Source organism: Anguilla rostrata, chromosome 5 (genome assembly GCF_018555375.3).
Source record: "Anguilla rostrata isolate EN2019 chromosome 5, ASM1855537v3, whole genome shotgun sequence".
In the NCBI taxonomy this organism is placed as follows: Eukaryota; Metazoa; Chordata; class Actinopteri; order Anguilliformes; family Anguillidae; genus Anguilla; species Anguilla rostrata.
Genome location: NC_057937.1, coordinates 32276432 through 32420610, shown reverse-complemented (window position 1 = coordinate 32420610; position 144179 = coordinate 32276432). Strand labels below are relative to the sequence as shown.

General features: G+C 38.5%; 1 protein-coding gene and 1 long non-coding RNA gene across 5 annotated transcripts; both read left to right on the top strand.

Annotated features, from left to right (window-relative positions):
- Positions 1 to 23808: 23808 nt before the first annotated feature.
- Positions 23809 to 31852, top strand: LOC135256117 (uncharacterized). The gene is made up of 3 exons (XR_010330386.1): positions 23809 to 24205; positions 30607 to 30712; positions 31410 to 31852. It is a non-coding gene; the product is annotated as an uncharacterized LOC135256117 (long non-coding RNA).
- Positions 31853 to 67681: 35829 nt separating this feature from the next.
- On the top strand, positions 67682 to 132146 carry LOC135255075 (TOX high mobility group box family member 3-like). Of its 4 annotated transcripts, none has more exons than XM_064335811.1 (7): positions 67682 to 68528; positions 111489 to 111554; positions 117965 to 118216; positions 128889 to 129152; positions 129426 to 129653; positions 129843 to 129923; positions 130069 to 132146. In XM_064335811.1, the coding sequence occupies exons 1-7, from the start codon at positions 68427 to 68429 to the stop codon at positions 130858 to 130860; spliced, it is 1785 nt and encodes a 594-aa protein (XP_064191881.1). In that variant the 5' UTR covers positions 67682 to 68426; the 3' UTR covers positions 130861 to 132146. The 4 variants fall into 4 exon arrangements, with proteins under 4 accessions (XP_064191881.1, XP_064191879.1, XP_064191880.1 ...); XM_064335809.1 differs by having other exon boundaries at positions 117965 to 118228; XM_064335810.1 differs by having other exon boundaries at positions 117962 to 118216.
- Positions 132147 to 144179: the final 12033 nt, after the last annotated feature.

Sequence of the window (144179 nt, the reverse complement as noted above, 5' to 3'; positions counted from 1 at the left end):
TACACTACCCTTATTTAATCAATTAAACAGGCTCTTATTTAACAGCTGTACATTTAAAAAATAAGTTCATAATCAATAATCAATCAAGCCATATGCGGGACCTCAACATCTTTTTTTCCATCCGCAAGACAAAACATTGTAATAACCTGTCTGTAGTTGACAACTGTTAACAAAACATTCTGCCAATCTTGCATTCTGAAAAACAAGCAGTACAGACTGTTTATAGAAAGAGACTGGTTTTGTGTGTCAAAATACAAAATGAAAAATAATGATGAAGAAAAGAGCTAGACAGATGGATACATGGACCAGACGGTGAGTTGAAGGAGAGTGAGGGATTATTTTAACCATTTTATAAAATACAAGGCATCGGTGAGGGACCATTAAAGAAGAGACAGTGATTTTCTGACGAGTAGGCAGCTTCTGACTGCCCAGCTCAATTTCAGCTTCTTCTAGCTCTGTACATTAATAAAAGCATTTTCAATGTGTAGAGTAATGCACTGAAACATGTTTTATTGTACACAAGACGTTGTTTTTTTTAATGTTGTTGTTTTTGTTTCAGTACTTGGTCGTACCTAGGCATATGCAGTATACTGGTACTAAAAAATTGGTGGTAGTGCAAAAAAAAAATTATGGTACTATACCAGCATTTTGCAAAATTCAATACTTTATGGAAACAGGCCTGATACTGCTTTCTATCGCAGGAAATTATTGCTGTCCATTGGAGAACAAATACTGTGCCTTCAATTTACTAGGGGTGCAATGGTACACATGCGTGTACATACATCTCTCATATGTGTACACAAACACACCTGCCCACGCACTCATACTCAGGGATAATTTTTCATTCTCCCCAGACTCCCCCACCTCATTCGTCATAAACAGAAGCATGTGTACAGAAAGTGATGCCAATAAGGTGAGTCACCTAGCTGACATAGAATTTAGAAAGAAAATTGCCAACAGGAAACTTTTAGTCCCAAATGCTGAGGGAAAAGAGTGATTTTGAAGAGGTTTTGATCTGATCACAAATACAGATAACGAGCCAACTGGACATGAGGGTAGCTGCACACTTTTTGAATTAAAATGTAGTGCTTTTTAAGACCTCGACAGAGAAAATGTAATACCTTTTCCACAGCAAAACAAATGCACATTAGGGCTGAGCTTCATGTTTGTAATCAATTTGACAATATTAGTTGGGATATTTTTCTGGATAATTTTGTATCTCCATATAACAATCATATGTAAAATCACAAAGTAATCAAATTAATGGCAAATGCAATGAACTGTGTCCCACTGTTATGCTTTACATTAGATAAAACTCTGTTAAAAAAAAGCATTTTAATTTAAAATTTTAATTTTAATTACAATTTGCTCGGAATTGTTCATTTTGACAACACTGTAAATCAATATGGCTGTTCTGGTTGTTCTCGCACCTAGTCAGCTATAGTTAATTCTCCACATTAAGACACAAAGACGTTACCGTATATCTACTTTTCATCCACTTTAACAGTCCATTAAATATGTAAACTCTAGCTAAGCCGTCACCAAATTAAAAGTCCGCTCCTCTCCCTCATGTCGCATGTTGGCCGTTGCGGCTCCTCACTACAAACATTATTATCCAGATTCTAGCAACTATCAGAAATAACAGAGGGCTTTGTGTCTCCTCTGAACCCCCCTGGCCTACTGTCTTTAGCTGAGCATCATCTGTACTGTTTTATGTACTTCTTTAATACTGTTACCTTCGTGAAAGCAGGTGGCGGCCTGTGGAGAACCAATCGAAAAATTTCCAGAAAAAGAAAAGAGCTGGGCTGAGTCGCGACCGAAGACCAAACCATATTTAAATTAGTGAATCCTGTGGGGAGATATTTCTCACGCAACTAGGCATCAACTCAAAATTTAAGACCTACCATAATTAAAAATAAGACTTTTAAAGACATTTTATGATCTTAAATTCTGAAAATCTTATTTAAGACTTTTTAAGGATCTGCGGGAACCCTATAAGGAGTAAAGAACTGTCTGTCTGGATCCACCGAAGCTAGAATATATTATAAATGCTGTGATACATTGCATTGCATATTGTTTGACAATAATCTATGTTTAAATGTATCTGTCCCTATGAAATAAACATGAAATACATAAATATAACTGGGGCAGTGACTAGGACAGTGTGGAGGCAGCAGAAGGCTTGGTGGCAGGTGGGCGGGCCACTGGAATTCTTTTGACTTTTCATAAATAGCATACAGGTGAGCAGTGGTGCTAGCAAAGTCTTTAATGAAGTCTCTATAATACAAGGCCCAGGAAGCTGTGGACCTCTTTTTGTGACCAAGGGGTGGGCCATTTTCTTACTGACCCTCCCCACGACATGGCCCAGGAAGCTTGTCTCTCTCTGGAGCAAGGGCCACTTAATTGAATAAATCTGAGGTCGGCTTTGCTAATGCACCGAAACACCACACATAAGTTAACTAATGTTGAGTCAAAACATATACCAGTGTGCCATTTAAGTCGACTAAATATACTGTAACTGGAACACCTTGCAGAACCCACTTGATTAGCTGCTCAAAAAAAAAATCACCTCATAAGATGCCCACTGCTGACAGCGACCTGCACCAGAGAAGACCTGGCCATGTACGCTCTACCGGCCCAGCTTTGTGTAAAGAAGTGGGCAAGCACAGTCTGACGTAGGACACGAAAGGAAAAGAAGAAGCTGCTCGAAAGTGGTTGGGCTGTAAGTAAGCCTGAATGGTATAAAGTTGAATTTCCACAGACCCCTCCCCACAATAAAGGCCATCTTGGGGTATTCAGTGGCAGTGAGGGGGACTTGCTAATTGTTGTTGCATAGGTCAAGTAAACAGAATCATGTAGAGCCCCCTATGCTATCCAATGCATCATTATTACATTGGAGCGAGTCTTTTTCAGTTACTGCAATTAGCCACCTGTAGTCTATGCAGAAATTGAGAGAGCCATCTTTTTTTCTTCTCAACTCTGCTGGAGAGACCTCTGGAGAGAGGCTTTCAGAGGGGCGAATAATGCCAGCTGCTACCATTTCAAATGCTGCCTCTATTTCCACTTTCTCGCAAGGGAAAGGTGCCATGGCCACTGAAAGATAGGCTGTACCTGTATCGATGTCATGTTTGGTGGCATTAGTCTGTGTGCATTTGCTGTCTTTGGCTGCGAACAAATACAAAAATTTGGCTAGGACAGCGTGTAGCTGGCCGGGGTCCCCCCTTACCAAGCCTCACAATACTGCGCTGCACTGGCTTCATCTTCAACTGCTGTCTGTAAGACAGTTAAGTTGCTCACTGCACATTCTGTGCTGCCGTGGTTACTGGAAGAGGGTTTGGGCATGCACCAGCCTTAAAGGAGGGTGAATTGCTTAGTTGTGTCAATAGTCACCCCAGCACTGGCTAGGGCATCCAGGTCCAAAATACATTAACTGGTACATGAATGTCAGCTTGAAAGACCTCTTGCTCAATAGTGGCTGGGCCTAAGCGCAAATATTAGCTGCAGGTAACTCTGAGGAAGACGTCAGGTGACGTTGAAACATCAGTTCCCTGTCCTCCATAAAACAAATTTGTTCTCTTGTTGTTTGTGTGCTCCAACTTCACCTTTTCTTAGAATGTTGCAACCTTTATGTAAACCTATACCTGGTCGTAGCTTATCATAAATTGCTTGTACATGCTATTTTTAAACCCTAAAAATTAACCAGGCGACTAGTCAGTTGTGGTATGACTATTAAAATAGGGCCTCTAGTGTTAATGTGCCTGATTTTGTTCAGTAAGAAATTATGGCCAGTTAACCACTGTTCACATTTTCATAATAAATGAAAAGCAATTTTATATTTTGTGTTTCCTTATTTCTTCTGTGTGTGGATTTGTGAGTGAGAGAAAGCTGGGTGTGTGGCTCTGTATCCTTGAGGAAGAAGGGAAGTTAGCTAAATATAGTAGTAGCAGTAGCTCACACCGACCATCCCCAAGTTCTTGAGTAGCAGGGCAGTTTAAGTGAAATATGGCAGTATAATTTTGAAGGTTTAAATACTATGCTATTTTTCACAAAGTGCTCAAAATCTTGAGTAACATTATTTCAGATTTTATGTGTCAGATATTTGTTCATATAAATATTTTTTAAAAGATATGTTGAGTTTACATTTAATATTTTTTGAGAAATTCTCAGTTATCAGTGATTTACCATGGTAACCTTATTGAGGTACCACCAAGGGGTCCGAATGATGAACGTTTGAATGTCACGCTGTAGATGAAATAATAAAACGTTAATTTGTCAATTGGTCCTAATGAAATTCAGCTTTGCATTTATGTTTTGTGTATATTGCACATGGTGGTTATGGCACTTTACACTCTCTGTTTAACAATGTGTTTATTGATACATCAGTCACACAAACTATACAGAGATACATCTGCTAGCATTTCATATGCATTCAATTTCACTTATTCCTGTTTTAAAATGATGACAGTAAAAACTTAACTCTGAAAAGTTTTCAAATACTGAGGATTTATGCACAACAGATATTAACCTAAACCCCAGTTATTGCACTTAGAAATGATCAGTATCATGACTACTGAATTGTTAATTGACTGAAAAGTCTTTATTATCTTTAATTAACTTTACACAGAGTTGAAAAAAAATCCAGTAATAACAGTTTTCTCAAAGTTTAAATATTTGTCAAAGTTCATGCTCATAATTAAATTACATATAGAAGCCATATTTCTATTTTTATTCCGGGGACATAATTCACATACAAAATTATGAAATTTTGATGAAGTACAGGGTATGTTTTCGTACAGACTTTTATTGGCCAAGAAGTGAAATTTAATTCATCATAATATCCCAGAGGCCATATTACAGGGAGCTGTGTGTTGTACCCTCTAGCACCATTAGTTATGAGAGAATGGAGAGCATATGGGAAGTGAATGGAGTTTATGCATTTTGTTGCAGTACATTAGCAAGACAAGAGAGATAAAATTGTTGCTCTTCAATTTCTGATTGAGACTGGCTCAAGATCATTTCAATTTGATTTTTATTCAGTCGTGTTGATTGATCCATGTGCCACATGAGTTGGGACCATTTGATAGCCAGCTGGAAATCTAAAATGAGGGCATAAATATGCGGGTGTAAATAAAAGCTGGATGGTACATGAATGACATCACAAGGCAATTACATTTTTCACCTGCACTTTCAAAAGCACCCGTGGTTTAAGCACTCACGGATATTTCTTGGTTGGCCCTACTCATATATTACTCATTTGCTTGGTCTGTGCAAGGAACTGTATGTTCAATTAGCCTCTTTCCCAGGATTAATTTTGTAACATTTATGCATTTAAACTCCACATAAATCCACAGATTTTGAAAATGATTCTAAAATTAAAAAAGAGCAAAACCATATCTTCCTTATAGCACTGAGTTTAATCACATTCCAATGTGGCTAAAGCCTCTGTAATTTGTGTCTATTTTCTACCATATATTCCATCAGGTATATAGGGGTCCACATACAGTATTCCATCTGTCAATAGTCACATCTCTTCTTTGCAGCACCATGAGTCATCTCGGAGGGTGTTTAGATGACTTGTGCTCCATATGAGGTTATGAAGGAAGAAACATAGTAGCACTTGGTTAACAGACCTCTAGTTCGGCAAGTGAATTCCATTGTCTGAAGTCTGCTTGGAGAACACCTTCCCTTCAGAAAGCAGAGGATTTGTTGAAAGAAGGCTATAATTTCAGCATACAATAGACGCAAATCATTTTAACGGCCACATTCAATACAGCATGTCAGCCAAAGGCTGATTAAATTACTCATGCATAGAAAGATAGCATATAGCTACCTGAAAATGGGGAAAAAACAGTGTGTTGTCAATCTGAACTGACCTGCCAACTTGATTAGCTAATGAGTAGTTTTGCTTATTGAAATGCATTCTTTGAGAGGAGTTGGGGGATATGCTGTATTTGAATAGATGGAGATGTTGTTCTATAGTATGTATGAGTCTGTTATTTGCCATTGTTGATTACTGAACCCAAACAATGCTGTATAATAAAAGGAATCCATAATCACTTTCTTAAACTTACAGTTCTTGTATAAGCTAGTCTAAACTCATACTAGTATATGAAAGTACCATTATAGATTCCTTTTTTGTCATAACAGAACTACTACATTGCTACTTTTTAGTGTAATTTATACAAACATCACACAAACAATTTGATTAAATGTTTTGATTATGATTCAAATGCCAAAATGATGCTATCATTATCAGTAATATATTAATAATCATACTAATAATATATAGAAAATGTAGCATATACATTTTTTCATAGTACAATCCAGTACAAACAAAATATATAAAGCACAACACCAGAGCATATCTGGTGAAAATAACATTCCTGCTTGTGCTTCTATACATACAACTATACACAAAAAATAAAACTCTGCTGTACAATAAAATGCACAAAAAATGTATTTTTAACCCTCTAATAAATCCACTGAAGCAGTCATTCTGTGCAGTAAATTGTTGCCTGCTGAACACATTCTAATATTAGACACAATTCCAGAAGTTACTATCAGCGGTTAAGTGGTTATGTGAGGTGAACCACCACAAAGAAAACTGTATATAATGTGGTATGAAATCTTTCTCCTTGCAATGCCTCTTGTGTTATAGAAGTCACAATGCAGTTATTCCAAAATGCTTTTAAGCTCCACTTCACAGTATTTTCAGAACATCTATTATAGGTATTCAACAGAATGAAAAGGAATACTTCTTGCAGCTTTCCCAGAAAGATTGTACAGTGGTAGAGGAACAATACATAACTTACTATCCAGAAATAAAATCTTAATGGCATAGCCATTACCTAGTTGTACCTCAATGTACCTAGTTAGGATAATATGATTACGTTAGTTTATTTGGCAGGATTGTTTTTGTCTGATTAGGCAAATGTGATTCCAGTGCTAGTTTGTACTTGGTAGGATTGTTGTTTGCTGAACAGGTTACTCTACAGGGTTGGAGTCCTGATCGATGTGGTCACTTCTGGCACTACGATCTTTACTCACTCTAGTGTGTTTCTTTTGCACCTCTGCACCTTGACCTAATGCACTTGTTGTACGTCGCTCTGGGTAAGAGCGTCTGCTAAATGCCTGTAATGTAATGTAATGTAATAGCCCTGCTGACAGTACTGGCATAGACCTGCTAACAGTTTGTCGTGATGAACGTGGGCTGGAACACCTTGAAAAATTAAACAATCCTAATAGAGTAATATTTTCATTTTCACTGTACTGAAATTGAATTATCTCATTAAACCCATAGGACATTTATCCCTGGGTCTGGTTGGAAGTTCTATGACTCCTGACGTAATGCTGGTAACTGCCTATGAAAGAATAGGCTGTCACCTATGTGCATGTCTCGTCAATAATCAATCAACTTTATTAAACTTAAAGTATGACTCTAGACAGGAATTTTGTCCCGTGTTCTGAAATTGGGAGTTTGGCTCCTGACAAAATGTCGACTTCTTCCAGATTATGGCATAGGCCATCACCTACTTAAACTCACGTGTTTAGGACAATACAAAATATATACACATTAATAATTATTGCACATTAAAAATGTTTAAAAGCTTCATTTGCATATGTGCAGTGCAATGTAAAAACAGTTAAACAAACATAAACAATTAAAAATAGGAATAAATACAGGAATTACAATTTAAAAAAAATAAAAAAGGGAAAGAACAATAAATGCAAAGTATTTTTCCTATGCGTAAGATTTATAAGTCAAATTGGACAGGATATGATCCACAAAAAACTGTTGATTATTCTTGAATAGGCTATGATCATGTGCGCATTGCATGGGAAATGGGTATGCCGGGCTGCAACATGCACCATAGACGTGGTCTGAGCAGGTGGGCAGCAAGGGTGTAAATCACAGATTAGACTGATGCCAAGATTGCAATGAGCTGCATCTTGACTGACACACCCTCAGCAGCGGCTCTCTCTTTGCCAGTGCAATGGCTGGGAACACAACATGCACCGGTTGGAAAAAAGAGCCCTAAGTGTTCATGGTTTACATACTGGGGGGAACCACATACATTGTGTTGCCCAGTGTATTTAGCATTATCCAATTGTAAGAGGAATGAGCAATTGGAGGCCGTTTATCAGTGAATCGAAGAGCATAACAGAAGTGCAATAAGATGGCACTCCCCCGAAGGGACATTGGGGCTCTCACACAGTAAAATTTCACTTTTTCATCATTTGTCTGTCTAATCCTTTCCATCTTTCTGCTGCTGCTATTATCAAGTATGATCATGATACACTTTTACAACTAAATACGGAGCATGGATCCAACCTCATATTACAATTCAATGAACTACTCACCTTCTGCGAGATACTATGCATTTGCAATGAGACACCTCCAACCAAAGCCAAGGCAGGGAGCTGGCACCAGAGGAGAAGGCGTGGGAAGCGAACAGGAGTGGAACGACGCCTGAGGTGCCTGGCTTATCAAGGCTCTGCTAGTGCTCCCATATATTTTTTCTGGCCAATGCACAATCACTAGTAAACTGGACAATATACACAGCAGGATTTTTACACAGCACTCCATGAGAGAGAGTTCAATCCTATGTTTTTGTGAAGCGTGGCTTAATCCATGGATCACCAATGTGACAGTTAGCCTACAATGGATATACATGAGTATGTTATAGACTGTGGACATTTTTGAGGAAATTGTAGCATAGCAAAGTTCCATGAGTCTGGAGGCAAAGGCAGGGGATCACGTAACTCTACTGTTGAAAACAACGGTAAACACAGTCATAGAGGCAATTGCCGTCATATTCAAGAGACAAGTGTTGCTGAGGTTAAGGAGCCTATAATGTATTCCAAAATTCAAATTGACACTGCACAGGACATCACGGCAGGAATCCACACACCGAGATAAGTGGGGCAACAAAGAGACTTTACTGAGGACATGGTACTGGAACAAACAAAACGACAAACAGAGCCTAGCATTCGGAAACACTGGGGACAACTAGGCACAGAGACACTAGAGGCTTGAAACACATGTAAACACAACACTAAGACCAAGCAATAAAACACTGGGAACAAGAAGTTAACCAGTAAAATGAATAATACAATATAATCAGAGGGAGACCAAACAGACAAAAATGAACCATTAGGATATGGGAACTGGTTGCCTCAGGTGTTCAGAAACTGGAACTACGAGATTAGTAATTTGTTATGTAACTCATGTGATCCACAAGAGAATGATTACGCTGGTAAATTATGAGTCACCTTCTGGTCAGTATTTTGTTGATTTGCTCAGACAAATGCTGGACCAAATGCTGATTAATATAGCAGAATGTGAACTACTGATGGGGCAGCAAACATGCAAAGGGAGTACAGGGGCTTTTTTGAATGCACGTCACAGGTACATGTCAGCTATTGAAGAGATTTGATGCAGAGAAACGCCATATCACTGAGCAAGGTGTTGTAGAAGTTTGCTGACCCAGAAAAATGTCAGTACACTGACCTGATCATTACACTGATGACCATCACGAATAAAGAGAATGTCAAACTGACAGTGTGAGTGAAGACAATAGGGTATGTGGAGGCCTTGCACGAGTACAAAACTATTCTCACTGCCCACATATTTTTGTGCATCTTTGAGTTGACAACTCCACTATCTAAGTATCTCCAAACAAGTGGGGTGGATATTCTGACAGCTAATTGCTATGTCAGCATGCATGAAAACCTCTTAAAAATATGCCAAGGATTTTGAGGCCATTAAAGGGGCAGCAGATAACTTGATAGAATGGAAACTGAAGGAGAATGACATAAGGCCAGAGGTGCAGACTGCGCTGCCTAATCGAAAGGTGAGGAAGTGGAAATGGTACTGGGTGAGCTGACATAGGATAAGAACATTTCTGATGCAAACAGCGATTATCAAATCACGGTGCATAACATTATTGTAGATAGAGTGGGAACATTTCAAAAATAATGAAAAGGTACACTCAAACTTTGCCCTTTTCAGTCCCTTCTAAGAAACAAAAGACTGCTTGCATCAGGACTTGAAGAGCTAAGCACAATACTACTCAGATTTGACAACAGGTAATACGGAATCCTCACAAACAAACAAAACCTTGCTACTCACTAGGATAGTTTGAAGGTGACTGTTTCAGATGACTATGTGGTCAGAGTGAGCACCGAGCATGAGGATAGGGAAAAGCTGAAAGTCACAAGAGATGAAGAATGGGATCTGATTAACAACACTTTCTAGGAAATGTCCAATCTTGTAAGAAATGTTAAATATGTTCCTATCAAAGTCCTACATTGATACAACCCACTGACTAATGCATTCTTGTAAAAGACCTGGGCTGCATTTCCCAGATCCTCCTTAGCGCTACGTGCATCGTAAGGTATACCTTAAGGTCTTCCTTTAGGTCTCAAGCTGTTTCCCAGCACCTCCTTAGCTAAGGTACACCTTCTGAAAGGTATACCCTAGGAAGGGCGATCTGAGGCTGTCCCTTAGCGATGCACTCATTCTGTCACAATTTTAGCCTTATTATGCCAACATTTTACTTTTCAAATCGACAGTTATCGATTAATTATCCAAACAATGTTTCTGTGCATAGCACATCATGAGAATGTTTCACCTGTCTATTCTCATCATGATGGTAATAAAGTATAGGGCCTATCCATAGCCTAATACTAATCCAATTTGTAAAAAAAAATAAGCTTATATTATTTTTACGTAGTGGAGGTTATTGAGGATATGGCTTTTCTGACTGCATACCTTTTAGAAATTACTTTGTTTGTGTGTGAGTCAATGATCACACTGACTTGGGACAAACCGCCAGTTTATTCAGAATATAAAACCCGTGTGAGCAAGGTCGACATTGAGTGAATATACTTGCATGACTGAACTAGACGGAACTAAAGCACATTGATTGGCCTAGCCATAAACACACATACAGGTATGGTGGCTCATAATGAACAAACAGGACAAATGATCTATATCCCTTTCCTTTAGCTCACACCTCCTATATAAAACAAAATAGCACTGGGTATATATCAACATTACAGAACATTTTTTTGCTTACCATGTTGTTTTCCGATTTTCAGTAAACAACCCAATAATGATATTCTTGGTTAAACTGAAGACTATCCAACAGCAAATCAAGGTGGATGAACATATCACTTTAACAGGTAGGCCTATTCATAAGGCATACCCAGTATAGAATTAATTATGATCAATTTCCACAGACGCGATTTTTCCTTTCATCTACGATCATTTTTGCACTGCAGAGAAAAGTCAGCGGGAATCAGTGGATATGCTGCTACAGTTGCCTATATATTGTGAGACAAAAACAAATTAACATTAGACCTTTGTTTCAATAAGAGCAAAATAATTCACCCATATGTAGCCTATATCCTTTTTCCTGGACTTCCAAGAAGTCCCAGACTATGGCTTATATTTCCCGATTGATGCTCTTTATTTTATCTTTTGTAGCCTACATGTATTTATTGAAACTATCACAAGGTCTCGTTTTAACTCTTAAAGAGATTAGCAGATGATCTTAAGTAGGCATAGCTTCCTCTTCTCCAATATTAGATTGATGTAAAACGATTGTGACAATACTTGTTATATTAAAACGTCATTCATAAGCCTTTACAAGTGAGACAATCGATTTGTGTGGCATCGATTGATAAACTTTTCAGCACCACAGTGAAGGCCAGTTCCAATTTACAACGTACCTTTGAAACTGTCCCTTAAGGCAACTGCTAAGGTATAGTCTGGGAAACACTCACAAAAAAGCAAGCTCCCTTGAAAGGTATATCTTAGAAACCTTCGTAGAACGTTAAGGTACATCGAAACTCGGAAACGCAGCCCTGTGTTGTTGCCACGTGGAATGCCATGACCTATCACAGCCACTATCCTCTTGATCACTGCATTCCATATGACCCTTATTACCAACTTCAGCACGGTAAAACCTAAGGGTGGGACCATTTAAATGTATCATCAGAAAATTGTAAATCTTTTTTTTTTTTTTTTCATTTTTCAAAAATAATTGCCATAGTAATGGGTCAATACCTATGTGTTGCACTTACCAATCCAACCCACCTCCCTGGTTCACAATCTCGCCTAGGGCGAAGAACTGGTAACGTTTCAAAACATTTTATCTAATCAGAGTGTTGTCGCATGGGCTTGCCCATACCAGAGAACATACTGTGCGATGCCTTTAAGTGGGTCGGCTGCTGTAAAATGAGTCTCAATTTTTTTTTAAGTACAAAAGAGTACTTCAGTAAATGCAAGGACAAATCAGCTTATGATCATTTAGAGGAAATCATAATCTGCCCCACCCCTAGTAAGAACGCCCATCAAGTTTGACACTGTTTTGTTAAATCAATACATTAAAATACAAACGAATGACTCATAAAAAAAATTAATGGACACTTTATGGTGATTTAATATGGTTTTGAATTTAATACGATAGATTAACTGAGCATAAAATACCTTCTGGCCAGAGGACAACTTTGCACTCCCTGTTGTCACTCCATAGTGAAAGCTTACCCTTTGAGCAGGGGGAGCATGCATTATGTACCTTCTTGGATTGTGGAGAGATTAAAAGCATGGCTGTTGTGATCTTGGCAACATTTGAAAGGGTAGTAATTATAGTTTTTAAAATGATAATCTGGATGCATTTATACATTTATTGGTGCTATAGCACAAGTATATGGAACACAGTGAGTTGGGTATACTTCTATTGACCATAGGCTATGCTATAAAGTGCAAAAAGTACAGATACACAAAATAGTGTGTTTGTTTCCCACATTGCAAGTGAATCTGAATTGTGCTGCTCAAGGCATTAAATGCCAAGGCTGAATTTTTGTCCCAGTCTGGCCCTGCCCAAAATTATTAACAAGCAGAACAGAAATTCATTGCTTTAAAAAATAAATCTGCCTGAAAGTTTTCTCATGATCTCTAGGGCTCCCATTGTGGAGATGTTTTTATGAGTTTGTATTTCTAAAAAGCCCCCCTACACTGCTATGTTTATACCTTTCCATACTGAACAGATATACGGAAAGAATTGCTTCCTGTAACATCTGTAGATATCCTGCTAATCTATGATGAAAGCATGTAACATACAAACATCCGTGCATAAATACATACTGTTACCATAGTACACAAAGAAAAAAAATTTAAAAGATGACACCATCCCTGGTTTAGCTCTCACTGGATATGCTCAAAATAATGATCTAGGATCCACAGTGTTTGAATGCAAAATTAAAATAATAATAAAGAAAGATCTGGAAACAAAGTTTCATGTCATTCTGCATTGAGAACGTTCGGTCGTCGTACTTTTGTAATGTGCTTTGACTGTGTCCAGAGAAAATAAGTGTTTACATTATAGACACAGCTCTTTGTTGCCATGTTTGCTGTGCTTTATTGAATCCATATCCTTAACAGGAAATGTGACATACCTTTTGATTAATGCATCATTAGTCTAACAACCTGCCGTATGATGTGGCAGCCCTTCTAATCGCAGTGAATTCCTACTGCTTTAATCTCAACAGCTGAAGATTTGTTCAGTGGCAGAACTAGCCCACTGTTTTTCTGTGAAGCCTCATTGGTTTCAGCGTTTGGTTGCATTATTCCTCTAGATGTACCAATTTTGCTTCCCTTTTCCCATTTTATTGGCTAGCATTCTGGTCCTTCGGCCTATTTGATATATGCCCATTTATCCTTGTCCTCACAAATTTTTCACCATCCCGAAAAAAATGTTCAGCTTCAGATGAATCTCCCTAGTTTTCTCAGCTGAGCATGTTGTTCCTTTTAGCAGATGTAGATTTTGTTAGGAAAGAGATTAAGGTGTGGAAATACATAAAATTTGATAAAACCCACAATTTGTGTATGTCTTCCTAGACAGCTATACACAGAGTTAATTGGAAACCAGTTGTATAACAGCTGTTGAGTATAAAAGCTACAGCCCATACATTACCCTCTGTGTCCATGGAAGCTTGTATTACTAAATAACCAAAACATGCTGTTTCATTGCATGATACACACAAGTTCTTCTTTTTTGTTTTCCAGTTACAGTGCTGAGTTAATCAGTCCAGTGTGGCTGTGTAGCTCTCGAGCACTGCTGGAAAAAAGAAAATCCTTTTTTTGCAATGTCACTTGTTGGAATTTTAATTTTTCAAGTACTGTAATGGAAAACTCATGTCAATGTAAATCATTATTGTGAATGCTTCAAAGGCACCTAGTGTGTTTCTGTTATAAAATAAAAGGAAGATGTTTTGGTGGAGGTATTTTAGTTTCATTGATATAGCGCCCATTACTGTGAGTATATCCAGCCATTAACTCTTGTTTGTGTTAATATCCAAATATTTATTGAGTGTACACTCTTCTTAGATTTCCCAACAGATATACATGCAAAAACATACAAAAAAACATCTTAGCTCATCCTGTAAAGGTCAGCAAAATCAAGAAAAAAATATTTCTTAGTCACAAACATTATGGAGCTCAATGTATATGGTCAGTAAATGTGGAAGTGCTCACACCTTTATGAGCTATGTCACCACTCTGGCAACAACCACATTCTTCAATGAATTGTTTGTTTTGAAAGGAAACATGGAGAATTAATGATCATGTTAAGAAACATATGAAATAAATGAATAAAGAAATAAAATTTACTGCCTGGCTTGTATGTGTTTGAGTTCCGTAAATCAAACAAAGACAGGGGGGAAAACTGTCAGCACCATTCAATAGAAATACAAAAGACCTGCACACATCCCAGCTAATTTTTGTCAGTGCTTGCATCCAAACATTAATAGAATAAACAGACTAAAAAGCACATCACACACTACTTTCATTGCTGCCATTTATTGAACCACTTGTATGTTTCCAAACATTTTGGCACCATTCAATACCACATATTTTTTGTGGCATGCAATTGCCTGGATTGAGATAAAATTTGACAGTCCATACAGTGCACATGCCTCATTACAACACAATATGTGCACAAATAAATACAAGTATATAACCACACATTCCTATTTTCACATATACATCCATACATTCACACATGGCTAAATTGGTTCAACAATAAATAAATAAATAAATGCATGAATGCATTCTTGGCTCAGATTGAAGACCTTGACATATTGGCATATGCCCTACAAATTCTATTTATATTGATTTATTTGCGTTTCTGAGTGTACTGTTTGATTGCATGGAATCTGAAGGAATTGAGAGATGGGTCTATTCCAGTATTTCTCCAATACCACTTTTGTTTTTCTTTTTTCTAAACTCAATTACAATGGAAAATGTACGCTACATTGCCTCAGATGCAGTAAATTGTTTTTGGGGCTATTGCAGTGATTAAACACAGTAGACTGAATCCCTACTGCTATGTGTTTTACAGTAATGCAGTTATGTATCATGTGTCAGTAAGAAGAAGGCCAGCCTTTTATGAGAAATGTGTATCAAAACAGTATGTGCACTTACACATTAGACCTACTGTATCAGTGCAGGGTTAACTTCCTATTTCAGCCTCGGTATGGATTTATTTTCTATAGGATATCAAATACCTAACATGCCTCCTGTCTGTGTTACAGCAGAAGAACAGTTACAATCAGGTTAGTGTAATTCATGCCTGGGATCACACTGCCATGCTTTATCGATTTATTTCGTGCTGAATTACATCTTTGCACAGCTGTATTAAATGAACTATTTAATGGATCTCGAGAGCGTTATGCTGAATGTGCAAAACAAATATATCCATTGTCCTTATTAGACAGGACCTACACTTTTTCAGAGGTGATATATTGTATTCACAATTCATAATATTGTGCAGGACACATTTTCTTTTAAAACGAGTTGTCTCTAGAGGACATTTAAAAGAAAAAGCAAGCTGGTAAGGAAGCAAGCCTGAACAAATTGCCGCTTCCCATTGCATAAATCAGTTGTTGACCTCATGATTTCATAAATATGTGTGAGCATTACGTATTCCCTAATGTGTTTATAATAACCTTTAACAAGCAAAACATTATTAGTAAATATTAGGGGACAAATTGCTTTGCTGCAATTGTTAATATAAAAAGCCATTTTCACAGGCAAGTCCAAAATGCTGAAATCATGATAATAGCCCCATCCCATGCCCATCTACCAAAAATAAATAAATAAAAGAATTTCAGAGGTCCTCTCTGAATAAACTGCCTCTGATTTTTCCATAATCCACCCTTTTCAAAGGAGAAAAAGCAAGGCCTCCCCCCCCCCTTCTTTTTTTGGCTGTTTTCTGTTGTGTGATTAGCACTGGTAACTCACCGAACGTGCATTAAAGAAAAATAACACTTGAGTGAATGACCTCAATTTCTGCAGTGAGAAAAGTGGCTGCTCTGAATATTTTCAGGAAGCCAAACTAATACTGAGAAACCCGTCAGAGCCAAGACAATGGTCTTCATCTCCGCTGATGCAGCTTGACATATGAATGACATGGTGAATTGTTGCCATGGAAACAAATGTGTAGAATTTATGCATGCGTTTCACAGGCAATAGAGATTTAGCTAATGGCGTAGCATCAGAACATTTTGTGAATTGGTGCCGAACGGAAGGAGCCTCTTTCCTCAGCTTTGCCTGACATTTTATCCCGGTTTGATGTTAATGCACTAAGGAGTATCAGATCACTGTTAACACTGTGAAGAAGATCTGGTCATGTGAACAGAAAAAGGTGCATTAAATACTGCAGGAGGGTTTCTGTGGTTATTACAACACAATACAGTTTCACACTGTCTGACTACCTCGCCTGACAGCATGCCAAATGTTTAATCTTCCACCTGCAGACAATATATAAAAGCAATGATACCTCTTATTCTTGGATTAAGAAACACCTTATTGCCACTGTGAATGTATTTTGAGTACCAAACATGAAGACATTTTCTTAAAAAAGTAGGTGATAACAGTTTAGTATTTAGGTAAATATCATATACAATTCTTAATGCACGTTCATATAAACACATATACACAGGTATATAGAGCCACTTCAATAAGTGGGTTGTTTTGATGCAGCACTCTCTTTCAGTACAATTTATTTAACGGAGGCATACCATTTGTCCTTTGGATATGGATTGGGTAATGATGACCTGCGATGTGATGGCTGATTGCAAACCCTTATATCTCAATTCCAAAACAGTGTTCATAAACAGAATGTTCCAAAGTTCGGTCAGAGTGACAAATTGTTCCAGATATATGTACTAAAATGTCAAATTCAATGAACATTGCTACATTACCTAATGAGATTGACACAAAGGACCAAATTGGAATAGCAAAATGAAAAATGTTATGGTACCACCCAAACACACACACACACACACACATGCATTAATGTTCTCTCATCGAGATCATAAATCCATGGACCTCAACCTAATCTATTACCTAAAGTAAATTTATTATTTTGTCCTGCAGGTGATCAATTGAGTGTAGTAACTTTTCCAAGATTTAAATGAATGAAATTTTCCTGCCATGGGATGTGCCTGAGAAAACCCTGTGAGGTCCAGAAATGTTTACAGGAAACTGCAGAGCCTTTTTGGTCATGGATTCCGTGTTTCCAAAATCGTGACACAACTGGTAGAGCATGTAAAAAGGTTTCCTTGACATTATAGGTAGTTTAACCTAGTGGATCAACAGACTGTACATGAAAGATTAGCCAATGGGCCATTGCCACACAACATAATATTCATACATTTACCACCTCAGTCAGTTGAATTTACCAGCATCAGTTCATTTGAGTGTTATATTATATTGTACCTTCTGCTCGTGATGAACCTCTAGAGCAATGCATTGAATCTTCCTGAGGTAGTAATTATATGCATATGCAAGTTACAGCTCTACAGTATATTTGTGTTTATACTTCAGTGTTTCACACTACCGAAAATACAATATTATATTGAGCAACAGACACCTACACACACACACACAGACATAGGCAGACAGAAAAAGAGAGAGTGAGAGAGAATGCCATTAAATGTCCCTTCTGGTTGACTGAACAATTCATTCTCAGCACGTCACATTGAATTTCTTCCATTATAAAACATTGCTGCCTTCTCCACTCTTAAGGCAGATTGCCTGCACCTATTTCACACTCAAATATTATTTTCCCTGAAGTTACACTCCTTTTCAAAGCAAGAGTGTTTACATCCATAAAGTTGCCTGTTTTGGCATTTGTGTTGCCATTAGTCATACAATGCAAATTTTCATATCATTCCTGTATTTCCCAATGTAAATTTTCAAATGAAATGTGTATTGATTATCCTAATTGTGGTCTAGGTTTATGAGACGATGGCCATAATCAAGTCCTATAGATGATTGTGACATAAATATATTGCATTCATATAAATATATTCATTCATATAATAATACATTTTTCTTTTACTCAGAGAAACATGTATTGCACCTATAGTATAAACCAACATAAGGTGTCTTAATCAGTTGTAGGGCCACCACGAGCCACCAAAACAGCTTCAATGTGTTGTGGCACAGATTCTACATGTCTTTTGAACTCTACTGGATGGCTGGAACACCGAAAGATGACACCCTCATTTGGTGTTTTGATGATGGTGCCAGAGAGTGCTGTCAAACACGTTGGTCCAAAATCTCCCATAGGTGTTCAACCGTGTTGAGATCTAGTGTCTGCAAAGGCTACAACATACAATTAACATAATTTTCATACTCATCAAACCATTCAGTGACCCCCTCGTGCCCTGTGGATGGGGGCATATAAATGTGTCATCATGGGATAAAGGTGATCTTAAAATAACTCACAGAACGTGCATTAAAGAAAAATAACGCTTTCAAAATTAACCCTCTGGGGTCGAGAGCTCCGCCGGCGGAGCTAGACAAGATGAAATTTACTTTCGTTTCTATTTGGATGATTAACTTCACGTGCTGTTATCATACAGACGCAACAAAAACATTGACAGAAACCTTAGAATCGCGACTTTCCAATGCGCCCATTGGCAAATAATATGAATTGTTTTAAATGTTCTAAATTTGATTAATTAATTAATGTATGCTTCATTAAACTTTACTCATTACTATGTGAATTTCGCTCAGCAGGAAGTCCGCCCAAATCGCATTCACATGTTAACAACATTATAATTACTCTCCATAGAAGGAGACTAAAGGAGGGGCAATGCGAGATCCATGTGAGAAATGCCAAGTCTGCGAAAGCGGGATAGAATGTCAAAGTGTCACCTAATTCACTTCTTTTGAGGTGAACATTTCGTTTAATTTTGGAAAATGGTCCGTCCGGAAGCCGACACTGATGAAGGGCGGTGTCATTTCGAACAGCGAACTGATCCAGCTGAGGATCAACTTCATGCGTAAGTATATTTCTTATGATCATATTGGTAAATATGTGTACTGTATTGCAACGTATCTGTGTGTTTGTAGGAATATCCAGCAATATGCGCGTTTGTAAATTCCCACACTACGAACGATTCAAACTATTGCATCTCAAAATGATAGGCTAGGCTCTCTGCGTCTGGTTGTGTTAGAAGTATCAGGTAGACTGTATGTTTTTCGATCATATTGGTAATAAATAGCCCGTGGCGTGGCTAAGATTCTAAAACTGATGTCCTTGCACAATCGATATTAGCATACTATAAGTAAATTCGGGAAATAGCAATATAATAACCACTTAGCTAAACAGACCTAGCCTACTTCAGATTGAGGCATTGTTATTGATGAGTTGCGTGTAGTTGAGCTGGAATATCAATGTTTATTTAGTTTAGCTAATGTTGTTTCGTTGATAGCTTGCATTATTTGTAAATGTGTGCTGTATTACATTCTCTGTGTGTTTGTAGGAATATTCACTCATATGCGCGCTTGTAAATTCCCACACTACGAACGATTCTAACCATTGCTTCTCAAAATTATAGGCTACCTCTCTGCGTCTGGTTGTGTTTGTTTGGTTCTTTGTTTGTATATGATGTAACCATGTCACATTTCCTAAGTTTTGTTTTCATTAGTTAGTGGTTTGCCCCTTTTTTGTAAAGCAAATTTAATTTTCACCTGTTGAAGGAAATATAATGCTATATAAATAAAGTTTGATTTGATGTCACATTTCCTAACAATTTTGTTTTTTTCAGATTTACAGAGATGCTGATCAGGAAACACGGCCTAGTTCACCACTAGCTAAGAGGCCACGCAAGCGTTGCAAGAGTACACCAGTCTCATCTCATCTTCCATGCGTATAGTTTGCTTCAATAAAGGTTCTGAAAATCAAAAGACGTCTTTGTTTCTGTCTTCTAAATGGCTCACTGAGTCTTTGTCTTAGTGGTGGGGAGGCATGCGGCCAGGTGTGAATAGCCTACTTAGCTGGCAGGTCGTCCTACCCAATGCATATTCATTACAGAAAGGCCATTTGCCCTCCCATTCTCAGTGTTGTGACTACTATTTTGTTGAAAAATAGTAGTCACAACACTAACTTTTAGCAATGTATTTTATATTTCTCATTGGATTTGCTAAAATATTTTGTCATCTTTTGATACCCAAGACCGTGATGAACACATTTCAGTGACCAAAAGTCTTAGTCACAATTGTTCAGTGTGCTTTATTACAACATTCCTGTACATGTTCAAAACTACTGTTTACAGTTTGTGTGGTTTTAAAGCAGTTTACAATCCACACATGATTACGACCTACTTACTGCTGCCATATTATTGTAGCTGAGTCTGTGCTGAAAACAAAGATATGAAACACTTTGGAATCACTGTATATAAAGTTGATGAAATTTACACAAATGTCAGAGCATCGCACAATCACCAGTGTGCCTCATTTTACCCTTAGACCCCAGAGGGTTAAACTACGCCCTTGTTTACATACCTTATTTAGGAAAAGCAACATTTTTGTTGTTGCCCACCCAAAGATGACATCCTAGTAGCACCTCTGATGTGAATTGTTAGATTTCAAATCTAAAATTGTGGAGTACAGTGCCAAAACAATTTTAAAAAAACACTGTCTTTGTCCCAAAAATGATGGCGTTCAATGTATATTCCTAAGAGTTGGTTTTGAAAAGGTTGTGCCACAACACAAGCAATATACTGTATGCTCTGTGAAATGAGGCTGTTCAATCACCCAGTTGTATGATTTCCTATCTCTTTTCTCCATTTCTTCATGCCAGGAGCCAGGTCGTGTGCAACAAATCAGACATATCTGACAGCCTTGCAGCTCAGACCGATGTTGGTCAGAGAGAAATAGCAGGAAAAATGGCAATTATGTCAGCTTCAGAGAAACAGGTGTCTGCCTACAATGATACAAAGCCCTTCCCCTGTATTGTTATCATTTTCAATAACTGGAACTGTGGCTGAGAGTAAATTGAGTGCCTGCACAGAGATATCTCGCCTGCTTTACTTGCTATTCTTCTCTTTCTTTGTACCCCTTTCCATCAGTGTAAATAATTACGTCATTCATTCCATAAAAAATATTGGATTAAGAGCAAACATAAGTTCAGTCAGAACATCTCATATATTTAGATTAAATATATCCATGAATATGCAATGCAATTATTTTGGTTTGCTGCTGCTTTAGATGCTTCTAACCTATCAAACATGGAGGATGATACAATCTCTCCTACTAACAGGAGAAATATATATTTGAAAAACCCAGGACGCAGAAGCAGATCCAAACAACATGTAGAGGCTGGGATGGTGGAAGGTGAGTTTAATTCTGTGATCAACAGCATGTGAGCATGCAAAAGCAGCATTGGGGAAGTCTGACTTGGTTTTAAAAGGTGCTCCATTAGTGATGTGTGTGCAATTGGTTGACTATGTAGTCTGTATTTGACTGGTTGAGTTTGAGAACATGTAGTTGCTGAGGCCAACCAATGGTCGGCTGCAGCAAGAGTTTCCTGACCGAACTTGCTTTGCGCATTTCATGCACTGTGCTCATTTCAGTCAGAAAAACTCACGTATTTAGTAGGGATGGGTACAAGTAATGGATTGATTACTCATCGGATACGCGTCTACTCAATAATTTTTTCTTTTCTCATAACAGCTATGCATGTACAACTATGTGTTAGGACTTATATTCATTTATTAATTCATCACATAGTAGCCTATGCAATAAAAAGAAGAAGAAACACATTCAAATCGAGGATATTTCTTTATCTAATATGATCAAAATAAAGCAAATATATATTTTGAAATGCATGTTTTAATTGCAATTCTGTTTTTTTAGTGAGCCGTTATATAAATGGGATAATGTCTGAGAGGCAGAGTATTACGCAGTTTGTGCGCTGAGGGAAATTGCTTGAGGTGAATTTACTACCTCCATCAATTGTAATGAAAACGTGTTTCAAAATGTGCAATTCCATTGCAAAGGAAACGTTACTTAAGTATTCCAAGAAATATCTCCAATTATTTATCCTTAAGAGTAAATAATTACTCTTATTTTTAAATTTCAATTAAAAATACCAGTACTGGTGTGTCACACGCCAACGTGACACCCCTGGGAGGGAGATGCGGCAGTTCCGGGAAACACAGTTGGTTGCCACATGGAGAGAGAGAGAGAGACACCTTCACCCTTCCCCCTCACAGGTTCCAGGCAAAAAAAATAAACTAATACAACAAGCTAAAATAACAAAGGTAGAAAAAAGTAGAACGGCACGACCACTTTCCCGTGCGTCGCCCGTAGCTGGCCCACTTTCCAGCCGGTGCCTCCAACATCCCAGTGGCTGTTCAGCTTTCCCTGTCATGTTAAAAGAAACAAAACTGAAATTAAATGCAACTCAAATAAAGAAATGTGGTCTCGGCCCTGGTTTGTGGAGAGCAGCACACCTTTGAGCACCTTGGCTGATTAGCTAATGCAACCCAGGTCCACCAGCCGGCACAGCCGAGACCGATCCGCTTCTCCGGTGGACCAAATGCTACATGGCGATGTAGTAATAACCACACCTGTGTAGGCTTACGCACCATATGCCACCAGTTAAACAGAATGCCGTGACAAGCCTACTTTTTTCTTTTCTTTTTTTGCAACGCTAAATAAACTAAAGTGACAGACAGCCATCTGTCCAAGTTATAGAACTGTCTGTGGTTGAAGTTCGTGCTCTTTTACCAAACCATTGTTTTCTATGTTCGGTGCTGCAATCATTGTCTCTTCTGTGTTTTCCAATACACTTGTATGTATCGCCGTGTTTGGAAGGTGAAGAGCAAGAGGGCAAAGTGCATGGCCAATGGGATGAGCACACAGTGTGCACACAGTGCTCATGAGAGTTGTAGTATCATGCAGTATCACCACAAATTGACTTACCTATCAGATACCTTTCGTAAACTATATTTTTAAAAAATAAAAAATGCTACTGAAAGGTCACCTGTGAAAGACGCTGGTAAGAGTGAATGGGTGACATAACAATGGCAAATTCTATGTACATTTGGTGGGTGCCAAATGTTAAAGTCAAGTCCTGGTTACAATATATTCATATGTGTGAGAAACCAACTGCAAAAAAATTGTCTGGGTCTATTCATCATTAAAAAATGCAAAACAAATTAGTCATCGTTATTGTTCTAAAAAGGCTTTTTCGTCACATTATAGTCACCATCATCTTGAGCTCGTTGACATAAAATTTAGTCATAATTTTAGTTGACGGAAACAACACTGCAACTGGGTTACTTAATAACACTTTAAATACCTGGACTAATTAGCGATGCTCTCCAGGTGCGTGTGCCAACTTAACCAGTAGGCATGGTCCTCTGGTTGCCCTGAACATCTCACACAAATTGAGCCCTGAAAGCAATTTACTACATATGAAAGTGCATACTATGGGAATGTTACCCTGGAAAGGTGAATCAAAAAGGCCGCACAAAAATATGAGAAGGAGGACCATGCAGAGTCAAAGGGACTTCACTATCCCTGACCTCCTGCAATTTAATTTCCACAAAGTAGGTCAACTGAGCACACATGCTAATGCCCCCCTCCATCCCAATTAGCCCAACCTGCATGTCTTGGCTGTGGGAGGAAACCAGAGTACCCAGAGGAAACGCACGTGGACACGGGGAGAAAGTGCAAACTCCACACAGCCGGGGTCCAAACTCTGGACCTTCTTGCTGTGAGGCAACAGTGCTATCTACAGCACCATCATGCCGACTGAAAGATTTGGAAGTTTCAGCTAGATCATAAGAATGAAATGCAGTTTCAGTGATTAAGCGGCAAAGCCCAGAAATGCAGGTATGAACAGCACCCTTCATTTCCAACAATTTGAGCATGTCATGCAGATTAGATTTGAGGAGTCTAGAGATAAAGGCACGTCATTGGAAATTACCCTCACTCCAAAATTCAAATGACCCTACAGAAAGGCAAATGCTCTCAAATACGTTTAGTAATGCTCTTGAATGCCACTAACATGAAAGAGGACATGATGTCTTAGATTCTCTATGGGCAGGGAAGTATGCATAGAATTACCATTTAAAATAATACCCAGGGGAGGTATCAGGCCCTATAGAGACATTTAACCTGTGAAAATGTTTTTTGAGAGTGGTAATGCAAATGGTAGGTTGCGAATTGGGAAATATAATAAGAAATCATCAAGAAAATCATCAAGCAGACACAACATAAAGGCAATTTTCAGGCGTTCAGTAAAATCCAACATAGTGCTTTGCAAGCAATAGTAATGCGCATTACAAATTATACTGAAATTTAATGACATTTAAATGGTATTTGGCCAAAATATTTAGAAAAATCTTTGCAGACATGTGTTCTGGAATAATTCATGCTTGTGATTGATGGCTTTAATCACTTTCCAAGATTCTGACCCATGAAGGAGGGTACTCAGGACATTTTACCTAAAGATGTGGATCTTTGTTTTAATACTTAGTCTCTTGGATTTCAAGATATTTGTATGCATCAAAAAGCCTTGTCTTGCTAATTCTAATTTTTACATCTGGTTTTGGATCTATCTACTTATGTTTTACAGCCCAGATAGATTAATTCACTGACATTCTCAATAGCTAACTTGTTGATGGTAACTGGGTCCTTGGATTTGCTGTACAAGCACATTATTTTGGTCTTTTGAATGCTGAGTTTGAGGCCTAGACTAAGTGCATTTGTTTCAAGATAATATGTTTTCAATTGCATATCCTTGAGATCATATGAGAGTACACATATATCATCTGCAAAGACACTAGTCTTCAACAACTTCAGCTAACATCCACCTGATGCCTGTTCTTGTTGATTTTGTTGACTCTTTCATGACCCAGTCAATATACAGTGTAAATAAGAATGGTGAAATGACACATCCCTGTTTGACCCGTCTTTATTTAAAAACTACTCAACAGTTGAGTGCACATATTACTTTTGCGTTGAAATAATTGTAGAGCATCTGGATGATGTTGACAAGTATGCTAGATATCCTGTAATATATAAGTATCCACCATTGTGATTCACAATGTACACTATCAAAGGTTCTCAAAGTCAACAAATTTGCATACACAGTGGCATTCCATTCCCTGCTCTTTTCCACTATCTGCCTCAATATTAATATGTGGTCACTGCATGATTTCCCCTTTCTAAAACCAGCCTGCTCTTCAAGGTAACAGTCATCTATTAAAAGTGATTCTGCTGAAGATTTTGCTTCTTACCGATTTTAACATGATGTCTCGCCAATTGTCACAAGTCACCATTTTTTGGAAGCTTGAAGATTAGCCCAGTCGGCCAGTCATCTGGTAGTTCCTCCTTATCCCAAATGGATCTAAACATATCAGACGAAACATTTCAGGTTCCCCTGCTTTAAGTATATCTGCACAGATTCCATCAGAACCAGGCGCTTTACCAACCTGCAGGGTTTTAATAACTTGTTTAACTGCTCCTAGTGAAGGAGGGTCAATGCTGATGCCAATATCTTCTTCGGCTTCTGTGATTGTCGCTATAGTGTTTGGGTTTTCCTCATTCAGAATGGTTGTAAAATGTTCTTTCTATCATTCAACTTGCTTTCTTCCACTAGATATAACTTTTCAATTTGCATCTTCGTCTGGTCTTTGACCGTTGTTGTTCTGCTGCATCCTCTGCTTTATCCGCCAGCTTATCTATAAAAGACCAGCCATTTTCTTCACTTCTTTATCCAACTGTGAATACCTTGACTGAAGATGGTCTTTCAGTCATTGAGATTTTCCTTATTTAATTTTTTCCTTGGTCTCTTTCCTTTCAGCTGTCTTCAGCCATGTGTATTCTTCTTTCTTTCTTTTCCTATGGCCTAGCAATTTGTCCCTCATTTCCATATAAAATTATGATGATGGTATAAGATACAGCATTGCCATTTTCCAGGATAACTAAGCATAGTAGAAGCCTGCTTGTTTGTGTTTTTCAGAAATTTCTCAGATCCTCACATTCAAAGATAACAATTTTGTATGCCTTCTCATATTAATTTTGTATGCCTTCTCAATAACAAAGGCATTACCTTTGAATTAGATCAGGGAGTGCTAACACTATATTGCCCTAAGGCCAGTAGCGAAAAGGTTAAAGGGATAGCTCACTTTCTGTGTTTTGGTAGTGTATACTTTTGTTTGGCCCAGACAGTTTTTTGTGGAGGATGTTTTAGATATTTAGAGAAGTGTCTGATAACGGTCACATATTGGGCATTCAGGGGTTTGTGTTCTGAAACAAAAAAATTATGCTTCAAGCAAATCCAAACCAGCTTTTACACAAACAGCCAGCAGGTAGTCATAAACTTTTCTAAGTATCTAAAATGTCCTGACTGTGCCAAACAAAACATTGAAACTAAAATGACATAAAACCCCCCATAATGTGAACTATCCCTCTATCCCTTTTATGATAAACACATATTTTTTTTACTACTGCCAGGCAACAAAAAGAGCTCTTTGAGTCTAATGGCTGCACCAAAAACAATCAACATCCATTATCCTCCTCCAAAAAAAGAGAGATATTTGGAGAGCAGTGCTCGCTAGCCAACAAGGTCAAGTGTTAACAGGCTAGTCTGTGACCTCCCCATGTATGCTCTTGGATAAACTGCAAGAAAAAGAGCAAGAACATATTTGCAGCTTTGCATGGATAGCATTGTTGGTCATTCAAACAATCTCCATATTAGCATATATCACACTTTTAGGGGAATGTTAGATTATTTCAGTTGCCATCAACATGCCCATTTTCCCCTTTGTTGATAATTAGCTACTGGAACGGTCAAGACACTAACTGAGTGGCTAATTGGCATGTTTTTAGAAACAATTTCTTGACCTAATGCAAGGAAAGAAAGCATACGTGGATGGAATGTCAAGGACTCACACTATAAAACATATGTCAAATGATCAAATAATTCAAACAAATATCACATAAGGTCTGCAATCAGCCCCAATGAGGAATCATCTGTAATGACATGGAAATACACAGCCTGATGTGGCAGCCTGGTGTTAATCACAATTTAACTATTCAGCAGAAAGGAAAGAAAATCAAAGAAAGAAATCAAAGCAATTACCAAATTATGTTCATTTTATTTAAATAAACATGTTATAAATGAGGGCCTAATTCTGTCTGCTAGACAAAGTTATAGTTGCAACATGTTAAAATACTACTGCATGTCCCTGGTCCTAAATAACTGGAGTGAATTTGACACATTAATGTGTCTTTTGAACATCACTCTCAATCATTATCTAAATGCGATTTACTTTTTCAATGTGGATGATTGGGTGGTGCATTTGATATGAAACACAAAACTGTCAACCCCTTGTTGGGGGAGGACTAGTGCTGTGAAAAAGTATTTGCTGTGAATTTTTATATTATTGCATTTTTTGTAACTGCATTATAAAGATAGACAAACTTAGATAAAGATCTAATATTAGATGAAGGGAACCAGAGTGTACACAATACACTTTTTAAATTTTATTTATATCATGAAAAAAATTATCAACGAAGGGGGGTAAATACTTCATGGCACAATATATTAGAGCATCCAAGCAGAGATGGCCCTATGTATCACAACTGCTAAAGACTTTGAAGTTCTTAATCATCATTAAACATCAGAATACATATTACCACCAAATAGTAGTAGTAATAATAGAACTATTAATTCATTGTGTGGAATGCCTAACCAAATAATATGTTGATTGTAAATTCTACTGTTTGCAGTTGAAATAGCTATTACTTTGAACAACTTATGTTTACTTACCAATGCTTCTTTTCCTTCTGTTGATCATTACATAAAATATTACACCCATGGTCCTATTATATTTTATTAATTGTATTAAAAGTTGGGATTGTAAAACTGACAGGCAAACAGATTATTTTCTCAAGCCTCAGCAACAGAAGTTCTAGGCCGCTCCTTTTCTTGATCTTTAAGAGCATTAAACATATGGTCTGATTTGAATTGCATAGTTCTTAAGTGTCCAAGTAGATTTGATTGAATCTTGCCCCTATCTTAGCTTTGAAGAATGGATTTCATGCATGCTTCCATTTGGGACATGACTTAAGATGGCATACACATAAAATGGTGGATGAAGGATGCATTATTTTTATTTGTGAAACAGTTCAAAATGAGAATTAACAATGAGCTTTTTGAGTCTTGTATGAACAGTGTCTCTTACAGCTTGTCAGAACCACATCCAAAGCTGTCTCTTTCCTCCATTAGGATCTGTATTACACACAGCATGTATGTCACATGCAATTCATTGTCACCAAACCAAATTAAATCTTTCACTAGAACATGAATAGCAGGGGTTCTCTACTCTGATCCTAGAGTACCTCTGTGCATGCTGTTTAAAAAAAAAAAGATTTTAAAAGTATGTGTTTTGTTCCATAATTATTTTATGAAGCAGATTTTAAAATAATGGCTCATTACCTCATTACCATTTACTTTGCTTTGGACTCTTTAGTTTCCACAAATGGCTTAGATTGAATGGCCAAATGTCCACACTTTTAGAAGCTGTAGGTGCAGAAAAAAATCCACCCAAATGCAGCTTATTTCTGAAGGAGTAATTTGCCATAGCACATTACAGAAAATTAATGCATTAATTGTCTGAGAATTGATTTGACTGATTAAAAGTCCTGAAATGAAATGGAATATTCATGCTTCATAACGTATCCATTTCTGACATAATGTGGCATTAAGAGGGTAAATCGTCCCTCATTAGTCATTAAAAGTATCTCATTAAAAACAATTAATGGCTTTTTATACTTCACCAATTGCAATTATGGTTGGAACAAAAGCTGACATACACAAGAGTGCTCCAGGATCAGGATTGAGACCCACTGAGGTATTGAGTCTCACGGTCCTGCAGGAGGTTTAAGGAGTATTGTTGAAGTTAAGATTTTTGGAATTCAAAGTTTTCATTAACAATACAAATGTTATGAAAAAAGGATTTCCGGCCTCCTGCAGTTAAAGCAGTGTAGTCTATGATTTAATTAGAAGTGACAACTAGCATTTGCATGTTAATGTTAAAAATTATTTTTCCCCCACTACCACTATGAAGAGTGCCTTGCAGATGTACCCTCCTTCACAAGGCCAACACTTCACATCTTCCATAGCAGAGGTCTTCAACCTTTTCTAGTCCAAGGACCCCTACGTGGATAAATGGGCCAAACCAGGAATCCCTACTAGTAGGGAAGGCAAATGGAGCTCTAGAATGTCAACAGCAGTCCGTGAACACAAGCTGGCCAATACATTTCTCACAGAAAACTTAGTTTGTTGACATTTTTCATTTTTCTTCATTGCAGTGGTGATAAAACAAGAAGTAAGTGCTAGTATGTTGTTAGCCTTTATTGATATGATTTATCTAACAAGCCAATTGCACTGTCCATCCATCTATACTTGCTTATCCTGGGCAGGATCATGGGGGGTGCTGGAGCCTATCCCAGCGTGCATTGGGCGAGAGGCAGGAATATACCCTGGACAGGCTGCCAATCCATCGCAGGGCACACACAGCATTCACTCACGCACTCATATCTATGGGCAATTTAGAGTCTCCAATTAGTCTACCTGCACGTCTTTGGACTGTGGGAGGAAAGCGGAGTACCCAGAGGAAACCCACGCGGACACGGGGAGAACATGGAAACTCCACACAGAATGGCCAAAGCCGGATTCAAAACCAGGACCAGCTACCCACTGCACCACCTTGCCAACCCAATAGCACTCACCCATAAACAAATTATTTTGAATGTTACTTGTTCAATCGAACGTTGAAAGTGAAAATGTTTGCTTGTAGGCAGTGGCATCATACATTTCTGTAACACCCTCAATAAACGGCAAAAGTTCCTGCAGAAGATGTAATAAAATCTTTAAAAGTGAAACATTTTCTGAATTGTCATCAATGTTGTTTGACGCTGTTGATGAGACTAAGAAATTTGAGCCTGCAGTTCTTACGTAAATTACATCAGAAATATTCCTTATTGTTGGTTGCTATGTAAACATTTCAACATACTTGTCATTGTTAACAAGATTGGAGCATTAAATGTCAATCTTCTGCAGACTTGGTCCTGGGCCCCCCTGTGTATGCTGGTTTTTGTTCCAACCACATTTGCAATCTCATCATTTTAAGGCGTGCATTGCAATGGATGTCACATGTTTGGTGTTTTTTTTCTGTTAGTGTATGGTTTACATAATTGTCTTCTGATTGGTTGTTTTGTAGACTGGAACTAACCGCTCAGATGCAAGTATGGTACAACTGGTTAACATTTTAAGAAGTTACATCATACTGAAGTGAAGCATGGCAGCAGTACCTCAGAGTTGTCAAAGTAAGTAACTTTTATAACAGCATTGCTGAATATATATTTTTAAACATTAATTTCTACATTTGATGTGTAAACCATAATATGAAAACATAGAAAATGTTATTTTAAGCATTATATGTTTAATGACATAAGTTTAGACACATTTTTTTTAGAATTCATTGTCCATTACAATGGACATCAGGTCTGAAGAGATGTAACCTGTTGTCCATTATAGTGGTCACCAGGTCGAAAGAGATGTAATCTGAACATCTATTTATATTATGAAAATTGAGTTTTGACACAAAAAAACAATGTATTGCCATGGTCCAAAAATGTCATATTTGTCCAATAAAGGATCATATTCAGGGTACAGAATAATAGGGATGCTGGAACTTCTGGCCGATGGAAATCAGTCAGAAATCTGTCAGAAATTGATTCTTTGGATATCGCGGATGAAAATGAGGATGAAGGTGCACCCTTGACACCCAGGATTCGGATAGTTGCTGAGTGTGATAGTTCATATAGTCATCTCTCTTACAATTTTAAATGTAAGAGACATAAAATATTTAACATATGTGAGGGGCCAAATGCACATATATTAATTTTCACAATTCAGTCCAGGGAATATATATAATCAGAATGATTAATAGACATATACTGTAGATCTACATGCAGATAGATAGACAGGTAATCTGACAGGTATTACTTCTACTGATTTCAGAGACAGACACCGAAGAGATTCGATGGGTGCAAGGAGGATGAGGTTGTAGCAGCAGAGGGTCAGGATGAGGTGGCAGATGAGGATGATGAGGAAGATGAAATTGAAGAGGAGGACGAACCATCATGTTTTGGATCTGGCGAAGACCAATGAGCTAACATTATTAGCATACTAGCTGCTCGCCACAAGTAGAAAGACAAAAAATGAGCATATGACAGTTCTTTATTTAATCACTGTTAAAATGTTGCATCTAGTCATTGTTTTCCTGGTCTTTTTAAGGAACTTTTTACTGGAAATATCATTAAAAGAGATTCCACAGCTGTTCAGACTTGACGTCCATTGCATTGGACATGAAATAAAAGAAATAGAGGTGACTTAAAAAAATTTTTGTTTGAGCAATGCATTTCTACATGTAATATGAGTTTCCATGGCTGGAAAAAATTCAGGTGAAAAGGGATTAACAAGCTGATATATTTTTTAAAATTAATTTGTTTTCATTTTAGAGTGATTATTTATCCTTTATTATATTATGTCATATTATGTCAGATATAGCTTTACATGTCACAAAGAATAAAATTCCCATGTTGATATTGTGCTACATTACGCTTATTATGCTAAATTGCATGCAATTACATAAAGAGAGGCAACAGTTAGGCTCCTAATTAGGTCGTTGAACATGTGTTTAATTTATTTTCTCATTTTTTTCTTAAATTTATGAACACATTGCCAAAGAAAACTCCAAATAAATAGCAATATCAATCTATCACATGATCTCCAATGCATTTCAAATCATTAAACAATAATTAATGAACTCCATTACAATGGAACACTATTTTAGATTATGACCTGCTCAGTCACTGCATTCCTCAGTTCCTCAGAATTATTTACACGCATTTGCTAATATCGAAACAAATATCATAAAAAAACAACAACCAGCAAATGGAAAGCCATCCCATAAGGCCAAAGATCCACAGATCCACTATTATATTTCACCACATAACCTTCTTTAGCACTTTCTTCCAATGCTCAACTCACTACAGCTGGTGTGCCTGGAGTGTGTGTGTGCGTGTTTGTGTGTGTGTGTATGTGTGTGCTTATTTACGTGCCCTACAGGTCAAGCTAATGCTACATTTGACTCCAAATAATTACATATTATGAAAAAAAAACTTAAAACCATAACCCATATTCATTCTCTAGCAGGCATACTAATGACTGATGCAAGTTCAATGCTAGTATCAAGCTAACTAGTTATCAAGTTATCGGCATGAATCTGGTTATTGGCATAAAACTGGTTCTGAGAGACTGTGTAACATTTCTCACTTGAAAATAATACAAAGATTAAAACCAGTCAGCTGGGCTGGGCTGTACTGCTTCAAATAGCCAACTGAAGCACCCAGCTCCAACTACTGAACTTCCGGCGTTGTTTGAGCAGCCAAATATTGCCCAGAAATTGACCATCTTGGAGAACAGAACTGGGGTCAGCAAAGCACTCAGGTGTTGTTGACAGAGTTTAAACATCAGTGGTCTTCCAACATGGCTGCCAGGGGAATTGAACGCTACATGACAACTCTATATTTTAATTGCATTGAGTGCTTCTTGCTCAAATTCTTTGCCTCGGTATTAGTGACTGGTCCCTTGACAAAATCAGGTTTTGGATGGGGAGATGGAGTCGGCAGTACTATAACTGTACCTTTCAACATTCTTTTAGTGCATCCATGAGATGAAATTATTTGGCTTTTAAGTTGTCTAGTAATACAAGGCACTTTTTTATATAAATACATTTTCAGTTGGGGAGTCTGATTTTAGCTGGCTGTCTTATCGTAGTGAGTGTGTGACTTTGGATTCATGAAATCAGTAATGAGCAAGTGACAGAAATGTGTCTAGTTACGTCATTCTTTATTAAAACTGAACAAAGTAAGTTCCAGAGAACTAATATTGAACAATTCTCCCTTGAAATCCACTTGAAACAAATGTGCAGCTAATTTAACTTAATTTATGAATGAATTCGTTAATGAATGAAGTCATGTCAATTATCTGCAGAAAATGGCTGCCTGATTTTGTTGCTCATCTTCCCGATTGTTATTTTCCCATTCTAAAATTTGTTTACGGGCATTTCCAATTATCACAGTATCTCTTAAGTTCGCCAAACTACCCAAGATGATAAGTAAGCAAATCTCTTCCTCCATAAAGAAGAAAATCAATGATACATACACCTCATACACCCTGATACAACAGATGTCAACGGAACTCATTTTTGTGCTGCTCAAAGTGCCAGAAATGTACATTTGAAAAACTGAACAGGACCGTCTCTTTCCGAATATAATGACACGGTTACTCACAAACATCCACAGATGTTTCATTCATATCGATGGGCAAAGCTATCCAAGGCATACCATATTTTTGGTGCCTGATACTTACAACATTACATTACATTACAGGCATTTGGCAGACGCTCTTATCCAGAGCGACGTACAACAAAGTGTATAACCATAACCAGGAACAAGTATGACGAAAACCCTAGAGAGAAGTACCGGTCCAAGTGCAGGGAACAACCGCATAGTTCAACTTGGACCCTGAAGGTTAAACTGATTAACACTAACACAAACGAGAACAGCAACAACAATCTATGCAAAAATACAAGCAGTAGTTAAGACAGGTGCATTAACTAAGTTACCTACGAAACAGCTACCTAGTTACAACCCTAAGCTTACAGTCATTTAAGAGATTACAGGGAGATAGGGAGGGATGGGGAGAGGTTCAGCCTGAAGAGGTGAGTCTTCAGTCGTCGTTTGAAATGGGTCAGTGTCTCAGCTGTTCTGACCTCCACGGGGAGGTCATTCCACCATCGTGGGGTCAGAACAGACAGGAGACGTGTTCTGGAAGCGCAGGTGCGAAGAGGGGGAGGTGCCAGGCGTCCTGAGGTAGCAGAACGGAGGGATCTGGCTGGCATGCAGGGTCATGTAGGGTTTGAATTATTGAATTACATTACAACTATATAAAATCATTGGAACATTAGAAATATTACACTTGGCTTGTCACTAATGTTCCTGATTGATTTCTTTTTCCTCCTATTTATCGTATTGTAATGAATAAAGTTTTAATTTACATATAATGCAATTTTGAGCAATTCACAATTTTAAAACACATCACATCACTCAAACAAGCTTTTAATTGGATATTCCTCTCTTGTGAAAGTTCTACAATTGCATAAAGCTCTGATCAAGTTACATTTACTTTGGGAAGGAACTGGAAGTGTTTGAGATCAATAAGTCTGTGTCTGGAAAATGACAACTTGTGTCAACTCACCAAAAAAGCATTTCTCATTAAACACTTTTATAACTACCAGTGCTCAAAGCATGATAAAAAATATGACAAATTACCAATGTGAACTGGAAGATTTACAGAATCTACATTCTAATATTATTATTTAAAACATGTCGTCTGTGCCATTAGTCATTTTAGAAGTCATTCATACTAATTATCTTGCACCCTCATTGCCTCTTGTTTTAAAATGATACATTACATAATTAAATAATTCAAAGAAATGGCAGTGATTGACACATAGTGAATCTTTGGAAGTAATTGCATTTTGTGTTACAGTACTTTTTATGATTTAATATTTCATCAAGTTCTCGTTTCAAAGACTATTTCAAAATGCAGTGCCATCAGGAAAGCATTAAAAGCCTCTTAAATGCATATATCTTAACCCGTAAATGGTCAAGTGTACCAGTGCCATGTGTGAACAACAGCAGGATTCTTCAATCAGACTATTAGGTGAGTAATAACATTATTTTTTTTTGCATTGCAATATTGTGTCCAATTTATTGATATTATTTAGAATTGTGGATACATATGCTCATCATTCTCCACATTCACACTTGTAAGATATTCATAGCAAAAATGTGCAGATTTTGTCATTTAAGTTAGATAGTGTTTATTTCAAGTTGTGCTGAAACCTAAAGCGGTAGTTAAGTGGTGTATTTTATTTCATTAAGTGTAGCCCACTGAATGTATCTTCCTACCATGATGTGAAGACTCTACGTGTTTACCTGTCTATTGACTATCCAGATTTTTGGCACAATTGTTAATCAGGGAAAATTTATGAAAACACATTGAGACCAATGATCAGATTAATGGGAAGTTTTCTGCCATGTCTATTTTCAGAAAATGTGTACATTATACAATGTTACATTATGTATCATCCTGCCTTGCCTAATCTATCTGGAAAGGTCATGTCATGTGTGAACAAACTCAACACAGATTTTTTTCAATTTAGGAGACCTATGTGTGAACAGGATATTTTGAATCAAGCAATGGTGTGGGTTCCATGTGTGAAAGAGGCTATAATTAAGGAAGCATGTGATATAGTTTAACAAACTAATTCAAACACTTAGATTTATGAAGAAGCTGAAGCATTGTAAAAGTCCTTTGTCCTAGTAAACAGCTGTGAAAAGCAGTGGAAAAACAAGAAAACTACCAAAGCAAGTATTAGACGATTTTGGAATGAAGATCCATTTGAAAATAGTAATTAGTATGAACTTTATCAATGTTGCATGCACAATTCTTTAACATTTTGATGCGTATCTAATTTTTAATTCCAGATAAATTTGCAAAGGCAATTATTCACTCTCACAAATGACAAAGTATGGTAAATTTGCTTTAAAAAGTACAGAAACAATTTATATTCAAATGAATTAGAATGTTCAATAATAACTATAAAAATTAGCTAGACAGGGGTCTCAAAGTCTAGTGCTGGGTGGGTGCAATGTCTGCAGGGTTTTGTGGTTTCCTTTCAGTCATCAGCTAATTTAAGCCTTGGGAACAAGGTCTGTGGACTCTTAAGCCAATCAGTGACTGAACTGGAGTATGGGAGCACACTGAAAACCAGCAGACACTGCTGCCCTTCATGATTTGAGTTTGGGATTCCTGAGCCAGAACAGCACGAATAGCCATACTTTTGATCTTGCTTTTCCCCCTTATTTTTCCCTTTCCCCCCTTATTCCTTTGCTTCTCAGGATTATGTAACACTAGCCACAATATTCATATATTGTCCAGGATTTTAAAAGGTATCCCTCCTATGTTTGTAAAGTTACACCACAAGTTACAACAACATTTTAAAGATTAACTGTTTCTATTTATTCACATTCCATTGTTGACTTAACAAGTTTTTTTATTTGAGTTCTCAGGAATCATAAGAATATCATATTACTGTGATTCCTCAGATCTTATCATTCTTATCAAATTATAAGTTGCTACCACACTTTCATTTTACTCTTACATCCAGAACTTATATTGCACATCGTTATCTTGATGTTGTAGCTCATTGTCATGCCTCCTAGTTTTACTTACCATAACTTTTTGACCTAGCCTATACTTACTGTGTGAACAGGACTTAATGTGTTCATGGCTATGAATAACTGTTACATAATGAGAACTGTACCGTATCAGACCTGTGTTCTGTAGTTGTTCCAATTACCTTCAGTATGCACTTATTGTTCGTTGCTTTGGATATAAGCGTCTACCATATAAATGTAATGTAATGTAAAAAGTGGGCAGGGAACTAAAATCACATGTTTAATGGCACACTTTAATTCTAATCATTTTAAATGATTATTAGAGAAAATACTTATACAGTGGACAGCTGAGTTTCTACAAGATGTTGCAGCCCACACTTATCATTATGAGCTATCATCACGGTTTATGTGTTTTTTACTGTTCCACTGTACTCTTCCATTCTCCTCTTCTGTTCTTCTATACGGCCACTTCCTGAAGCTTTATGGTGTTCCTGTTGATCCAGAAATAGTGCTGATAACAACTAAATACAAGGTCAGCCCCGCTTCTAGCCTACTTTGGTTGGGGGGGAGGAGATACTTTGGAGGTGCAAACAAGTGTTGGCCTGTAATATTCCTGAAAGAAGTGCAATTTCAAAGGAGCCTTTTTCTTTGATCATATGACCCTAGTCCATTGTGCAACCTGTCTGCCAGAGTAAGCATTGGCTATATTAATCTGGATCTGAAATAAAAATTTATACTATGATTAGGGCCACCAGTTTATCCCCCCTGCTTCTCTTGCATGGTACTTTATTCCTCCACCAAATAAAGGTCACGATACCCTCTTTATCAAGCCAAGTTCTCAAACAATTATCCCATTTGCACCACCTCAGTCATCGAACCTGATAAAGTAATTGGCATTAATTGAGCATGGATGACGATTGACAGCAATGTTTACAAGAGACCCACACGTGTTAAATTCAGTTCAAATCCTTACTACTTTGGCCATAAATCGTTTTAGTAATAAGAAAAAGTGGTGAATGTCATACACACATTTCAAATGAATAGACATTTGTTGAACAGTCTCTTCTGTCACAAAGGTTTTGCATAGGAAAACATACATCGCTCTAAAAACTAAAAACTGAGTTTGATTCCACGCTCAAGTATAATTTTGTCTTTTGAGTAAGGTTTGGAAATATTTCTTCAGCTGTATTCCAGAATTCACCCAGTGATGTTGCAGTGCCCTTTTCTTGTGCAAATAATTTATAGTTCCCAGCTCAGATCTACAGTTTCTGTCAAAACCTGAAATTTGAGTGTACTGGGAGGGCTGACACATCGAGTCTGTAGATTTGCTTGGGATGAAAAATCCTAACTGCTTTAAGAAGTTTGTGAACTACTTGATAGAAGCGTGGTTTATCTTTGAGTTGATCAGAATTGGAATACATTGTGAGTTTCTCTGCAACTCCATTTAAAGTTTTGAAGCATTGGTGGTTTATTGTTTTGTCTGTGCTATGCATCTGCTGAGTAACTGCACAATATTATTTTGTAAGCTGTTCAGTTTTATTATTGATGGTTCCTAGATTATTTGTTATACAGAGATTCTGATGTCATTCTGATGGCTTTCAAACCACTGAATCATGTCATTGAGACTCTTGCCATTTTCAGCAATTAACAAGAGGGGGGTGGTGCTGGAGCCTATCATGCATTGGGTGAGAGGCAGGAATACACCAAACATGTGTATTCTTCAGCTAGCTAACTCCACAATATAACGTAAGTCACACTACATCCCTTAGTATAGCTACCACCAATTCATAATTTATTATAACCCCTCTTACCAAACCCTTGTTCGGCAATCAAAAGCATGCATTGAACCTGAAGTACACTTTAAGATATACTACCTGTAGCGCATGCTGACAATTGGAAATCTCAGACACATAGTAAATACTGGTAATAACATTTCCCATGTAACCCCCCGCCCCCAACACCAACCTGCCAATATGACATTGAACATTACAACAGTGGCTTTGTTCATACAAGAATGTTCCCATTTATGTGAAACAATGCATTTCGTTTTACAGAATTGCCTATCTTAACAAGGGGGATGGACTTTTTCAATTTATTTTAACAAGGGGTACAGTGTTCAACAGCACTATTATTTAAATTGTTGCTGACATCAGCAGCAGCACCACTGACTACCCACTCTTAGAGGGGGAAGGTGTGTTGCTTGAACTGGGACCAAACATGGGATCCTGATACTGAGGGTGATGTCTGTCGGACTCTTTGAATCCGTACTACAAGAAACTGCAACAGCATCTGTGGTACTTGGCTTTGGTTTATGAATATAAATTGATGCACAATGATTTAATATATTTGGACTACAAAAGAAATTCACTGCTACTTGAACAAAGTGAGACTTGCACACTTGGTATAACGCTCCAAAAAATGAAGCTCTAATACATCACAGTTAACATTTTGGCTAGCAAGCCTTTATCAGAGCAGTAAGTGTGTGCCATTTGCTACCCCAGAAGATGAGCCAAGACTAGCCAATAGGTACATGTGGTCTGACAGGTGCGACCTGCCCATAGGGTACATTCTCTGTGGATAGTGCCTCTAAAATTAGTGCCTTAATATAAACATAGAAAATAAGAACATGAACAAATAAGACATTATGTGACCTCCAACAAACTTATTAGAAAACAGAAAACAGAATGGGTAAGTAAGATATAGAATAATATATACACATAAACACTGACAATAGACAATCACAGTAGTCATAAATAGTACAAGATGGTCAAAGCAATGGTCTAATGTTGAACTCCATGTTAAGCCCATGGGTAAAGGTGTTTAGATACCTGCTTCCTGTCTGAGGAGGGCATTATCCATATCTCCTCCTCAACGGGGCAGAATTACCTTTTCAATGCCAACATATCGTAAGGAGGACATTGTTGTGATTATTGGTGGTAAAATGTAATGTCATGGAGCTCTTAGTATCACCGGTTCTGATGGTGCTCCAGTGCTCTCTAATTCTTGTTTTTAGGGCTCTGCTGGTTTTGCCCACATATGCAAGACCACATGGACATTTCAGCATACAACATGTAGATAACATTACTGGTATTGCAGCTTATAATACACTTGATATTAATTTTTGCACCTGTCCTCAGGTGATAAAAAAATGTTTGTGAAATTATACTGCGTTCATGAACCACATTTATAATTACCATTTGGTAAATTGGATATAATAAGTAGAGTTAGATAAGTAAAGCTTCAACATGAGTAATCCAGTCCAGTCAATCCAGTTGTCATTATAAACCCCTGATGCTCATACTGAGCGAGTCTCACTTTTTTTCAAGTTTTCGTATGTATTGACTCTGCACTGGTGTGTGTGCATTTCTACGGATACACCACTGCTACTCATTATAGACAGTTAATCACCAGATGTAGGCTACATTTTTATTATCGTTATTATTATAGCCAAGAATGTACTATACAAGCAAGTTTGGCAATAGCCACCAAAAGAAAAGAAGAAACCAGGGACACAGAAAATAAAATAAAAAATAAAAAAGAAGAACACATTTGCAACCTAGCTAGCTTTAACGGTCACAATTAGCTATGTAACTAGCTAGTGATGTTGCATAAAATCACCTCCAGGAAAGCTCTTCAATACACTAACAGTACTGAAACAAACAAAAGAACAACAACACAAAACCAAAAAAAAAAAAAATGTCTTCATTATAAACTTTTAGACCAAAACACCTTTATATTATTCTTTAGTTTTTTCGCTATGAGCTAGCGTAAGTCTCTCCCAAGTGAGGTTAGAAATTTTAACTTGAAAAAAGAGTAGTATTTCCTCTAGGGGTGGATCAAAATAATAGATGGTCAAAAGTTTGTGGGGCAGTGCAACTCCACCCCAACCCCTCTTACCCCACCTCTCCCAGACACAGGTCTGGCCCTGCACTTTGAATTTACTACTTACTGTTTCATTTAGCTGTAATATGTCACTGTCAAGTTTATTTTTTGAGTGGAGAAGACACTCATAAATATGTATGGACCACAGCTGCTCCACACTCATGCAGCACTTTAAAGTAAATCAAATGGTTTGTCACTCAAATCTTTGTCACTCACTGCAAATAATTGCAAAGTGCTGATTGGTTACACAAACTGGATGAAATCCCAATTGGCCATTACTTGCTAATGAAGAGTTTCTTTTTGCTTACTCACTGTTGTCCATCCAGGCAACCAGTTATTTAGGTGAATGTTTCTCAAAACTTTGCAAAGCTATAAATAGTTCACAGGTAATGTATTTAAAACCCTCATACCATTAAACTTCATAATGTAACAACAAACTAAACATTTCTCCATTCCTAATCCAATCTAGCAATTAAATCTTTATGGTGTCTTTATGGTAGCCTGATGCTGCACTATTTTTAAAATCATACCATTATAAATGGGTTTTAGCCTCTTGGCCTCTATCTTATGAATTAAATGTCAACATGACTGTAAAACATAATGTAACCTCATATTCTGCTGAACACAAATGTGTAATTTACTCATCTAAATGGGCCCTGTGGAAAAAACCCTGGCCCTTATGAACATAAATTAGAAGGTCCCTGTCCACTTCTCAATGGCACCTTGTTGTCCATTGATTTGTAGCACACAATTAATTTTCCTTTTTCTCTAGGATGCTATCATTTACTACACTACACATTGTTCATTGTGACTGGAGTAGCCTGGCTTTCATAGCAAGGCAACTGCTGCCAAATAAATGATATGCTCAAGCAATAACTGTCCATCCTTGCTCAATACAAACCTCGCCCAACAGTGGGGAAACCCTGGCTTCAGATATACATATTAAAATTATCCAGACCAAATTATCATTATTTTTTAAATAATCACTTCAAAGCATTTTCCGTTCTCAAATTGTTAGATGTTAGATGTTTGATGTATCACAATTCCTCACCGTAGAGTCGATTTGCACTCTGTTACTCACTAGTGGGGGTTCAGTGGCTGTATGCTCAGTTGTGTGTAAATGAGGTGTCACATTAAGCTCTGTGCAGAAGCTGCTGGAAGGCAGCCAGGTTAGACTGGAGAAACTGAGGCACTGCTGGTGCTAAGCCAGGGGCCTGCCAGAATAAATCTCCAAACATGTCACTCTTTCCAGTGCAGGCAGAAGCCCAGGCCTTGGTTTGCTCCTGACTGCAGAACTCAGATCTGCCTTCAATTAAAGGGGGGCTTTATCCATGTTAGAATTGTGACATTGTTCATCTTGTTTGCAATCATAACAAACTCATGGCACAATATTCTCATGTGTTAAGTTCGTTTTCCACTGGCTTCCTAATGATGCCACTCAAAGAGAAGTGCATAGTCATCTCAGTGAATATAAATGAGTAACATGTTCTTTAATAGATAAACAACTTAAAATGCATTTATTTTAGAATATTTAAGGAAAAAAGAAACAACATCCATAGCTACCAAGGGGCAAATTCATCATAAGGCAATAACATACTGCAAGGATTTTTGAAGATCAAGATTTAACTTCCCCTGCGGTAGAACGTCCCTTAGTAGAACATTTAATCATTTTATTTTACACTCCAAAGAGAATACTATAATTTTTGTCTGTCTTACATTTACTTTTTTATTTGATGCTGATAGCAATGTAGACAAGGATCTGTTTAATGCTATTTGACTAACACAGATATTCTGTGCATGTGGCACTTGCATCCTCAAAAATCTGATGCTGGTATGGAAATGACTCTCCTTTAAATTGGATGATAAAATTGCCCAGGAAATACACTAATTCACAAAGACCTTTTCTGCCAGTAAATGTACGGGCTAGCAGAACAAATAGTACTTATGCAGGCCTTGGCAAAACAGCAGCTGATTTCCATAGTCACTTTAGACTAGGGTCAAGGCCAAGGTTTAAATCACAAATCACAATTTGCTCTTCCACAATTTTCTCAGCGAAGTCTGCACTTAGAGCCCTTCCCTGAGATTTGCTTATCATCCTGATCATTCAGCAGGCCAGAGGTCTATACTTTGAAGGAAGCTTGACATACCCAGGGTTTCTTTGCATTAGCTGTCTTCACAAAACCAAACCGCAGTCAGGCTTAACCAGTATCACAACAGTGGTTCGCAGCTTGCTAAGGGAATACGGGCATTGTTAATTAAGCTCTTTGCACATTCCCATGGTGTTTACAGAAGTGAGCCTATAGTTGCACAGTATGGACTGTACTCAAGCAGTGTGTTTTAACTTGAGGATAAATGACTGATATGGATGGATATAATGGACAAATACAAAGAACATAAAACAATCATAATTGCAAAATTAGGTAACACCATTGTCGTCAACAAAGCCAGGGACAAGCTTCGGCAAAAAATAGCCGATAGTGTAAATTCACTAGTTAATGTCTTATTTATCTTACCAGTCCAAACAAATAAATTGGCACTCTCATCAATTGCCCTACAGTTTATTTCTAATATGACAGCTCCTAAACCTTAAACTTGATAGCCTACAGGATATTTAATATAGGCTATTGCCTGAATCACACCAAAGTTTATTAATGAACTCAAGCCTCAGGCCATTGTCCCATAACTAAGGGAAGTAGATATTGGCGCATAAAGTTCAAGAAGCTTGCATATGTACTGTATTTCTTCCTTTGAGAACCTATATCTTTTGTATAACACATCCTAGGAGAGAGCCATCAGATAGTTTTCATTATTGGACAACGGATTAGAGAAAAGCTCTATATTCCAAAGTTGCTTAATCATAGCTATGGCCTTCAGTTTGTCTGGTGTTTGTCTTGTATTACCAATACGCAATGGCTGTCTGCCCTTGCTAATACATGATCCTCCCTTGTTGTTGATGTTATATCCTTTGTTTGACTTATAGTTAAATTGTAAGTTGTGCAAAATATATGTATCTGCATGCAGTGTATCAGGCAGATACTGTTGCACTTGTTCAGGCATAGTGTGTACATTTCATGGTCCACTTTCTTTCCTGTCACTATGTCAACTAAGTGTTTATATAAACATCACAATTAGCCACTCAGTGGTATAATTAATCACTTGACTGTACCATTCCAGTATCTACAGAGACAACCTTGAGAGTAATAGTTGAAATGCACATTCAAATCCTTGTGGGTAACATGATGACCCCAGTTTCTCTGCATCATATTAGGAAACATTTAGTCATTACAGTACAATACCTCTGCTTCTTGAAGAAAGCCACAGCAGTCGACTCAAAACACATTGCTGTATAGATTACTGTAGCACAATCATTTTTGTTGTTTCTTCAGTCTTCAGCGCATTTCTTTATGCTGAAAAAAGGGTGCTTGCCTTTTTTCAGGTTTGTCAAAAAAAAAAATACTTTTCTGGTTTACTCACAAAATACTTTTTGAATTGAGAAGCTATTTTCATAGGTAGTATCATTTTTTAATTGGTTTTGTTCAAAACGATGTATCCACAGTCTCTGATGATTCTAACTTGACTTTGAGGTGTGTCCCAAGTGCATTTCCTTTTAAATAATTTTTCTATTTACTGCTCTCTTAGTAGAATGTGGCTGAGGGAGGTTGCAGGCAGCAGACAGGACCCTTTTGTTTGGGACACATATTCAACTGAACTCTGATAGTAGCTGATTAATCCAGGACTTGCACTTTCTTTTAATCTTTTATTGAAGGCACAAAACATGCATATGAGGCACTCTGATAGAAACTTGGGACATTGCATTAAGCCCATGGTGATGCATTTGAAGATGTTCAATTACTTTCTGAAGGATGATATCTGTTGGATTGGGCTGTATTGTATTTCCACATCTATTATTCTGTTCATCTTGTCAACAATTTGTACCCTCTCCACCTGCCTGCTCATACCACGCTGAAGTCTGAACCCTGTGCACAACGGATTGCTAATTTTGGGGTTTTCCCATGCAATGTGCACATCCTCATAGGCTATTCAAAAGCCAGTCAATGGTTACATGGATCATAGGCTGTCAAATTTGACTTTGATATAAATCCACCCTTCTGTAATGAGTGGATGAAAAAGACCGGCTTCTGATCAACATCACAGCTGAAATGTGCACAGAGCCCTGAGGCAGCATATTTAAAATTTTGCAAAAGAAAAAATCTATATCAACTTGTGATTGCAGAAGCTGAAATGGATAATAAGGACACTTGTTTTACATGGAATATTTTAGTAACATCAACATTGAGCTAGCTAAGCAGTTTGATGTAAATATATGTAATATCTATTACATTTATGAATTATTATAGGTAATATGTTGTTAGCATTTCAACACAGGTATGGAAATCCATCAATGCCAAAACAAAAGTAAAAAGGTTTTGGCTTTTATGGCTTTTCATACATCGGCGTGCAATTGAATGAAATCAGCTTTGCTATGATTTTACTACGACCGTAAATATAGCTGCAGTTTTGAATAGGCCCTCCATGACAGACCAACCCACAATCAAATTGAATTGTAATACTAAGTTATGTGAGTAAAAGCGGACGTAGCATTACGCTGGCTTGCTCTTATGAATGAATGAGGGATTTCCAGCTGGCTAGCTAGATAATTTAAAAGCACTTGAGTGTTACATGTGATCAAATATATTTCCTTTACTCGTCGTTATGGGGCTGCTTGCCTGCAGCAAACTATTATTGAACTAAAATGCTGCCTTTTTTCACTACAACCCCCTCTTCTTCACCTCTCATAGTGGCCCTTATTCACAACATTCTTAGGAGTCCGTCCTCAGCGAACGAATGAAAGGACAAAAAGTGTTGTTTCCTCTTGAGATGGCACAGCGGGTGCTCTTGAACTCATCCATTTTCCATAAAGAACTAAGCAGAACTAAGCTACTGGATGACCCCCGAAATTCAGTTTACGTACCTGGAAATGTGAAATAGGAGGATTGTAGCATAATCAAATGTTTTTTTGTTTTTTTTAGAAAGGGGTTAGATTTTGTATTCTACTAGTTTTACTGGTTGGGGTCAAAGAAAACATGTCTGAACATGTACAATGATTCGTAAATGGTAATAATTCACTTATCATGTCTTTTTGTTTATTTGACTGACCCCACCTTTCTTTTGAACTCATTTTGTTTGAAGTCAAAATGTGCCTTTCACATCAGCGACTGAATTAAATGAACATCACAAAAAGTTAGTAGACTGCATCAAGTTGTTAATTTGAAAGTGTTCTTCAGCAAGCGGTCTCTTAGCAATCATATAAAAGGTGTAATTGGGCACAACCGACCCCTACAAGAGATAAAAACCAAAACCACGACTCATCAATCCCGCAATAAATGAAAATAAATGACCTTCCTAAGTTGTTTTTTGGTTTAAACCTCCATGCAGAGTATACTTTGAACAAAGAGTGTTTTGTCCTGGAAAATATTGCAGATATTAACATTTTTCAGTTATTTTTAATTGTTACAATTGTACCACACGTGTTTCGCACATGACCTACTTTTAAAATGTTAGACAATGTCTAGCTTATGTTTGGTTAAATTGTAGGCTATACAAACCATTTGTGAACACCACAAACATAATGTGACTTATTATAGCACAGAAATTTGATCTCATTACCTTTTAGTAATGAAGAAGTGAAAAATGTTATTGTGCCGATTCGCCCCTAATTTCAGCTTAGTTCTAGCATTATGTATCCACCATTGCTCGCTATACTAGCCTACTAGGAGCAAGGAAGCTAGCTAGCTAATTGGTTAATTATGGCAATATTGCAAAGTAACTGAAACTGGTAAAATTGGCCAAATCTGGCAACCAGTACTGTAGTACAGTAGTTGGTCTACCAGGAGAAAATCCACTTCACTGAGGCCGCTATGTCAGTGGAGTCAATTTATCAGTTCTGAGAACTTATCACCATTCTGAGCGATGGCTATTAATTGTTTTCCCTTCATATTACAGGACATTCAGCATTTAGTTTCATTGCATTAAGATTAGCCAGTAGCCTAGTTATGCAATGGCGTTAATTCATAACCCTACCTTGTTCTGTGAATGAATAACCAGATCCCAAATAGAAGACTTAATATGGATATTCTCTACATTTTAATAAATTTACAAATATATGATGTTTGTCTCTGGTAAATTGCCATTTTTTTGTTGCTTTTCTAAAGGATACATCAACAGTGAAACATGACATCCTCGACTTGTCACTTTAATAACATAAAGACAAGTATGTCTATGTGGGTCTGTGAAATCAATTGGCAGTATTGCCTGTATTGCTAGTTAAAAATGAAACGTTTTCTATATCTGCACGGGTTTTAGGCAGTTCACATGTTGTCCCGTCTACAATGTAGCATCAATTAGGCTACATCAATGTGCACTGTCATTCTAGGCTACTGCAACGCAAGCATGGACATTATGTTCACTCACCAGTTTGTTAGTCAAGTCTCTTTGTTGTTCTTTTAAAACACATTCTTCTGATGCTTGAGCTGCCAAAACCTCTCAAAAGCCTGTAAATAGCCCAAAGTCTATTGTAGTCATGAGGTTGGCTATGTACAAAGGAATATTTCATTTTTTATATCACATATATCTCATCCTACTGTGCTGGCTGTTATACAATTTACTTGCTACATTCAAACATCAATGTTCCAGAGATGGGGGCACCTTGAGGAAGTACACTACTCTCGATTCTGCAATGACTGTGCAGAATCAGAACATATATTTTTAGAGCACCATACTTTTGATCACAATATTGGCTAGATTATGGCAGATGTTCAGTAGGGCCTACATAACTGGAAAAAGTACCCCAGATGCATTTTAAAACCTTAAATTCTACATTGAATAATACTTTGTTTAATATGGTTTTTCCAACAAAAAATGTTCAATAAACTACTGAAAATGGCTTAATAGCTTCTACACCTTTACCCTCATTGACAATACCAGAATCTATGAATATGTAAATTGGCAATACTTGTTCCTGTGGTTCCAGGGTATATACACCGATCAGCCACAACATTAAAACCATCTGCCTATTATTGTGTAGGTCCCCCTCCTGCCGCCAAAACAGCTCTGGGCTGCGTTTCCGAGTTTCGATGTACCTTAACGTTTTACGAAGGTTCCTAAGGTATACTTTTCAAAGGGAAACCGCTTTTTTACGAGTGTTTCCCAGACTATACCTTAACAGTTGCCTTAAGGGACACCTCAAAGGTACATCGTAAGTTGGAGCTGGCCTTCACTGTGGTGCTGAAAAGTCTATCAATCGATGCCAAGCGAATCGATTGTCTCAGTTGTGAAGGCTTATGAATGACGTTTTAATATAACAAGTGTTGTCATAATCATTTTACATCAATCTAATATTGCAGAAGAGTCAATTAAGACGAGACCTTGTGATAGTTTCAATAAATACGTACATATAGGCTACAAAGGATAAAATAAAGAGCATCAATCGGGACATATAAGCCATAGTCTGGGACTTCTTGGAAGCCCAGTAAAAAGGATATCGGCTACATATGGGTGCATTATTTTGTTCTTATTGAAACAAAGGTCTAACGTTAATTTGTTTTTGTCACACAATATGTAGGCAGCTGTAGCAGCATATCCACTGACTCCCGCGGACTTTTCTCTGCAGTGCAAAAATGATCGTAGATGAAAGGCAAAAGCGCATCTGTGGAAATTAATCATGATTAATTCTATACTGGGTATGCCTTATGAATAGGCCTACCTGTAAATGTGATATGTTCATCCACCTTGATTTGCTGTTGGATAATCTTAAGTTTAACCAAGAATATCATTATTGGGTTGTTTACCAAAAATCGGAAAACAACATGGTAAGAAAGCAATGTTCGGTAAGGTTGATATTTACCCAGTGCTATTTTGTTTTATATAGGCGGTGTGAGCTAAAGGAAGGGGATGTAGATCATTTGGCTATGTTCGTTCATTATGAGCCAGTATGTGTGTTTATGGCTAGGCCAATCAACGTACTCTAGTTCGGTCATGCAAGTAGACTCACTCCACGTCGGCTTTGCTCACACGGGTTTTATATTTTTAATAAACCTGCAGTTTATTCCAAGTCAGTGTGATCATTGACTCACACACAAACAAATTAATTTCTACAGGGTATGCAGTCAGAAAAGCCATATCCTCAGTTAGCTCCACTACGTATATATATATTTTTTTAAACTTATTTATTTATTTTTTCCACAAATTGGATTAGTATTATGGATAGACTCTATACTTAATTACCATCATGATGGGAATAGACAGGTGAAACGACAACATTCTCATGACGTGCAATACACAGAAACGTTGACTGGATAATTAATTTTCGTAAAGTTAATATTAAACTGTATGTCATTTTCGCATGCAGATGTGCTACTAGATGCGCACTGTAGTACAACTGTCGATTTGAAAAGCAGAATGTTGGTATAATAAGGCTAAAACTGTGACAGGATGAGCGGAGCGCAGGGACAGCTTACGAGTGCCTCAGACAACCCTTTTAAAGGTATACCTTTCAGAAGGTATAGGCTACCTTAGCTAAGGAGGCGCTGGGAAACAGCTTGAGACCTAAAGGAAGACCTTAAGGTATACCTTACGACCCACGTAGCGCTAAGGAGACTCTGGGAAACGCAGCCCTGATCCGTCAAGAGTTTTTAAAATCATATGGAAATAATTCACCCTCTAACAATATCTTAGCTATCTTAGCAACTAATAATGTAATTAACTACCAATAGTGTAATAACTCCCAATAATGTAATCCATTTCAAATTATTTATGTAATAAAATCCAATAATGTATAAGTAGTAGTAGTAGTAGTAGTGTACTTTATTGATCCTCGGGGTGAATTTGCACTTTTGTAGCATCAGAGACAACAAAGTCAGATACAATCAGATACAAATTTACAGTAGATACAAAATATCAGATACAAATATACAGTAGATACAAATATATACAAAAATCCAAATATAGCAGAGGACACCTTCAGAGGTGGAGTCCATGCCTTGATGGGTCAGGGCTGTTTTGGCGGCATGATGGGGACCTACATAATATTAGGTAGGTGGTTTTAATGTTATGGCTGATCGGTGTAGTAGGCACAACATTCAAAATCTATTTCTTCCCAAAACCCAACTTCTGCATGAGATTCTGGAAACAGCCCGCTGTAAAATGTGCACTATGAACACGGATTGCCTCTATGCTGTCAGGTACACCCACGCAATTTTTATAAATAAATTTAACCCATTTTTGTTATAGAATGGGCTCCTTTGGTAATGAGTGGAACAAAGTAACTACCTCAGGCTTGCATCCTAAAACTGCATAGTCTGCCATGTTAAACAGAAACCAGCTGTCACAAGTGTCACTAACTTGTCCTTTTTTGTGTGCTAAGTTTCAGTTTATCACATCACTCTCCTGTAATTTGCATATCTTTGCAAAGTGGACCATGATTTTACATATTTGTGGTGGTACAAATTCTGTTCATATGTGCACATTTCCAACTCAGATTTTAGGGAAGTATGGAGAACTCTCTGTCTACAAAACATTCAGTTTTCCGGACCTTTAACATCATCTGAAAGCACTCAATATCAAAGATACAAATAATGCCATGTTATTGTTTTGTCCGGAGGGTATATCGTTAGGTAGCCTAAAAATAAAATTCTATTATATGGGTTATGCTATTTTGCCAGAGACAAAATAATAACCATGGAGGAAGTCACTTGCAACATATGTAGGCGGCATAATTGCTTGTTTCAATTTAGTTTAGGTAAGCAATAGCATTTTTGTGAATTAATGAGGTTTAATTGGAAGTTAAAACTGGCCCATAATAAATATTGAGGCAATGTTTTATTAAAATTCTAATGGAAGAAAATTTGAAGTCAAATTCAAACTGATTTTTAAAAAACCCTGCTGAAAGCACACAGCTCTTAAAGGGAAGAAAAAGAGGTAATTTGATTGGCTCTGAATGAATCCAGCTGCAACATGCCCACTGATAATATATTCAGATTAATCAAGCCCATTTTTCACTTGTGCCGTGCACTTTGAGCTGTGCTCTTCTCACTTCTAGTCATGAAAATACCAGCATTCACTAGTCACGTCCAGTGTGGCCAGACGCCACCCAATTGACTGTGCCCACTGTGTGACATTGATTCTGGAAAATAGAGCCCCAAGTCTTAGGTTTTCAAGTAATAAGTAAATCTCAAATCTTGATGTTCCCAGATGTTAATTCAGTTCTTCACTGAATTAACCAGTACTGACTTGTAAAAGTACAGCTAAATCACTCAGATCCTACTGCTGATTTGGCTTTAGTGTCATTGATGTCAGAGTCTTTGGGCTCTATTTTAACAATCTAAGTGCACGGTATAAAGCGCATGGCACAAGTGCATTTAGGGCATGTCCAAATCCACTTTTGCTAGTCTAACAGTGGATGATCTGAGCGCAAAGTAAGGCGCATGTTTCAGAGGGGTTGTACTTAGTCTCTTAATTAATCATAGGTGTGTTTTGGGTGTAACATGGAATAAACCAATCAGTGTCATCTCCCATTCTCTTTAAAAGCCAGGTGTGCTTGCACCTTGGCGGATTGCTATTATAATGGCGGATTTGCCAAGTAGTAGGAAAGAATGCTTCTCTGCAGGAGAAACGGATCGGCTTGTGCGCGAAGTGAAAGTGCGCAAGCAGACCATCTATGGCAACAGCAGGATTCCACCAAATATTATATTATGCTAATATATATAATATTAATATTATATTACCAATATTATGACTAACCATTATGACCATTATGTTTTTTTTTTTATATTGTGCGTTGTGCACCCGCCTATGTAGGCGCATATTACCGTCTTAATTATGCGCCCTTAAAATGACAGTAAAATACTGCGCCATTGACTTAAGACCAGGTTTTTGTTGGTCAATCACGCAATCGCTTTCCGCTGCCTCAAGATAGCAATGTGCCAACAATGCGCCTGACCACACCTCATTTTAAGACCAACACGCCCATGGGTGCTCAGATAGGCGCAAGTACATTTTCTATTTAAACAACGTGGGTGCTGGAGGGGAAAATGACAGCTGCATCGGCCTGAAACTAGCAAAGACACTTGCGTTGCGCTTGGTGCCGGTTTGAAAATAGAGCCCTTTGTCTTTTTCTATATAGTTCTCAATCTTCTGCTAGCTAGCAATCTAAACGCTATCATGTGAGTCTGTTTTGTGGGTTGTCTAACAAATTAATTTGTGAATTTTCATAACAAAAACAACACACCTTCAGCTCAACAGGAAATGTTATTTTACCATAATACATTTTAAAAAGGTACTCTTTTTCTCGTGGCTTAACTTCTTTTTGTGTGATTGCACTGGGTTTTTAATACATTCAAAACATATATTCAGAATATTTCCCTATGTGAGTGCAGCTTAGTTTCTTTAAATGTCGGTATTACCTTGCACAGCATTGTAACATTTGTTTAGGCTGTTTTAAAATATAGACAACCACTCACAATTGAACATTGTGCAACAGATTATGGGAATTAATTTCAGAGGTAGTGACATAATGAAAGAAAAATAACAGTATCTACTTTCATTGACTAAAATCTAATGCATTTCTTGACACATTTACATGCGTGGTGATTGTTTTGCAGTGCAATATGCAGTTTAGGTTGAGCTGGGTGGTTAGATGGCCACCATGTCCTTTCCCTCACTGATAGAAATAATAACTACCTCTGATGTATACCACTTTTCTTAGTCAATAGTTATCAGGTTCTCTGTAACTGATGCTCTATAATGACACGCAGCATTCTTTATGACATTAATTACAGTTTGTAATGTTTTAGTTTTTGAGAATGCAAGATGGGTAGCATTTTTCTTGCAGTTGTCAGCTATAGGTCATTATTCTGTTGCAACTTAATATTATGCAGCATATTTTGGGCAGCCAACACAGAAGAAAAATAATGTTCTAAATACAGTGTGGTCCATTAGTATTTGGACAATAACAAAATGTTTGTTGTTTTGGCTCTGCAAATTTCATTTGAAATGAAACATTGAATATGAGGTAAAGGTGCAGACTTTCAGCTATGATTTGCGATCTATGTAGGAATTATATCACTTCTTTTATACATAGCCCCCCCCCCCCATTTTTAAAGAAGAAACATGGAGACACACATACACTTAACACACACACACACACACCATTGCATACTGTGAGCTCCATAACTTTTGGGACAAATCATTTTTCTTTCCTTGATATGGCTCTATACTCAAAAATTTTAGATTTGTAATAAAACAATTAACTTGTAGTTAAGGTGCTCACTTTTCTCTTACCAGCATTCTTATACAAGTGAATCTTGGTCTCATCTGTCCACTTGACTCTTTTCCATAACTCTCCAGGATCTTTTAGGTACTTCTTAGCAAACTGTAACCTGGCCATTCTGTTTTTGCAGCTAACCAATGGTTTTCATCTTGCCGTGTAGCCTCTTTAGTTCTGTTTGTGAAGTCTTCTTCTGACAGTAGCCACTGACACATCCACGTCAGCCTCCTAAAGAGTGTTTTTGATCTCCCTAACAGGTATTTGGGCTTTTTTCTTTGTTATGGTGAGAATTCTTTGGTCATCAACTGTAAAGGTCTTCCTTGGCCTACCAGGCCCTTTGTGATTACTGAGCTCTCTAGTGTTCTCTTTCTTGTTAATGGTTTTCCAGACAGTTGATTTTTGTAAACCTAAAGCTTGGCCTATATCTCTGACTTTTTTTCTTTTCTTCTAATTTCTTATCCTCCTAATGGCTTCCTTGACCCCCAAATCTGGTCCTCATGTTGACAAATGCCAAAAACAGACTCCAAAGGCAATCCTATAATCAAGACTAGATATTGTAAGCTCTCTTATACATGCACTAAGGAAGCTGAGCACACCTGACTACTCAGAGATACCTGTGAAGCCATTTGTCCCAAATGTTATGGAGCCTTGAAATGGTAATAATAATAATAATAATAATAATAATAATAATAAATGCATTTCCAAACTGAGCCCTGAGTTTATGTCAGGTAAAAACGAAAGATTCCTTAGCTGAGTCCTGGCTTTGTATTTGACGGTTTCACTCTCAAATCTATCTCCACACTCAGACAACTTCTCCATTTGCTGTTAAGGCACAGTAACGAGGGTAATCCCACAATCAACCACAAACATAGGTTGAAGAGAAGTTTCTCTGATGCAATTCAAGACAATTATGGGTGTTCGTTTTGGACAGAAAACCAGGTATGTTAGAAAGGTTTTCCCCTATAGAAGGTTTTTAAAATTGGGTCACACAATATCAACCAAGCTCTCTTTCACAGAAAGGTTAGCTTTGCTGAAGTTATCTGAAAATGGTTTAGGGACCCCTGCAACTTCCCATTCTCTCGACTCTCTAGAATGAATGCTTTGAATTGCACAGCCAGTTGTGACAGAGGCTGGGTTATAAATGCTTTTATTTCTCAAAAGTAGATTCTGAAGTCTTCCAAGCAAGAGATGGAAAAAGTTTGTCTTATCCTCCATCATGTAACTCCAATGCACAGGTGTTTTGCCAAATAATTGAATTTTTTCTGGTGAAGAATGTTATTTCTTCATTGTAACGAGAGGTTCATATTACTCAACTTTCAGAATATGTTGGCTAACACCCCATCTAGACTTGAAATCACTGATTAGAAAATCATTCCTGAATCAAGAAGGCAGTTCGGCCAAAACATTTGGTGTCTGCCGTTACGCTCACAAATGTTTTGCTTTATCATTGCTTTGGCATCAATTGCCTCCATCATTCCATCAGAACAAAGTCTGATACAAGATGTCTAGTTACGTACCTTTTCCTTCATATATCCAACCAAAACACAACTGCTTGCTGGATGCGTCCATGTATTTGTGGAGCAACTGCGAGGGAGCAGTATTGTGAGGGAATAGTATTGGAGTGAGATAGCTGGCCAAAATTCTGTCATAATACTCATCCACTCCACACTCAGTATTTGTCATAAAAATATTACATTGATGTCTAAATGTAAACTTTGTTACAGCTGGAGTTTGAAATTGTGTAAGAGCCAGATTTGCCACGGGGACCACCAGTTTCAAGTTAAAGTTGTTCATTTCCTTGACATTTAGTTTTAGAAAGGTTGATGGCAAGTTTATGCAAGTAGTTGCCTGCGGTTTTCTAATTTTCAGTATTTAGTATATGCATTATTCATTTTTGGGTATGTATATTTCTTAGAAAAAAAACGGATACTGATAAACCGTGTTATTTTGAATAGTAAAGATGGTTAAAGTAGGTCCTCACTATAGGATGCCACATTATAAATTTAACGTTACCAAGCAAATTATACTCTTGATTATGTGAAATTGGAAGTTACATCATGTGTACTGTAATTAGCATTTGAAACTAGTTTGGAAATGACAAGCTCTTACAGTATGTGTTACCAATTTGCCTGGTTTTCATTAATCTATTTGCAACCAGAAGTGGCTAAATATAAATAAAGAAGCATCATGTTATTATTTTGAAGTGAATTTCTTTGGTTGAACAAAATATACAATCGATGTATTTATAACCAGACAGGTGACAGATTAAAGAAAAAAACAACGTAAAGTGTCTTAGTAAGGTGTTGGGCCACCAAGAGCCACCAGAACAGCTTCAATGTGCCTTGGCATTCTACAAGTCTCTGAAACTCAACTGGAGGGATGGAACACTATTCTTCCAAAAGATATATTCCTCCATTTGGTGTTGTGATGATCTCCCATTGGTATTCAACTGGGTTGAGATCTGGTGACTATGAACACCATAGCATGAGTCACGTCCTTTTCCTACTCATCAAACCATTCAGTGATCCTGTGGATGGGGGCACTGTCATCCTGGAAGAGACCACTTTCATCAGGATATGAATGTTTCCTCATAAGATAAAGGTGATCACTCAGAATAACTTTGCATTGATTGCACTCTCATAAAACATATATTTGTGAAAGATGATCTTGCAGTTGCATCAGTCTTTAGGAGAGTTTGGTTGGTTTAAAGGGTAACCATCAGGTATTATAAAAAAATTATATACACTAGCCAAATGGAGGAAGTTGTCCTATTTTATGATTCACAATGTTAATAAACAAGATTTTATGGAAATAAAGGCAAGAAATAAGCCCTAAAAGATGAAATTGCTTACTCTTTTTGCCCCAGCTCCCTTTTTCAGCAATCTTCAAAATGATTACGAACATCATATTATGTGATAGAGTGTGGAAGTGAGATATTGTCAAATTAGCTATAGCTAGCTCTTTTTCCATTAAAGAATTTGCCTATATAGATGAAACTTGATGCACATTAGAAGGTTATTGTGATAACGTTAATGGAAAACAAGTTAAATCGACATATGATGCTAGACGAATTCATTCACTAGGGGGGCATTAGAGTAGTTCTTAAGGTAGGCTCTAATTAGCTAGTGCTGTCCATCTGCAGCCATTGATAGAGCTAACACTATGCAGCCCGTATTATCGAATACAGGGCACACAGGGTTGCATACAATTGGTATCAGTCTTCTCGTATGAATCTGGGTACCTCTGGCTCAAACCTAAATGGCTGTATGTGCTGTCCATTTCTGTCATCTTTTCAACCTAAAGGTATAATAACAGAGGTGTTTGTCTTCCACCTATTATATCATGCATCATGTTCTGTCACGCATCGTTACACAAATAATTTTCTGGCATGACTTCAGGTATTTCTGTCAGGAGTGATCAATTTGTCAGATTTGTAGCCATACTAACAACAATTTCAGTTTAATTTAATAAAAAAACCTCTAGACTAAAAGTATCTTTGGGGGACACCGTTATGTGGTGCTTACCCTTTGAAGAAATTAATTAGCATGAAATTTAACTGAAAATAAGTAAAATTAGCATTAAGTAATGTGATTTTCAAGAATGTTCCCCTGTTAATGCCACTCTCCAAAGCCAGCCAAAAAAAAAAAAAATAATTTTATCAACTAAAAATATTGCCAGCTTCACTGGTAAAGTGAAATATTATTTTTGTACTAAATGAACCTATTTAGTACACAAATAATACCTTCCATTGTCTTGATTTGCATCAGTCCAAAATATGCATACATTGCATCGCTACACTTGAAGTGTCATAGTTTGTTAATTCGGTACAACATTTCAAACCCTTCCTCTAAAATGTATTTTGGGCGATGCCACGGCTGGTACCAACTACATGTGTACAGTGTGGATATCAGTGCAGCTAAAAACACTGTCCCCATACATACCTTGAGTAGGCAATACACATTTTCATACTAGTGCATTAATGCCAGGCTCTAACTAAGCAGCTCCATTGTTTACATGGCTACTACTGGGTTGGAGTCCTGATCTATGTGGTCACTTCTGGTACTACGATCTTTACTTCACTCTAGTGTGTTTCTTTTGCACCTCTGCACCTCTTGCACTTGTTGTACGTCGCTCTGGATAAGAGCGTCTGCTAAATGCCTGTAATGTAATGTAATGGAATGTAATGTACTTCCAATTTGGCACCAATAAGGGGGAATGTCAATCTGCTTCATTAACATACTTAACCCTGTTATGGATTACAGGTGTCGATACTTGCTATAATCGATAACAAGTCCCACTGCTAGTTATTACAGAAAATTGGTGCTAATTACTAGCATTACTAAGTACTTGTCTCTGCCTCACCCTTAGTTACAACTACTAGCATAAAACGAACTGGAAAATCCTATTGACGTTGAAGTACTCTTACTAAAGTTGATTTGAGTCGAAGTATGATGACTTCTCTAGGAAACCGCTTGAGTGGAATAAAGTAACTTTTTATCAGATGCTCAGATAAAAGCAATAAAGCTAAGCTTGGTACTTGAACATGCTTGAACACTTCAGGCCTCTGCAATTTATTATGAACCCCAAAGCTTTTGACCAAGAAAAACATCAAGTAGGATACATGGGTCTGACTGAGTTTTAAGATTGCAAGGAATCCTTCTTAGAAGAAACAACTTTGTTGTTGGAGAAAGATGGAGATGGAGAAACACTGGGCCAATTTACTTTAAATAATGTAGGAAACTGGAAATTGAGTAGTATTGCTTTGGAATAGAGCTAGTTTACTTTGTGTGAGCCAATAATATTTGTTGTAACTTGGCCTCATTTTGATATAAATACCTTTAACGGTAGGCCTAGATTTTGCAAGTTTTAATGACTTGTAGACAGTGTCTTGTATACATGAGTAACTAGGCCGTTTTGCTTTTCCAATGCTTTTGTATTGGATAGAACAATTTGACATGACTGTATATTAGTCAAGTCTGATTTATGTACAAATGTATTTTCAGATGTCATAAATAATATTTATTTATGAATTGTTTATTGCTGAAAAGCATGTTTTAGAACTGTAAATTTACAGTTTTATCTCATGTTTTTTGAAAGATCTTTGTACAGTATGTTGGCAGTAACACACTGACATTGGTAAATCCAGTAAAGTCTATACTAAATCTGTTTTTGGATGGATGGATTTATTATTGAATGTAGTTGTAACATGTCACCTACCTAGAAGAGTGTGGATTACAGAACGCCCTGTTCAGAATTGGTTTGCACTTTCACCTCACTGGGAGAGGGTTAGAAATCGAATGCCTTCAATTTTCACTGCTTTCACACAAGTGCCAGTATTTCTATTCCAAGCAAAATGGGTGAATCTTCAAATGCTCATAGTATGTGCACAAGGACACAAGAATATTAAAAAATATAATGATGACACGAAAAGATGATGATCAAACTGGAATAAATTGTGCATCCTCCATCAGAATTCTTAAAAATATATATGTGTGTGCCTGCAGAGCTATGTGTTATTACACAATGATCCTTATTATTTCAGCCATATCCAACATTATCCAAAAATTTTAGTTATGTTTTTAATATAAACATATGTAATCATTAATCTTATGTAATTAAAGGCCCAAATGTTTATAGATGTTTAAGTTTAGAACCTTAAGAAATCTATGATTCAAAACCCAAGAAAATGTTGTTCGAAAGACTGCTTGCTGCATCTTGATGTGAGCAACTATGAATCTGAGGATAATGTAAATAAAGCTTATGAGGTTAATTCACTATTTTGCTTTCTTGGTCTTGATATAATTACTCTGCAGTCATTTCATTCAATCTGAAGCATGGCCAGAAAAAGTAATTTGTTTTAAGGTCACCAAATGTTATGATGACAATATTGCCTCACAAAACTGGGGGGAAAGAACAGCGAATGTACAGCATACATAATTCATCTGGCTGAGACTGACTTCACCAACAAAGAAAATAAATTGAGCAACGCTTTATCATTGACTCTCAACAGAAAATAATTACAGTGAAAAGCAAAGCACAATTGTGTTAACATAATGGCATTTTACTCCAAGCAGATGTAGTTGTTTTAAATTATATGCATTTTACATTCAGTGCTTTTTACATGAACTTTAATATCCTTTGTACTAGTTGTAATGAGTGTTAATGTGGGGGTAGGGATGTACAATGTGTGCACGTGATATGTGACAGTAAAATGAAACCATAATCATATGCATTTTCAAGTTAGCATTACATTTCAACATATCTGTCATGGCTGGAGGGGTGGAAATGGCAAATGCTATTTTAAACCTGTTTTTACATGAACTTCAAGATCCTATAGACAGCCTTACATGAGACAGTAAAAAGAAATTAAATTTCCACACATCTTTTAGGAATGAAGGGAAATGGAAAAAGCCTAGGACTTTTTTAAATGTATTACTTTTCATTAGAAGAATGTTACTGAATGTTAAGAATGTTACGTTCTAAAAAGAATGCTACTTTTCATTTAAGAAGAGATCCACACAGAAGAAGGCGTGCATACATTTAACTGCTTTCTTTCAATCTTGAGGGAATACATAAGTCCCAAATGAATCTCTTGTGCAAAGTGCATAATCACTGAATAAAATATACACACACTCCTACAGACTTTATTTTTTTCCCCAAATGAGAGAAAGGAATGCATTCATTATGGCATCCTCTCCCATTTTTTTTCACAGAGAAAAAAGGTCCATTGTGAACTGAACTTTAAGACAGCAGCAGAGACAAGAGAGAAATGCTTGAATGAAAACTCATTTGATATTTTCCAGTGAGAAACCTGTAAGATTTGTCAAATTTTCTTCACCTTTTTTCCCAGTACCTCAAGGTGAAGAACATTGTTTGTGTGATGTTTTTTATCCTTGGGGGGATCAGATTTGATGTTAAATAACATGCAACAGTAACAAGAAGGCACATGGCCTGGCTACTTTAAAGTGGACACAAAAGGAGAAAAGTGACATGACCTCCCTGAAGCGAGTAACATAGCTTGCAGTTATTCTTGTCTGGGGGTTCCCTTTGTGGCAGTTAAATAATGAGCAAATTGCATTCACTTTCAATTCAACACAGCTCACTGTATTCATGTTTAAATTTAGAGGTAGAAGTTCTGTAAAATGTTGGTATAATGGTGCTAGGATGCGGTTTCTTCAGTAAATCCTGAAAATTGCCAAAGCAATGTTGTGAGCCACTGACTTTGAATTCTTGGTAGCAGGAAATACATTGTGTCTGACTGAGAAAAGACAGATGGAAATAACTCATGTTAGCAATGTAGGTTCATAATGTAATGAGCTATTTATAAAGGTACAGTGTATAAGAAGCTTCAACTAAAATGTTTATACAGGCTTAGACACTTAAATGCTGTACTTAAATTCAAAAGGAGTTTACGTGAACCCTTGCAGAAACCTTGGTACTGGTTCCTGTATCCAATGAGAGTCTAACAATCTGGCTATTTTGTCCTTACCGTTTGTTAATCCTCTCTGGATCTGGGGTAGCTATCTGTCATATCTTCATCTCTGTCTTTGCTAACTAGTTACATTTCCTGGCATAGGCTTCCTGAAATCAGACTGATGCCAGGAAATTGCTTCTAATACATTTGGCTGGCCAGGATTGTTTTTCATTTCATGAGACACTGTGTCCACCTTTCCTCCTGAACTGTTCTACCATACCGATCTTGACCACTTGGAACAACTGGATGAAAATAACCTTGTGCTTCCCTAATATGGAGATTCCAGAAGACGTTTTCAAGCCTATTGCAGCCCAGGTTTAAATATTTATTACATCCCTGCTTTGAAGCCACTGCAATGCCTTTGGTTGAAAACAGTCATTTCAAATTAAAAAGCCTTGTCAACGGGATATGGGAAATGTTTCATCTATCAAGAATGACCTAAAGTACACAGTTTATTATTGTACAATCATCCAGCAATGCCCACAGAATCTTTCAGTAAACTGAGTTTTCTATGGAAAGTTTCTCACATGAAATGTTGAAGGCAAAGGGTTTCTCGTATATATTTGCAAGATGGTTAAAACATTTGAAAGTATTGCTAATGGGTACTTGGATTTGCCTCTTCTGCCTCCCCAGCACCCTGTACCTTTTCCTCCAAAATACAGAAATAATAAAGGCAAACTGTAGTCACTTTTCTTTCCTGACTTTCACAAGCAAACACGAACATGCCTCAAGAAATGTTACACATTAACCAAGCCATTACTGGCATGTGTATTAGGCTATATACCCTTAGTTCAACAAACATCTCTGCTCCATGTTTACTCACTTTGTAAAATTTGTAATAGCCTCTGAGCAAACCTCTGCAGAGAATGTATTGTAAACACTGCTGATTAAATTATCTGTGGTACTTTCTGTGCTATTAGTATTGTCTTCTTTTCTTATATGCAAAGATTGCTGGTTAACATTCCTGTGTTGTTGTCAAATGTCATGCATCCATTTTTCCCACGGCGCACAGGAACTGCCGCCGTGGGCTATGCATGGCAAATTGTGGTCACTCACTCACTCACTCACGGACAACCTTTGAGGGATGTTTTGTGGGAGGCATGCACAGGCGGTGCCTGCTAAAATGTGTCTGCGGAAGTGAGTTGCGCTGTGGGTCTGGACGGTTACGTGCTTGTTTATTATGTCATGATTCAGATTTATGTAACCATTAAGTAGCTTTGGCAGTTAAATTAAACTAGTCCTAGTTTTGATGGTGAAATTTAAATATCAGCTAGTCAGCTAGTGAGGAGGATAGGAAAGAGGAATCCTAGCTACCACAAAGAAATCAAAATGCCTTATAAACAACAAAGTGGATTTGAGAAGAGAAAAGAGAAAACCAGCAGGAAAGGTAGCCAATCGGTTGACAATGTTGGATAGTTCTCTGAAAATCAGTCACCAACCCGCAACTCAACAATGGCAAAATGTCTGTCTGATCAGTAGCTACAATCTTATTTTAGACAAACCAACCAATGTCGGTCACTGCACCCCCCCACCCCCACCGAAAGGTGTCCTTTTTATCTTGAGCATATCCCCCCCCCCCCCCCCAAGGTCTGTCAGGCCTGCTTCACAGTACAATTTAAAGTAAGTTTATACATGAAATGAGAGTGACGTTATTAAATAAAACATATTACCACCAATTTCTCATCGCCGGAAAAATGGTCGACCCCAGGGGTTTGATGGAAAATGAATAGTGTTGCAGACTTTGGTGTTTTTTCCACCATCTTATTGACACAGCTATGGATGAAGTTCACATACTGATTCAGTGGTATATGTGGTATTTTTTGCATGGTTCACTGCATGGTCTTATGGGACTGGAGACAGAAATTGTCATGTATAGAGCAGTCCTAAATGTTCTGCCCTTGCAGATTACTATAAAAATCTGCAACATAGTTAGAATTTCCATCTCCTCCCCGCAGGGTGACACACAATTGCAGATTGTGTTGCCCAGGGATGGGAGGGTTCAGCTGGTTAGGGATATGTGTTTCATCACTCCCTAGATACTCTCTCTTGTTGATTGGATGCCCATGGACTACTTGCCAAAGGAGCACATGAAATATCTTCCTCCAACTCAGCTCTGTGCGAGCTTGCCAGTGGGTTGTGGTGTGAAAAGAAGCAGGCTGGATAGCACCTCTTGTTTAGGAGGAGAACCACAGATATCTACACTCTCCTGAATCTGCAGCACAAATCACCGCGTGAACTCAACTGCATATAGCTAATTGGGTTTTGTAAAATGAGTTGTTTCGATCATAGATGGTGATTGGCTGAGACAGCGTTCTACATTGATTGTAAATCCGATACAGTAACAGTTAAACAGCATCACTCTGTGCCCAAACTGTTACTTACAAATAATAAAAAAAATTAATAATATTGTGTCATCAAATAATTGTGTCTGTATGTTGTAACTGTTTTATAAAGGCAATACAGCACTCAAGACTACAAATGGTAAATGCACTGCATTTATATAGCGCTTTTATCCAAAGCGCTTTACAATTGATGCCTCTCATTCGCCAGAGCAGTTAGGGGTTAGGTGTCTTGCTCAAGGACACTTTGACACGCCCAGGCCGGGGTTTGAACCGGCAACCCTCCGACTGCCAGACAATTGCTCTTACCTCCTGAGCCATGTCGCCCCATTACAAGAATACATCATGAATGCAGTCATGGCTAGAGGGTTGGTGGCACTATTAGTAGGGGGAATTATGCGAAAAGAGTTGGCCGTTTTTTGAGCTTAATTCCCCTGGCTATATGTTTTGCATCATGACTAACAAAACCCATGCAGCCGTTACTGTTTCTGCGATGCAGTAATGAGACATTGTCATCCTTGGCATCCATGCTTTAGTGGCGTAGTCAATGGACACATGCATGCTCTCTCAGTGCAGTATACATTTTACTCTACAAGTTTTTCTGCAAAATTTGTTAATTTATTTTTACATTTTTTCTATCCAATTTTTAACAATGGCAGCATCATATAGCACAGAATACATTACAACCATATTATTAATCAAGTTAACACTATTTTAATGTACATTAGTACAGGGGAAATTAATAAGATATAATGAGAGATCAAATTCAGAACTCTTTGAGGAATGGCAATTCCCACAATTCAATGCGTGCAATGTAAATAATGTTTCATTCCTTCAATGAAAACTGTTTCCAAATAGCTGATTTAAGAATAGAGAACTGCTAATACAAAGCTCAAGGGGACATACATGTTTAGCTTTTCTGTTGTTGTTCATTTACACCAAAACAATTGCTCAAGCACAGTGCACAGCACACAGCACAAATGCAATGTCGATCTACAAGATAAGTACTGTTGTCATTTACAATATTTGCACTGATTATAGCCTATTTATAAATTACATTTTTGCCATAGCACTATCTTTAGATTTTGTGTTAAAGCAGTGTGGCAAAATACATCAATATTATATTTAATTATATTGCCCCCATTCACAGTACAAATGGATCAATCTACAATGTGGCCCTTACAACAACGTAATTGTAATTGTAATTATGAAATGCGAGGCCTACGGACCAAATCAGCCCTTAAAGACCATAAAGAAAGACATAATTAATAATGCACATGAAATAAATTCTCAGATTTGGAAAATTTTGAGAAGCATTGCAGGGAAAGTAATAGATGCTGCATATGTACTTGTAAGTAATTCATTTTCTCAGTTGTATAATTGTAAGTGTACTTTTTGAAGCTTGAATATGGTATAAGTGAGTGGCAGAAGTCAACTTTAAATAAGATTCAAGTGTAATGCTGTAACCCACGTAAACTGTTATTTTCTTCTCTCCTCAAGCCATCTCATGTTCCTCCTCTCTCTTTTCTTATTGCAGATGACTTTGCAACCTACTTTGACATGAAAGTAGCAGACATCTGCATTTCCTTCATGCAATCACCAGCTCAATCCCCCTCCCCATTTAAGCCCACCCTAGTCTACCCTCTCCCTTTGTATTTTCTGCCTTTACTGTTGCCGATGTCTCAGTGACTCATCGGCTAACCGCCTGTTCACTGGACCCGATTGATGACAAATCTTTCTCCTTTCCCCCCCTCTGACACACAGGTTCCACTCACACATCTCAGCCTGCCTTGTGACATCTCATGCTGATGAACAGCTGACACCTAAAACTTAATCTGGCTAAGACTGAACTGCTCTACATCCCTGCCAAGGACTCTCTCCTCCAGGACCTCTCCATTACCCTGGACAACACTGTAGTGACTGCCACCCAGACTGCCAAGAACCTTGAAGTGACACTCGGCAGCAATGTTCACTGAGAACACAGGGACGGCGAGCCGGGCCTGTAGATACTTCTTTTGCAACATCTGAAGAATTTGCCCCTTTTTCACTGCCTACTCCACTCAGCTCCATTTTGAGGTCCAGGTACTCTCCGACCTGCTATACTGCAACTTCCTTTTCACTGGTCTCTCTCCCTGAGCTATCAGATCTCTAAAACACATTCAGATGGCTGGTCTACAACCTCCCAAATAGCACCCACATCAAAACTCTGCCTGTATCCTTCCACTGGCTCCTGCATGGCCTGCATCCACTTCAAACCACTGGTGCTGGCCTACTGGGCAGTGAAGGGAATGGCTCCTTCTCAACTTCCGACATCAGACCTTACACAGCAGTCACACAACTCCAACTTTGAACAGACAGAACAGCAGTGTCACTGGCCATCTTTGTGCGGAGACTGATTCGCCTCTTCAGATTGCATCTTGGTTCCCTGAACAAGGCTAAGAAATACAATAGCCAAAATGTTTTTAATATGGCTAGCCTCAATTTATAAATCACTGTTAACATAGTGACATAACATTTTTCAGCATACCATTGATTATTAAGTGTGCTATGCACTCTTGTGATATGTTCTTATGTTGTCTTATGACTCTTGTTCAAATGTGGTCTAATGTTTTCTGTGTCTGTACTGTGATCCATGTAGTCGTATTGTATGCATACCGTTGCTTTGTTAGTCACTCTGAGCATCGGTCAAATGAATGTTGTAATTGTCTTGACTTCTGTAATGTGATGGACCCTCTCTAGAGTGAATAAGCTAAATGTCCAGATAATGAAAAATGTGCAGAGAAAGCTCTGAATTCCAAAACGTCTCTGAGTGATTTCATAAAAAATGTATTTTACTTGGGAATAATATGACTGGTGTAATTATCTGTCATTGTGTAATGTATTGTGTACAGTCCATATTGATATATTGTGAATTATCTTTTATTGTTTAAAACCTCATGGAAAATACATAGAAATAATGTTTTTTTTAAAGAAACAGATATAATTGTAGCCATATGGATGTTAGAAATTGTAGACATTATGCTATATATTATGCAACTGAATATTGATCACAAAGAAAAAACATAACCAATATATTAAGGGGTAGAAAATTGGTTTTATATGATTACCAATAAAATATCAGAGCTTTGGATAGCCTACATAGTTAACAAATGTTTACAACTGACACCCTTGTCTTTTTTATATATGTAAAGTGAATGCTTTCACTCCTCTACAAAGCTTTTACAGGTTGCAGATTATATATATTTTCCATCAGATTTTAAAAGATTAAATTTTTTTTCTTGATATGGCTCTGTATTACACAGCTTTAGAATTGTAATCAAGCAATTCACATGTAGCTAAAGTGCATGTTCTAAGCTTTTATTTAAGGCTATTTTTTATACTCTGGTTTTACCATGTAGAAATTGCAACACATTTATACATAGCCCCCATTTCGGGGACATAATGCCTGGGACATATTAATGTTATGTTAATGAAAGTAGTCATGTTTAGTTCATTGTTGCATATCCTTTGCATGCAATGACTGCTTGAAGTCTGCATCCCATTAACACCACCAGGTGCTGAGTATCTTCTCTGAGAATTCTCTGGTGATGCTCTGACAGGCCTGTACTGCAGCAGTCTTCATCTCCTGTAGTTTCAGTAGCTAGTTGCCTTAAGTTTTCTCTTCAGCATTTGAAATGCATGTTCAATTGGATTCAGATCGGGTGACTGACTTGGATAGTCAGGAATTTTCCAGTTTTTGGCTTTGAAGAACTCCTTTGTTGCTTTTTCAGTATGTTTGGGATCATTGTCTTGCTGCACAATGAAGCACCCTCCAATGAGTTTGGAGGAATTTGCTTGAACTTGAGCCGATAAGATGCTTCTGCACACATCAGAATTAATTCTGCTGCTGCTAGCAGCAGTTAAATCATCAATGAAGACAAGTGAGCCAGTACTTATAGCATACATACCTGAACTATGAAACCCCAGCCACCACGTTTCACACGTTTCAGAGAATGATAATATGTTAATTGCTTAATTATATTATGCAGTACTACTGTATGGAAGCATCTGCATTTGATATATTTCTCCACTCATTTATTCAGGTTATTCCCTGATTTTGTCACCTGTCTCAGTCAGGCTGTCTGTATATAGGTGGTTCTGCAACTACAGGAACTTTTCGCTTTGCAAATTTTTGGAAAATGAACCTCTTTGAGATTTGTACATCTGAGTATTTCGTGAAAGTCATAACACACACTAAACACACTAAATCACATGTAGTCTTAAAAAATTTTCTAAGAAACATTTTATTTTCACAATTTTTCATCATGTCCTTTTAAAAAATGTCCTTACTGCAACATTAAGGAAAATTTCTGACTTAAATATTGGGTGAACTACCCTTTCAAGATGGAAAAAAACAAGGGGTCAAGTTACATGAATTCAGACAGAGAAAATACTGGGTGTCATTGCTGATGCTACTTTACTTAACTGACAATTTGCAGGCGCTCTTCGCTCTTAAAGAGAGTGACTTATTATGCAAACTGTATAGATAAAGTGCTATTCAGTGATTCTTTAGTTTATGTGAGGTGTCCTTATGTGTTGTAACTTTATTTTCACATCTGTATTAACTGCTGACATATTTAACGAGTTTTTGTAATGTAATTACACAGCATGGCAATGTGATAGGCGTTTTATAAGTTGAAAACAATTTTAATTGAGATATTTGCAATAAAAAACATTCTGCCCTTGACTTATCTAAAAAACTTTAGATGAACCTAATCAAGGAGAAAATGACGTTGTTGTTAAATCCCACTGAATTTATACTATGAAAACAGCGACTTCTGTTTTGCAGCTGGAGTAGCCGAACGTCAACTGTAATGTTATGCACAGAGAACAAGAAAAAGCTCTCTTGTTCCAGAGAAACGGCACCTGATTGGATGGGAGTGGCGAACGGTACTGGGGGAGTGGTTCCTGTTTTTCACTTGTTCACTTATTCATTATGTGGCGGAGCAGAGCCAGAAACGGAACTGAGTACTCCAGCACTCCAAAACTACAAGCCGTGACCGTTGGGTGGAAGACTTTCTGTTGCATTGTGTTTTGTTTCGTTTTTTTATTTTTCAAAAATGAAAAAGAAAACCTCTTTGCCCTCCTCATTTGGCAAGGAAGGTGAATGATTTTTTCTTTTTAGCTACGAGCACAACGACCACAAACTTACCTAAACAAGGGGAAAAGACGCGAGTCTGGAGAGGGCGTATTATTGGTGACGGACCCTCCTTCATCCTACGCGAGCTGGACTTTATTTTTTTTATCCGCCCCTGTATCGTCTGACTGAGGAGGTAGTGGAAAGCTTCGCTGTGCCGGTCGCGTGGCGTCTTTGTGTACAGCAGCTGCCCCTAAATGCATGGGCAAACATTGTGGCTTGGCACAGATATAGCTGCCCTCGAGGAAAATCTTCAACACCCAGCAACCTGTATTATAGCTTTGAACTAGCTGGCTAGCTAACAATTACCAGTCAACTACTAGAACTGAAAGAGGATTATCAACGATACACAGTTTACCCCTTCTACATCTCGCTTGTTTTTGTTTCACTCTAGACCGTCCCGACTCAACTTGCTGCTTTCTCCAACTATCTCAACGCGCGGATTTTAAAACACACACATATAACACGGGAGTGGGACCCCCGGAACGCTTTAAAATTGAGTTCGGTTGAGCAGCTTGCAATTCCAAAACATCATGGATGTACGGTTTTACCCTTCTGCCGGTGGGAATCCTATTCCTGGTGACCCATCTAACCTGGATTTTCCCCATTGTTTGGGTTACTACAACTACAATAAGGTGAAGTGTTAGTGTTCTATTTATTTATTTTTTTGTGTTAGTTTTCTTTCTCGTCAAATCGTGTGAAATTGAGTTACAGTAACAATTAGTTGGACACGTAGGCAGGCTGGTTGGTGGGGATCATGATCTTATAGCGGTCAGAAACTATTGTCATGTAACATTTTGATGCGACTCCGCGATGTCTGCCTCGAGATCATAGCTACATTGTTTCTCACATGCGAAAGTAGTTTACATAGTAAACTTTAACGTGCTTTCAAACCAATGGGCTTCCGCCAATTGCAAGTGCGGCTCAGTAATAGTAGACTAATATATGTTTATTTAGACGAAGTACTCAAACTCGTTAAATAATAATACATGAAGTCAATTTGTGATCTTGCTTTTGCGCCAGTGCAATTGCAGGACGTACTGCTTCATAATTTTATATGTGCCATAATTACTTTTATATGTGCCATTATCTGTATTGTCTATTTTACCTGCTATTGACCTCTTTTTAAGATGAGTCTTGAATAAAGTTGAAATGAAAAAAAAAAAAAATCACTTTGTTAGGAAGTGTGAATGTAGGATTAAGTGTATCTTCGAACAGACCACTGTTGGAGTCATAAACAATAACTAAGTAAAACAATGCACATGGTTTAACTACTAGATGATTATGTAGAATAGATTCGGTGTCGATAGTTCATGTAATTAATGGACGCGAACTGTCAACTGACACGATGTAGAGACTGAAAAAGCGCTTGTGTTTTGGAAAATAACTGCTGAGCTCAGGCAATATGGAGTTTGGTTGAAATAATCGCACTAATTTTCCAATTAATCTTAGTTTCCACGGTGAAGTGCCTTCTTGATTCAGCTTATTAATGGACCATTCTGTCAGTGTTCACTTTTAGCATGACAGTGACAGATTGATTTTTTTAAAAGAGGTATTTTAAATTAATATTGGTCTGATAATGTTTGGATAAAGATACAGTCTGAAAACGAGATTTGTCGTTCATGCCCTTATCTTTGGATCTTACTAGGGTGCATATGTGTATGTGTTATGGAAAATCCAATGTATTGAAGCTACATATTTCCAATGTGTTGAAATTTAATTGTCTAATAGAAACCGAAATACCCCAATTCCAGATGCTTCCCTGTCAAGCTCATATAGCCTGTATTATTTCCTTTTTGTGTTGTTGCGAAATCTAGATTTTCAGGCACTGTTTGTGTACAGCTGTAGTAGTGTTTCACATACCAGTCCATTCTCCTTGTCTATAGTGCCATATTGGTGAATGTTGATGGATAGTGAATAAACTATATTAACAGAAGCATTCTGTACTGGAACCATCATTTAGTGAAGTACATTTGAACTTGAGGTTTCACTACATGAAACAAATAGGTCTGCATAACCAATTCAAAATGTTACACAGTGAGTCATAGTAAAGACAAATCTCTTTCTGCATCTATGGTAATTTATTCTAACATCTGTGATGGAGCAGGAATACAAGATCCAGAAATGGAGTCTTGTTCCTTGTCTTAACTGATATCCCATACATCTTTCCAACAGTCTTAGCAACCTGACAACTGGAGCATAATGTGTATTTTATCAGCAAAAGAAATCTGATGAAGTGAGTTAAGCACATTGAGAGCTTGACACTTCAGTGAATAAGTGAAACTAGGCTTTCTGTTTTGTTCCAGCATCTTTATGGTTGTCAGGCAACAGGCTTTAGCCCACTAATTCTGATTAAAGGTACTGGTACAAATAGAGGAACAGCTGCTGCTCACTTTTTGGCCTGCTATGAATTGGTTTTCTGGCAGCAATTCTGCTGTTGGACATAATTGAAGAACAGTGGTGTACAGGGTTTGGCCATATCTGGATTATTACTGGATGCTCATGCAGTCTGCCTTCTGTACAAACACATCTAATCAACTGCCTGAACATCAGTCACCATTGACAATATGTGCATGTGAAAAGTATGTGTAGGTTTCAAGTATGTGAAAAATTCTGATTACAAGACCACCAAAAACATGTAGTGAAATTCATGCCCTTATGGTTAAACATGTAGTCCTGTCGGAAGTGAACAGGAATATAGGCCTAATTAGTCTTCATTCCAATCAATAGGACTCTGTCTTGATAGTAAACAGGACCAACCAGCAGCATATTTATTTATTTGTTTATAATTTTTAATTTTTGGGGAGAAAAACTTTGGACAGTGACTAGATATAGCAAAGGCTGTTGTTGGAGAAGCTTGAACTAATACAGTGTAAAAAGAACATGTCAAACAATATTTTAATGGGTCATGTTGTTTGCAGTCCTCAGGTGCTTTGTCTGAACTTTAGCTGAGCATTTCATACATGTTTGTGCATGTCAGATACAGGCCTGTAGATACAGTCTAATCATTTTTAGGGCAAGGCTACTTTTGGTAAAGTCAAACTTCTGTAGAGCACCAAGGCTAAATCGGAAGGCTGTAAGGCCAAAACCTAATTTGAAATGAGAGCATCAATGCCAAAAAGCCCATAGAAACATTGGTTCTATCCATGCATTAAAAGTCAGAAAAGAAAGGAACATACAGATTTAACAAAAAAAGTGTTTATTTTTACCATAAAGCGTAAGATTTTGCAGGTACTGGTGAGTAGTCAGATTGTTTAAACAAAAACAATGACAGCCACCTGTAGGTTCTCAGATTTTAGGCGGATGGCTGGATATGTCTTGACATATTTATACTCATGTGTCTGTGCATTTATATATTACATTTATCATACAGAAGAAGCACCAATACCAGCTAGCTAGCCAGTCAGTAGGAATGTTAGCTTGGTAGATTGCTGTCTAGCTAAAGCTTATCGGTAGCAAAATTGATCACTGAAGAAGCGCTAATTCTGTTCTCAGTAAATGGGCCTATTTTTATAACATTACTAAATATAGCAAATGTAGATGGTTAATTATAGCATCTGAAAACTTATTTCATAACAGGTTCTGGAAAGCTTACTTCAAGCATTTATTTTTTTTATGCACTCCTCTTATACCGATCTTACATTGAAGCAATAACCTGAGTAAAACTTGTGTTTGCTATTGCTGTTAATGTGAATGCTTGAAAGCATGACATAAAAGTGCGGCAAGAGAAGTTTGCTACCAAGAGTGTCTGGGTGGTGGAATTGCCATGGGAAAATGCTGCTGAACTTTAATGCTCACTTACATGACGTTTAAAAACATTCTAGAGAATTCTTTCCACAAGTGGGTTTCAGGTTTGTTCCTGGTTTTCAAGTGGGAGATATCGTTTGTGTTTCTATGAATCAAAACTTTTTGCAAGTATTAGTGCTAAGACTGAGCTTTGATTTAAGCTGTCTGACCTGACTCGTCTGCTGGAATTAACGATTATTTGATTTGACATATTTGATGGCACCCTCTAAAAAGTTTGCGCTGGGGAAATAATAAAATTTTAATGATAACTGAGACTGGAGAAGTTTGATATTCTCTCAAACATCACAGGCCTCTTTAAGCCTGTAGATAATGATCTAGACAAAAAGAACAACGTTAATTTGTAGCCAGTAGTGCCACGGTTAAATTTTGAATGAAGTGAAATGGCAGGTGAGACAGGAAACTTAACAGTCTTAACTTCATAGTGCTGAATACGTTAACATCAGCTTGCATTAGCACCCCACCGATGTGGGATTTTCGAAACCGATGCGTATGTCGATTTTAGAGGGGGGATATTCACAAATTGCCGATATGATACAGTGAATTTCTGAGCTGTATTTCTGTGTGAATTGTACACCAATATGACCATGCAAAGGCACACAGAAGCTGGTTTCTTAAACAACTGTTAAAGAATGTTTTGTTTTTAACGTTATAGCAACCAATTTTTAATTGAACAGTGTGACCCCTGTGAACCTCTGGCTGTTTCTGCCCGAGGACCTGCTCACTTTGCTTTCAGGGGACTGCTTGTGACTCCCTTACTCCCTGCTATGTGGAGCTATAGCTAATAGCTTGTTAGCTTGCTATTGAGCACAGGTCTCAAATTGAGCTGATGTAACTGCACTGTTGATGCCCCCTGCATCTCCAGTGACCATCCATTTCCAGTTCCATCAGCATGTAGGCAGTATCAAGTTATCTAAACTGCTATCATAAAATTATAATATTATAATTAGGCAGTGAACACAATGTTAATGATTGCAGTACTCACGTTATGAATCAAACAGTTCACATGTGGTTAATTTGCACATTCTCAGCTTTTATTTAAGGGTATTATTATACACTTTGCTTTCACCATTACAGCACCTTTTCTAAATGGTCCCCCAATGTCAGGGCGTCGCAATGTACTCCACAATTTTATATTTGTAATCAAACAGTTCACATGTGGTTAATTTGCACATTCTCAGCTTTTATTTAAGGGTATTATTATACACTTTGCTTTCACCATTACAGCACCTTTTCTAAATGGTCCCCCAATGTCAGGGCGTCGTAATGTTTGGGACAAATGCCATTACAGGTGTTTCTGATTAGTCACTGCTTCATCAGTGGAGGTATAAAAGGCTTTTGATTGCCTTTGGAGACTGCTATTGGCATTTGTCATCATGAGGACCAGTGCTGTGCCAATTAAAAGGAAGGAAACCATTATGAGGCTGAGAAGTAAGAAAAAACAGTCAGAGACTTAAGCTAACCAAAATAAATTATTTGGAACATTATTAAGAAGAAGGAGAGCGCTGGTGAGCTCAGAAATCATAAAGAGCCTGGTAGCCTGGTAAGCCAAGGAATATATATCGGTGTGTGTGTTTGTGTGTGTATTTATTGACACAGCTTTCCACGAAATACACTTCAAATAAGGAGGAGGTTATCTAATCATTTTGCAAAGTAGGAGCTTGAGGGCTAATTAAATCTAGTGAAACTGTATCTACCTTCAGTTTTTTTTAAACCAGAGGTAGGCTAATACTTTTAGCCTGTAGTCCAAGTAAAATAGGAACCAAAGTTGCAAGGAATATGACAAAGAAGGAGTTGGGCTTAGGTGTTTGGGTAAAGTAAAAATATTGTGGCAAGAAGGTTATTCCCTGCAAGAAATTGCAAAGAAGCTTAAGATTTCACACTGAGAAGGGTCCAGCTGATGGGCAGTAGGGCTGTCAAAAAATATTCTAAGTTCGAAAAGTATTTGAAAATCTTTTTTTTTTTAAGTTCAAACCTAAATTTGAACATTCGAATATTAGTTTTGGATCCCGCGTTTTGTATTTCACATGAATATACAGGCTTTAATTTCATGCGGCGAATCCTGTTCATGCACGCAAAGTTCATTTCTTGTGCTAACGTTCTGTCCTGGATCCAGCGCAGGTGGATCGTCTGGTTTTCCTTGCCAATAACCTCTGGTGATACTTTCAGCTCCATGGACACCGGACGTTACTGGTCAGCTAGCCTTGCAAGTCAGTCTCTTTTTTCACTTCACTCAACAGGTCTGGTCAGCTAACAATTTAGGCTAAATAATGTACCCATGGCAGGCTATGTTTCCTTTCTGTTCTGAAGATTTTGATAAAATTGGATGATGAAAGAAGTTAAACAAACTAAACAGAGTAAGTAATTTATGTTGTTTTAGGCTACAGGTATTAGCCGTTTGAATATTTTTTTGTGTTAAGAAATAAACAGGGATTTCCTATAAATAATCATTTCCCTATTATTGTGATTAATAAATGCCGAGTTGTGGCAAATTACATCCACGAGAAAGTGCTTTATTCATTCGCGCATTATATAGAAACTGCAGGGGGCTCATTTATAAAAACGAACTTGGTGTGCATACGCGAAGTGAAGACCTGACGTAGAGCCACAACTGTTTCCACGGTCAAATCGAGTCATGTTGAAATTTTATAAATCACTACTTTGACGTGATTTTCTACGTACGTGCCACAAAGTTGATCTAAAATACGTTTTATAAATTAGGCCCCAGATGTAACCTAGTATGAAAGTTCACAGATGTCCTCTATTCTACTGTCTGCTTGTGGAAAATAACGCGCAGGCCAGTTTAGAGGGAGCGTCATGTGCATATTGCGCCCGACAATAAGCAGCTTATTTTTGTGAATTATAGGCAAATTATATTTGAATATATTCAAACTCTAACTAATTACAAAAGCTAATATTCAAACTCAATTTCATGGCACTTTTGACAGCCTTAATGGGCAGTAGTGTTAATAGGAGAAGGCCAGGAAGAACCCATTGCCCACTCATTTCCCTTATCGTACTTCCTGTTACCGTCTGACCAAGACCGGGTCATAACATCTGCCACATGCAGTCCATTATTACTGATACACGTATAGTACATAAATTCAAATATTGGCTGATATATATCGGTCAGGCTGTAGCCTGCATATTACCAAGGACGATGAACTGCTAAAATCTAGTGGAACTGTGCTGAGAAATTGGTGGAAAGTACCGAAGAGATTTAAAAGGTACAAGTTGTTGCTGGTATGACCACAGTCAATATTAAGTATTAAATTGGCTGAATGGTTTTCAGGTGGACATTTTTTACTGGACTTTACTAAAGATGTTTAATATATGCTACGTTTGAACACAAATGCAGCAGCAGGGCTCTTTGAGCTAATGACTGATTTATAGTTTGCGTGGAGAATTGTATTAAATATATTGGCCATAGCCGATTAAAAACAATGTAGGTGGCAAGGCAGAGCTGGCTGTTAAGGGATTGGGCTTTGAAACATTAACATCGCTGGTTAAATACCAAAGCTGTTCATTGATATTGTACCCTTGAGCAAAGCACATATCACAGTATTTGCTGGATTAAATGACTCCCTTATGTAGAAGACTTTTAGAATTTTATGAGGTAATTAGGGAAAGAAATTGTGAATTTGGACTACCATGTCAAGTCGAGTGATAAATTGCTATCCTATTTTAGCTAAATTAATTTGGTGCCAGTGCCATGCCTTGGAAAACAATCAGAATACACAATAAAATATGAAACTATAAAAACACCACATGAAGACAACACTAATTTAATTCTAATTGTACAACCTCGTGGCTTTAGGAATTAATGAGTCCCCATATCTCCTTACACCTATTTTGTGCTTCAGGAGTCACTGCCACTCCCCCATCAACTTTTATTACATTTATTGGCATGTATTTATTATGCTTATAATGGAAACAAACATCAACAAAGCAGAAAATAGTTTTTCCCTCCTAGTACCATTATATGAAAGTAATAATTGTGAACTTACACAAAGCAAATCAATCCATAAAAATCAAGGTTCCATACTATGAAATGTGTACTTCTGTGCTTATCATTGATGAACAAAATGTGGTGGGGTTACAGTTTACAATTGTGTTGTACAAGCACACCAACCATTACATTCATTCAGTTCAAATGTTTACAGAATACAGGGTGTTCTGTAAACATACTGTAGAGGAAAACATGTCTCTTATAATGGCTAATGTGATACCTACCAGCTTTATGTACTAGCTGTATAAAATACCGGGACTACCCTGGTGTAAATATTGAGAATACATGTGACAAATGTTGCTGAAATGTCAGAAAATTGCTTATGATTATGGGCTTGTATTGTTTCCTGTGCATAGGTCATAAGATCACTAAATTCTGTATGCATTATTTTCCATTCGAACCAGTTGCATTTAATATGTGGGATAGTGAGATTTCTGGTTGGAAAGGATAATAATTCCTAATGTCACCCATGAGTTGAGTTATCCTCTCCTTCTACCTCTAGTCCTCTAGTTATCCTATCCTCTCCTTGTTGACACCACAGTGATGTAAGTCACTGATGGTTTATGCTGGCTTTTTTTAAGTTGCTGTCACATTCTGTAACGAAAAGTGCATATTCTTTTGGAATTAGAGTTCTTTATTTTAGTGATGCTTGTACCATTCAGGTGTTATGTGCAATATTGCATATGGGTACTCATAGTACTAGCAGTAATTAACACCAGATGATACTAGGCTGATGAGTTTCATCAACGCTGGTGTTAACATATTTTTAGATTTGTGAATGTGATTTATTTCTGTGTCTTGCTAATTAGAGTGATGTTTTCACAGAGAGCATTCCTTTTTCCAAAACCACTGAAAAATAGTGCAAATAGGATAAATCAATAGTTACATCCATGCCTCTTTATAAAACTGTTTGATCACACTACCCATTTGACTAGTATCATGCTTGTCATGAATTCAATAACACATAACTTTCTGATTTACATTTTGTGATGTCCAGTTTGAAATGGTAATTTTAATTTTCAAGGGTATAGTCTATCTCTGCTATTTTATTGATCACATTGGGATTTCAGAAGATTACAGTATGGATTACATATTATGTAGCACAAATCTTGCATTGCTAAAATAGTATGTCCTAAATGATTCCCAAATGATTATGAACCTACTGATCTTGAAAAATTAAGCATGTATATTTAACAGTTTGGCAGTTCATTTACTTAAGTGAAGCTCTGCAAAACTAGCACAAAAACTTGTGCATGACAGGTTTGGCGTTTCTTGCCTATCTCGGTATGTAAAACAAAGCAACCTGGAAACAAAGAAGTTGCTGAATGGTGCCCACACTCCGCCTCCCACCCCCCGAAAGGCTCCTGCCTCAGGACACTCTTCAGGGCAGGAATTAAGAGTTTGAATAACTTCCTCAACATTGTGTGTAACTCTAGTGTGCACAGCTTGCGCTGTTTCATTGCAAAGCATCTCACACATTCAGAACATTCTCCACATGACTTTCAGAAGGGGTTAGATGAGATGTCGCGCATGCAGGCCCAGTTCTTTTTAAAGCCTGATTTATGTAATTTAGTTCCTTCATTTATGTCGTAAATTTGTAGAAAGCCGCTGCCTGGTGAAACTCTGCACACTCGGCTGCCATACGACACTTCACAGATCTCTTCATTAGTGCTCGGAAAATGGGGAACTTGGTTTTCAGGATTCAGTAAGGAGAATTTAGGATTCTTTCCAACCACCAAGTCTGGGGAAAGGAAAAGGCCTCTGCTTTGCACTCTACAAATTCTGTGTACTACCAAGATGAAGCTAACGTTTACCCAGGCTACTTCAGAAATCTCCATGGTCAGCTAGCTAAGTAATTAAGTATTTAAGCTGGCTAGCTTCCTTTAAAATTATATCTTTTTTAATTGTATCCAACTATTTCGCCTGCTTGCTGGCTACCCATTTGTTTGCATTGTAAATAGCCAACCTTTAATTCTATACTGTAGCCGGGAGCAAATGGGTGTCATTTGAAATAAATTTATGTGCGCCTACTCCATGGAACGATAAGGTACTCTGTACTATGTTTTTACACAGCTGGGCCACTGAGTATTAAATGGAACTTCCACTGATTTTATTTGAAACCAAGATATTCAGTTGAATGCAAATATATTGATGCAAATCAATGATCCTGAAAACTACACCCCCGGATACCATGAACTGTCAGTGCCCTTTCAAAAGGAGAGACTTTGGAGCCAGATAGCAATGCCATGGTATTGTATTTAAAACAAATGCCATAGCCTTTTAAAAAGAGAATACCTGAAAAGTAAGCAATGTTGAAACCAAAACCAAACAAGAACTGTTTTAATTTTCATGTCATGTTTCTTTTTCTCTCCTCAGTGGAGGTTCCTTTAAGGTAAATTCTATTATGGTATACCGCACTGCCTACTATTTTCCAAGTATGGTATGGTAGTAAAAAAATTTGGATACTGCCTAACCCTAGTTCTGAAAACATTGCCTTTCATCTTCAGTTCTATTTGTAGTCCACATAAAAACAGCCCATGTGTAGTTAATAGAATGAAAACGTTTTTGTGTTTTGCCTTTGTACTTGTTTCTGGACTTCCATTAGTTTCCATAAGGCAGAGCTTTCAGTAACTGAGATTGGTTGCTATGGAAGCTGTGAGTGGATTCAAGTAGGACTGAGAGCTTCCATTTCTGCATAAAAAAGGCTCAAAATCCAATGCACAGGAAAACTGCCATTTTTAATGAGAATCTTGGCCAGTCTGAAACGGTGGTTCCATGAAAAGGGGGGTAAAAAAGGATTTGGATGTAGACCAGATGTAAACGTCAGTCCGTTCAGGGTAGTACATGATAGAAATGCTGCTGCCCTGTTATAAATGAGGGCGGTTCATTGCTTCGTCTTCATTTTAATATTTTCAGTCTTGTATGATAGTTGTGTTTCATGTGATGGGAAAAGTAGGCTGGCTCCACAATGTGGGGGGGAAAGCTAATCCTGCTCTACAAATCCAAAAGTTTTATTTGCTATTCATTTAAGTGCATTGTATGTGAAATAGGGTGAATGTATGTACTAGCCTTACTGACAAGATTGTCTATGCCGTGCATTTACTCCTGCAAATTGACCCTGCTCCCTTTTGTTCTAATCAACAATGTCAACATGCAGTGCCACAGCATGTCCTCATTGTAAAAATAAGGTGGCGCTGAACGCAGGCTGGTACTTATCTTCCACATGAACTTCACTGTAATACGATTGTCCTGTCAGCACTGAAGGAGTATTATTGTTCAGCAGCAGAAGCAGATGTGCTTCAGGGAGCGCGCGAGAGACTGGCGGCCTGTGCAGAATTAAAAGATAATTGTTTTCATCTTATTAGGCTGCAGATGTTAAAGCTGCTTGATATGCAATGCTCTAAAAATGTGTGCCTTAATTGGTCAAGCTTTTTGTATGTGTGTGTGCGTTTTACAGAAACAAGTGTGTGTGTTCCAACTGAAATGTATTTAAAGCAGCTATTCTTTTTCCATTAAACTCATGTGAAGAATTTTGAAGGATTAACTAGGCCGGTCAAACAATGGGGGGTGGGGGTGGGGGGGGGGGAGTACTGTAAACCTGTAGGCACAAACAATTTCCATGATTAGTGCTCCTGAAGACTAGGTACTTCTGCTGTTGGTCCACTAATGAACTCTTAAGAACCATTGGTGCTTTTTGATTATTTAATAAAGCTTTAATAATGAAAATAGATAATAAATCACTTCAAATAGCACCTCTTTCACAAGGGCCTGCTTTTAGTAATATATTTATCGCAGTAATTATGAGAGCAAAATCAGGACAGGATTTTACAAATCATCACCCCATTATCAAATATATAAATATAAAATATGAAACGGTCATAAACCAGGACACACGGCTTTTCCCCAGCATGTTTTTCAGGGTGTCAGTTCTGGAAAGGGGTGATGACTATACCTCTGTGAAGATGTTGTTGACCCTGTTCAGCTTTGGCTGTCACAGAATTTCCAGAATCTCTTGGAATCTCATTGCAATGCTTCTTACAATGCTGGAAATCCTGCTTATCTTTGTAGTATCTATGCTGCTATCTTTTTTACTATGAGTTTAGGGCACTGCTGCTGAGAATTTGTGAAGGCAGAAAATTTGGGCTGATTATAGTACTGTTAGCAGGCTTTCTTGTTTTTCCCTTTCCTTCCTAAAAATAATTTTAATTTATTTATTTTTTATATAATTATATCTTATAGTAGCTTTGCATAGTTTTATATAGCCTAATTTCAGTTAAATAACTTTACATATGCTATTTCCAGTTGATAAAACACAGGTGTATGTTAATTACATTTAAATAAAATATATTGTACAAAAATGAATTAGATCACTGAACCCTATCTTCTTCCCAAGGACCATGCTATCCAAAAAAATGAATTGAATGGGTGCGTGTAGCCTATGGTGGCTTTCTATGCACATAATGTAAACACTGGGCTGCTGTAGAGTCTTAAACCTCATATTACCATGGCCAGCTAGCTACCAATAGTATACTTATATTCAGTCTTGCCCATTTGTGTAGAATTAGCTTCACATGTCAATCTGTGTAGCTCAATATTTGTTGTTCATGTCAGCTTGCTTGCCTTGCTAGCAAGATAGCAAACTTGACCCAGCCAAGCACTGCTGATTCACAATAGCAAATCAGTCTTTTAATCACTCAGTTTGTCTCTCAATCCACACAATGCTGCAGTGTAGCCAAACAACCTTTCCAATCAGCTTCTGTAATATTAGTGCAGTAGACATAATTCATGCTCAGTTTTTGCCAGTGTGAAGTGCTGTCCAGAACTAATAATGCCGTTTCACACAATCCATTGTGATCCTGAAACCCGTCCATTAGAATCCACCAGAGCAAGTTGTGCTAAGTGGTATGATCAATAAGGACAGGGAAGAGGAGGTAAACCGCCAGCCAACCAAATCATATGGGAACAATCTGTTGCCACCAATCAGATTACAGCGCACCTCTAGAAAAAAAAAATGTTTTGCAGATGTGCTGTCAGATTGTCTTGAAAAATTGATTCTACTGTTATATAATCTGACATTTCTTTCTAAACCGTTTTGACTTGCAGGTATAGTAAGCCTTCAACCATGATGCTATATACCATTATGTGGATGATATAGGATAGCTCCACAAAAGCAGCTACCAAGATTCAGTTGGGAAGTATGGTATCTGCTACTGATGGGTAGTTCTTATTTAAACTGGCATGCATTTGATTAGCAAAATCAGCAAAAAAATGATTATTATCAAATAAATGTAATCTTCTAACGTTCTGTTTGTAGATAACCGGTCGCACTAACTGGCCACAGTTTCTTCCTTTGTAAATTGGGAGGGGAAGAGGCGGTGCAAATGTCTTGGCATTTTTCCTTATGGATCAAAGATCAATTTAGTCTGGCCCATTGACTTTTGCAGTTGACACGCTCTTAAAATTGAGTGATAGATTTGACTTTTCTCTTTAACATTTTCCAATAAATATACAGTATATTTAACATATACAGTTATGTTCAAAGAAAGTATATCCTCTTTCAATTATATGGTTTTTCATTTTTGGACATAACTTGCTCTCATCTAGTTCTCACCATGTCCAAACAGTATGAATCTAGCTTCATGATGGTCTGGGGCCGTTTTGCATTCGTAGGACCTGCATCAACCATGGATTCCTCTGTATACCAGTGCATTCTAGTAGAGACCATCTGTCCTACAGCTAAAACCTGGCTGAAAGTGGATCATGCAACAGGTCAATGATCTTAAGCACACCTGTAAATCTTCAAATGAATGGCAGAAAAAGAAATGAATTAGGATTAGAATGGCCATTGCCCCTATGAGATGTTTCGTGAGACTTTAAGTGAGTTGTACATAAGTGCCCTCAATCTTCATCAGATGCAGCAGATTTGTAAGGAGGAGTTAGCCAGGTTTCCTCTGATGCGATGTCATAGACTGATAAACTCATACAGAAAATTATTACTTAATGTTATTGATGCTAAAGGGGGGCACTGAATCTTGGGGTGCACTTACTTTTATACAGAAGACTTCTACATTGTCGGCTTATAGTTGGTGGAATGAATAATGAAAATGAAAATCTGTTATGTGTTATTTGTTATGAGATTAGATCTGTCTACTGTCTGAAGTGAGGGCTCGATCAAGGTTAGTTATGTCCTCTTATGTAAAAACCATAGAACTGAAAGAGGATGTACTGTCTTTTTCACATCAGAGTATACGTAGTGGAAAAAGTGGCAATGTGCCTAGCTAAAGCAGAATTTTGGATGGAACACTAGCAACCAAAATTGGTATTTGCAGCAAAGCACATAATTTCAGTTGCCTAAATTGGCAATTATGGAATATGTTCATAACAATAATCATTTGAAATTTGCTTTTAGTAATGAATATTCTGTCTTCAGTCTAGAATTTATGAAATGATTATACACAACCATTACCTTTTAAATGTAATTAAAATGTAATAAAACTTGAAATTAAAGTAATTAGCTATGATTACCAATCTTTTTAGTCTGATCATATTAGGGTAATACTTTCAAAGTGCAAAGTGTGTAATAAATAATATGTAAAAACCTGATTTCATGAATAGCATTGGCACAGTGTAAATACAATTCCTTCTGTCTTCCTTGTAAAATATTTGCTCTGCTGTATAGCTGTGAATATCCGACTGGAGGTAGATCAGAAAAGTCATACAATTTGATACAATGAAAAATTTGGCACAAGCAGTTGTAAACAGAATGCATGATTTTTTTAATATAAATTTTTAAAACCTTTGCCTGCCATTCGGTGTTTGGCAGTCAAGGTATGCATTTTCCCTGCAGAGATTTTTGGCCTCTCCCGGTGGCCTTTCTTATGTCAAAATCCAGAAATAGTCGTCACATTATTCTTCCAAAGAAAAATGATTTGGGATGCTCTCTCAACGGAGAGCACAACCTGTTTTCTGCAGGTGCAAACTACAGCATTCAGTATTATGTTCAGTATGCTGTACCTCCTGTCACACACTTGACAGGAGTGGTCATGTGACGAACACTGGTGTTCCCTTCGTTTTTTTGTTTTTTCTTTTCTTTTTTGACAGCAGTGACATTTTATTGCGAAACCTGCTTGATTGCTTAGACTATGTAAACATGCTGGCTGAGGGAATTTGAAAGTACAGTTCAGGAATTTAATCATTTTTATTAGAAGCATGATTCCTCATCTTTCTACAGACGTTTCTAGGTGAGTTGTTACTCTGTAGTAAGGGTAAAGCGTTGACTGTAATTAACGATGTTCAGCAATGTCAGGGACAGTTCATAGTGGATGTGATTGCTTTGTGTTCTTGCTCCTTTTTTACCTCTAGTGATAAAATGTTACTGCAGGAGCCACCTAGTTGGTTTGTTAGCCAGTCAGGAAGTCAGTGGGTGAGAGTGTGAGTGATGGTGGGTACCATTTACAGAGCTGCGTTCTCTAGTCCAAGTCAAAAGTACACTTTGGAAGTTGTCTAAACATTCCCTGGAATGGACACTCAAAGGCATTGAGCAGTTGGGTTCCCAAGTGGCTCATTTAGAAAAAGCACTCACCACAAGCACAGGCTGAGCCCTACACTCCATCTCATACTCATACAAAAGTGCTCGATACTATCTGTGGCTCAGAGCTCTTTACACAATTAAACTGACAACCAGCTACATCATACTTTCAGATGTCACGTTAATGCAGCATTCTGCGGTTTACGCAGATGAGTAGGAAATACTGAATGCAGGGAAAAAAAACGACACTTCATTCTTTAAATGCAGAAATTGGTCTGACACCTGTGTTGTTTATTGACCATAATATTTGCACAGCTGTTACTAGCATTGTGAAATTCCAAGAGAAAGCACTTCATTTGAGTCCAAAAGGAGATGTCACCCTCTGGCTTGCTTTTTTATGATGATGCGTTTCATTTGATTTCTGTGCGTCATCATTGCGTTGTAACCAATTAAAACTCTGGAACATCAGGAAAAGTTACAGCACGTGGTGAAAAAAAGAAGGCTAGCATTGCGGTAAGGTTGTCGTCTATATAAAGAAGTGTATTCCAAATTAGTTTGCGATACACTACTTCCTTTTCAGCAAGTTGTCAATAGTAAGCTAGAATTATATAGCTACATTTTTCATGGCCGCCATAGCTATATTTCTATAATGTGGTCACTAAAGGTGCTGTATTGTACTTTAACAGTTTGTTTATATTTGTCTCTAGAGATGTATTAAGTAAAAATTTTTTTAAAAGTTGGTCCTTAGAATTTGCATTGCTGATGATTTTCTGCCTGTATGAGGACATGCTATATTCTATTATGCTTGACGGTATGGGTTTAAGTTTGCTGGTCTTGTTTTTCCCTCGACTTTGTTGTGTGTATCTCAGCCATCCAATTTTGATTCAGTTATTTCCTCTTAATTAGGGCTACTACATTGCGCCTGTCATGAGTGGAGACACACTTTATAGGGAGGGATGTTGCATTGTTGGTTTGGGTCTGCAATCTTCTTGTTTTGTACTTGTTCTTGCTGTAATATAGATTTTTAAGAGAAACATACTTACATAATTATGTTTTTTGTACTGCCATAAGGTGGTAGAGTTGGAATAGTTAGGACGATGACCGCATTGCCATTATGAATACATTATTGCCATATGATGGCTCTAAGGAGTGCTGGGGCAGGCAAGGCAAATGAGGTATGTATTGAAAAAAATATCCTACCAAGTCAGCCTACCCAATCTTTCACAGGCCGGGCCAAAAATGATTTCTGCCTACGTCACTGTAGCTTGCAAAACATGAGTAAATAAAACTACTAAAAATATTATTAGCCTGTGTGGCAAAAAAATCATCTTTATCAGGATGCCGAAACATTATTTGTATCTTATTTCATCCTGCTTCTGTATCAGTACAATTGGCCAATTGAGTTGGCATGTTATGACAAAAATTAATTTTTTTAAAGTGATTTTTTGTAAAATACAGATTTTGAAATGCCCTGCGTTCCAAAGAACCAGCATTCAGTGGACTAGAGCGGCCACTGACTTCGCACCTCAAAGTTGTCCATCAGTTTCTCATGCAAATAAAGATTAAAGAACTTTGCTACAACTTTTTTCTTTTTCTGACTGAACTGATCATGCCCCTCTCTTTTCATAAATTTTTCAACACCGTAGAAAACACGGATGAGTTGGAGCAGATACCAACTTGGATGAGTTCAAGAAATTAAGTTAAGTCATGTCTTTAAGCTCCAATAAGCCATTGGGAATATTTTCTGCTGATCTGACCTTTCAGTTGTATCTAACGCAACAGATCCTCGCAGTACAGGAGCTCACAGGACTTGCAATTAAGTGCAGTGGCTTAGGCATGGCTAGTTAAAGTAGGGGTTGCACCTTTATCCAACTGGTGACAGAGTACCAATGGGATTGGGTGGGCTTTCCTCAGTGCTTTTATGGTTAGCTTTGTCTGTTCTGCCTGTCATTAAGGAATAAGGCACCGACAGGTTACAAATTTTCGTTGAGCTGTGTGGCTTATAGAAAATAATAGAAAATCAGGTGAGCATTTCTGTGAAGGCCATGCACTTCAACTGCTGGTGCAGGTGGTTTAGTGGTGATCCTAAGATGTAGTATAATCGTTTTTTTTCCAAATGGGAGGAAGGGGGACCATTAAAATGTATCAGACTAATGCATTCCACAACATTCTGACTATAGCTAGGCTATCTCCAACGGGATCAACATCACTTATTTCAGAAGAAAATTCTCTCTGCCCTAGAAACAGATTTTACTTGGAATTAAGCATTTTGGAAGGACATCACAGTCAGTTCTCGCTGGGTGATTTAACAAGTGCTGTGCCCTGCAATATGGTACCCCTTGCAGTTAAGACAAGCACATTTTTAACAGCAGTCTTGCCGTGTGGTAGTCCCAGCATGTTGTGGATTGGACGCAGTGGTAGTCCTTGTTTACGAAACAGGCACATTGACTGCTGCTGTCTCCCATAGGTCTTACAATGGCATACATTCCCAATTTCTTGCATAAAGACTGTCCTTGTGTTATGATTTAATTTAACTTCTCAATTCAAGTGTATCCTTGAATTTTACAATTCAACAATGAACTGTCAAATGTTTTTGATGTAATTTCATTTGTGTCACATTTTTAGCATCTATCACACATACGAGATTATCAAAAAGTAACAGTGGGCTGTATTTTGTTTTTGTTCAGTATGGTTTAAAAACAGTTTGGCAAAAACTGCAGTGACATTTTTTGATACAAGATAATGCAGCTGTCAACAGCTGTGTTTACATAGTTTTTTATTTTTTTAACTTCAGGCAATTTGGTTCCATTGCATTTTTGTACAGAATTTAGATCTGTAAACAGAAATAAGAAATATGGGTTCCATTGTGAAAACAAAGTTTAATTTACCCCCAATACACCAAATAATGCCCAATCAGAGCAAATACTGCCTTACCACCTGTAGGGATGTCATAAAGAAAACAAGTCGCTAAAACAGCTGGTATTAACAGACATAGCTCAGCAATCACTAGTGGATACTTGAGTTTTAATGATGTGTTGCATTGGGAATAGCATCAGTTAAACTCATGGAGATCAATTGCATTTATTCCCTAGCGAGATACATTTAGTTCTGGAACTACTCATTCTTGCCTATCCAAACACAGTCTGTCCCAAGTTTATTCTAGATAATACTGAATGATTTGAATGGGTTATGTTTTATGTTTCTTACTGGTTTTCCTTCTTGATAACCACCTGGCTTGTATTAAGGAAAATAATACTTGTTAATGGGTGAACTCTCACATTGTGAAAAGTAATTCAAATACTCCTGTTAATTCCATGTTAAGATGCCAATAGCAAATATTAACTGCATAGTTTTTATTTAATCTTGAAATATCCATTTTGCTGTGCTAGAAAGCAGGCTATATCATGTGATAATTATGATGGTTGAAATGAAATTTTTCAATCCATATTCTTAGTGGTATGTGTTACAAATCTTGGGTGCACTGAAAGTTCAGTGATACATGTGCTCCATTAAACATGTAAGGTGAATTGAATAGGCTACATTTCAACATGACTGAGGCCATTTGCTTTAATGCTTATACCATCTCCATTGCTGTTGTGAACAAATCCATAAATGTGCATCAACAGTAGTGTGCTTCTTGTTTCTGTTGATGAGGGTTCTGATTGGAGGCACCACATTTGACACGAGGGTAAAGCCGCAGTGCCGTATGTCATAGCCAGCCAACATCACGCCTAACATATCCACCAGCCTTTACATCGGTGTGATGGTCTGGTCATGGTTTAATTGGGACAATGAAAAATGACTTGGCAGTCATCAAAACGGCCTGGACCAATTGACAAGAACAAACTAAACAAAGAATTAAAGCCGCAAGCGGCGTTGGGAGGGGTCCAAGCATTGGCACCATCGCGCCCCCTATGGAGCGATTTTAAAAAGGCTGTGTCCTCATGGTCATACGCCTTCACCCAACATATGTACTGAATATTGTGATGATCGTATAAAAAATAGATGACTTATGGCCAATTGTGTGCTAAGAGACGCTGGCTGATGACTTAGTTGCGTCGCCATGGATGTGTCCTGACAGCTTCCCGTCAAGGCCTTGACTATGTCGTAACATTTAGATGGCATGTCGTAACACTTAGATGGCCAAGCGTGTATGTACAGCTGCAGCGCTTCCCTGCCGCAACTAAAAAAAGCGCCACACTAGTGTTGTCACGATACCAAAATTTTGACTTTGATACCGATACCAGGTTTAGTATCACAATACTTGATACTGATAAAATACTCGGTACCTAACGATACTGAAATTACCTTAATAGATCAGGAACGTAATGTCCACAAGGGCTGACCTCATTTTCAAATTCATGGTTTATGAACAACCTGGTTCATTAACAACCTTAAAGTTGAAGCCTCTGCAACATATGAATATGCATAGGCCTATAGTGTTACAACACTGAACAATGGAGAAATATGTTAAATATATTTCTGAAATTGAACAGTTGTAAACTAAATAATCTTTAAAACAGGTCTTTCACCTTTAAATATATTTTAAAACAGCATATTGTAATAACAATACAGCATCTATCTATAATAAAATATTTCCAAATTGGAACACCTATTGCTACTGAAGTGAACTGAGTCAAAGCTTGCGCTGTATCAGGGAAGAGAATGCACAAGCGCAGGTCACTTCACTTGGCAACCTTAGTTGCTACTGCCATCTAGCGAAGATTCTGACAAACTACACTTTTCATCCTCTAAATCAGTAATGCGGGAGACACATTTCCCTGGCTTTTACATTTGAGGCAGAACTACCGAACGTCGGAAAATTCAAATACGAAACCGTTTTTTTTTTTTTTTTTAAGTACCGAGAAAGTGCTGAAGTTTTGGTATACCGTGCAACACTACCTCAGACACATATTCCAATCCATTGCTCAGCTTAGCAGAGAATGCACATTTCAGAGCGCCACAGAGACAGATAGAATAATAACACATTAATGCACATTTCAAATAATAAATACGACATTGAGAAAAAACGGAAGAAAGACTGAATATCAACTCGCGAATTGCGTGCTGTTAGCAAAGAAGCCTACCGTTTAATTTATTTATTTAGACATTGGCAGATGAGATGAGTTTTAGTAACGCTGACCTATAAAACGCTATTCCAAAAGCAAAATCAGACATGTTATACATCGTTAGAAAGCTTATAATCTCACCTACTGAATAAATGAACTGTCAATCAAGCCAAATTGGACTAAGAAGAACGACAACGCCGTACGCAACAGGTGTGGTATTACGCACAGCTATTTTAGAAAAAATCCGACATTTCACAAACGGATTATCCAAGACAATATATGGCCACTCATTCACAAAAGGGACATCTCTACGCGTAAAACCAATGGTAAGATTGTATATTTATTCAATGTGTAGTCCCAGATATTGACTGTAGAATGACGTGGTAATTTTAAAAAAAAGTTAGTCTCGCTTATTTCGTCATTCAGTTAGCAGCGTTTTCACTGCTGTATTGGCATATTTTAGGGCTAATGTCGGGTTCATCTTGTTGCTACGGAATATTGCATTACATTACAGGCATTTGGCAGACGCTCTTATCCAGAGCGATGTACAACAAAATGTATAACCATAACCAGGAACAAGTGTGTCGAAAACCCTAGAGGGCAGTAGCCTACCGTTCTAAGTGCAGGGAACAACCGCATTGTTCAACTTAAACCCTGTAGGTTACACTGATTAACACTAACACAGACAAGAACAGCAACAACGCAGTCCATGCACAAATACAAGCAATAGTTAAGACGAGTTAAGTCACCTACGAAACAACTACATAGTTACAACCCTAAGTTTACAGTCAATCTAGAGATTAAATTGAGAATACGATTTCTCGCAGCATAATGACGGATTTAAAGACTAAACGAACTTACCCGATATTGTCTTCAAACGGACCGTATTATTTTTCTAGACATTGACAGACTACAGCATAAATTGCGTCTTTTGTTTATATTCAATATTAGTAACTGCAGCGAGAAACTGCAGCTCTAGGTCGTTATGTTATGGTAGCATCGGAACGAAGCGGACTATATATGTATTAGGATACCGTTATTATTTCATTATACCAGCGTGTTTTCGCGCGTGTGCACAGAAACTCAGAACCCATAAATAAAATGGTTTAGCTGTTTCTCAGCATAATGACGGATTTAAAGAGTAAACGAACTCACCTGTTATTGTCTTCAAATGGATCCATGTCAAAGAAAAGTAATGATTCATCCTCTCAAAGCTTTACCGTAGCGTATTATTTATGTAGACATTGGCAGAGTCCAGTATAAATTGCGTCTTTTGTGAATATTCAATGTTAGAAATTGCAGCGAGAAACTGCAGCTGTAGACACGAGATAGTCTGTTATGTTATGGTAGCAACGGAACGAAGCGGACTATGTATGTATTACCGTCATTGTTTTATTATACCAGCGTGTTTTCGCGCGTTTGCACAGAAACTCAAAAACTACCAATAAAATGGTTTAGCTTTTTCTCACCATAATGACAGATTTAAAGACTTAACAAACTCACCCGATACTGTCTTCAAATGGATCCATGCCAAAGAAAAGTAATTATTCGTCCTCTCAGAAAAGTTTTACTGAAAAACTTTGGGTAGCCTATCCTAGCATGCACGCTAGGTGGCACTGTCAGACCGTCTTTTCACTGATAAAAACTAGACCTACGATGTCGGATTACTTGCGTCGCCATGGTTGTCGCTTGCCGTAAAGAAGTTTACTCGAAGTCGTAATCGTTTAGATTTGGAGCTCCAGCTTTTTCCGCACCCCACCTAATGAAAAAGGCCAAATGGCGGGCAAACCATATGGCGGACATAGGTGGTCCCAAAAGCAAAGTTGTAGAGCACATTCAGATGCATCAGTTGATGAAGTTTTGTGTTGATCTGACTTATGGTGTGGGAGTTATGGCCTTTTAAAGTATGACCCTCTTGTTATAGCGCCACCATCTGGCCAACATAGGTGATTTTTAGTGTCTGGGTAGTGGGGGGCCATAGGAACCCACCTGCCAAATTTGGTTGCTCTAGGACTTATGGTTGCTGAGCCTCAGACATTTTAGCGGAAAACACTGCCACGCCCCAACTAAAAAGTCTAAATGGCGGGCAAACAATATGGCGGACAAAGGTGAGGCCAATGGCTAAGTTGTAGATCATGTTGAGATGCATAGGTCGATGAAGTTTTGTGTTGATCTAACTTATGGTGTGGGAGTTATGGCCTTTTACGCATAACCCTTTGTTATAGCGCCACCATCTGGCCGACGTACCTGATTTTTAGTGCCTGAGTAGTGGGGGGCCATAGGAACCTACCTGCCAAATTTGGTTGCTCCAGGACTTATGGTTGCTGAGCCTCAGACACTTTTAGCGGAGAAAAATAAGAATAATAATAATAATAATAATAATCCTAACAGATACAATAGGGTTCCACCAGCTTCGCTGCTTGGACCCCTAAATATGGTTTAGCCCTTTTAACAGCATAATCTACTGTGTGCTGCAAGGGAACCGATTCTGCCCATCAGTTTTAGCAGTCTTTACCTTACACAGCCAGCACTGTCAACAAAGGAACTCGCATAAGGCACTTCACAGAGTGCATTGCGGTAAGCCAGTGTCAAATTATGACAGGTACGACTTGAATTTGTATGGGAAATATTCTTCCAACCATTTTGTTTTAAATTGTAAGTAGTTATTTTTTTGCGTTCGTCATTCATTCTCTCTTTGTTTTTGTGATGACCGAGAAAAACTATAATGTTTGCCTTTTCTTGTCAACAGCTACAGAGCTAAATTGAAATTCTTCCTTTGCTGCCATTGACCTTCTTTGAAGGTTGGCACGACAAAGTGATTTGTTTTGCGGTGTCCACAGAACTGAGGAAGTGACAAGTCCATCTCCTGTTAAATATGCCATATCAGTGGAAATGTCCTTTTCCTTGGTCAAGATATTTTGAAAGATGAAGTGTAGCTTCAGTGAATGGCAGAATATGGATAGCTGTCTCCCATTGTTTTGCCCCCTTACAAAAAATAAATACATTTAAAAATTCACAACATCTTATTTCTGAAGCGCAAAACTTGCAATTGCCAATTTGGCAGTCCTCATATTTGCTTTTGCAGCAAGGCCTGTTTCCAGGAAAGCTGTCACATACAATGGATAGAGTTCTTTTAGTTTTTGTTGACTTAATTTTTATGTCTTGTAGAACATACTGCATTAGCCTACTTAGCATAACTGCAAGTGTACTGAGCTCTGTGAGATTTAGCCTAGTTGTCTTGTTGGACAGGACAAATGGAAAGCTGAATTGTGTTTAAAACATTCTTCCAAGGATTACCTGCCAAAATGTAATGACATTTGTAAGATGTGAAGATATTAGAATGGTCATCTTAAAAGCATTTTTTTAATGTTTGTGATGGATTGTAATTTGATCAGATAAAAAAACTTTTCCCAATTTTGATTTATTTTAATTTAAATAAGAAGTATCATGAACATTTATGTTTTATAGCCTGTTTTGAATATTGTTCATAGCTAAATTGAAGGTTGTTAATTATTAAACCATGACATCCTTTCTGGGCAAAAACCTCTTCCAATTAATTTTCTTTTAGTATGGGGACAGTATTTGTTTAAAACTGTGACAGATGTTTAATTTGTCTTCCATAATTGTCGTATTGGAACCATGCCCCCTGAAGAAAGTAAAACATGAACAGTGGTGAAAGCATCATTGCCTAACCAAACTGTTATTAACTCTGATGGTTTCACTTTTCTGTTCTGACCAAAATGAAAATACCAGCAGGGATGTAGGAGCTCATCAATGATTTTGTTGAAAAATAAGTATCACATACACCGTGGGGGAAAAAAAAACAGGGATTGAAGACACTCCTTAAATTATCCAGCTGTCTGTCTAGTCGCTTAAGGCACAAAATGGAATGGATAGAAATGGGCATTTAGTGACATATAAAGACGCAAAATAATAAAGAACTCTTTCCTTTTTGACATCTGCAATAAATTATGACTGGAAATAACATGTTCTTTTACCTGATTTCTTTGCCATCTTTGCTAGTAAGGTATTTTAAAACAAAAAGTAACCAGGATGGCCCTGTTAGCATGCTAAAACCATATCTTATTTGATTATCTAGACAACTTTAAATGTAGTCTTTTTATAAAATAAAAAAAATAATTATGCTGTGTTGAATATACAAAAGCATTTTTGCATCAAAAGTAAATTATGCATAGAAAATAAACAAGCTGTCAGTTTTGTTTTTTATTTACCCATCTACCCAGGAGCCAAGTAAGGATAAGAAGCTTAATTGTTCGTTCAGTAGTCTGTCTTTGAGAAGTGTACTTGGCAGGCACGTTATTAGATTATTTTATTACTTTGACTATAAAATATCCACTTGGTAGTTGCAATGATGTTCTGTAGAAACCTGAGTAAAGTGTCTAATATTACAATCATACGCCAGTGGGTGGGTAATCCAATTGGCTTTAGATCAGGTTGAGAAAGGGAGCAGGTGTGCAAATATTTATAAGCTCCATTGAGCCAACAGGACAAAGCGAAGTCAGTGGAATTACAGTGTTTATGTAACACTTTAGGTGAGGTATATATTTAAAATGGACTTTAACAACTGCAGTGGCTGTGGTCTGTATTTGTGTTCATTAGAATTTATGTGATTTTTTTAGATCTAATTGACTGTTTGTTAATGAACGTTAAGATTGACAAAGTGATTGATGGATGCTATCGTAACAAACGAACTAACCAGTTAGACTTGTTCAATCTTCTTGTTATGGGAGTGAGAGTCAGCTGTGGGAGTCATTGATTTATGTCCCAGTAAAAGATGGTCAAATGGAGTGGCCCCAGAAATTGGACCAAACATTGGTCATCACATGGTCCTTTGACAGGAGAATTTATTTATTTTTTGTCCAACCCCACCCAAAAAAAAAAAACATGGAAAGGTTGTGTGAATTTAGCTGTCGGCCACCACACTCGTAGCTTGAACATGTCCGAAATAATGGAGGACATATCGATCAAAATGACAATAAGTCATTAAAAATAGCTATTTAAAAAATAGAAAGGTGCTGTATTTTTTATGTAGCTGGCTATATTAACTAAATTCTTAGCATCTATAGCATATTGAGTTAGTTTCCTTGCTAAATATTTTCATGTACAATATGCAAACGCCTACCGCTAAACAGAATTTTGCACACTCTGCTGTTGGCTATAGGGAAATATCCATGCACATAAAACCTCTATAGCTTATTGTGCCAATTTGCAACTTATTATTATTCATTTATTTCTAAGTGGTCAGTTGTTAATCTCATCTTCCTCAGTGGGACTGAGGGATATATAAGGATACACTCTGAAAGGTCACTCTTCGCAAATTTGTGCTTCCGTCCTCACATACAGAACCTTCAGATGGTGATAGAGAGCAAGCAAGGGCAAGCAAAATCAATGATTCTAGTCTTTTCTCCAGTCAATCTCGAAAATTTGATCAAATCAGACCAAACATAGGAAAAACTCATAGGCTGTTTGTACAGGTAATGTGCAAGTGACCTTCACCCATTTATATTGAACTCAGGTGGAATGTTCAGGATTGTATTTATTTAGTGTAATTTTTTGTGGTAAGCATGCCATTTTCTCCCTCAAGAATATCATGTCCTCTTCTTGAAACAGAGCTGCCTAGGTCCACATCAAGAGGATCCAACACCCCCAAGTGACTATACATCCAGTTAGTTACATCCTATTACATTGCATAGCAGTCACTTGGCAGATGCTCTTATCCAGAACAATTTACACTTAAATTCTCTGATCTCAGTCTTATCCATGTTTGCCAGAGTGTAAAAATATTGTTTAACAGTAGTTTTGTTTAAATATAAATAAACCTTAATTAATCTAATTGAAAGCTAGTATGAATAGAAAAAAGTGACATCACATTCTGCAGAAAAATTGTGTCTGATTCTATTACTGAATATCCTGAAGGTATGACAGGCCATAATCTATAGTCTGTGTGGATAAATCTGTAAATGAAATTACAGATAGACTAGCTTTAGTACTAGAGTTCATCAACAGTCCGTGAAAGGACATTATTTTGACTTTTAAATGGATTTTTTATGAGCAGGTTCTGGTAGGGCACACTGTAATGAAACAATCATCTTAGTTATCTTTGCTTTTTTGTGTGTGTTTCATAGGGGGTCTTCCAGTAGACAAATTATCTTAACTCAAAATGTTATTCAAAAGATAGCTTTTAGTCTGTCTGCTGTAAGAAAATCCAATTGCAGCTGCGCATCTCAGCCAGCACAGCTTCAAGGACACCTTGTCTTGAAGCTACGCAGCTCATTTAAGCACTTTGTTTTTCACAGAGCCAGACTGTACAGCCTAAAGCAATTAATCATTATGGCTTACATTTGAAGTGAAAAGCACAGTGAGGCCTTGTATCGTGGTGCAGTGGAATGGAAAAGAAAACATTTAGTGCATCCAACTGGGGCACTAATTGTAATTAATGCCCGGTAATCTATGTGCTGTTAACAGTACCATTGAATGTAATACAACAGGTCCAAGTCCAACGGGAACCCATTTGTATCTTGGATATAGAGATATGTTGTTCAACTGTCAAAATAACTTTGCCCTTCATTTTATTTTTCAAATAAATGAATTGATTTATTTACGTAGTCTTTTACTATTTTCTTATTGAAAACATGATAGGAATGGATTAGTATAAAAGAATACTAATCATTCGAGCACAGGAAATGGCAAATAGCAGAAAGCATTGTTGTCAGAGTAATGACGGGAAGGTAATACTCATTCATTTAGGTATGCCCGTGGAAAAAATATATGGTTCCCCTTATTGCTGACTCAGCTAGGATATGTGTTTCTCATGTGTAATACATGGAAATGGAAAGTGGTTGCATTGTTTATGCACTTCAGAAATTATGCAGTGATTACTTCGTTGCTAATGTGATTTTTATTGGCCTCAGACGTGCCGTGAACCGAAATGGCACCCAACATTTCCTTTGGAAATATCTGAACACAGGGTGTTTCCTGCATTGAAATGTCTTAGGCGGGCTGCTTAAGAGTTTCTTAAAACCGCTAGGAAAACGATTAGAAATGGTGTGTGAATTTATTGGCACAATTTCATCATGAATTATAATGCATTACAAGTTTTTAAAGTTTTGACTGCTTTCAAGTTTAAGTGAAACCATATCCTAAATTAACTACAGTAGAATCTGCCTAATTGTGTTAAAGAATGAAACCGACGAGTGCCAACAGTCGCCTGTGCTACTCAGGTTTCCGCTATTGTCATGATTATCTACCGAAACCACCTACCTTTGTAAATTTTTGCATTTAACCAATTAGGGTTACAATGCTGCTAGTTTTATCCATCTGGGCTTTGAAAACAGTAATAATGGGGAGGAAGACACTCCGCTATTTACCCTAGTGTTGATCTGCAGGGCTGATCTGCCAGGACTTGGTGGTCAGTGACCTGGGTGCAGTAACTAAATATTTCTCCCATCTCTCCGGATTGAGGTTCATTTCCAAAGGTCTAATAATTATTTTGCAGATAAACAGACCAAACCAATATCCATCACTCAGTTTGACATTGCAATCGGCCCATTGTGGGTTTTGTTGTAATTGTTTTTTATATTGAGAGATTATGCTCACACACCAGAGATTAATATACTGTATGTGTAGCTGCAACTTATAAATTGTTTTCCATGTCCTCGTTTAACATGATGAGATGATTTTCTTGGTGTTTAAACTGTGCATAGTGCACTCATCACATTTCAGACTTGTGAATGCACTATATCTTGTGTTAGGAGGAATTTCTACAACAAATTGCCTAATTTCATTTCAGAATATTTGAGCCTTGTTTCAAACCAATTTTCATTGTGTATTTCATTCAAATGCGCACCCAGCCAAAGTTCTCTTTGATGCATGTTCCCAGTTTCTCCTTGAGTACCTCCTAAGACCCCTTTCCCAGTCCTCCAACGTGCAAATGTATTCCAGCCACAGCTGTGGGTCTGTCTCCCCATGCTCTGTGATTGTGAACCTGCCCAGTGCGACATCTTCTTGGTGTAATGAATGAGCTCAGATCCCTGCAGGTCACGGTGTCCTCCTTTGAAGAGGCACATTGCAGAAATGACGGGGAGAAGGAGAAGGACTGGGAAATCTTCTAATTGCGCTGGTTCTCCAGGGTGCAGACTTATCCACTGATTCCTGTTTCCAACTCATGTGCTGGAGTCCCTGTGTCTAGGTCTGTGGAGGTGGAATACCTTTAGCTGAGCTTTTTATTCTGACTCCTTTGCAACACCTGCAACAGCTGTGAAAAGAGCTCCCTTTAATCAGGTGAAGGACATTCTACCACAAGCTGATAAAGGGAAAGATAATAAGAATCATTAGGCTATATTGTATCAGACAGATTATAGGCAGTTGATTAAAGTGGTCATTTGGAGTTAGCCAAGGTTAACCTACCATAATGAAACACGGTGAAAATGATACGACTGGAATGATACGCCAGATAGTTTTATTAAGGGTTGCCGGCGTTTCAGGAGCTGAGGTGACCTTCATCACTTCCAGGAGCTCATTTGGGTGAGGCTTATGCAGTTTTTCTGGTCAGGTTCAGTGGTTTAATACCCTTGGAAAATCCAGCCATTCAGGGTCTGTCCTGTAATGGCTAGCCTTTCTCTGGAATACCTGGTTTGAGAAGCTCTCTCTCTCTCACTGTAGCTTTATCTCTCACTCCCTCTTGCTCTCATTCTCTCTTGTTCTCTTTCTCTATCTGTCTCACTCTCACACATACATACACACACACGCACACACACACGCATATGCACTCACTCTTTGGAGTATTCTAATGGAATAAGCCATAGGATTGCAATAGCGGCTTGGAATTGTTTAAACTCCAACTGTAAACTACAGAAATGAAATGGAATGAGTTTTCTTGGTGGGCAATATTTAGGAGGACCATTGAGAGCTGAACTTTCAGGCTGATATTTTGCTGATTAATATGCCAAATGATAACCTATCGGACTCTTTTAAAAGACAATTTGAGCATTTGCTATTATTTCAGTATGTTGACGCCAGTTGTCTCATGTTTGAGGTTACACTGTAGAGTAAGACAGCAAATGGCTGACTAATGTATATGCAGTCTTTGGACAGTGGCTTGGAACATGGACTTTGGTTATTTCCCAGAGCTTCTGTGGACGACCAGGCTATTGAGTTAACATGATTGATTTTGATTGCACTTACTCAAACCCATACATACAGTTCCTGTTTTTGCTCTAAATCGCACACTTTTCTGTGTGTACAGGCTCTTTCTGTTTTGGCTTCATTATTTTTGTAACTGTACACTGGTTTGTGTGATTGCGTACGTTAATAAAAATGACAATTGAACTTTGCTTAGGATCATGAACAATTTATTAACAATCAAAAGGAATTAAGTAGTCTTCAAATTAACTAATGTTCGGAAAAACAAATTATTTGAGCTCCTTCAAAAGTTATTTCTGAGTGAGTGAGACATTAAACTCATTAATGTCGCTCTGGATAAGAGCGTCTGCCAAAAAAATGCCTGTAATTAATGTCTGCTCTTATTTATAATGGAAATGATTTAGCTAGCACTTAGCTGCTTTTTTGTCATGGGACATGGTTTGAAGAAAACCAAATGGAATCAAAGGAAACATACCCAATGTCTATACTCCTATGCTTATTTTTGTGTGTGTAAATACAGTCTGACAGGACGAACCTGTGAGCACATGTTATTTTCATTAGCAGTTACTCATTTGTAGGTTTTCAGAAGGGGAACCTGGTTTGTGCAGAAGTTCTGTTTACCTATGGTAATGTCTACCTGGTCTCACTAGGCACATTCAGTTGTGCCTAGTGAGAATATGTTGTGCCTGCTTGGGAGTTGGGACCATTGGAAGTTGCGGTTTCTGCATTTGTTGATTTTTCAGTCACAGCTGCCCTCAATACTGTTGGCATAGTGTACATTTGAGGGTTTTTTTTCCCTGTGTGTTCATATTTACAGTTGTTGGTCTCAGATCTGGCTCAAAAGATGGGAACACAAGCTATAATAAAATGCCAGCTGCTAATAAACACTGCACACTGCTGACTGGTGGACTGTCTTTATTGATTGCTACCACTATACTCACATTCTAATTATTTTGCATTGCCAAAGGCTAAATACAAATTATTGACTGATTGCATTGTATACCTCTGAACATTCCAAAATAAGTGAATGCATCTCCTCCTGCATTTCTCAAAAGACAAACCTTATGTTTCAACACAGTTGTATCTTTGGATTTGTTGTAATTTGTTGTAAGCTTTGAAACCATTTACACTACCACGATTACAAATTAAACTTTAAACTCTTCTTCAGGGGTGTCCAATTTTGTCTGAAAAGGACCAGTGTGGGTGCAGATTTTTGTTTTAGCCAAGCACTAAGACATCCAATTCTACTTATCAAGGTCTTGATTGAAGACCATGATTAGTTAATTAGTTGAATCGGGTGTTGTGCTGGGTTAAAACAAAAACCTGCACCCACATCAGTTATTTTTTAATAAAACTGGACACCCTTGCTCTGGCTGCTATAAAACAGGAAGCCCTTGACATGATTTTCTTTGCTGTGTTTGTGATTTGGAGGTGACTGTGGATGAAAACCTCAATCCTCTTTACACAATCTCAATACAGTCCAGCTTCAGTTACTTCTGGCCTCATAGAGAAACGTGATACGGGGCAGTCAGTATAATACAGTGGTTATGGCAAAGGTTGTAGCTTTAATTCCCAGCTGTTGAGGTGCCATTGTACCCTTGAGCAAGAGACTTAACCAAAAAGCTTCTGTAAATATGCAGCTGTATAAATGGGTTGCATGTAAAAATGTAATCTGTGTAAGACGCTCTGGGTAACAGCAGCTGCTAAATGCCAAAATGTAATTCCAAGAGCTAAGAGAAGGCAGTGCCTCTCTGGGCTTCTTAAAAGGTAATGTAAACACGACAAAAGCACCAACAGTGTTGAGGTATTGGTGAATTTTGGCTCCTGTAAAAACTGAAAGCAGCCATGATCTGTGTTTAATGGCATTAGTACATATAATCCGTCTGGCATACAGTCTGTTCTTGCCAAGATGCACTTGGCGTCCTAAAATAAGTAAGTACTTTGTATGTTGAGTTTCAATAAACTACTCCTAAGAGATTATTCATTCTTTGGATGTGTTTATGCCCATAATCTGTACAAAATACTTTATTTTAAATCAGTGAAACTCTTTGTTTACCTAAACATGCGGAAATATGCACACATATGGTACTACATAACAGGAGTTTTTATAATGGCTCAGTACCGAAAGCTTTGACAGTCAAAGCTAATTCACATTTGCATACTCTCATTGAGCTGAATTCGGGAAAGACTGCCATCAGGTTGAGTGCTAATTAATGCTTCAGAACTAATCAGTTCTGTATGATTGCCGTTGTTGCATTAATGGCATTTCATCTGGTATCAAAGTTTCCCAGCAATCGAGTTTTAAAGGAGACAAATTATTTTCAGTCTAATTGCATGTAGGTGGAGTTTGGAAATAATAGGACATCTTCTCATTTGGCCTGCTGTTCAAGGTTTTCAGTGTTCTGTGCAAAATATTGCTAACGGGAACTAATTAACAAATACTGTAATTACACTACATATTCTTGAAAGATGCCTGGCAACAGCTAAGCCTCAAGCAGAACTGAAGAAGTACATAAATCAAAGTGGTTGTCTTTGCCAGTGGAAAACCTCTTGAGAGTTACCTTGGAGTTTATTAACATCCAGAAGGGGCTGGTTTTAAGTGTAGGTGACTGTCTTGTATAACAATGTGAATTAATGCCCTATTTATTAGTTGTGTGACATCAGTTGTATGTATAGATGTATCTACAGTCCACATTGTATATTTACATTGTAGGTAAGTGCAAATTGAGATGGAGGGACATTAAGAAACATAATTTACTATGCGTAGGCCATATGTTTGATTGATTGAATTATCCAGTTTACCTGCCTTCAAAATCACTTTATCTTAAATATTATACCAACCTGTTAGTTTGACCACCGTAACATCTGTGTCATTCGTTGGCTTTGATTATTAGAGCAAATTCATTTCTTCAACATGCCTTCTAAACTTTTGACCAGGCCAGCCTTTCTGCACAGTCCACAAATCCCTCTGAATTGAACTAGGCTATTGGTAATCATATTGCTGCATTAACTTAGATGGTCATTAAATTATTTTTGTACCATTTACCTATTTCTTTCATAAACTGTCAGACACACAGAGACTAACAGAACCCAAGTCAGGAAACATTCTAGCTGTGAGTGGCCATGATAGAGATCTTGGTGTGTCTTACAGACTGCTCTTCTGCCCTGCACCCAGACTTTATGGCATCTGGTTGCTTTAAGTGGATGCCAATCATCTGAATGACCTTTTTTTTGTTGCTTCAAAGCCTACTGTGCAGTTGGATACAGATATACCTCAATACATCCAATTGGCCAGATGCTATGATAATAAATATAATGTTAATAATACTTTACTTTATTTAAGATAAAGTGCAGTTGTTTACAAATGAAATTTTGTCATCATAATTTGATCCTTTACTAATACTCCCATTGTGCCTAGGAATCAATGGAATAAATCTTTCTGATCAAGGCTCGTTGCTTGAATTGGAATCCAGTTTGAATGTAAGGTAGATTTTTAAAATAATTTTAATGTGGTCCCATATTTTAAGTTGTTGGGATTGTAAGTGTCTAAAGTTGCTAGGGTTCAGGGGAAAATTCCCAGTGTTTCAGATACAAGCTGATTTGAATGATGTTGGAAAAAGAGCAGTGGCATGCAGTTAATTCTGGAAATCACCTGTCAAAGGGATGGCAAAAACCTGACCATAATAAAGATACTTGCAGTGGAATAACACTTGCTTGTTGCAAGATATAAGCCAGGTTGTAGAAAGGAGGGTATTTATTTTTGTACTGAGCCTGCTCAAATCTCTCATTTCTGCCTTTATTTGTTGTTGAACAGCAGGAACTAATAATAATAATAATGGTAACTGTTAATAGTGTTTGAACATCCTATTGATGAGTAATATATCAGTGAACACGCAGGAGTTCAGCCTGTGGTCAGGTTATAAGGTGCCATGTATTGAAAATACAGCTAGTCCATTGATTTTGCATGGCTAGGTATTGAGTGGAAACTTAATCTGTGTAGATATGACTTTTCAAGGAATCTACTGCAATAGCCTACTGCATTTTCTAATGTAAGAATTATATCTTTTCTGTCACCAGTTCATCTGCTGGCCCTTGGCTGGAATGCCTCTGGGTGGAACAGACTCTGCTATATAATTTAGTAAGATTGGTATTTACATTTGCGGTTAATGCAAATGTCTCACACTCTCTTTGGGGATTTGTGTACTTAGATTAAAAGGATTGTGATGGTTCTCCTGCCATTCCAGTGATGTATCTTCGATACTCGGGTGGGGTGGGGTGGTTATGCTTCCTTGCATTCTCTGTCCTTTATGCCTCTAGATTCTAGAATGATTGTCTCACTGTTCAAACAGAACAAAAAAAAATCTCTCAAAAAATAAAAATGTTATTGCATTGATAATCTTAGACTGCAATTTTTAAGGTGCCTTTGATGTTTTTGAGTAGATTTCTCTCTTTTTCTATTTGGAACAGAATATTTCTACCGTGACTCTACCCGAGTCCTTGGTGCATCTTTATTCAGAAAGTCTTACAATGGTTCTCTGTCGAGAGAGGAAAAGTGTATGTTGGTTATTGTAATTGCGTAACATCTGTTCTACAGTCTTTCATCTCACTTTGCCCATTTTCGAAACCATTGTATTGCGTGAGATGACTGAGTGAGGCCCTAACATGGATTGTTCCTTTTTGAAACACTAAAGTGTTTTGGCAGATATTATGTTTTTTTTAATGTCCGAAAAAACCCATCAAAATTAGAGATATTAAAGGTTTATTAATTGTGGATTCCTTGAAATCACTTATGCGTAGTTCATACAGTGTCAGCTGTTCACTTAAAATCTCTGTCATCCATTTATTTTTATTTTTGTTCAAACACGGCCAGTATCACAAATCAGCAATGACAGGCAGAGTCAAATCATGGGTGGCGGTCATAAAGGGGGTTACACCGAAAGTACCGGCTGCTCTCTTGCGCCCTTGCTGCCTGGGCTCGCCGTAGCTGCCATTTGAAAAGGCAGGCGTCATACCAAGGTGAAAAGGGAACCTTCCTTGGCCATATGTTTCCATAATGCAAACTAATTTGCTCCAGTCATACTGGTAATCTACCAACTTGTTGATCGGAAGTTTCCAGACACATTTCTGGAGGGGAGCCCAATTGTATTTGCAGCAGGACCCCTGTCAGCAGCGTTGAGCTACACAGTCACAAATTGGACACTTGTACTGGTCTGGGAAGGCAGCCAAGATTTAAATTAGACAATAACCTCTGCTCCTTTATATTGCCTCTATTCCAGCTGCAGGCAGATCCATTTGTTTAATACAGTCAGCCCTGTAGTGTATAATAGACTGATATATGAGTCACCCCTCAGAAGTTTGTGCTTCTCAGAGTTACAGAGATTAAACAACTGGTCAGAATTGTACTTACTGTAGTTTGTTATCCGGGGGAAAAGACCAAATTGAACTTGGAGCTGAAAGCAAGCTAGCAAGCACAGGCCACGCTCCTACATATCAGTTTCCCAGCTGAAAAAGTCTTACATGGAAATAAAAACGCACACATGGGCTAGTTGTGCAACTAGTTAGCTGGCTTTTGACACATGAGCCTTGGGTAGCCATGATCCATAGAGACCAGCCGGGTTCCCATTAAAATAAACAGATTAAAAACTAGATTTACAATTTTTTGATTGCTATCAAACTGGACTACCAAAAAACTGGGCATTGTTTAATACGCGTGTGAAAAATGCTCATGTGAAACATAATGGTGTTTATAACAAACATTTCTAAATACAAGTACAGGTCTTTTACTTAAAGATTGAATTGTATATATGTGTGATTGAGTACAGACAATTCTTTAAGGTTTTTGACAGTATTTCAAACAGTCACTTTTTTAGTTTGTGTGTAAGCAATTAAAAAGTACCAAGCATGCTGGTCTTTATCCTCGCCGATGGCTTCCTATTATGGGCGTATGGGAGCCGGCTGTAATGAGTGCATTAACCAGTAATAGTGTCCTGGGAGCAAAGAAATGTGCAGCAGCTGCCAAAGTGATGAAAGCGGACTCAGTGTTTTGTGAACCTCTAACAGACTTTATTTAGACTAAGTCGCTGACCCCATCTCCACTTGTCAAGCTAAATACAGGGTCACAATCAATATTAAAAACCAGACCTGCACCCTTTAAAAACAGAGCATCGCTTACGAAAAAGATCTTTCTCAGATGGGTTGTAACCCCCACAAATAAAAATGAATAAAAAAGTAAAAAATATTTGCTTGGCTCCCTAGTCAGATGTCTCTGGAAAAATGCCAACTTTGATTTAAATCGATGCCTTTGATACCATCTTGAACTGGAGCTACTTCAGAACTGTTCGGCGTAAACAACCCTGAAACGTGACTGAAAGGCTAATGCACAGAAGCATCGACGGGCTTTGGCTTGCGCCTCGGTCGCTCTCCCAAAGAATGGTGCCTCTGTTTCTCTTGCCTCTGTGTGGTGTCAGCACTGGCGGTTTGAGGTCTGAAGTGGCTCACGCCCGACTCGATAAAAGACGAAGCTGTGTTGGGGTGAGTTTTTATTACCGTTCACACCTCAGAACTGACTCCAGATGCTAGCCACAGAAAGAAGTTGGCAGGCGGGCGCTAAAGTATGGTAGTTGGGTAGGGGAAGTAAGGGTTGAGAGTGTGTCCACGTGTTAGCTCAACTGACCGTGCCTTCTATGTTTGTGTCAAATACAGTCAGCCAGTCCAATGACCATATAACGCGACCATATATTGCAACAGATTCTGATGTTTAAAAAATGACACAGCATTGGTATATTGTCAAACCCCAGAAGCAGGGTTAGTTTTCACAAACACCTCCTCTTTTCTGGTCGGGCCAATTATTTGAGGCATTGCCCTCTTTCTAGACCTTTCCTTCTCAGTTTTGAATCCTCAGGTCCTGTTTCACAGTGATTGATTAAAACATGGGCCTTTCTAGTCAGTGCTGCTCTATAGAGCATTTAGTCCATTATGTAACTGGGCTGGGGTACAATGTGCCCTTAAACAATCTCAGAATACCATTTATCATGGATTGGCATTTGCTCTCTTTCAGAAGCCAATGCCTGCATTGTCTCTTGCAGACTTTAAATAGGAAGAAACCTGTTAATGACTGTATAAAATACAGTTCTTCTCAGGTCATTTAATTTATAGCAAAATCACTGTGCATATAGGGTAAACTATACTAATTTACTAACATGGCACTAATTCAAAAAGGAGATAGACATAAAGAAATAAACAAAGAAACAAATATATGACTCCATTTACTGCATGGGCTTGTACATTAAATAGGCCTACTCAATGCCTCTTTATTATGCCCACAAATATTGTGTGTGGTGGCCGGTGAATGAGTGAGCCCACTACTTAATTGCTTGCTGGCTTACTTGTGAGAGAGACTGAAATATATGTGCCTTTCACAACAATGGCAATGATATCACGACAAAACAAAAAAAACGCCGATAGAATGGTGCTTTCCTTGTCTGATCTGTTGACGATATGACTTAGACAATGCTGCCAAGCAAGGAGCGAGCACAAAAAACTCCATGGCTACGGTATTTTACGCAGGATAAACATGCCTACTTCCACTTAATTTGTCTGGGCTTTGAGCCAGCCCACTACCATATCTGGGATTGGCCTACATACTCGGCCAGTTTGCTGTGGAAATGCCTCCGGCTTGCCACAAGTGTAGCTGACCCACAGCAGTGTCGGGTGAGTGGAACACAGCCTTTCCTAAATGCTGAGTGTAGACAACTAAACAGTTTGCCTGTGTTTATAGCACAGAGATCCGTTCCATGTGCCCTTAAGAAATCTGACTGTTTAATGATACATGATGTACAGGGCAGACTTTTACTGGAAGCGCATGAGATGGCAGTCAAAGATTACTCTTGCAAAACCAGCAAACGATTGGATAATACAATATAGGAACAAAGCAGTATTTTATCTGAGCCCTGGCAGTCAGATATGAGTCTGGTCTCCAAAGGATGTTACGTGCTTAATAATGTTTGCTACAGTTTCCTTTTGGGATAACGCAAAATGTCTGACAGGCATCTTATAATGCCTAACCTATTTAAATAAAGCCTGACCAGCACTGCATTCTACCTAGTCTGTTGGAAAGCTTGTTAGATCTGTACAAAAGCGTAAATTAGATATTTGTAGAGTTAAAAAAGGATGCTAATGATGTGTCTTGAAAGTCATGTTGATCTTGAGCGACCGGAGCAGGACTGAATCAGCTGGTCTCTGCTGGATGAGCACGCAGACCCGTTCCCTTCCATTGTGGATGTTTTTCTTCACTGAAAATTAGAGAAGGTGAAAAATCAGCCTGATTTCAACATTGGCTTCTAGAACATTCTGCCAGGGGTCCTCCGAAGGGACGGTTACAAGTTTTAATGGAGAGCAATGATTTCCGTTTTAAACTGAATTTTGTCATCGATTCTGCCTGCGGATCAGAAAGCAGTCTGCAAAACTGGCTGTACGGCTATGCTGTGCCATGAAGACCATTTTACAGATCGGTTTTACCAGAATATGACCGACGCATATGGGTTTGAATAGCGCCGATAATCGTGTTAGGGCAGCTACAGAGGTGTTACAGAGAACTGGTTTGTAAATGAGTATATGTTTGGCCAGAAGGACCTTGGAAATCAAAAGGTTACCCTCTGAAAGATTGTGTTTACTCAAGCACCAGCTGGCTTGGAGAAAGACAGTAATCAGTACTTGCTCTGTTTGGCTGTTGCTTCTGTTGAATGAAGAGATCCAGCTTATGATTGTGCCAAATCTACAAGGGGGGGGGGGGGGATGGGGGGAAGGTGAGATGAAAAATATCTTTATTCGTGCTGCAGTAGATGCAGTTTTATTTCTCTTCTGAGAAAGATCGCTGGAGAACACATTAGCACAGGAATTATGTACCAAAGAGCAGCAGCAGCAGTGTGATTTCAGAGGAGAAGCAGGACTGTAAAATTGCTTGTCAGCAGCTGATATATTTCAGCCAAGTGCGCAGGCTTAATTAAATTAGCTTTTGCAGCACGCCACAGTTGCTTACCTGCTATAATGTCATAAAGGCGGAGCTCTGAACGTTATTGCGTTACCATATCAAAATACCCACAACATACATCATCTCCTGAGCAAGACGGCGGGTTTTCTTCCCCTTTGGTCGTTTGCGCTGATTCATATTGCATGCTAGATGCCGCAGTAAATATTAAACTTCCATCGCCATTCAGATTCCTATTCTATTTATAATCGAGTCATTGATTTATTCATGAAAACCGTCTTTGGGAATGAAATAGCCCAAGTGGAAGCAAAAATACAAGATGAACACTGAGCTCAGTCTTTATTATATTCATAGGCCTACTGCCTGAAAACAAGTACAGAAGGGGGTGGGGGGGGGGGGGTTAAAAAGGGGGGGGGGAAGCAGAGACGATGCTCACACTTGATAGAAGATGGAAGCGCATTTCCTCAAACTGCAGTCATAGGTCAGCATTTTATCTCTGTTCTTTATCTCGTAAACATTGCTGTTGAAATGTGACTCCCTTGAAAGAAAGTTGACAGAATGCGAGCGCTACGGATGATTCATACCCAAGGGTACATAATCGCTGCACTGAGGGTAAGAGAGGAGCAGTGTTTCATTGTCGGAGACGTGGACATGTTCCACGGAAAGCTCTCTGAATATGACTTTGCTTCGGCTGCAGTGCAACCACATGCTCGGTGTGTTTATGGATGAGAGAATTTTTACATTAATTCATGTCGTGGGTTGAGCCAGGTTCATGTTGGCGTAATAGCATTTTAGCCCTCGGGTTGAAATCATTTTGCTTGGCGCATTTGTAGCCAAAGGGCTAATTTCCCCACAGATCCATACCACTATAAAAAATATCTTTCCCTACAGGTTATGAAATTCCATCTGTATAAGTTATCTCTGATCAAAGTGAAATGGGCATCCATCCAGTCACATGCATGGGTAGGCTGTATCACCAGTAAGATGCTGTTAAGAATTGTTTGGTTGGAAATGTGATGGTTTCCAGCCTTATGAAAATCAGTGACATACAGTGTGAGTGCAAACACCCCCTACCCCCTCCCCCTCCCATCAATGCCCCATAATTTTTCAGTTCAAAAAAAAAAAGAAAAAAAACATGATCAGCTGGAAAGACAATTACCAATACTGGGAAGTTAATTATGCTTGACCTGTTTTCTGACTAAAAGGGAAACATACTTTTATTGGATTCAAAATAAGCCTGTCCACTTTTTTCATGTCCTTCAAAAAATGTTTAGATAATCTTTTCACTGCCAGAGAAGCTTTTGTTAATTATTAATCCCTTTTCAGGAACATTTATTTTTTAGGCCTACTCCTTTACTGGTCGTGTAAAAACAACGGAGACAACGTTTGCTCTGTCATTGAGTTCGTGCCAGACCCCAGGAGGGGCTCATATTACGGAGCCACTGTTAATAAAAGCCCCCATATCCCACAGCTCTTTAAAACTGATCCGCGCTCACTGCCAGCTCTCCTCTGACGTGGCCCTTCAGAAAAGAGGTACCAGAAGTGCGCTAAATGCACAGAGCCGAAATGGCATACACAACGGGCTTGCACCCAGTCAAAATGCAGCCTGCAGGACCGCAACTCGGCCTTCCTGCTGATTTCAAAGTCATTTCGGTGGTCAAGTACAGGAGGATGCTTCTTGGCAGCTCTGCCATTCACCTGTTTCATAATCCTCAACCCACCCGGGTGCACATTGCCCAGAGTCACACGTACAGTGGGGACTGCTGGTTGCCCGACCTACCCACCCCACCCCCCCCCCACCCCCCGTCGCTGCCAAAATGGTCTCTGTCCACATTGAGATGTCTACGCTAATTAGGCCAAAGGAGTCCGGCTCCTCATTTTTTAAATTACAGAGCTCGCATTGTCCGCTCTGACCCATTTTCGCGTGGACTCCACGGTCAGCAGTCCAGACTCTCCAATCGAGGTTAATTTCATTTGTCGTTTGGCTGCATTCTGAGAGACCGCAAGCACGAACGTAAAATGCATTGACGGGATGAATTAAAGATCACTATAACTCACCACCTCTTTGTTCCTGGTCCTAATTAAGTGCTCGCTTGGCCTCTGTCCTCACAGAGCAGCAAAGGTCCAGATGAATACGGTGGGTGACTGGGGGAAATTTTCTGTGGCTCGATGACAAAATTGCTCAAATGTTTTGATGTAGTCAGATAAGTAATTTTCAAAGCACATAATGTATATATGTGAGGTTCTGGAGGATGGGCTACCATCTGGTAATATGTTTATTTATTACCTTGGTCAATTTCCCTCAGTAATTATTGGCATTATGTTAGCCTAATTCCTCCTGTTCCAGTGGTAGATCCAATTGAGAACAAAATTTGTCATTTTAATGCAGTGATAATCGTCTGAAATGTATGTCTTTGTAAGTGCGCTCCCCTTTCCTGTGATATAAATGTGTAAGCATTAATGAGTAGTTTGTTTACCGTGTGTTAAAACCACATACTGGAGAGCTCGAGGGCAGCCAGTTGGATTCGGAATGAGCAAATGTTGCTGACGGTGTTGATGAATAACTTGAATAGAAAGCACAGACTCTTCGACTTTTCTAAAAACCACCTGCTTGCCTGGTTTTATACTCATTAACTCCCTTCTAACACCTTTCTGTGATGCAATACCATTTAAAGTGAGATAAAGCTCCTCTCTGTTAGTCCTTGATTCTGCCTGGCTGTGCCTATGTTGTGAAACAGTGGCCAAGGGACACAAAACCACTTCTTTCTGTAGAACGATAGCATTTTCTCAATAGTTCATGAAGGGGGGGAGATTTTTGAGACTTGTCTGTAATCCTAAGGGAGAAACCACTAGGTAGCTTTACAGATAAGCTTCCGGAAGGTTAATTACTCTCTAAGTGTGTCATAAAGGGCACATTGGGGTTTGGCTAAGTCTGCTTTCAAGGTTGCAAGGGCAGGTGAAAAAAGGAAGAGGCTGAAGTTTGGCGGGGAGGGGGTTCTGTTTGCCTAGGAAAGCTGTGCTGACAGACCGACGTTCCTCAGAAGAGGGTATCTGGTCGGCGAGGCGTACGCCTAGCCTTGAGTAGTGAGCTTTGATAGAGTTTTACAGCGAGAGCTCAAGGTAGATGATTTGGACTGCTGAAAAACCACCTGCTTCTTCAAATGCTTGTGGGTTTTGCACCTCTCCCCCCCTCCCCCGGCTCACCAGCGCGTTACACTGTTAACATAGCTCCTGATTTTCTCCCCTTTCTCCAGGGTATATACTAATTAATGGATACCGTTCGCAGTTGATTAGCCGCAGTTCTTGCGGTAATTACATTGGCATACTAACCACTATGAGGGAAGGGGGGCAGAACAAAAGGAGCAGAAAATAAATTAAAGCACTTCTCATTTCTGTCTGATCTTAATTTGTTTCAGCTATTGTTATGCCTCCATGAAGATAAGGAACTCTTCACCACCCTCTGCTCAACCACCCCCCCCCCCCCCCCAACAATATTTCTGCATTTATTATGTTCGAAGGAATGACTTTGTAATAAATACACAAAGGGAATTTCTCTCGTTTTGCTGAATTCTAGAATGCGTTCCCGCGAAAGGGGCTGCTGCAGACCACCTCTCCCCTCCTTTTTACTAAGTGTAAACCGGGCTCTTTTTTGTCAGAAAGGTACTTTGTGCTGCAGGGCCCAGATGCTGGCCTGTAATTCTTCATTCTGTGGCCCATTGTTCCTACCTGTCAGTGCTCCACTGTTTGAGAAGAAAGGAAGTGTCTGCCGTTCTATCAGGAGGCCTCGCTTGGGTTTTGGGGGGCTGGTTCTCCAGCGCTCTGCTATTTCTTATTAAAGGCCGCCTCCTCCGCTCATCGGTACTTTGGAATCGCGCCGAAAGCTTCAGATCCGAACCATACGAACGAGTGTTTGCACAATGTCCCCGTTCTTGGTTTTGTGCCCCAATTCTGGCCTGCACCCCCAGGGTATTGAAAGTTAATAACATTATGCTGCGTCGCGCTACTTTGTATTGTGGCGCTAAGGTATCATTAATTTCTGTTCTATAAGCTATGAATAGCAAACCTAGATTCTCATTACCTTTCATTGAATTGGCTGCATTTCTCTGCTTTCTCTGTGGAGGAATAGCATTGTACTCATTCTTAAAATGCATCTCAGTACATCAAAAACAGACCAGTTGGATTGAACTGTGCTGATCTTAATACCATTGCCCCATGGTTTAATGCATTCAGTAGGGTTTTTCTTGCCTTCACTTTGTGTGACAGGGACTGTGGTTCAATCTGCACCGATAGGCAAAAACAGTGTAGGTCAATACAGTAGAATAAATCTAACTGCATAACATATTATTGCTTATTTTGGGTATTTGCATATAATTGCCAAAGTTCCCATTAATTCCACTGTAAAGAGATTGCCTATTTGCATTAACCAATAGTGCATATTTCAGAGATTTTCATGAAATTCTGTCCAGTTACATTGCACAACGATCTTTAAAAATACATTAAAAGTTGGCAGATGTGTAATAAATAAATAAACCAACAAATGCCCTATAAAGACACAAAACGCAACACATAGGCCTAACTTGCGAAGGTAGCTGGTTTCTGTTGAAAATCATCCATAGCGGACGCCTGAGTGGCACGCGCAGTCATTGGCACTCTGTTTTTTTTCTTTGATGCAATTATGAGGATTCTACTGTCGTTAACTTAGCGTGTTGAATGTTGCACGTAAACTTGAATGCAGTCAAACTTGAACAAAACTTGAAATGCAGTATCATCCACAACGAAATAGTACCAATAAATTCACAGACCATTTCTAATCATCTTGCCGGTTTTTTTTGGTGGGATTTCTCCTATAGGCAGCTTAGACGGCTTGAAAAAACATTTAGGCGACCCGGCAGACATTTCAATGCAGGAGAAACCCTGATTCAGGTTCTGTCTTTAAATAGCAAGTTTATAGCATACTGTTATACTATGACCATCAATGTCACCTGTTGGCAGCATAAAGGGTCTAAATTCTAATTATGCGTTTGCTTTCTCTTGCAGTTTGGGAACAATAATAATTACATGAACATGGCGGAGGCAAACGGTGCACTGCTGTCGGCTGGCGATGTGAGTACTTCTCTCTGTTGCTGTCTTGTCCCATTTGATCCTCAAGGCTGTGGGGGTAGGGGTGCACAGAGGTACATAGAAGACAGAAAAGATTGATTTCCAAATTTTAGGCACCCTTCGCAGTTCCAACAAAGAGCAGAATTAAAGAAAACTCGCAGAGAGAGCCAATGCGGCTGGCCTGGTCGACCAAGAGCCAGGGCTGCAGCGACGGTATGGAGTAGTAGTGCTGGTTGCAGTACTGGTGTACAGGAGCCCACAGAGACCAACAGGACAAAGAAGGAAATATCAGACTCGCTATTCAACTGCTTAGAGCATGATAGGCAGCCCTGGTCCTGGAGTATCAGCGGCGGATCTGGTTTACGCTTCAACCGGGCACCTTACCACACTAATTGGACTAATTATTAGATTTCATGAAGGTGAACATGTGCAGGAGGTACTCAGCATTGCTCCATTCCTGACATTTTGACACCCCAATAAGACTCAGATTGAACTAATCCCAGAGACCAATCAGGCCAAGGTTGCTTGATTTAGAACTTTTATTATAAATTAGCTACTGATGTCAAGTGTAACATAAGTAGCTAATTTATGATAAATAAATCAGTTACTGATGTTAGTATTGGGTGAGTTTGGTTAGAATTATAATGTAACAATAACATATTTCAGCACAGGCTGTCCACATAATAGCACAATGACCACATATTTTGAATGTTTACCAGATAATATTTTGCTGCTAACAAACAAGTAATGTTTCGTGACGTTTGAATGACTGATGAAAGTATGCAGCCGGTGTGAATCAAGGAGCATGCAAGGTTATTGTAAAATATCTCAGGCCTGATAACACTAACAATGAAAGCTTTATGATAAATTGGCCCTGGCGCTCGCAGGTATTCCAGCATTTCTGCATTGTGCAGGAGATGAACAAGGAGGAGGAGGAGATGCAGTGACCATCAATCGCAGAACAAAAACTGACACCTAAAATGTCATGTTGCATCATTAGAGGCGTCTGTATAAAGTGCGTTTTCGGTATGAATAGGAGAGAGATCGGTGGGGAATTGTTCTGCCCTGTTTTTGGATTTCTTTTTTTTTTCCTGAGATCTCCATCTCCACCCCCTCACTCCCCCTCCTTGTCCTTGGATGTAATATACTCTAACAAACCCAAGCCCATCATTCTCCACCATTCAACAGCACTGTCCTTCACTCTATTGTTCACACCAAAGGGCTTTAAGATAGATTTAAATGACATGGAGATTAAAAGCCCGTGTAACCTGATTTTTCCAAAGCTACTTAAAAAAAAAAAAAAAAAAAAGCGTAATAGATCTCGCCTCTTTCATTGTGTGCCACGGATCTCGCAGAGAGGCCACGGTCATTATTGCGCCTCAACAGCAGTCAAGTTGGGGGGGGGGGGGTGGTTACAGCTAGCTCTGAAGAAACTCGTCACAACAGTTTTTGCCACAGATCCGGAGACAAAGCCGAACCTGGAGGAGCGCGACGGGCGCTAATTTTCCTTGTTTTTTTGTGATCAGGATTTTACTGTTGTGACCCGGGATCCAGGTGTGGTGGAGAGCCCAGCCAGCACCAGCTGTTCTTCACCTGCTTAATCCCAGCTGCGGAAAATGTCTGACTGCGGTGCTGTTGGGGCTCGGTGTAGCAGCCCTGCAAATTTGCATTTTATCAAAAGGAACAAACCGCTCCTTGTGTTACAGTACAGATGGCATTGTACTGTAGCACGCATTTGAAAAATTAAAAGCGTAACCATATAGCGCCGATTATATTTTCCAGTGGAGGCATGATATAAACTGTGAAGTATTGTCTCTTGTAACCTAATCCAAAAAGGAATGGAAATGACTTTCATTGAGTGGTGTAATTTCACGCTGAAATGAGTTTTCTTTTCCGGTATAACACTATTTTAATCTACTTAATGTGTCAGCCCTGGGCAAGGGTTTTGTTCAAAGGGAGGCCTTTTGCACTGACACAAAACAAATCTGTCTTTTTACACAGCTTTCATTTTTTAAATTGCAAACCAATGGGCTTCCATACTGTTGTTGCAGAATGGGGGGGAAAAAAAACAAAACAAAAACAGCGTTATCTTTTAGGTGTCCTTTTTAAAATCATTTTTATTTTTTTCATGTGTTTGTTTATTTTTTGTAAATGGCTTCAAAAAGCCTTTGGAGAAGAAATTAATTTAATAAGTATAAAATGCATTCCATCTCTGGGTATTGCAAACTGCAGATGAACAGGAAATGATCACATCACCAGAAGTCACATCAGAGTAAACGACCCCGTAATTTAAGCTTAATGCACATTTAGAAAACATGAGGAAATTAACCAAAATGTGTAACCGATAGCTAAAACAACTGCCTTCTTAGGAGGCTTGTGAAACATTACCTTTTGCATTCACAATATTAGATAAGGTGACCACGGTCTGCTTGTGAAAGCTTACATTTTAACAGAATCTACTATGCTCGCCAAAGGGAAATTATTCATTAAGATTGAGTTCCACTCAAACATATCATTTGACTCATGCAATCAAATTATATCTACATAATTACTTCTAAACAAGTACAAAGGAAGTTGAGCTGGTAGATATTGGAAATCTGTTGTCAATTTTGAGAAACGATCCACAAGCGCGAGTTAGGGGGTGGGTGATGGTAACGATGATGGAGGTTTTGTGAGAGCACTATTAACATTATAACGCTATTGTTCCCCTGAGTTCATTTCGAAGCAAGTTTTTCTTTTTCACTGGAGTGCAGAACTCTACTTTTGAGTGTTAGTTAATCACATGCTATTTGTCATGTTTTTATTTCCTTTGCTTGGGGTTCACTGCAAATCTAGCATCATCATATCCACCCTTGTTCTTTTTAAATAAAGATCTGCCTTCATAAGACCATCATGTATCCTGTACCTACCATCTCCCATTGGTAGGAGTTCAGTTAAAATTAATTGGAATGTTATAGAAATGCAGCTGAAACAATTGAACAAAGTACATATTTATCTTAACAAGCCATTGTGTAATACCAAGCTTTGGAACAAAATGAGTCATTGGTCTTGTGAAACCACTCAGGTCAGTTCATTTCAAAATCAATATTCCGCACCGATAGACCAGTTTTTTTTTTTTTTTTTTTTTTTTGCCAAAGTCGGTCCTAAATTTCCTGATTTCACAAATTTCACAAAAATCTAAGGCCCTCCCTGATTTGAGTTTTCTGCCACCGAATGAATTGAGTAATGCTGTAATGCACAAGAGGCATTGGGCACTGTCAGAATATTTCTGTGGAACTGACACTTGTGCCTGCTCTGTCAGCGTTAATGCCACATCATTTAACTCCGGCTCTCCTTATGGCACAATCTGGGAACCGTCCGGCCCCGTTTCCCGCTTCAGCGTTTTCGCTGCGGCCTGACGTCGAGGTGAAGCAAAGCGACTGCCTCTCGAGCCGGTTAACGTCGTTCTTCTAAGACTGAAATCCTCCAGCTGCCGTTTCACTCGGGGGACCTAATTGTTCCACTGTTTCAGATGACTAATATCTTAATCCTGTGCTGGCACACATCCAAGAGGCGGCGCATTTGTGACCTAGCGAATCTGTCATAAACTGGGAGGCGGTGCTTCCGTCGGCCTATCCCGTCGGATTTGCGCCGTGCGTTGCGCTCGGAGTGGCCAGGGGATGCCCCCGTGCGTCTGGTTTGACATGTGGGGTACAGCTTGGCCCCTGTCCGGCGGCACCCCATCCCCACAATCAGGTGCCATTGCTTGACTCCCCCCCCAAGTTGGCATATGAACCCCCCCTCCCTTTCGCCAGCATCCTGAGCCAGCATCTGGCTTGGCAGTGGGCTTTGCTGAGCTTTCAGCACAATTTAAATGGATAATCAGGCAGCTGACGTGAAGAAAGTGGATTTTGCATCTCTTAATCTGAGATCAGAGGACGGTAAGCCTCTCGTAGCACAGAATTAGGCAAGCTTTATATGAAGTGACACTAATAGTGAGCATGGTATAAGGCAACACCCCCCCGCCCCCCACTCTCGGCTCCACCAGCCATAACTAGTCTGGCACTTCGTCACCGACGAGCAGACCAGCAACGACAGCTGACACCTCGTATACCCAAGCCAAGCCGCGGCTCAACTTGCTACATCTCAATTTTCAGCTCCCCTTGTGCAGCTGTTAATTTGCATCATCATTAACAATGGGAGACGAGAGGCAACTGCCATCTGATAACGATCTGGCTCCTCCGCTTCCCCCACATCTCTGGCTGTACCACGCTTGACACACAAGTTCCATTTCTAGCTTTCCCCTCGAGCTTTTTTCAGCATTCGGCCTAAAGGTCTCAATCGCATTCCACTTGTTCGGACTCATTCTGCAACATTGTATTAAACGTGCAGTAGTTTATCAGTACGTTAAGGCGTGGCACGAGGAAATGCTGTTGCCTTTTACAGATCTCTGGACCGTGTAGCTTCCGAAACTGAGACATTGCCTGTGTATCAACTTTTATTGGTGTTCTACAGAACCATGGAGACCACACGTGGTTGAGGTGGAAGGAGTGACTGTTTCTAAAACTGTATTGAACTGCAAGTCATAAATTTTGTAGCATTTTGTGAGACGTTCTCTTGGACATTTTGAAATGAATGTAAAAATCTGGAAAATGTATCAGAGCTGCTCATGAAAGTGCGGGAGCATGAATGTAGGCTGTCCTTAACATTGCCTGCGTATCAGCTCGGCCGTTCAATTTCTAAAAAGCGTATTGAACTATGAGTCATAAGGATATGAGCAATTGGTTTTTGTGCAAATTTCTCATTTTAAAAAATCTGGAAAACATGGACATTTTATCAGCGCTGTCTTATTAAAGAGCTTGAGGACGAACGTAGGTTCTAAATTTAGAATTACATCAACACTGGTCTGCACTTACAAATTGCATGTTCCCTGTTGCAGTTGTCTTTAGTTCTTTTTTCTGCACGGTTTTTGCCTGGTGCCAGCTTTCAAAGTCAGTAAAACGGGTGAGGATGAGGAGGCAGAAGGACTGTACGGTAAACGGCTCGGGCGCGTCGTTGTTTGTCAGACGCGATACCGGAGGGGAGATACTTGATGAGCAGCGCAGCTGCCGCGGAACAGAAACCCGATTTAATGGTTGTAAAACAAACGTCAAAACAGGTGAACGTTGTTCTGAAACAAAAGGGAGGGGGGCACTATTAGCTGGCCCTGTGAGCGCATTTCATCACCGCTTGTCAAGAAAGCGGCTTTCAGAGCAGGCGACAAATTAGTTTCAAGTGTTAGCGCGCCAAAGCAGCGCGGGCTGTATTAACGCACTTTAATCAGCGATGTGTTAACACATTGCCAGTGCTGCTTGCCTTCCCTCCTTCAAGCTGCTCTGGAGAGGGAGAACTGTGATACTGTTCGGGCGGCCATGGCTTTTTCTGCTGTGGTGTTTTGAGTGTCCTGGTTAAAATTTACTATTAACATCGACAATGACCCCTTCTGGCCGCAGTAAAGCATGTTTTAACTGTGGCTCTAACCAAGGAGACAAACACCAGTGCCACGGGCTGGAAAAACCTGCAGTCATGTTGAGGCGCGGTGCTTTTCCCGTATCTTTTGAAGTCCAAGACGTAGCTGCAGCGGCAAATGTTGGTTATTTTGGGTCTGCAACAAGAGCGCCGAATGAAGACTTGATCAGAGCAGGTCAGGAATACCATCCCAAAGAAACCAAATAAGCAAATTAAGTGTGACCAGAAGCTTTAATTTCGGAGGCAGGGGGATTAAACCCATTTGATGAGAAGATTTAAGGGTGCAGGCTATGGGAACAAAGAAAAACTTCTAGCCAAGAGCAGGAATCTCTGAGAGTATTACTTAATCTCTTTGAATTTTATAAGCCCATCTCTCTGTGACGTGTAGTTTCTCCACTCTTCGTACATTTTCCAACCCTCATATCATAAGCTTTTATTGCACATTCCCTCTGCCGTGATTACTATTTGATAAACTGCAATTTGTCATCTTCCCTTGACCAGTGTATCCAATGAGCACATCTTAAACTTCAATGTTTTGGTTTTACCTTTGAATTAATGTGTTTTCCATTTTTTTACTTAAAATGAAGGAGATGCTATTTATTTAATTTTTTGTCTTACGTGTCGATTTTGTTGATGAACTCGACCAATTGCAATCTATCCCTAGCATGTTGTTGTAAGTCACGGTTAAGGGCAAATTTTGATTTAATCCAGTCCAAAAACTCGATCCAAAGTTTGATGCTCACCTCTTAGATTTATGTGTTCTGTTTTGTGTATTATGATTTGCTGTGCATTCATAAAAAGGTGAAAATGAATACTAGCATTACTGCCAGATAGCAGCATAACTGTGTTCAGCATCATTGTAATGCTTCTAGGAAGCAAATTTAATGGTGAAATGACTTCCTTTCCTTCCATTTTCCCTGCAGCAGACATTTCACACGCCCAGCCTGGGGGACGAAGAGTTTGAGATCCCGCCCATCACGCCTCCTCCCGAGGCCGAGACGGGCCTGGGGATGTCGGACACGGGCTCGCCCTTCTCCGGGCTCCCAGAACCCCAGTCATCGCAGAGGGGCCGATTTACCCCTCAGTTCCCCCCTCAGAGCCTGGAGCTGCCCTCCATCACCATATCCCGCAACCTTGCAGACCAGGAGGGCCCAGTCCTCAGCAGTGGCCTGCCCATGGTGAGTCCAAAGGTACGGCATGTGATAGGAGAGTCCACAGCTAGCTCAGCCTAGTATTACCAAGGACACAATCTGCAAGCACTTTACTGAGTACACAATCCGTAGAATGAGATATGCCAAAACGACTACGTCAAATAGTTCCAGAGGTAAAACATGATCCAAGCGCTCTTGTAATGTAATCATAGCATTTAATGGTTACAACATATGATTTCGTATGCTGTATATAATGTACAGATCCATTATATAATAATATTATATAATAGTTTGTATTTATAGTACTTGACCCATACTCCCAGAGGGGCCAGTTTACCCTCTGCTTCCCTCCTCTGAACATGAAGCTGCCGAATCTGTTTTGATGATGGATGTATTTGATAGTTCCACGATAGATCTGATTTTTACCAGACTATATGAGTAAAACTGTTGGAACTCACTTAAGCCCTCTTTATTCCTGTCTTTTTAGGATTACTTCAGATTTGTTTCCTTAATTTGAAGATTAAGCTTTGGTTGCTAAGTAGTGTGTGGGTATGGAGAGAAACTGTAAAATTGCTACAGCAAATATCAATATGAATATGCAATGCATTAAAAGCATATACTGTATATTCATATTTATGTAACACTGTGTGTGTGTGTGTGTATACTACACAACAAAATGTTCGATTCCAGAAGTACTACATATGGGAATTAAAAAGTACAGCTGAATCCATGTATTTATTTTTGTTGATGCTTCTGGAAACCTGAAGCATCAAAACCTGAAGCACCTCACTCAAGTCCATTGTCACCTGAGGTGTTTTGAAGACCTGAATCTGAAACTCAGTGTTTGAATACTCTGCTCTACTTTGTTTGGAGCTAAGAAAGGCACTGTAATTTTTTTGTTTGTTGAAAGGCACAGTACTTTTGGTTGCAGAGTCAGCAGCCGGTTTGTGGGCGGCTCCAAGAATCAATTACCAGGAGGCCAGTAGGCTGCCTAAGTCTTTGTCTGTGAAATAAGTCAATTCTGGGTCTATTTTGTTGAACTAGAAGCCTTTGCTTGTGATGCTAGGTGCACTGTGCTGTGTCACATCAATTTACAGCTTATTTTGGTTTCTAGTTCTTGTGGAATCGACGCTTTTGTCTCAGCCAATCCATGCAAACCTCTGTTCAGATAAAACCAAAAGTATGGCCAATGGTGGTGCTTAGCTACCGATGGCACGTCCTCAGTGATGTGCCCATTTGCACATTGCTCTCTCACTCTTTTTCTGTCTCTCTTTGCTCCACCCCTCTGCGCCTCTCTTTGTCTGTGCAGAGACAGGGGGCAGAAACTCTATGTCAGCACAATGTTGTTTGTCCTTCACTCAAAACAGGTGCACATAAGACCATACGGCAAGTTACAACGTGGGCCACACTGTGTTACAAAAACATTTTCTTACAGATTTGCAACTTCACCTTTTTTGACCATATAACCCTCTTATGATGTGGATCCTCTGGATGCCTTTAAGTCTTGGTGGGGGTCCATGGACCAGAAACGGTTAAAAACCCATTTGTCAGAAGAATGAGACAATCATTGTTTAGATTTCCAGGTTTTTGTCAAATGTGTTATAAAAAAAATCTCTAAAGTGCCACATTTAAAAAATGTGACATTGGATGCAAAGTGCATTAGAGCAATTAAAATGAGACTATTTTATTGCTGTTATAAAATAAGTACGATTTTATACACTGTTTACAGGTTTATTATTGCTGTATAATTCAAGTGGCAAGATCTGGGTTACGAGTCTGAGGTTTAGCTTGTGGTTTTTGTCAGCAATGAGGGCTAAGACAGCACACCACACAATTTAGACTGCATATAAATCCAGGCCTAACACCAAATTTGCCACACATATGGAGAAGTGCGCTGATATTAGAGACATTTATTTACATTCCAATTTATGCATGCGCTATAAATTTTTACAGCTTTTTCCCCCCCTCTCCTTTCTGCTGGCATCTAGAAATAATTGCAGCTTTTAAAATGGCTATGCCACATAGTGGAGGCTCCAAGGCTTTTTGCCTTAAGAATTTTCATTTCATGGTCAGTTAAGCTGTCTACATCCAGAAGAAATGGAACCTTAAAACAATTAGAGTGCTGACTATTCTCATGACTTCATAGAGGATTACAGATATTATTCTGAAACAGTAGGCCCCTTTAATAGCTTCTGTATGCTCCATGTTTTGTGAGTAGACTTTATTTAAACACTAGAATCAGCATGGAGTTCCGTTTCAGACCTCATTCGTATTGTAGTTGCTGTAGCAGTTGACGATCTCAGCAGAATTGGCAAAGGCTCTCATTGACATGTATTTATTAGCTATATAGATTTTAGCATGAGAAGTGTAACAAATTGGCAATATTCTCATTTTTCTTTTTAATATAGTTCCTGAATGGAAAGAGAAAATGATCTTCAAAAGATAATCTTAAACTGTCCATTTGAAATGTTCAGTCCCATTACTCATTATGGCTACCTTTATGGAGCAACAGTAAAGAATAAGTAGTAGGTTATATTCAATTTATGATTGGTTTATTTTTTGTAGTGCTCAAATATGTTACCCCAATTTTTCTTTTTTTTTTTTAATAATCTGGTAAAATGTTAAATTATAAAATATTAAAGACGAAGAAAAATATTTCATGAAACAATTTCATGAATAAAAAAAGCAATATTCATGAATAAAATTGAATCAGACACTTCACTTTTACTGAGGTGATAATGGTGAAACATGAAATTCCTTCAAATGAATTAAAGAATAGCTATTTAATCAGTTTCAGATGAAAAGCATTGATTTTCAGAAGTTTTCAAGACCACCGTCTCATATAGCAAACAAGCAAGCTGAACATGGTTAGAAACACACCAAGTTATTAAAACAATCGTTGGACAAGTAAACAATGCGTCATTTTGTATTTTGTTGGAAATAATCAATATGGTGATTAATACTAACAACATTGCTCAGAGAATAGGTTTTTATACTTTTCGTTTCCAAACCCTTTTGTCAGTATATGACTACTGAGTTGACTTCTATAGATGATATCGTCGGATGTATGGGGGGATTTCCGCTATACAGAATCTTTCAAGATCTTTCAGATCCTTTGAGCTTGTGGACCCCGCCCTCTTCTTTTCAAACTAATGCTAACTTTAATTGGAGCAAGATGTTATGGCCAGATGTGCAGTCGAAATTAAACTTGTTGGCCAAACACACCAGCGGTGGGTTTGGCATTGGAAGAGAGACACTTACGTTGGAAAGGACGGCAAACCTACTGATGAATCTTGGATGTTTAGGGTTTGCTTTGCATGTACTGGTCTTGTGGCTGGTGTTAAGATCAATGGGATCATAAACTACCAAAAGATTTTTGTATCACCTCCCTTCTGAGTATACCTCAGAAGTATTCGAGAAAAGGTCAACTGGCCATCTCCAAATTGAAACACAACCGAAACTAGCATAGGGCCTACAGTTGCAGACCGAACACCTGTGGGATCTTGAAAGATTCTGTATGGAGGACTGGTCAGAGATTTCCTCAATATGTTGACCAGTCTCTCAGTATAGAAGAGAACTCAGTAGTGTTTCCATTGCCAAAGAAGTGCACACAAAGTACTAAAAATGGGTCTGCCAATAATTATGACATCTTTTTGGGAAATAATAGTGTTATTCATTTAAAGAAAATAACTTTAAAAATGGGAAAAGGCACCATCTGTTTGACCGCAATTTAGCTCATTACTCGTGTTGTTTATTTTATACAGGCTTTTATGCTCATCTTTATCAAGGGTGCCAATAATTTTGGAGTGCGCGGTACTTAGAAGCCATTTCAGAGGTTTTCCGCGAGCGTGCGAGGTTATATTAGCATGTGACTCTTGTGGAGAAGGCAGTGATTTGCATGCCGTTTGCTCCATCTGTTGCCGGGTTTTAATGGTCTGCCCGTATTCATCGGCTGCATGTGGTTATGCACCGAGCTTGTGGGTTTCGCGGCGTGCCAGCTCTGAGGATCAGATCTAGCTAAGTGCTGCTGTTTTGGCTGTTATTTCAAATTGTTTCCATACAATGCATCTTTTTGCAAGGGAGGCCGCATTCAAGTTCAGGGCCTCGGTGTGTTGCTATGGTTTCGTGCCCCAGACCTTTCAAAATCTATCAAATCCACCTATTTTCCGCCACTGTAGATAGCTTATGAAAATGTAAAAGGTTCAGCAACCACTCTAAATATCTGAGTAGTCTGTCCCCGTACAAAGCCAGTATTTTCAAGTGAATGTTTTTTTTTTTTGAACGTACAACTTCAGCGAAATAAATCTTTTATTTGATGACCTATGCAATTATTTTGTGAAATTGAATGGCGTTTTAATGCTCGAGCACTTGTTTGGAGTACTTGCTCACTGTAGTTAATTGACGATACATTACAAGGTAAAAATGCGCAGTTAAAATCTGATGAATTCCAGGTGTTCCTCAAGTCATTTTCCTAACTCATCATATTAATCATCAGTCCTTCAAAGTGAGAATGGGGAAAAGCTTGCAACAAAACGAGCTCTGCGCTCCTCCTAGTACATTTTGAAGTTAACTCTCTTTAGGTGAATCGGCAGGTGTTGGGCTAATTCCTCGGCCCCGGTGCTTCACATATCACTTTGTAAATTGGCCGCAGATGCTCTCCCTCTACCAGGCGATGTTTCTGAGCCGCGGTACTCTCTCGCGAGCCCAGAATGTGAAGTCATTATTTATTTAATCTGCTCTCCTAACAAGCCCGTGACTTTCATTTTCGTTTCCCAGTATGTGTCCCTCAGTCCATTAGATCCTCTGATTTGTGATTTGGTCTCAGTCCTGTTCGCTACTGTTGGAGGTAAAGCCGCCACCACCATTTCATCCTGATCCCCCTTCATGCTTTTTTTATAGTACAGATCACAGTGCTGAACACTGTTACCAAGCGTGCCCATAAACTAGGGATATTTTTCTGCAGTGCAGTATGGTTGAGAAACTAAAAATAAAAAATTAAATAAAATTCTGTCATTTCTTCTCCTAATTAGGTTCAACTGTTCTGAATGTTCATCATATTTATTACTAACAAGAGCAGAAATCAATAAGTGTAGTCTTTAATTATAATATGTTTTTTTTCCTGCTGACTAGCACAGAATGGTGCAAATAGCTTTATTAATGTTAGCCAATATTCATTGATTGTATTGTTTTAAAACCACATTAAAATGGAAAGACTTTGGGAGTATCTCAGTGGCGTTATATGCTGGTCAGTGAATATAAATCAGCTTGTTGGGAATCAGCTCTTTCCCCTGTAAGCTGCACCAAAGATTCGGGAAGACATGTTTGCAATAGACCTACTGCATATAATGACAGCGACCTGTGTTTATTAATATTACGCTGCATCTGCCATTCTGATCTATTGGATTTGCTCAAACCAGTGTGTTGAAAATGAAATCCCAGCAGTAAGGTTTCACAAATGATGTTCATGGTTTGATGAGGTCTTTCATTTCCCTTATTTTTCATTTAAAAAACCTGGTCCCTTGCGGGTTGTCTGTTTAGATAACCATCTGGAAAGTGGCAGGTCACAGGGTGGTGCTTTCTCAGAAAATATAACATATGACCAGTGTTGCAAAAAAAGATGCTTTTTTAAGCCATAAAAAAACACATTTCTGCTATCTCGTTTCCAAGCAGAGCTGCATTGACATCAGCTGTACATCAATTTCAGAAAGTGGATTCCCCCCTCCCGTCTCTTTTTTTCTTTTTACTAGACATCTATTGTGACATATTGGGTCAGTCAGAAATGAAAGATATTCATGCAAGCATGCAGCACTGTAATGAAGTCTCAGTCTGACCTTCTATGTGATTGATTTTGTAATTTAGTTTTCTCAGGCACTGCTTGAAATGAAATGAAATCATGTTGAACAAGTTTTAAATACCCACAGTGCACCGGGAGAGGCGGGCAAGGGACAGCGATGGGGAGGGGTACATGAGGGCTGAAGCCTTCTCGGACAAGGAAAAAGAAGGGCGGGGGAGGGGAGGGCTGGTGGAAGGTGGGGAACAAAATAAAAGAATAAGTGTTGGGGAGGATTGTGTGTGAGAAAGACATTGCAGTAAGGTGTGCTCAAGAGAATGGAGGAGGGGAGGTGGACAATTTATCCTCATGTTATTATAGCTTTTGCCAGCATTCAGTATTAGATTTTTCCTATTTGGCTTAAGCACGGGCTTCTGCAGGTAGCCGTAAATGGGAAAATAAAATAGTGTTTCCGTTTAAAAGCACAGCAAAGGAATATGTGCAGGGGACTGATAAACTATCTTTAATAGGACTGACCTTTCATGCTGGTGAAAGTTACTGGGGGACTCATCCTCATAATTACCATATAGATTATTTTACTCTCCTCCCGCAATGAAACATTTCCAAGAGCACTGTTGCTGATTGAATGGAAATTGAACTTGTTAACATTCTTTTCAGACACTTCCAGTGCCGCCGTTAATAAATTCTACACCTCCCCAAATTCTAGTCCCAGTATCTGTCGGAACAGACCGTAGAATCTGCTCATGGAGATCACTCTTGAGATTCTGCGCTGCGGAAGCATGGATGGCCAATATTTTATTTCTGCTTATCCATGTTGTGGCAGGACCTGAGCAATTATTTCTTTGTGCGGCATCTTAACAATTCATCAGCAGATTTGATAGAGGGAAGAGGACATAACAAGTGACACACCTCTTATTAAAGCAACTATGGTGACTCAGTTAACATGCTTGGGATATCCCAACAGCTGAAACAATTGTAGTGTCTTTTTTTGTGTTTTAACGATACAATATATATATATATTTTTTGCTTCCATTTTAACTCCCAAGAGTTGCTGAATTTCGTATTGCAGAATGTTTTATGCACCTTCACTGAGCTGCCTGATAGCAGTGAAATATTATTTATTCTGTATTATACCATGCTTGGTTTGTGATGCCTATTCATTGTCACATAGCCAGTCCAAACCAGTTAGTCCACATCACCAGTCAAAACAGGTTAGTCAACATCGCCAGTCAAAACAGGGTAGTCTACATCACCAGTCCAAACCGGTTAGTACATATAGTCAGTCCAAACCAGTTAGTACACATAGCCAGTCCAAACCAGTTAGTACACAGAGCCAGTCCAAACCAGTTAGTCCGCATCCCCAGTCCAGACAGGTTAGTCCACATCACCAGTCCAAACCAGTTAGTACACAGAGTCAGTCCAAACCAGTTAATACACAGAGCCAGTCCAAACCAGTTAGTACACAGACCCAGTCCAAACCAGTTAGTCCACATCACCAGTTTAAACAGGTTAGTCCACATCACCAGTCCAAACCAGTTAATACGCATAGCCAGTTCAAACAAGTTAATACACAGAGCAAGTCCAAACCAGTTAGTCCACATTGCCAGTCAAAACAGGTTAGTCCACATAGCCAGTCCAAACCAGTTAGTACACAGAGCCAGTCCAAACCAGTTAGTCCACATCACCATTCCAGATAGGTTAGTCCACATCGCCAGTCCAAACCAGTTAGTACACATAGCCAGTCCAAACCAGTTAGTACACAGAGCCAGTCCAAACCAGTTAGTACACAGAGTCAGTCCAAACCAGTTAATACACATAGCCAGTCCAAACCAGTTAGTACACAGAGCCAGTCCAAACCAGTTAGTACACAGAGCCAGTCCAAACCAGTTAGTCCACATCACCAGTCAATACCAGTTAGTCCAGATTACCAGTCAAAACCAGTTATTCCTCACTGCCAGTCCAAACCACTTAGTACACATAGCCAGACAAAAATGACCTTGCAAGGCTTTTCCAGTTATCTGCTGGAGCATGTCCAACATTACACCTATAAATATTTTTTTTACAGTATTGCAGGCATTATGATCATTATTTTTCATAATTATAGGTTCTAATTTGATTGGTTGGCCAAGCCTGACCAGTTAAGCCTGACCAGTCACTTTTTGAAATTTACATTTATTTGAAATTTGTGTACATTTACAGCTTTCTCATAAACTCTCAGTGGTATTCACAAGGCCAGTTTCCAGCATGGAGGATTTTAACCCAGAGGTGCTTTCTTTGTCACGTCAGCATTTATTTCACTCACAGACCACCTAGCAACAGTTGAAGCTGTTAAGAATGTGCCTGGTCTCATCAAGAAAACCTCGTTCTCCTTCATTAGTGATGCCTTGAGCTGAATTGGCCTTCCTCGCTGTTGGTAACCACGAGCTGACAACTAAGCTGACTTCTGTTTTCTTTCTTGTTCGAATGCTACTTTCTGGGTCACTGGATTTTCACATGTGTGCATTATCCTAAAGGGAGATGAAAAAATTTCTTCGGCCCCTTGTGCTTGGGTACGGGGTGAAAGCAAGACACTAGTGGCTAGCCAGACGGAATAATGTGCATTCCCCAGAGTCGCCCTGGCGTTGGACAAACAAGAAAGTGGCTATTAATTGGTGTTGCACATGCAGTAGCCATTTCTATCGCAGTGCAAATCAAAGCTGTGGCTAGATATGAGAAAAATGAATTGCCCCAGCCTCACCTGCTCATGTGTTTGGATGGTTTTGTCAGCTTTGAGCATACATAGACTTAGCCAGACAGTAGGTAGTGAGATGGTGTTTGTGTTCAGTGTAAGATTACACTGTTTAAATATTTTGTTAATATTAATCAGCATCAAATGCGACACTAAGAGCATTCAAAATCAAGAGGCTTATTTTTTTGCATCTCAGGCTTATGGTAATGCACCATGTGGCCTTTTTAACTGTAACAAACGGATCTATTTAAAATAATTACTGCAGTTCTAGTTACTGTATCACAGACGTATTTACATTGCAAGCATTCAGTTAGAAAGATTACAAATAGCTGCCTTGACATTTCCTTGGGGAAATGCATGTTGATTTTGTGGCAGCGCTCTTGAGCAGCAAATGATAAATTGCCTGTGGGAGAAAATCTAAACCTCTCCATGGCCTTGCTTGCTTTCTCCATAAACTGCAGAAATCACATATTCACTCCTGCAGCTGAATTGCACCACTGGGTTTGTGCGAAAGCATTATTACACGGATGCCAGTAGCTACTGATTACAGAATTTTATTCAGAATGCATCTTGGATGTACACAATTATCAGAAGCTAGACCTACAGTGGCATCTTTGTGCACATAGTGATGAAGATGATCTTTAAGATCATCTTGGGCCCTGCAGCACAACACTGTCTCTGGTTTCTAGTTTGTGAACATTTGGAAAAGGAAGCACGCCAAATCAAATTATTCACATACCCTAGTGAGCCACATATTATTGACATATTACTTCAAGTAAACATTTTTCTGTTATATATTTTTCTTTAAGTTTTTATATTCATTTTACACAAGCAGCTTAATCTCCTGGGGAGTCTGTTATAATATTTCTGTGGGTTGAATGATATTTAATGTAAATCATAAGAACAAGGTGGGAAACAGAAATACACATAATCTGTGTGGCAATTTAGCATAAATTTCTAGTCCTCATTAATTAATTTTATAACAATATAATACAATAACATCATATAATTAATTAGTGTACATCTGAATGATGAAAATTATAAAGATGGCAATCAAACATTTTTTGGGGATTTTGTTGGACGTCCTCCGCTTCCTAAGAAGTAGCAGATAGCGAATAGAGAAATAATCTCAAAAAATCTATATATTTTTTCTTTTTATTTGAGAAGGTGTTATTGTGTGAAATAAGGAGTTCAGGAGGTCCCTTCAATAAAGGCAGCTGCATGGGCCCTGATATTGTGTTGATGTAGAGAGAGATTGGGTTTATGCTCCTGAATACCAGATGGATGTGCCGAGGGGGAACAAATCACCTTTTTGTTGTGTTCAGTTATTTCTCGGTATTCCTTGTCAGCATCCGCGCCCTCCTGATCAGTCTCCCCACTGCGAGACGGGCAGCTCCTGTAATTTCACTCTCGGCACAATCAATGAATTCTCTGCCCACTTTCCGCGAGAGCCTTAGAAGACGTAAACGCTTTATCAAGAGCGTTCGCGAAAAAATATGAAGATGCTGTAATATTGTAGGCAGAAAAAGGGGAGGGGGGTTTCCTCACACTACTGTTCAGAATTCATCCCGCTAAGATGACTTATAGAGTTGATTATTGAGAAATATTCTATATTCTTTGAAGGGGGAAAAAATATATGTTTTACTCCAGTCGAAGTGTGATATATGAGACCTGCCAGCAGATGAAATTTCTTCACCAGACATTCTGGAGGTATATTTTTTTGCCTCCATCACAGAAGCCGTCAAAGTTATAACCTTCTAAGAATGTCAGGCTCCGCTGAAAAAGATATAATTTTGACTTGGCAGGCATTTTTATCCAAACTGACTTGCAGTCATTGTGCATACAAATAACAGCCCGCACGATGCAGTGTCAGTGATACAGCAACGGCAGCGGGATGGGCTGGTGCTCAAATCCTTCTGTTTGAACTTAAACCGCTGATTATCCACTCTACTCATGTAAACCCACACATGTAAAATCTCATGTAAACCCATAAACCCATTCATAGGTTTTCACAATAGAACATCACATCGCTGTTTACAGTGACGGAAGGCAGGTTCTCTGCATTAAGTCTATTATGGTTGGATTTTCTTGTTTGTTAACATTAGGCATGGATTCATGATGGACCTGGAACAAAGAGGAAATATTGACGAAATAAATAATTTTCTCCTCTTCTGATTCAGAACATTAGACAGGCCCACCTTCGTCAGTATCACCCCAGTCCTTCGGTGGTCATGAGGTCCATCGTCACCATGAACAATCCTTCGGCCATGATGTCAGGAAACCAGCTGACCACCATCAACCAATCCCAGCTGAGCGCGCAGCTGGGCTTAAACATGAATGGACCAAACATTCCCCACACCTCGCCCTCACCCCCTGCCAGCAAGTCTGCCACACCTTCCCCTTCCAGCTCCATCAACGAAGAGGACCCAGACGATGGCAACAGGGTGAGTGTGTGCAATGTGTTGATGCACACTCGTTTGTAACACTTTGCTGTTCTAGAATGTTGCTTGCATGTATTTGACAGACTTTCCTTTCCACACTGAGCCGATTATGTGATTCAATATGTTCCCCCTGCTTTTAAGACCATTGAAATCAAATGTGAATTGCAATCGAAATACAGAGACATACAGTCTCCTTTACCTGACCTGCTGACATAACACGTTACATTCTTTTTAAATGGAGTCACGTTCATTACGCTACCATCGATTCTGTGTCAGGTGATCGGAGAGAAGCGCCCCGCCCCGGACACCGCGAAAAAGCCCAAGACGCCCAAAAAGAAGAAAAAGAAAGACCCGAACGAGCCACAGAAGCCCGTCTCCGCATACGCCCTGTTCTTCAGGGACACCCAGGCTGCCATCAAGGGCCAGAACCCCAACGCCACCTTCGGGGAGGTGTCCAAAATCGTGGCCTCCATGTGGGACGGCCTGGGGGAGGAGCAGAAGCAGGTGATGTCACAAGGGGCCCCGTTCCGCCGATGGCTGCCGCGCACGATATATATGCGGCGTGTATATATGCGGCGCACATAGCCGTATTTCTCACACCTGGGGATTTTCAGTGTGTTGAATTCATTGTGAATGCAGTGTGGTGCATTATTAATCAGTTGTTATTTACACCTCTCCCGTGTTTTATTGCAGGTCTATAAAAGCAAGACGGAAGCTGCCAAGAAAGAATATTTAAAGGCCCTCGCTGCGTATCGTGCCAGTTTGGTTTCAAAGGTGAGAACTTCGCGCCGCACTCACTAATCAGAAAAGATATTAAAAGAGAACCGTCTGTATCGGAAAAGCGCTGTCAGAACTGCCGTGTTTGAGCGACATGGAATAACGGGCGAAAATGGCGATTTCTTCTCCCCCTCTCCCTCAGGCGGCGGCGGAGTCGGCCGAGGCCCAGACCATGCGCTCGGTCCAGCAGACGCTGGCCTCCACCAACCTTTCGCCCTCGCTGATGCTGAGCCCGCCCCTGTCCCAGCACCCCTCAATGTCGGCGGCGGCGGCAGCCGCCCAGGCCCTACAGCAAGCACTGCCACGCGCCATTGCCCCCAAGCCCCTCCAGATGCGCCTCCCCGGCAGCCAGATCGTCACCTCAGTGACGGTGGCGCCCCAGAACCTGCCCGCCGGCACACCCTCCCAGCTGATGGGTCAGATGGGCGTGGGCGGGGCCATGGGGGCGGGGCAGCAGATGAGCCCGCCCATGCAGCCCGCCCAGCGCCACCACCTCCAGCAGCTCCAGCAGCAGCAGCAGCACCTGCAGCACCACCAGATGCAGCAGCAGCAGCTGCACCATCAGCAAATCCAGCAGCAGATGCAGCATCAGCATTTTCAGCAGCATCTCCAGCAGCAGCTACAGCAGCACCACCTGCAGCAGCAGCAGCAGCAACAGCAGCAAATGCAGCATCAGCAGCAAATTCAGCTACAGCACATGCAGCTGCAGCAGTTGCATCAACAGCAAATGCAGCAGCTCCAACAACAGCAGCAGCAGCAGCAGCACCCATCCCAATGTTCCCCATCCCAGCATTCCCCAGGGACGCCCCAGTCTGTAGGCGGATCTGTCTCCTTAGGAAGCCCCCAACCTGCCTCCCAGCAGCAGCATCAGTCCCAAATACAGGCCCACGCCCATGCTCATGCCCAGGTCCTGTCCCAGGTCAGCATCTACTGAGCCAAAATTATATTTCAAAGAAGAGGAATATAATAAAAGCATCTTTCCATGTTGCTTTTCTACGTTGCACTTAAGAAGTGTGTATAAATGTGTTTCACTAGGGACTGTCCATTGGTAATGATATGCAGACGTGCATACAGGAACAAATATCTGAAATGGATTTTGTCTATAAAATAGGCTGTATTATGGAAAAAGTCAATGGACAAATGTTTTTTTTTTCTCTCTCTCAGTTGCTCTGTATTCAAATAAAAACACTGACTTGAGGTACATAAACAGAAAGTTAAACTGTAAATTTCACAGGGAAATGTCCTGCTCTTATTTAATGGGAAAGCTTTATTTATGAGGTTGATGGTGGCAGTTCAGCTGTATGTACTGTGTGGGCGAAATGAACGGATTTGGACATTTGTGGAATGTTCTGTGGGCATGCCCGATGTGTGGTTTATCTTCATGGGAGCAGTTTTAAACAAAAGGGAATGCCCGGACACCACGAATGGAAATACTGGTAACCAGTATCGTGCTCGAAAAATGGGAGTTTCTTCACAGGCCAGTATCTTGTGAGCCTTTTTTTCCAACATTACTACAGACTATAGATTTCACTTCTGTACTCTCTTTGAAAAAAATTAATAAAAAATCATTAGAATTTTCATTTCAAGCCAGAGGATCATTCTTCTTGTGACAAGAGCACACTAAGGGAAGTGTTCATGACATTGTTTCATATAGAGGAATGGACAGTGGGATGAGACCTGCCATAGACCGTTCATGTCGTTGTGTTAACTGTGATGGTACTCTACTGCAAGTGTCTGAAGAGAAGAGTCAGATCTGCACTGAAAATATGAAAATATTAAGATATCCCAAATCTCCTTCTCTCAAAAACTCACACTATATAAATGGTACTCCAAAAAAAAGGATTGCCCTCTCACTTAATTGTTTTTACCTCAGATTTTTCGGACTCTAAATTATGTCTATTTTTTTTTTTAAAGGTGATATTTTATGGTACAGTATGTGTAAATTAGAGGCTCTTGGTTGATGGTTTAATGATTTATGTATTTTTACACTATTGCTTGATACTACAAACTAATCGAAAGCGAAAAGGAAAAAAAAGCTTTGTGGAACCATTCTGTTGCACTGTCAAATCCAATTTAAAAAGGCATGGTAGTACTTTGTGCCAGCTGTACAGAAATACGAAAAGAAAAAAGATGTACATTTTTCATATCACATTGTAAAATTTTTAATCTGTGAGGCTTTAATTAAATCATTGGTAAAACGACCTGTGAATTGCAACATCACATTCTGCATTTCGCATTTCTGCTGTTTTATACTTTTTTATGAGTTATAATGGCAGTAATTAAGTTGTTTGTATTTTGCTTACAAAAAACAACTGCTTTTTATCCCTTTCTATAGAATAAATTCTGTTTTCAAGCTCTCTAGGCATATTAATTTGAAAATGAGTTTTGCTTGGTCATGAAGTAAAACATTCCATCACTAATATGATATTAGCCATAATTTTTGTATGAAGTACAACATATTTCCTTGTGTCTCCTCGTTTGCGATTAAAAAATAATAATGAACACAAACACTTATTCTGAGGAATCTGTTCATTTCAAGCCATAAGGTTGAAAAACGCATTTGCTGTGAAGTAGATGGAGTCTTTAAATGAAAAAAATACCGGGAAATTAAGCATTAAATCCTTTTAATTTTTCGATTATAAATATGTGCCATCTTGATTTCAATCAGAATTACCTTGTAATCTAGTGTTTGAAAACTGTTCAGATGGCATACTTATTCAAACAGTGTCTTATTCTGGTTGATTAATAGACTCAATCCTTTTTTTGGATGTCTAAATCACTACATTTTCAAGATGGCCCAGGGGTGTTCTGTTCTCAGTAGACAATTGGGATTGGGGGGAGGGTAGAATAGCAAACACTAATTATCATAAATCCACTATAAGCATGCAAAGCAGCTGGACTGCCGCTTTCTCGATCTGTCACATTTGGACCAGATAGGATTTTGTCTCAAATAAATTTAAATACAAATTTAGAGTAGGGGAAACACTGCTATGCCATGTTTCAAGCACTCTTATTAGATGTTAAAAGGCATTATTTAATTAATGAGCTTTTAAAATGTATTTGTAATGTGGAGAATATTGAGGAAAATCTACAATTGTGATGTTTCCTCTCTCCAATTCAGTGTGGGTACAATTCCCATTTCTCTTGCATGATTAATTATAGCATCTGTCCTGTCAGAGGCTATAGTGAAGAGGTCTGTTGGAAAACTGCAAATAAGCGCTGGCAACAATCTTAAAGTGCTTATGATAAAATGAAAATTAAAAACAGCAAGTGTTGTGCGTGACCTGAATCTTAATAAGGGGAATGAGAGAATCTTGAAATTGGTGTCCATGGCGACCAAACACAAGATTTTAAAACACACAATAATGAGGCTCTGGGAAATGGTATTTATTATTCTGATCTGATTTATGGTGAAGGATATTAATAATGCATGTCACTCTTGTTATTCCATAACCCCTCAGGCATCATGTTCATTTTGTACAAATATTTCACAGCAAGGGTTGCAGCTATATGACTTTCATTAAAGGTTGCAAATAATTTAAAAACCCTTTTAATTGCATAATGCATGTGAAAAAAAACAAAGGTACTGAATGAACCTTAATGAAAATAAGCGCTAATGAAAATGGAGGCTGATGGGGAAAGCGGAGATTTGAAAAATTTGAACGCCATTGTCTCAACAAATAATTAAACCAGCCTTTTGTGCTCAATTGGATTTATTCAGTCTCTTCGCAAGGCTTTATTTTGAAACGCATTAGTGAGGAAATATATACAGTAGTTCAGGTTCATCAGTGGTGTTATAAATTGACCTTGAAACTATTCCTTCAATGTAGTAAGCATATTAATGGAGCTTTCTGCAGTCGTATCTTTAAATACCAAATAAATTTGCATTAAAGCGACCCATATCTGCGGTCTTCATTAAGCTGCCCCTCCCCTTCTGTTTTTCTTCCCTCTGGTCCAGTATGTAGTAGTGTACTGTGTGAAATGGAGGAGCCAGTTGTTCGAAGCGGCGTTCATTTTTTTCCCTTGTTTGATAGAACGTGTCGTGTTCCTGCTGACTGCACAGATACAATGTTAAGTGAACAATAGCCCCGGCTGCCGCTGACCTGCAGGCCCACGCCATGGCCGAGCCTGGGCTGGGACACTGCTAGACATTAACCAACCTCGCTGCCCATCTCTAATTAACATGTGCTCCCTCACAAAGAACACAAAGGTCATTCCCTGGCTCCTGACACTGCTGATTTCGAGAAGACTGTTGATTTCCGAGTGCAGCGGTAAGCTTCATATTCCACGGCCTTGCCAACACAAGGGGTACAGAGAAGTATCAGGTTCTGAAGGAGGTATAGTTGATGTAAGAAAATGATCATTATAGTTGCAACAAAGATGACGATATTTCTTATATAAAGTGGGTGATGTGGACATGCTGAAATCTTCAAATCATGCAACCTAAAAGACGAATGTTTAGTATAAGAGGAAGAGATGGTCTTTTTATTCAGTGCTGGGTACTAATTTCACAGAAATAACAATAAATGAAGGACAGCTACTTGGTAAGTCATTGCACCATTTGAAAGTTGTTGTAGGAGAAAATGCAAGTCTTGGTGTTGCCAATATTATTATTAGTTGTATTGGCCAGCCCTCAAATTATTCCTGTCAGGTAAAAGGCCAATATATTTGAATATAAACTGGATCAACCATATTCTACATAAGACCAGCGATTTTAACCTTTGACCGCATCAATCTTAACAGATCTTGGAAGGGTAAGTAGATTGCAGGAGAAGAACATATACAGAAGCTATTTGGCAGCATATTTGATAATTGGCTGGGATCAGTCAGGGCCGCTGACCAACGAGTGAGTCAAGTGTGGGTGCAATGCATACTTTATACCACCATATGCTTCTTAAAAATACATGTCATTAGGGATATTTACACTGAACAATGCTTGCCACCTCTCACCCTTATGATTTTTAAAGTGTTTTACTGTGGCCTGTCTTTGAGTTTTTGTTTTAATCTCTTTGTCCTGTGGTCCAAAGATAAGTTGCAATATCAATTAAATCTGTACCATTTTCTAAATTAACCATACCATGTACATGTAGTAGAAGGATATTGATTTTTTTTCTTCACTGTTATGAGGCTGTTTCTCCATCCATGTTTTACTTCCTCCATAGTTTTCTAACAGAACCCCATTTTATTGTGTTGCACAGATGAGCGCTTCATAATTAGTCCATAATTGTGTAATTAGTCATGTGTCTTTGCCAGCCCACAAACAATTGCTGAACTTGGATTGCCTACAGGGTCCACAGGATTTCCAATTCAGGTTGACAGTCTAGATGGTCATGTTTATCATTATTTCTCCAGGCTCAATTTATGTACATGAAAAATGATGCATTTGATATGTTGTGATCCTGTTTAGAAATCTAACCTATTTGTGAAAATATGTGAGGCTATAAAATAATGCATGGGGACCAATACACAAATAATGTTTGGCTGTATAAAACTAAGAAAATCAAACAGATTAATAGTTTGAAACCCTGGCATAGATCTAAATAAATAAATAATTATGAATGTTGAAATTAGATTCTGATTACCACTGGTTTGATTTGGGTTCATTTAAACTAATGTGCATAGCTACAAAATGATTAAAACATTTTTAACTTCTGATGAACAAAGAATTCACATTGTTTGTAAAACTGATGCTTTTTTATTATAAACATTTCATTTACAAACAACCTCCATTCTCAATGTATTTGTATCTCAGAAGTTCAATTGTATTTACAGTGATTGTACCAAGGTTCTGGATTTTCAGAGTTAACTTAATTAGTAGGTGAGGACCCCCCAAGCGTGTTCTGCCACCCCACATGTTACAAAATAAGAAATTGTTGTTGCTAATACATTGGCATCATAAAATTGTTTATAGAGATAGATCCGTGAGTTTTAATACTTTCAAACCATATATTGTGTGACCAGGTTGATCGAATATTTCACCATTAAAAAATGAATGCAAATAAACCCACTGCAACCAGAATACAGTCCGGTGCAACTAAAGGGGTTAACAATCATTCATAAAAGAAGGAATGTGGTCCAGTCATGTCATTTAAATCTATACTTTTCAGAATTCCATGAAATTCATTTACAAAAACTGTTTTGTGCCTACAGTCTTTCTTTTAATAGATAAACTCTCATATGGGCAAACATGCAGTGCTGCTTGTCCACTGGCTATCTTCAAACTGAAATGTGAAACAAGTAATAAATTAAAACATCCAGGCAGCATGGTTGAAACCTTCTGTACGTGGACATATAGTGCCAAACATCAATCACAGCGATTACTTATATGTTTACTTGCAGGGACATTTTAGGGGAAGATTTGTAAAATGGTACATCCGCAGATATTGTCAATTTTGTTTGTATTTGGTGTTCAATGATGGTTATGCTTGCTAAACTAACAATATTGTAAAAGTCATGTGTCAATTGTGTCTTGTGCCAAAAACCTAGAAAATGCAGTCACACACAGCTTCTCCATTTATGCAATGCCTTTGTCTTTTGTGATTCAATGAAACATTTGTTAGGTTTATCCCTCTTTTGTCGAATTCTCTGTATGTCAGCGTTTCCACGCTTCTGACCTTTTGATCAGCCTGGGAATCCGCAGGCCACATTTTAAAAGGCAAAGTAAAACAGTTCTAAAAGCAAAGTATTTGTTCAAAAGAGGAAAATTACTCTCCTACTTCACTGCTACTTTTTTGCTGTGCAGATCAATTTTCTATGTGCAATGGGTTTCAAGATAGTGAATGATATTGAGAAATATGACTATTAAACAGACTATTAAAGTAATGTGAGATTCCTGAGACTTAACCTCAGTCATTACTCCCCCACAAACCAAATGCAGATTATTACTGGAGCTGTTAGATAAATTGTTACATTGAACTATTGTGAGAAGTCATGACATTCTGTTTCTGCAGCTGATATGAGAATTGCCTCAGCAATTAATGAATGATTCATATCCTCCTGTCTTGTGATGGCTCTGGGAAATTTTTCTGTTGAATTACATTATTTTGTTCTAAATAATCTTGAGGCAAATAAATAACAGTACAGTGGATTCTACAAGAGTTACAATATAATTGCATATTTAATCAGAATATGACTGACCTTGGTGATATGTGCTTCCTCCAGGCATATGTAGGTGTGGCCTGTCCTCAGCTTATCTGTCGTTCCACTCATAAAGAGGACTTTCAACTCTTAAATCTAATCTGCTCAATTTATTTTATCTAGAAGTTTCTATGTAACCAGATGTTTGTCATTCAGATGTGAATCAGCATTTTGAAAATGTCCATTTCATGTTGTTTCCACAAAATGGTAAGCGATATAAGGATCAGATTGGCATTCGTTATTGCACAGCTGTTTTCACAGTTAATATTGTAGTGCAACTCGACTTTAATGCTGCTTCTGATGTTGCAGCTACTGTGACTTAATCTAACACAATGGCAAAGGGTTATAATTCAAGGGCAATTTGTGCTTTTAGTATACATTTCCAAAGTAAAGACCAATTTCCCCACAGCAGAAATGAAAATGGCCTGTTGACCTTTCTGAAAACCTTTGCTGCAGTGTAAGAGCCATTGGAATTGGACTGCACTGAAGCTAAGATCATGAAAATCTCTCTCTCTCTCTCTCTCTCTCTCTCTCTCACTCTATAGCTTCTCTATACTTCTGCAGATTTTTGAATGTCAGGGGAGATTATCTTATAAACCACATTTCATGCTGGCGCTGCAAGATTATATGTACATATTGAAAATGGCAATAAAAGCACTGTCAACATCATTCATTTTGAAATGATGTTATTCAGGCGAAAGACTAGGACACATTTCCCTCTAATTAAACACAGGATATATTAATTCACTTTGGTTTCATTCATCAGTAGGGAATGATTTTGGCATGTATTAATTACTCATTAATTTAATCTAAATCAATCACACGAATTCAAGCAAAGCATGCTTTTTTTTTCCAGTTCAAATGAGATGCTATATACATCTAAATTTATACATAACCATTTGCAAGGTGCATATGATACCAGGATGACATGTTGGTGACTGTCATTCTGTACATGCAATAATTTTTTTGTTTGTTTTTTTTACCTTGTTATTCACATTTCAATTTCCATTTTTGCCTATTCTCAGCTTTCAGCGGTTCTGCACAAATAGTCAGAGGGTGCATATCAAGAAAGCATAGTCCTTGAATAAACAGTTTGGAAAAAAAAATCTATAATCCCCTGTATCAGCCTGAAAAGGTGACTGAACAAATATATAATCTGGACTGACCAATAATAATAATAATAATAATAATAATAATATCAAAGCATGAGCATAACAATTCCAAAATGTTTAGCATAATTGAAATAGTATGTAAATAGTAATTTGTTGCTGTTTAAAGGATTGTGTCCATACTACAGCAGACATTTTAGATTTTTCCTAGATGTTTTTGACAAATTTGGATGTATGTTCTTTTTTACACATATGTCCAGGTAAGTCAAATATTGCAATTGATAATCAGCACCTTGTACGTCTCAAGCATCTTTTTTATGTTCTTTCAGCTTTAACCTTTTGAAGAGTGAAGAGTGCTCTAGAACTCCATTGCTTTCCATTGCTTTCAATGACCAATAGTGCTTGTTACATCAGCATTAGAATGTTCAGTTAAGAAAATTCTAAATATGTATTTGCCATCTTTCACCTTAAAGGGTTAAAGGTGGTAGTTCAGACAATAGATAAAGTTTATTTATAAGCTGTGCCATGCTGTGTACACTAAATTATCTTCACATTAAGGGTACAACTCCATGGAAACTCCCTTGCCATGCATGCACAGACGCGCAAGTAGCTGAGTATAAAATTTTGATATTCTTTATTTTGAAAAGATACTACCCTATGACTGTTCTTGCATATTAGATATTTTTTAAATGTTATATTTGTTTTATTTTAGCAAAATACACATTGTAGCTCCTATCAATATACAGTACATTTCCAAAGGTATGTAAACACCTAGAACATCACCCATATGTACTTGTTCAATATCTCATTCCAAAACCATGGCCACTAATATGGAGTTGGACCCCCCTTTGCTGCTGTAACAGCCTCCACTCTTCTGGGAAGGCTTTCGGAACATGGCTGCGAGGATTTGCTCCCATGAAGTCACAAGATAATTAGTGAGATTGGGCACTGATGTTGGGCGCTGATGTTGAGTGTAAGGCCTGGCTCGCAGTCAGCATTCCAATTCATCCCAAAGGTGTTTGATGGGGTAGAGTGTAGGTCAGTCAAGTTCTCAGGGCTCTGTGTAGGCCAGTCAAGTTCTCCTCACCAAACTCAGCAAACCAATTCTCCATTGACCTCACTTTGTGCATGGGGGCATTGTCATGCTGAAACAGGAAAGGGTCTTCCCCAAACTGTTGCCACAATGCTGGAAGTGCACAATTCTCTAGAATGTCACTATATGCTGTAGCATTAAGATTTCCTTTCACTAGAACTAAAGGTTCTAGCCCAAACCATGAAAAACAGCCACAGACCACTATTCCTCCTCCGCCAAACTTTACAATTGCCAGTGTTCAAGCCAGTACACTTGGCCCTATGAATTCTACCAAACCCAGATTCGTCCTTCAGACTGGCAGATAATGAAGTGTGATTCATCACTCCAGTGAACGTGTTTCCACTGCTCCAGAGTCAAATGGCAACATGCTTTTCCCACTCCAGCCAATGCTTGACATTGCACATGGTGATTTTAGGCTTGTGTACGGCTGCTCAGCCATGGAAACCCATTTCATGAAGCTCTTGATGAACAGTTTTTGTGCTGATGTTGTCTACAGAGGTAGTAGAAACTCTGTAGTGAGTGTTGCAACCGAGGACAGATGATCTTTATGCACTATATGCTTCAGCACACGGCAGGCCCCTTGTGTGGGCTTGTGTGGCCTACTGCTTCACAGCTGAGCTGTTGTTGCTCCGTTAGGTTTCCACTTCCCAATAACAGCAGTTGACTAGGGCAGCTCTAGCAGGGCAGAAATTTGACAAACTGACTTGTTGGAAACCTGGCATCCTATGACAGTGCCGCGATGAAAGTCACTGAGATCGTCAGTACAACCCAGTCTACTGCCAATGTTTGTCAATTGAGATTACATGACTGTATGCTTGATTTTCTGCACCTGTTAGCAATGGGTGTGGCTGAAATAGCCAAAACCACTAATTAGATGGGGTGTCCACATACTTTTGGCAATGTAGTGAATGTTTCAATCCAATACAAAAGGAAAAGTAAAGGAAAATTTTTTTGTGGGGACATGATAAAATATATTTGAACACTATTTGTTTTCTACTGTAATTTTATGCTGTATTGCACCCATGCCAAATGCATAATGAAGTTTAAAAATATAGATATATATATGAATGTACCATTAAGGCATAACATAGTAAATTATGCTGTATGGTGAACATCCCCTTGAATCAGCCACTAGATAAGCTTGATCAGTGATTTTCAGTGAGAGTTTTCCCAAAGATTCATCCTTCCTTTAGTAGCTTTTTGAATAAAAAATAAACAATTAAGCACTGATGTTGTTAATTTTTGTTTCTGACAGGACAAATCAACATGGTTAGGCTCCAGTCTGTTAGCCATCTATTCCTCCTCATTTAATTTAGAAATTCATTTCACTACCTATTTTTTTCAATGCTCTGACATAGAGATGTTTTTGTTTTTTTCTTCTTTTTTGCTATTTGGGCTGTACACTATCTATGATTGACAAATGCATGCTTTATTCTGACAGAACCTAAAACCCTAGAGGCTAAAACATGTCCTTTTATCACTAAAGTGAAAGACATTTTTTTTATTGTGTCATATTAGCATGCAGAACCTAAAATCCTGCTCCACTGTCACACGCCTGTTGCTTTCATCAGTCTTTTAAATGCTCTGTGTTCTTTGCCAAATCCAACAAATAAATTGGTTTCTTTTGCAACTTACTTAGGTTCTTAATGTAAGCTATCACTAAGCTCACATTTCTATGGCAACAAAACTGATAAAGTATACTGGGAGACTAACATGATGGATTACATGTGCATGCATTGTCATATCCAGTTAACTTGAATTGCCTGTACATCAAATTATGCCACTGCTCTGAAGAAGATCAATAAATATGGACAAAATCCAAACAATGTTCTCCATCTTTTTTCTTCATCCGATGGCAAGGAAGCCGAGACAGATCATGCTACTGTGATGTGTTCGTGCTGCTAAAGGGGGCAGGTGCTGCATAGACACCATTCAGACTCGGTCTATTCAGTCCAAACTCTTCTAACGCTCCATTCATGCATAGCAAAACACCATCTGCTCCTGTTTTGCCTCGAGCAATCACAGCTGACCAAAAAAAACCATGAGAGCAGCTGTTACGAAACAAAAGCCAAACAAGGGGGCAGGGAAAGGTTAGACACAAGTCCGCTGCCGAAAAATATTATGCAGGGCGGGTGACAGAAGATGATTGCTTCTCGTATGCTTAAAAAAAACTGATAAAACAGGAGCAAAGGGGTGAAACAGGAGACATTGGATCCTTCTCTCTGTCAAGGACTCCAAAACTGAAATATGTCGAGTGATAACAGACAGCTGGAAATAAGGTCAAAAGGAACTCAGTTCTTTGTACTTTGGAGATGAAAATGTAAGAAGCTTCAGTGAATCAATCACTCTTTGATTTCTTATTGTTGGCAAAATTAACAGAAATTATGTCTGCTTTAACCCTGCAGAGCAGTATACTGTCCAAAAAGAGAGAGAAAAAAGTTCCAGGCCTGTGTCCATTTGTTGTGAGTCTTTTCACTTGCCAGAAATAAAGTCAGACGCAGCCCTAAAATACACATTAATATCATCGTAATACCAATCCACATATCTTTAGGCATTACATAAATGGTAGGATGTTCTGGCAAGATGGGGTGATGGCTTTTACAAAGACATAAAAGCTGATCTTAAATTTATTTCTCAGCTCACAATAATGAAGGTGCATTTTAATAGGATAAGAATTTCATTGAAAAAGGAAAAACTATTTGTACACCAAGCATTATTATTTTCTATTGCTCTGTTATTATAGTAATGATTGTGTACATTGTACTAGCCTCCATATTGGATTGCAGGCTCTTTTATAAAGTATGGCCCAGGAATTGTCAGAGGGAGTGGCAAGGATGTATGGAAATGTCCTGACAGCTTGCGTGCCTTCAGACCTCAGCTGTCCCCAGATTCTGCCGTTTCTAGTCAGTGCCGCGGCTGCCACCCACGAGAGCAATCGCAATCATAGTTCTGTCCTCGAAGTGCACCCTCAGCACCAGCTCAGAGCAGCATCACCATGTTATATTTCCACAGGTGGAGTCGAAACAGGCAGGTTTTTTTGGCCTTTCTGGCAGTCTGGTAAATTATTTTGAACCAGACTATCAGGAAAAACCTGTAGGAAAGCTTGACTTTCCAAAAGAGAAACAAATGAGGTGTCACTTGCAATATTATTATTATTATTATTATTATTATTATTATTATTATTATTATTATTATTGCTTGCTTCCGTCAACAAACGCACTAAATGGAATGGTAAATCCAAAGCGCTTTACAATTGATGCCTCTCATTCACCCATTCACACACACTCACACACCAACGGTGAAAGTCTGCCATGCAAGGTACCAATCAGCTCGAGCAATTAGGGGTTGGGTGTCTTGCTCAGGGACACTTCGACACGCCCAGGGCGGGGGATCGAACTGACCACCCTCCTGAGCTATGTCATCCCAATTCTAGTTTCATGAGGGTCAGCCATTGCTGAGCATTCCACATGCCCATTGAAAACTGATTGGCTGATGGCTGTCATATTTTTTCCAGTATGATTGCACATCTAATGGGAGACTGACACAAAGACATAGCCTGAAAGGTTTCAGTTTTTCAGAGGCTCCAAATGACCTTTTTTTGAAACCCACCTAGACATAGCTTAGAAAAAACAATGCAGAATGCTAATTTTGGGTGGTATTGTCATGTCAAATGTGAACCAGAATTTGTCCAATGCAGTGGCTGTGGTTCCATTTTTTTTCAAAGCCCACCAGGCACACACAAATCATCTGCTTAAAATATAAAAATCTTTTAGGAGAGAAAAAAAACTTCCACTCTGTGTTTGAGCTTCATGTACTTTCTTTCAGTAATATTTAGAGTTATTCTGACTCCCATGTGTTGTCTTTCAGAAGAAACCAGGATTATGCCTGTAGTCAAGATGGTTCAAGAATAGTAGCCATTTTGTTTTGGGTATGTCATTTTCTGGCTTGATTTAAAAATGGGGCACTACAGAAGCAGTTAAAAAATACTGCCACATCCACAACGATTGATTGTCATGGGGGCAGCCATACTGTTTGGAAAAGTCAACATTTTTTGATAATTATAGCGGGTGAGATTTCATAGATTCTGGTGACAACAGGCCAAACGGCTAAGGAGTAGTTTGTAAAAGTAGGTTTTGCAAAAGATTCTAAATGGTGGAAAATCCAATATGGCACAAATTAAATGGGAAAATATGTTGGGCATGAGCCATTGAATATGATGGGGAAAATATTTTGTTTCTAGACCACACAACTCAGGAGTTATGTTGCATCAGAGTGTCACCAATTGGCCAGTGGACATCATGGCAGTAACCTCAGTGGTGGAGTGCATTTGAACATACTGGCTTCATTGAACATCAAGTTTCATAGTGCTATGCTATACAAATTTTGTGGCCTGTTCAATTTTAGGGAAGAATAATAATCAATATAGCTACAAGCAACAATTAAGCACTCAAAGTCACAAATACATATGCAAATAAAACAAAACATGCATATTCATATTCCTAATGAGGAGCTTAGTCAGCCTTGCTAGTTTCAAATGTCTAAAAAGAAAATAAAGTTTATTAGCGGATAGCCCCTTGAGATGAATCATCTCGTTTTCGAGGGGGTCCAACACAAAACATACAATTCAATACAACAGACACTATCACATACAACATACATAAAGGCTCTCATTTACCAACCCGACCACACGTCATTCCCATAAACCCACAACACCCACACAAAATAAGTAAGAAGTAGATACCACAAAACATATAATGCAGTAGTAATGATAATAGTAATAATAATAATAATAATTATAATAATAATAATAATAATAATAATAATAACAGAGTGAATTGACAAGCAAAAGCCGTTCTGTATTAAAGGGGCAAGAACACATTACCATTAAAAGCAGAAGCATGATGTTTTAAGAAA

Bases quoted from the DNA above. Each gene is read 5' to 3' on its own strand.
- LOC135255075 (XM_064335808.1), top strand. From the start codon at position 68,427: ATGGATGTACGGTTTTACCCTTCTGCCGGTGGGAATCCTATTCCTGGT. The intron at 68,529-111,488 runs GTGAAGTGTTAG...TTTCTCTTGCAG, and splicing joins GTTACTACAACTACAATAAG to TTTGGGAACAATAATAATTA. The intron at 129,654-129,842 runs GTGATGTCACAA...GTTTTATTGCAG, and splicing joins TGGGGGAGGAGCAGAAGCAG to GTCTATAAAAGCAAGACGGA.